The 144,179-nt window shown below is 34.1% G+C and overlaps 1 pseudogene; it reads left to right on the top strand.

The window, feature by feature from the left end:
- The first annotated feature begins 55,630 nt into the window (after positions 1-55,630).
- On the top strand, positions 55,631-108,955 carry LOC102140117 (alpha-actinin-1-like; annotated as a pseudogene).
- Positions 108,956-144,179: the final 35,224 nt, after the last annotated feature.

Below are 144,179 nucleotides of genomic sequence, written 5' to 3' on the forward strand. Positions count from 1 at the left end.
AGCACACAACAATGTGACTAAATGTAAAAAGTGTAATATTTAATGTAGGAAGACAGGTAGAAAATAATTCATGCTATATAAATTCATTTATGTATCAGTAATCCAGGCTATTACAAATCAGGATAGTGATTATATTTGGAGGGGTTGTGACTGGAAAGGGAACATGAGAGGGACTTCTGTGTTCCTTGTATTGTTCTGTTTCTTGAATTAGAATGTTAATTTTGTAAATATGCAGTACATCGTATACCTATATTAACTTCTCTTTTCCATATTACACTTGGGAAAAAAAAAGCTGAAGAAATGGCCTACATTTGCAGAATGGATTTAGTTTTCTGGTCACCTGGCATGGGTAAACAAATCAAAGAACAAAAGCACTGTCATGCACTTCATAATGACATTTCAGGAAGTCAAAAATGAAAAACAAACCACACATAAGATGATGGTCCTATAAGATTACAACACTGTGTTTATAATATGCCTTTTCTATGTTTAGATAGGTTTAGGTGCACAATTACTTACCTTTGTATTACAATTGCCTAGTATTCAGCATAACATGTTGTGCAGGTTTGTAGCCTATGAACAATAGGCTATCTTACATAGTTTAGATATGTATTAGACTCTACCATCTAAGTTTGTGTAAGCATATTCTATGATGTTTACACAATGACAAAAGACATTTCTCAGAATGTATATCTGTTGTAAAGTGATGCATAACAAGTATCTGCTGATTTTTAAATATCTGCTGAATTCAGAATTCTCTCAGTTAACTGAGTTCACATTACAAGTTACCTCAATTCTGCTTTAATATTCTTTATAGACTCCAATATAAAACTCACTTTTCTCATTATTAAAATACTACAATAATTGTTATAATGAGTACATGAGAAAAGATATACATCCCTTAATTCAGTGCCTGGAACACATAAAATATAGTCTCAGGCCCGTATATTTTATTTTATTTTCTTGACAACTTAAAGAAGCTTGCAATCATTTTGATAATCTGAAAATACAGGATAATAGACAATTCTGACATACACACAATTATTTGAACATTCATGGAAGACATCACAGGGCTTTGGTGGCAGCTTTCTGGATACTTCCCAAATACTCCAGCTTGCTTGATTCATTTTGCCCTTTAAGATTTAATGAGATTTGGCTTGAATTCTCATCTTATATATAGCCAGCATTTCTGAATTCCCGTATTTGCTGAGTTTTCCATGCCCACTCAGCACATGTTTTAATTTTCCTGCATATTGTAACATACTAAATACTGCACTGTTTTCTTTCTTGCAGTGTACCACTGACTCAAAGATGTCAGTATAGTGGACTTTCTTGAAGGTAAGAAAGCAAGAACTAAGAGTTAATTTTTAAAATAACATGGTAACAACTTAAAACGTGATAGTAAACCTTTGAATTTTTTAAAGATTTTCATCCAATTAAACATTAAAGAATTTTTATTTGGTTTGTCTTTTACCTCATCTTTCCAGCAGGTAACTATTACTCTGGAATTTTTATCCTTTGAAATGCTTTCCTCTACTCCTAGATTGCTATTATTAATCATACAATTCATGGTATATATACATTTGTTCTGTTTTTATACAAAGCGATGAATTTTTTCTTAGTCTCAATTCTAGCCCCTTATAGGGACTCTCATTTTATAACCGAAATGCAATCATAGCAATGTGCTATAATTTTAGAGACTTTCACATACCATTTTAGGTGAGAACATAGTAAGCCTCATAATAAAGTCAAAACAGCATGCATAGATTTTTATTAAATTTATCATAATTTTTAAATAATACTAGGAATTCAGTTTATTTTTCTCCTATTTTTAAATTAGTTAACCATATAAAACTAGTTTTATTTAAATAAATATTTTAGACCCAAAAATACAGGGAAAAAGCAGAAAAATAGGGAAAAATGTCAAAATTAAGTTCATGTCATTAAATAATTTGAGTGAAACATAAAAAGGAAATCCTAAATGGCACATAAGATATAACAAAATCACTGAAGTATAAAATACCTAATTTGTAAATAGTGGCATAAATATGACAATGCAATATAATAAAGATGTTTCAAATAGAATTGATTCACTAGGTGCTGAACAATCAATGAATTATTGAATTATTAAAAACTTTATTATACTTAGGTATAAGAAATCTAAAATGTAGCATTTACTATAAACTAGTTCTGCAGTTTAAACAGTTTTAAGACTAGAGTTGAAAAGGACAGGATACTGACAAGTAGCCACATCGTCCTATTAAATGACCAGAAATATTGATTTCTTAAAAAGTCCCGCATAGGAGCAACAAAATATATGAAGGCTTAAGGTTAAAGTTTACTTAAGATTAAGGAAGATATAAACAGTAAAAACAGATAAGGATAAATCTTTCAGGCAGTGAAATTGTACTTAGAGAGATTCTGACCTCAAAAATACTGTAAAAAGAAACTTGTTTTTAGGATGCTGAGTTTCTCCACATCCAGACTATTTCCCCTTGGTGACACCATTTTGTCAGTGCCATCTCTGCTGTCTGCCAGTCTAATATTTTACATATTCTCAAACTCTTTTTTTTCTTTTTTTATTATTATTATTATACTTTAAGTGCTAGGGTACATGTGCATAACGTGCAGGTTTGTTACATATGTATACTTGTGCCATGTTGCTGTGCTGCACCCATCAACTCGTCAGCACCCATCAACTCGTCATTTACATCAGGTATAACTCCCAATGCAATCCCTCCCCCCTCCCCCCTCCCCATGATAGGCCCCGGTGTGTGATGTTCCCCTTCCCGAACTCTTAAAAACATCATTCATATAACAAGATTTAATTCCCACTGAGATAAAAGAAATTTTAGAGCATTATTTTCTTCCCAAGATCATTTGCATTTTATAATGTATTAATTTTAAGATAAAAATATCCACTACAGTCAATGGTAGAAGCAAGCTTTCACACCTGAAAAAGTTGACACATTTACCTGTGTAACAAACCTGAGCATGTACCCCTGAACTTAAAATAAAAGTTAAAAAAAAAAAAACCACCTCATTTCTATCTACACACAAAAAATGGGCAATTCTATCTACACACAAAAAAATTTGTTTTGTGATGTGATCACAGAATACCACAGACTTATAATTTATAATCCACAGATATGCATTGACTCGCAGTTCTGGAGGCTGCTAAGTCCAATATTAAAGTGCTGGCTTCTGGTAAGGGTCTTCTTACTGTGTTACATTACATGGCAGAAGGAAGGCAAGAGGGCAAGAGAGCAAGAGGTGTCTGAACTTGCTCTTTTATAATGGCATTAATTCCATCTTTGAGGGAAGAATTATAATGGCATAATCACCTCTTACTATTTAATAATTACAATGAAAATTAAATTTCGACATGAATTTTGGAAGAGACAAACTCAAATCATAGCAATAAATTGATTACATATTCTGAATTCAAAGCTTAGACTGGCCCTCATTGGAAAATTTGTATCAGAACCTATGTATTAGAAATTAGTTATAAAATGTTAATAAATGAAGCAAAGTAGTATTTGTTACAAGTTGAATTGTATTCCTCCAAATTCATAGGTTGAAGTTCTAATTTCCAAAATCTCAGAATGTGACTTTATTTGAAAATAGGGTATTTGCAGATGTAACTAATTATGTTATGATAACATCAATAGGGTGAGTCCTAACCTAATATGACTGGTGTCCTTATAGAAAAGGGAAATTTGAGACAGAGATGGACACACACTCAGGGAAAACACTGTGAAAATTAGAATTATGCTACCAGAAGCCAAGGAATAGATCTTTCCCTAGCACCTTCAGAGGGATCATGGGCCTGCTGACACCTCGGTTGTGGACTTCTTTTCTCCAGAAGTGTAACAATACACATCATTGTTTAAGGAATTCAGTTGGTGGTACTTAGTTATAGCTGACTTAGCAAACGAATATAGTTTTCTGATTTAAAATTAACTTTCATATAAATTGTAATATTCAAAGGGCAGAGATGGGAGTTGATGTATGTAGGGTTAAGAGGTTATCTTCATGTATAATGGATGTTATAAGACAACAGATTCTCTCTTAAGAAAAAATTAATTGTGATATTGTCATTTCTCATCTTTTAATGTAGTTTAAAACATGGATCCCGCAAAATTGAAAACAATCAAGGGCTAAGGCATCTCTTATGCAAACAAATAGTAAATATTAGTAATTAAATTTAAAAAGGATTACATATCATCTAATAAGCCGAAAAAGGCTATCATATCAAAAGACTGATAAGCCCTACAGCAGATGGAAACTTTAGTTTTGAAAAAAGTCTAGACGATTAACAAAGATAGGTCTACACCTAAGAAAAAACTCATCAGATTACATAATATGATTATTAATAATAGAAATACTTATCATGACTATTTGTCATGTATCTACACAGAATGTGTGGGTACATATTGAAGATAATACAATGCCATTATGTGATATGACAAGTACGGTAGCAGATTTTTACTTTCAGATTAATAGAAGTAAATATTTTTTATTTATTTAAATCCTTCTTTAATTTTCTAATTTCACCAAATTCCATGCTACTATTGCTTATGTGACATGATTCTAGAAATAGGCAGAAGCCAGTTACACACCATAAATAGATATTCTTAGAGGATTTTATTGGGAAGTGTAATGTTTCTAAAGGAGAAAAAAACTAAAGGAAAAGACCAAAAAATAAAAGTGGTTGCAAGGTAATCTTGAGATTGTTACCTTAAATAAAATAAGATTCTAAATTCAGTGACTTTGTGATATTTAGGATTTAGCATGCTCATATTAGGGTATATTAATTATTTGGTCCATACACAGCTGAAGTAATCAACTACTATAATGTAAAATATAGATCACAGATGAATACAACATGAACCTCAAAGAATCATACTGAGAGATCACAAATGGAAAGGTTTCTCATATATTCAGTCCACATAAGATGTGATTTATAAAGATAAGATAAAAACTTTTTTGGTGGAGGGAAGTATGGATAAATGGAATTTTGGTAGCTTCATATGCCATGCTAACAAATTATATATTTTTATATATTTGTACATATAGATAAGAGGTTGAGTTCTTTTTCAGCATTATTTTTCTCACAATTACTTAACAATGGGAAAACATAGGGTGTAAGATGCTAGGATGAGAAGATACTATGAAAGTAGAAATGTTGAACAATTTGAGTATGACATTTTTATTCTTTTAATTTCTGACTCTTCTTTTAACCTTTATTTTAGTTTCACGGGTACATTTGCAGGCATGTTATATAGATAAATTGTGTGACACCAGGATTTTGTATAGAGATCATTTCACCACCCAGGTAATATGGATGGCACCTAATAGGTACTTTTTGTCCTCACTCTCCTCCCACCCTCCACCTTCAAGTAGTACCCATTGTCTGTTATTCCCTTCTTTGCATTCATATGTACTCAATGTTTATATTGCAATTATACATGAGAACATGCAGTATTTGGTTTTCTGTTTCTGTGTTAGTTCACTTAGGATAATAGCCCCCAGCTCTATCCATGTTGCTGCAGAAGACATGATCTCAATTGTTTTTATAGCTGTGTAGTATTCCATGGTATATAACTACCATATTTTCTTTATCTAGTCTACCACTGATGGATGTGTAGGTTTACTCCATATGTTTGCTATTGTGAATAGTGCCATGATGAGCAAACACTTGCAAGTGTCTTTATGGTAGAACAGTTTGTATTCTTTGGGGTATATAATCAATAATGGAATTGCTGGGTGGAATGGCAATTCTGCTTTTAGCTCTTTAAGAAATTGACAAACTGTTGTTTTTGACTTTCTGATAACACCCTTTCTGATTGGTGTGAGATGGTATCCCATAATAGTTTTGTTTTGCATTTCTCTAATAATTAAAGATGTTGAGAATTTTTCCTTATACTTGTGGACTGCATGTATGTCTTCTTTTGGAAAGTGTCTGTTCATGTACTTTGCCCACTTTTTAATGGAGTTGTTTGTTTTTTTGCTTGTTGATCCATTTAAGTTCCTTATAGACTCTGGGTATTAGACCTTTGTTAGATGCATAGTTTGCAAATATTTTTTCCCATTCTGTAGGTTCCTTGTTTACTCTGTTGATAGTTTTTTTGTTGTTGTTGTTTTTCCCCTGTGCAGGATCTCTTTAATTTAATTAGGTCTTATTTGCCAATTTTTATTTTTATTGCAATAGCTTTTGGCATCTTTATCATGAAATCTTTGACAGGTCCTATGCCCAAAATGCTATTTCCTAGGTTATCTTCCAGTATTTGTATAGTTTTAGGTTTTGCATTTAAGTCTTTAATCCATCCTGACTTGATTTTTGTATATGATTTAAGTAAGGGATTCAGTTTCAACCTTCTGCATATGACTAGCCAGTTATCCCAGCACCATTTATTGAATAGGGACCACTTTCCTTATTGTTTATTTTTGTAGACTTTGTCCCAGATCAGATAACTGTAGGTGTGTCACATTATTTCTGGGCTCTCTATTTTGTTCCATTGGTCTTTGTGTCTACGTATCTGCTTTTGTACCAGTATCATGCTGCTTTGGTTACTGTAGGCTTACAGTAGAGTTTGAAGTTTGATAACATGATGCCTCCAGCTTTGTTCTTTTGCTTAGGATTGTGTTGGCTATTCACACTCTTTCCATTTGATTTTTAAAATAGTTTTTTTTTCCTAACTCTGTGAAAAATGTCATTAGTAGTTTGATAGAAATAATATTAAATCTGTAAATTGCTTTGGGCAGTATGGCCATTTTAACAATATTAATTCTTCCTATCCAAGAGCATGGAATATTTCCAGTATCATCCTCATACCAAAACCTGACAGAGACTTAACAAAAAAAGAAAACTTCAGGCAAATATCTATAATGAACGTAGATGTAAAAATCCTCAACAAAATACTAGCAAATCAAACCCAGCAGCAGATCAAAAACTTAATCTACTGCAATTAAGTAAGCTTTATCCCTGCGATGCAAGGCTGCTTTAGCATATTCAAATCAATAAATTTGATTAATAACATAAAACTAAAAACAAAAACAAGATGGTTATCTCAATAAATGCAGAAAAAAGCTTTTGATAAAATTTAACATCTCTTCATGCTAAAAAAAAACAAAAAACTTCAATAAACTAGGCATTGAAGAAACATACTTCACAATAATGAATGCCATCTATGACAAACCCACAGCCAATATCATACTAAATGGGTAAAAGCTGGAAGCATTCCCTTTGAAAACTAGAAAAAGACAAGGCAAAAACCATTTTTTCGAAACTCTGCACAAGAAATTGCAGAATATAACCAATTTGCACACCCAATCCTGTCTAATAAAAGCAAATGCCAGCCCACCTTATTTCAATCACTATATATTGGATAATCTTTTTCATAGCAGATTGGTCTGTACCCTAAATCTTACAATATCACTTGTAAATTGGTTAAAAAGAAAGTGAAAAATAATATTTCATTTTAGGAAAACAGGGCTAATTATACAAACCAAACATGCACATGACATTAAGCTGGGCTGTATTATTTAGGCAATAACCTTACCTGTTTTGTCTCTGTTAACGTCTGATAAAATATAAAATGTGAGACATTAGTATTGCAAATCTACTAGAGAAGAAATAAAATCTCCAATGTGCTGAACCTGACAATAAAAAACAGTAATGTGTCAGTAAACATCTTAAATGTTTTAATATCCTATGCGCCTTTCAAAACTGGTCCTCAGGTCAGTATTTGAATGTGTTAATATCATTATTGAACCTAAAAGTTGCTATGAGGTGCCTCTTTTGTCTTCCTAGTTTTCAGTATATAGCTGACTAAGCTGTGTGCAGATTTCCTAGTTTATGCCAGATAACCAAAGAAAATATTTTAAATATATTTGACAATTGTAATCTGTAACTTCTTTAGTAAATCTGCTAGTACACATATGGTGTCTCTCACTTATGTCTAGAAGTAGTTGTATTACATTAAGTGTGCTTCATTAATGATTCACTCAACATTAAGCATTGATTAAGCACCTAATAAATTAATATTAATAGAGAAAAAACTGTTGTGATAATGATGACAAGCTCCTCTCCAAGTACTCCAAGCTTCATCTCCAATATTTTCTTACGTGCCAAATATAAAATTTGTAACTATTCCAGAAATAGAACTCTGAGTCTTGTTGATCTCCTTGTTTACATGCTATCATTGTATCTGAAAATATATCAAAACATAGATTGCTTTTTCTGCACAGAAAGACTTAGTACAGATGAATTATTGCCCATTTCAAATGTTATGTTCCCTCCTCCCAATTTGCCCATTTAAGCTGAGTTCCTACAGATGCCTTTGCATAGATGACATTATTTCAGATGATGTATTTATATAATGCTTCTCCCTCTACTGTCGCCACATTCAAATGCATTTGTGGAATCCAGCCATGCATATAAACAATAATTTTTTAAATCCCTGATTCCAAAGCAAGTCATTTTTCGGGCTATTCCACAGCACAATGTGCAACTAAAGTGTTAGTATAATCATTTCATTAAATGGTAACCAAAGCAAAGAAGAAAATTGTTGTCCACTGACAATAAGACACAAACACAAAAACAAACATAAATAAAAGGGAACAGCTGCAGAATATGTGTAAATACATTTATTTTTTAAGACTAAAATTGCAAGTCATACATAGAGAATGTAAATTTTGAAATAGTTGCTTACTCCTTCATGAAATACTTTAATTATTCTGGCTAGAAGGTCAGCCACTTCTCCCCATTTTCCTTCCTCTTCATTGCTACTTCCTCTTCTTCTCCTTTCCTGGCTTCTTTTCCTCTTTCTAACTTCCAAATGTTGGCGTGCCCCAGGATTAATTTATCAGATCTTTTCTCTTTTCTCTTTTTGTTTGTTCCCTAAGTGAGTAGTGTCTTAAAACGTCATCTGTACACTAATGTCTTTTAAGTTAACATCTCTATAAATGATTTCTCCCTTAAGAGTAGAATCTAATATTCAACTACCTAGCTGATATGGGAATTAGTTGATTTATAAGTAAATGTTTCAAATTTAACATGTTGCAAACTAAATTAATGATTTTTATCATTGCCTTTCACCTGTTCTTTTCCTATATTTTCTAAGTCAGTAAATGGAAATTCTATTAGACAATTTGCTCAAGCCTAAAGCTTAAGGCATTGTTTTCTTCATTTATTCTTCCTTTACCATATTCAGTAAGCAAGATCTATGAGTGCTGTCTTAAAAAGACTTACCAAATACAAATACTCATCACTGCCTTTCCTGTTAACACCTTCAGTTCAGTTATCCTATACCTAATTAACGCAGTAATTTCCAAACCATTTTCTCTGCTTCTAACCCTACAGTTATAAGTCTAAAAGATAACCAGTGTGATATCTTACAAATGAAAATCAGACCTATCACTATCCTGCCAAGCAATTTGTTTCTACTTCAGAATAAAACTCAAATATTTACTTTAAAGATAAAATCCTAATGGATTACAGGACTTTACACGATGTGGAAGTAGCCTACTCCTGCTAACTTTCTCTCCAGCCACTCTCCAGCTTGCGTTTCTTTCTATGCCTCTAAAATATTAAGCTCCTTTCTGTTTCATGCCCTTAGTACTTAGTATTCCTGTTTCTGAAATGCTCTTTCCTATGATCTTGGCATGGCAATTCCTTGACTTGATAAAAGTCCTTAAATTTCATTTCCTAAGAATATGACCAATTTATGAAAGTCTATCTAACATGACTCTTCAACCACCAAGCATAGCATACTTGCTTATACATTCAACTTTACTTACTAGTCCTCAATATTTATCATATATATAATATAAATCAATATCAACATAAATATCTGTATATCATATATGGTACCTACCTATCTATGTATATCTATATATGATATCAATTATATATGCTGATAAACAAATACATATATACCATATATATGAGATATATATATAGCATACATATCTATTTACTGAATTATTTATCTGTCTCTTTTCCAGTAAAATTTAAATGCCATAAAGACAGAAACATTTGTTAATCCACTACTCTATTCCCAAAGCCTAAAACAGATCAATAATGACCATAAAATATCTCTACAAAAATAAATATAATTGTTATTTTAAGGATTAATTTTTACAACTTTGCATACATAAAATAAGATTATTTGCAAACCTTGTTTTAAAGCACAGTTTTATCAATGATTCATTAATAATTGCATTTTCTTATTTTTAATAATGTATTAGGAAAATAAAAATGCATCAGATGCCAACATAAAAGCCAAAAATGTGACAATAACATCTATTTGTTCAGTGTTCCACATTTAATCACCCATTTTCCTTCACCTGAAGTAACTATCTATTTTGAATATTTCTGTGTTATGGTTAATTTTCTTAAATTTAGAATATCCTATTTAGAGTCAGTACCATTTTATAATTGTGGTAAAATTCTCAATTTACACCAAAACTCCTCATAAAAACAGACAGACTATAAGTAGTCAAAGAAAAAAATCACACAGAACAACTTCAACAAAACTAGGTGGCGAGTTATACTGAGTGTTAGATTAAGAGTGCTTGAGACAAAACACGTTAAAAATCAGGATCCATACAAGATTAATAGGTGTGCCAAGGTGGTGGAGGGAAATAAAGAAATGTTTGGTTGATTTCTCTCAGGGTGAGAGAAATCAACTGCCAATACTCACACCAAGAGAATCTCCGGTAAGCTGTACAGTTTAACAATGAAATTAGAGAGGGAGAAGAGGGAGAAAGAGAGGGAGAGACAGATGGGAAGCAGGAGGTGGGACAAATAAAACGAGGACCCACTAATGGCTCAATAGGACAGAGATGCTTTAAAGAAAAATGTGACATATAAACAAATTCAATAGGGTAGAGTCAGTGTAGGTAAAGTTTCAATTATTTGTCAGCAAGGATTCCAGAGAAGGCAGATTATAAAACTATGAAGGCTGCTATTTCAGACAAACTATATTTTAAAGGTAACAACATCAGAAAATGCCTTCGAGTAATATACCCACAACCCCTATACAGAATCTTCTTCCTAAAAGTATAGGAACACCCATCCAATGTCTTTATTTATATACTTCTGTCTATCTCTACCATCTAGCATCTCTCTATCATCCATGTTAAATATCTTGAGTTCATGCTGATATCGATATAATAATTTGGGGTATATTCTACTCTAACTTATTTCTATGTTTATAACTCGCCTCTCAAAAAGTTATAAACCTAGGTGCCACTATTAGACCTAGAATATTGAGAAAGTATTCTTAGAATTTCCAATCTATTTTAGAGGTTTAAAAATTGTAACTAACTGGAATGTAATAGTTGTTTATCTTCTTTGTTTAGGTAAAAATAACATAAAGAAAAGGTATAATTCTTAAACAATCTGCTGATATTTGAAAAATACATACATGCATGTAGCCCACAGTCCTATTGAGATAAAGAGTATTCATAGCACTCAGAAAGTGTCCTGGTGCCGCTAATCAGTAAAACCTCCCCAAAGGTAACCACTATATTTTTTATTTATTTCTTATCACAAATTATTTTTGTCTGTGCCAGAACTTCACATATATAGAATAACACAGCTACACTCTTTTATGTTTGCTTTTCTTTACTCAGGATAGTATCTATGAGGTACATTCATTATTTAAGTATATCAGTAGTTAGTTCCATTTTATTACTGAGTAATAATCCACTGAATGAATATAACGTTCATTGTGCACAGTTTATTCCATTGACAGTCTTTAGGATTGTTTCCAGCTATTCAGTATTAAAACTTAAGTTGTTACAATTATTTTTGCATAAGTCATTTAGTGGAGGTATGTTTCACTGCAGTTAGAAAAATACATACAAGTAGACCTGCTAGTTAACAGTATATACAATTTTATAAGAAATTGATAACCTTTTCCTAAAATGATAATATCATTCAATGTTGTCATTCTTGTCATTCTTGTATTAACCATTCTAGTAGATGTCTAGTGACATCTCATCATGTGTGTTTATATTGAAATTATTCTTGAAATTATAAGTTGAACATTTTTTCAAGTGTATATTGATGATTTGTCTCCTTTGTGAAAGATCATTCAGGACTGCTGCCCATATTTATTGTGTTTTTAAAAAAATTGTTGAATTCCGAAACAGAGATATAGACCAATGGAACAGAATAGAGCCCTCGGAAATAATACCACACATCTACAACCATCTGATCTTTGACAAACCTGACAAAACAAGAAATCGGGAAAGGATTCCCTATTTAATAAATGGTGCTGGGAACACTGGCTAGTCAAATGTAGAAAGTTGTAACTGGATCCCTTCCTAATACCTTATGCAAAAATCAATTCAAAATTGATTAAAGACTTAAATGTTAGACCTAATACCATAAAAACCCTAGAAGAAAACCTAGGCAATACCATTCATGACATAGGCATGGGCAAGGACTTCATGACTAAAATACCAAAAGCAATGACAACGAAAGCCAAAATTGACAAATGGAATCTAATTAAACTAAAGAGTTTCTGCACAGCAAAAGAAACTACCATCAGGGTGAACAGGCAACCTACATAATGGGAGAAAATTTTTACAATCTTCCCATCTGACAAAGGGCTAATATCCAGAATCTACAAAGAACTTAAACAAATTTACAAGAAAAAAGCAAACAACCCCATCAAAAAGTAGACAAAGGGTATGAACAGACACTTCTCAAAAGACGACATCTATGCAGCCAACAGACATATGAATAAATGGTCATCATCACTGGCCATCAGAGAAATGCAAATCAAAACCACAATGAAATACCATCTCACACCAGTTAGAATGGTGATCATTAAAAAGTCAGGAAACAACAGGTGCTGGAGAGGATGTAGAGAAATAGGAACACTTTTACACTGTTGGTGGGACTGTAAACTAGTTCAAGCATTGTGGAAGACAGTGTGGCAATTCTTCAAGGATCAAGAACTAGAAATATCACTTGACCGACCCAGCCATCCCATTACTGGGTATATACCGAAAGGATTATAAATCATGCTGCTATAAAGACACATGCATAAGTATGTTTATTGTGGCACTATTCACAATAGCAAAGACTTGGAACCAACCCAAATGTCCATCAATGATAGACTGGATTAAGAAAATGTGGCACATATACACCATGGAATACTATGCAGCCACAAAAAAGGATGAGTTCATGTCCTTTATAGGGATATGGATGAAGCTGGAAACCACCATTCTGAGCAAACTATCGCAAGGACAGAAAACCAAACACCGCATGTTCTCAGTCATAGTTGGGAATTGAACAATGAGAACACTGGACACAGGGTGGGGAACATCACACACGGGGGCCTGCCAGAGGGTGGGGGGAGGAGGGAGGGATAGCGTTAGGAGATATACCTAACGTAAACGACGAGTTAACGGGTCCGGCACACCAACATGGCACATGTCTACATATGTAACAAACATGCACGTTGTGCACATGTACCCTAGAACTTAAAGTAAAATTATATATATATATACACACACACACATACACATATATAAAAGAGTATCTTACCTCATAATCACATGAGCCTTGAATTCTAAGCAACTGGTTAAGTAAGTAGACTCCAATTTTCTTTAATCATTCCTGATAATAGATACAACTGGGCAGATCATTAGATTTGTTTTTGATTATACATTTTGAAAGCAATATTCTTTTAATGACTATCACATGGGAAAAAAAGTATAAAACATATCTACCCTGTAATAAATAGACTTCTCTATTCAACTAAAAAAACTGTTAAATTCCACAAGTTTTTAGGTTCCTAGATAAATAGAAACCTAAAAACATGTTCAATAAAACAGTTTAGGTTCCAAGATAAAAGTCCACTGTGTGTGTGTATATATGTGTGTGTATGTATATATATGTGTATGTATATACATATATACACATACACATATATACACATATACATATATACATACACACACATATATATGTATGTATTCCAGGTACCAGATCTAAACATATATATAAAAGTATGTGTATAAATGTGTGTATATGTACACATATGTATAAAATATATGTATATTCATGTATGTGTGTATACATATGTATATACACACACATATACAGTGGACTTTTATCTTGGAACATGGAATACTATATATTTTAGGAAAATGTGTGTATATATATATATATATATATATATCCATTCATATATGTGTATGTGTACCAGGTACCAGATCTAAATATGTATACAAAAGTATGCATATATATACGTATATATACACACGTATGTATATAAAATATTTATATGCATGTGTATACAAACACACACAGAGTAGACTTTTATCTTGGATAAATATATATATATATAGAGAGAGAGATCTGGAACCTGGAATACATATACATATATGTTTGTGTTTGTGTGTTTGGTATTTGTGTATGTGTTTTTTTTTTTTTTTCTTTTTTTTGCAGTTTTGTGGTAGGCTTTTAGCTTTCACTTTCATGGCTAGGATTTATCTCAATTTTTTTGTTTTACAGTGTGAGTTAGGAGTCGATTCATTTTTTCCCCAAGTGGACATCCAGTTGTTTGAGCAGCATTTATTTCTTAGAAAGATGTTTATTTCCTCTATTGAATTTCTTTGTTAACTTTGTCAAAAATTAAGTAATCATGTGTCAATGTATTAGTAAATAAGCTCTGTCCAGCAGAATTTTCTCTGAGAGTGGAATTCATGTGTACCTTTGCTGTCTAGTAATGAAGCTACTAGCCACATGTGGCAATTGAGTACTTGAAATGTGGCCAGTGCAAATAAGGAAATGAGTCTTTATTTTAATGATGATAAATTTGAATATAAATTTAAATAACCACAAGTGGCTGGTGGGCACTACATTGGAAAGCAAAATTCTAGACTCTAGTATATTTTATTAAACTGTATTTCTAATATACAACAATGCTAAAAATTTTTCATTACCATGTTTTTATAGTACTTTTCTCCTATAGTATTATAAGTAAATCTTCCAACTTTAAACTTTTTCATCTCAATTACCCTAGCCATTCAAAGCCTTTGCCTTTTCATGTAAAATTCTATTTAATAGCCATTTCATTCCTGTTTAAAGTAAAAAAAAACTTTTAAAAAATGTAACCAGTACTGGATTGAATCTGTAGAACAATAATTGTTGGAAGACACTATAAAAATAGTGTCTTTCAATACAGTATATTATTTATTTAAGTATTATTTAAATTATTCAAGAAATATTTTGCAGTTTTCAATTCCTAGCATGCTGTAGGAAAATTATAATTTGACAAAATATGTTTTTCTTTTTACATATAACTGGATTCAATATATAATATTGAAAATGCATTACTAAAGATCTTTTACATCTGTGTTAATGAGGGACATTGCTTTGTAGATTATTTTTTCTTGAAATACCTTTCTCTGGATTTGGTGTGAGTGTAATGCAGGTTTCATTTCACAAGTCAGCAGCTCTTTTAGTATGGCTTTAGCTGCATCCCACACATTTTTATTCACTAAATATTAATTTTCACTTAGTTCAAAATGTTTCAGTTTCCTTGACTGTTCCTCTTTGATTCAGGTACTGTTTACTGTCAAAATATTTGGGAATTTATTATATATCTTTCTGTTATTAATTGCTAATTTAATTCTATTAAGTTCTGAGAACATATTTTATGTGATTTATATTATTTTAATTTTTTAAGGTTAGTTTTATGGCCCAGAATATGATACATCTTGGTGATTATCCCATGTGCCCTTGAGTGCTGTATCAGTCATATATTGCTGCCTATAAATTACCATAAACTTCAAACAACACATATTTGTTTTCTTATTGCTTCTGTGGATTTGGTACTTAGGAAAAGCTCAGCAGGATCCTCCAATTCAGAGTCTCTCATAGACTGCAATCAAGATGTCATTTGGCTGAGGACATTTGAAGTCTCAACTGTAGAAAAATTCATGTCCAAACTCATGGAGTTGTTGGCAGGATTCAGTTCCTCTCAGGCTGTTGAACTGAGAGTCTCAGTTCTTTGCTGGTTGTTGGCCAGAGGGCTGTTGCCATCACATCCTTGGTCTATGGGTCTTTCCAGCATGGCAGATTGCTGCATCAAAATGTGCAAGTCAAGAAAGCTACAGAGAAAGTCAGCTAGGTGGATCAAGCCATTATGTTTACCCTGATCACAAAAGCAACATTATCACATTTACTGCTTTCAATAAGATCAATTAACGAGGTCCAGCTAAAGAGGAGGGACTTAAAAGAGGGCAACCCAGAAGGTGGAATCTCCATCCCCTTTCTTCTCACTCTCTGTCCTATGCATGACAGTGTCACTAGGAAGAAAGAATGATTGAGAGGCTATGTTGGGTTCACCTTGTGTATTTCTCTTCTTACAAGGTGAAAGTCCTCTGATATTTGCAGTTTAATGCCTGGAAATTGCTACCTCATATATTTTGTCCAGTGTTATAATTGTTTTCAACAGTAGGCAAGTTGGGTGCCAGTTACTTGGTCATTACCAGGAGAGTCATTTGTGGGTATTTTGATTATGATTGTGCTGAACCTGTAGTTCAGGTTGAAAATAATTGATATCTTAATAGTACTGAAACATCTGATTCATAAACATGGCACTTCTCTCCATTTCTTTAGATATATTTTAATTTCTCAGCAGTGTTTTGTAGTTGTCAGTTAAAATTATTTTAAATTTATTTTTTCCAATTATTTATTTCTAACAGAAACACATCATTTCCTCATTCCATAGTTTGCTAAATTTACTTGTTAGTTCTCTAATAATCCTTTGTAGGCTTATTTAAATTTTCAAAGTCTAAGATTTCCCCAGTGTACTACATATAAATACAGTGTTTTACTACTTCTTATCAAAGCTTTATTATTTCTTTTTTAATTTATTGCTTATTGTACAGGCTAAGTTCTTCAGAATTATATTAAATATGAGTAAAAATTATTTTGTTGTTCATGTTTATAAACACTACGTTTGTTCTGATGTTGCAGTAGATTTCTCATAGATACCTTATCACTTTGATAAATTTTATTTTGTTATTTTCTTACAGTTTTTATTATGAAGTTCTGTTGAATTATCTTGCATAAGTTGTTCTGCCTCTATTGAAATGATCTTATACTTTTTCCTTCTGTTATACCTATACTTTTGCATAAAATCAAAGGAGGTTTTTCTAAATTGAAGGACTCTTAAATAGCATTACAGCCAAATAGAATCTGTAGAATCTGGATGCTGACTGGAAAAACTAAAAGTATAAAATACATTTTCAGACAAGTATAAAAATTTAAAAATATATTAAATGTTAATTTATACCAAAGCATTACTATTAGTTTTGTAAATAATTATAAGGCACTGTGATTATATAAGGATGGAATGTGTGCTTAGTTTTGTAATATGTACATGTACTATAAAAGGTGAAATAACATGATAACCGGAATTTTCTTTAAGTTACTTCTTAAAAAATCTAATATACTAAAAGAGAAAAAAAACCGAGATAAATTCTTGAGAGTTGGTAACTTGGGAAATAGATATATGTGAAGCTGTTGGAGGTCAAAAGATTGAGGGCTGTGATCAGCTTAGCATACCACTGGAGGTTATACGAATAAGCAACAAACTGTTTCTCATAAATGCAGAATGTTGGCAGACTGACAAACTGCATTTGCCACCCAGAAGGAATGATGAGGCAGTCACACTACAAGTGCAATGTTTCTTGTGATTAGGTACATCTGAAGCCTGTTGGTAATTATATGAACCCGTGATCAATTAATCACCTGACCAATGATTAACTCGTCCTCCCTGCTCTTGCTACCCAATAAATACCAAGGGTTGTGGAAACTCGGCAGCTGCCTTTGCTCACTGGAAGGAGGGAGCTCTCTTCTTCTTCCCCTTGCCCTTTCCTTTAAAACAATTTCTTTTGTCTTAAGTTTTCATTTCTACATTCGTCCCTTTGTTCAGTCTTGTAATGACGGTCTCAAGCAGTAACAGTAGTAACTGCTCTAATGATGGTCTCAAGTAGTAACCATGGCAGTCTGTCACAAGTGGCGCCTAAACAGGGACAATCAGGGAGAAACAGAGACCTGAAGAGACCTGAATGGACCTGAAGAGGCCTGCAGGGACAAAGAGAGATAAGTATGGATAAATAGAAATTAAGTAGGGATAAATAGAGTCAAATAGAGATAGGTCGGGAAAGACAGGGACTTGCAGGAACTAACAGGGACCATAGCAACAGACAGGGAAAGATAGGGACAGATAATGTCCTATAGGGACTTGAATGAGGAAGGTCTGCTGGAACAGAAAAATCTAAAGCCCAGAAAAAACTGAAACCAACCAGACTAACAAGAAACCCTGTTACAAGTCAACATACACTAGCAAATACTAGCAAAGACTAGCAGAAACTTGCAGGGACAGACAAGAACAGATAGGGACAGATAGGGTCCTATAGGAACTTGAACAAGGCAGGTCTGCTGGAGCAGAAAAAACCAAAACCAACCAGACAAATGAGAAACCCTGTTACAAGTCTGCCAACATTCTGCATTTATGAGAAACAGCTTGCTGCTTACTCATATAGCCTCCAGTGGTATACTGAGTTGATCACGACCCTCAATCTTTTGGCCTCCAACATGAAGCCATTAATTTTCTTTAGAATACACGAAAATTCTTTGAGATAGACTTAAAAGAATTAGAATGAATAACAAGGGTGTCAGTTTTAGTAGCTATATTTTTATGGTTTTGAATACAAGCTCTACTTCCTCCAGTTAGGTCTGGATCATTTTTCAGGATACAGTAAACAGATACTATGTCTGCATATCAATTAATAAAAGCAAAAAACAAAGTATTAAAATGCACAAAAGGAGTGTTATATTTGCTGAAGGAGTATTTATTTGCTAAAAATTTCATATATTTTATTTCATTTTGAATGATATGTTAAGTGAATGCACACCTTTTAACAATTATTTTAAATTATTATCTTGTTTTCGAATGCTTGATTTTTTCCCCAGAATTTGCTTTTAAGAGTACTTAGCTATGAACATAATGCACATATCTGCACATGTAAATCATATCCTTTGAGTATATACCTAGAAGTTAAATTGCTAAAAAGTTGGACATGTATAAGTTCGTAATTATGAGATTATTCTAAACTGTAGTACCAACATTTTTCAAATAGAATATATAATTTTCACTCTCACATAGAATGAAGCCAGGTAGACTGGCATCTTCCCAAACATTTCTTATTATCAGATTTGTTATTCATGATACATGTTTTGTTCATTAAAATGGGTATAAAATATTATTCCATTGTGGCTATAATTTTATTATTTGAACACTAATAAGGACAAACATTTCTTCATATATTCTTGGCTACATTTCCTCCTTTTTAAGATACATATTTATGCCATTTTTCCTGAGCTATTTAAACTTTTCTTATTGATTTATATAATTTCTTAATATATTCTAAATACTACCCTATTTTGACCATGTATATTTCAAATTTTTTTCCAAGATCATACTCAGTATGTGTTTAATTAATTTATGAGTAATGAATGAAGTCATTTGTTCAATACAAGATTTTGCATTCAGCTGATGTATAGCTTTCAGAAAGCCATTAAATTCCTTTGAATTTCAATCTTCTCTGTTTAATACTTACAATACATACTTCATCAATTTTGACTTCACTGTTTAGTTTAATGAGAAGTCGATACAGTGCAGAAATTGAAAAGCATTCTATACAAGTGTATTTATTGTTATTTCTCTTTTGAATGTTAAATGTAGAAAGATTGATGCATGCACACATACATATAAATTACATATATACATAGATGATTAAATAATAGAGACAGATGATAGATTAGATTGCTACATAATAGACAAAGCTATATTTTATGAGTAAAAGAAATACTATACTATAATGTTTCTACCTTTCCATCAATAAACATAGCACATACACTTTTTTTCTGACATTGTAACCAAATAATATTTCTTTGAAAACTCATTTATTTAATTTTAATCATAAAATAAACTGTTTAATTTTACTTTACATTTTTATTGAAGTCAAATTTTAAGAACCAACACAATATTCCAGATTCATCACACTTTAAATAAGGATAAGAATCGATTTTCTCTGTTGTTATCAGTATGAACCTGTTCACGTTTTGCTGGATTATTCCTCTAAAGAAAAATGTACCTATGTCCAGGTATTGAGGTACAGTATATCTGAAGTTGCTTCACGAAGTTTCAGCTAGTAACACATAACTGACCAAAGGAAAATTAACTCTGGAGCACACTGCATAAAATTATATTTCCATAAATCATCTAACTTGAACTCTTCATTTAATATGGCCAATTATTCAAAGCATAAAAAGTTGATATTTTATAATTTAAAAGGTGAGTAATATTTTATCTAATGAAATCTCCAAATATGTCTTAGAGATTTACATAAATAAGTTTTAATATAACCATGGAGGTACACAGAAAATAAAATGTCCTATTTAGCATATAATTTTGAGCTCAATTTGAACAGCTTGTTTAATAAAAGTGGCATTTATATTGCTGACTGAATTATGTTACATTAATTTTGGGTTTTAGTTTGCATTTTTTTTAAAACCATATAGTTGGACTATATACTAAGGTAGGAAAAGAAAATTGATAAATCCTAATCTGACCTAATCCAGAAAAAAATGCATATCTTAATAAATGTATTATCTCATTAGATACATGCTATTACTTTAGCTATGTTAATGTCATGTTCAGGTTCAAATGATTTAAACAAAAGTATTTTATATATTAGTGCTACTGTTAACTACATTCTAATAAATTTGAAAAATTCTACTAGTTTGTAAAAAAACATAAATGAAGAATTTAAACATGCATGGTTGATACTTCTCCATACAATGTTCATAAAAAGGAGAAAGCAGATGTTCAGATGTAATATAAACAAATATTGCCACATGTAAATACGACCTTAGCTAAGCTAAAGAATCTTTGGTAGTAAAGTCTCTTACCTGAATGATCTTAAGAGATGGTTTAATTGGAGTGAAAAATTTGCTGTTATTTTGGTATTTGTAAAAAGTTGGTATTATTTGCCACACACATAGGACTTCTTGCAAGACTACCAATCAATTTCTGAAGAGCACCAACTCAGTTATTATGGCTATATAATAAAGCCAATTACTTAGTGACTTCGAACAACAACATTTATTTTTCATGTAGCAGTTCATCTCTGCTGTACTCAGCATCACCTAGGGTGGCTGGGAGAATAGGGCTAGAATACTCTGAAGTCATGCTGAGACTATGTGAGAACACCTGGAGGATAGAACACCTGAATTTCCTCAGCTAACTCTCTCTATATCTGGTTGTCTCTTCCTGTGGTCTCTCCAGCATAGTGGTTTCAGTACAGCCAGATTTCCTACATGTCAATTCAGGACTCCTCAAACACTTGTCCAAAAAAGAGGCAGATAGAAGCTTCAGAAATCACATGCCATCGCTTTCACCACAATATATTGATCAAGGTAGTTACAAAGTCCACTCATTGCAAGAATTAAAAATAGTGCTCTTTACCTCAATAGAAGAGGGTCAACATGAAATTTCATGAAAAGAAGGGTTATATATACAGATATTCCTCGATTTATGGTAGAGTTGTCTCAATAAACCCATCCTAAATTGAAAATATTGTACCTGGATTACTTATAATAGGACAGGTTAATTTCAACATAAGCCCATTGTACTGAATGAATATCACTTTGTCACCATTGTAAGGTCGAAAAATTATTAAGTTGAACTGTAAGTCAGGAACTGTCTCTGTGTGTGTGTGTGTATGTGTGTGTGCACACATATATGTACATATGTGTATTGTATTTGGAAAATATCCCTCTAAAGCTCTGATGTGGAAAACAGATGCTAATAGAAAACATGTAAATGCAACCTAGCCTAAATGAGAAAAACAGAACATCCGCATCAGTAATAGGTAACTGAAGAAAGTCACTGACTGAAAGTATGATGAATCTAGTAAGATTTTGATAGTGCCACTATTGTGAAAAAAATCACCCAGAATCAGCTGAAAACCCCAGCATCAACTGCTGCTTCTGCTTTTACTACAACGTAAGTGCCTAAAGGAGGAGCTGGCAATAAAGAACATGGGATCACAATTTACAGTTAAATAAATCTTCCTATCTGAAAATTATTTTATCCTCTTTTTACTGCTACATATTGTCTTTTGTACGAGGGAATCAATGTGAGGGAACAGTAGTTACTTCATCTAAAACTCTAAACAGAACAATTAATGTCTACCTGGGACATCACTGGGTGGGGGACACTATTTAATACCTATAACTTGTACTTAGATGGTGCTTTAGAGTGTGCTGGCTGACTCCTTTTAGTATATTAAGCATTCTCTTTCTATTCATGGACTTCTCTTTCTCAGGCTCTCCTACTTATTAAAACCTGTACGTTTCACCTTGCCTGCCCTTTGCAGACCCATCTTTTGTAATCATGTCCTTTTTTCTCCACCTCCCTGTCCTGTATATGTGACTTCAGCTTATCCTGACATCTGTTTGGGCTTTTTGTCCTAAGGCTAACCATAAGGTAGGCCTGCTCACTCTCATATCCAGCCCTAGTTTCCAGAATTTCCTTGCAGAAACTGAACCCTGGTCCCTCACTTTGCGGGTGAATGACCATGAATTTATATTAAAAAATTCTGTTTAAATTACTCCATTAAATTTTTTCAATCCTATGATTTAGGCTCAACATGACTGTTTTTGTTTTAGAGTAAAGAAGAGCTATGATTTATTAAAATCATATAACATATAAATAATAGGGTAATTAGAATTTAGGTATTCTGACTCTAATCTAGATCTTTCTATATATCACAAGAATCATTCAAGTATTTTGGTATCAGTCAAGCCTTTAGTATTTCTGAAGGTAAACTTTAATGCCTCTATTTCTCAAGCATATCTGTATTTCAAACATCTTTTTTGTCAAAATTAAGAATTAGGTAGTACATATATATTATTTGATATGCACTGAGTATTTCTGTAAGTGCATTTGATGCATTATTTATTTAATTATGACAGCAATACCATGAGGAAGTTAAATACAGATATAGTAGAGAGTTGAGTTAAGTTTGGAGCTGGTGTTTAATACTAGACAGTGTGCCTCCAGATTTAATGTTCTTGCCCATGATACAATGCGGCTCCTATCAAACCAATGGTCTCCTTACAACTTTAGCAAACAGCTTTGTGCAAGTTAACACAAAAGGAGAATCAAACAAGAAATGTTTAAAGAACAATTTGTAAAAAATTAAATTTAGAAATTCTTAACTTGATTGTTGATGTATTTCTTGCAAGACTATTCATTATAAAATCATTTCTTAGTTGAAACAATTCATCAGATATATATTTAAAACACATCTAATAACATTCAAATGAGCACACTGATTTTTTTTTGGCACTAGAAAAAGGGTACTTCCAATAGACCTTAAAGAAAATGCCTAAGGCAGTAATTCATTAATCTCAAATATAGCCAGATGAATATACCTTCAAAATTGTTTTTCTAGATTAAATGGGTATCTATTAACTTAAAAATAATAAAAATGTTATTGCTTTATGAATTCAAATAATGGAAGACGTTAAATCAATATAATGTTATGAATCATTCAATGTTCACACCATTATAATTTCTAAAATTACCTATGTAATTTGAGACAATTTAATTTCATCTATTACTTATTAAATATGTGGTGCCCATTCTAGTAACTATTTCAATTTACCTCAGTGGGACATGGAATCAAAGGAGATCATGTCGGAGCTTTAAGATTTGATTTTGGACTTGCATGGGACCTGTAGCCCCTTTGTTTTGGCCAAACAAAACAAAGGGAGGTAATTGAATCATGGGGCAAGTCTTTCCCATGCTGTTCTCATAATAGTGAATAAGTCTCATAAGATCTGATGGCTTTAAAAAGAGGTGTTATCCTGCACAAGCTCTCTCTCTCTCATTTGTTGCCTGCCGCCATCCACGTAAGACGTGACTTGCTCCTCCTTGCCTTCCGCCATGATTGTGAGGCTTCCCCATCCATGTGGAACTGTAAGTTCAATTAAACCTCTTCCTTTTGTAAACTGCCCAGTCTCAGGTATGTCTTTATCAGCATCATGAAAGCGGAATAATACAGGGCCCCATCCATTTTCCATTAATGCCATAAATTTAATATAAGATACTAGATAACATTGTGAATTTGACTAATATTGTAACTTGTAATCTTACAGAATCAAACTTTGTTTTTGTTTTTGACTATGGTGGTGCTCTGGCTTTTTTAAAAGGGAACATCTAATATAGTAAGAAAAAGTATATGCCATGGAATGAAAATTTGAAATTAGAAACTTAAAGAGTTTTCATTCTTTCTTTCAGATTGTACAGTGCAGCTACAAGTAACCACCCCACCACACAGATGCTGAGTTATTTTTATGTTCATTTTGTTCTGTGGCCCATCCACAAATTCTTGCTAAGATTTGTCTTGGGTGGTCATTTCATTTTAGGTCACAATAACTCATAATTTAACCAATTATAATTTTGAAAGCCCTGAGATTCCAGAGACAAATTTCTGTTTGTTAGTATTTTACTACCCTTGTTTTTAACTAACCAATGTAATATTTTCAAGGAAAACTATAGTATGAGATTTGAAAAATGGATGGAAGCTAGCAAAGATGTGTCATACAACCAGTCTGATCAACACATTGATGCTTACATCACTTAACAATGCACAACTCAGATTATATTGCTGACTGTGACAACCCTGGTCTCTACAACCAACTGTTGTACTTCAATAACTTGGGTACCTGGAAACTCAGTGTTCTACCTGTGGCCTCTGCTGCCATTCTCAGCCAGAATGGATTCTTTTTGAACCCTAAGTCTTTAGGTTTCAAATTTTATATTCAATTTCATTAACAGATACACCTAACATAAAATACTAGTGTTTTAGCTGCAAGAGAACATGAAAGTGAGGAAAGTGAGGGTCTCATTTATCTACATTAGGCCATGAATCTCCCCAATGTTCTCATAAATCAGAGGATAATCCAAGCAGACAGATCTTAAAGCAAGGGCAACAAAAATAAATGGCATTTATCTGTTTTGTATACTTGTGACTACTCATACATAGAAAGGTGATTTGAAGTAGATACTAAGAATATTAACAATGCAGGTTCTGGTAGCTAGGATAAGAACTTTATTTTCCAGATTAAACAAAATTATGACTTGTTTTTATAGATAAATGTTCACTGGAACCGAACTATAACTGTCATTACCTATTATCTCTGAATGTTGTTGCTCTACTGCAGCAGAATTGAGTAGCTGAGACAGACCATATGGCACAAAAAGTCTAAAATACTTAATTTCTGACCTTTACAGTAAGAGTTTGCCAAACTCTTCTACAGATTATTAATATTCTCTGAAACTATGGAGACAAAGCATTAACTATTGTGGTAGTCTTGCAGATAATTCTAATTTTCATTATAATTTTAATTTAAAAAATTATGCAATAAAAAATTGACTTACATTTCTCTTGGAGAAAATTGACATTCCAAAATTGAGTAAAATAAAAAAGGAAAAATGTTTTTGAGGAAAAGTACACATGACATTGCTAATGAAATTTCTATTAAAAATGTTAGAATAAATATGTATCACACAGGTCAAATGAACATTAAAATATGTGCTCAGAAATGAGTTCCTTATACAATTGAGTTTGTTTTTAAAATACATTGATGATTTTCACTTTCAGTAACTTGAGGAAATAGACATCTAGATGAAAAGGTTCTGGAGGCAGTTTATAAACTAAAGTACTTTATAGACATAAAAATACATTGTTTTGTCTTTAAATAGACATCTTACGTTGTAAAGATTTACCTATCTACAAACCCATTATTTTTCCCACACTATTTTTTCTTTATACATTAATGTTGTATATTTTCCTATGTTTTTGAAGTCACCAGTTTGAGACAAACATAATTTATATTTTCTAAAGCGCTAATTCTGCTTCACAAAAGGAAATGAAACCCAAAAACAACTCTCTGTCATTAAGCAACCGTGTTTTCTCTTGAGCTGTGAACTGCAAAATGATATAGAAACAGCAGAAGCAATAAATTTAGAGCATCTGCAATTTTAAAGCAGCTTCCATAATAACTAGCCAGAATGTTTGCTTTGTTTTCTGGCTAACCACCAGTTTCCACATAAAGATTATATCTGTTTATTGATCTGTGTGGTGAAATGAATCATAAAAGTTTCTTTTTTTTTTTCCTCTCTCTCAAGAATGGTTTTCAATACTGTGGTTTGGCGGGAACAAACTAGCAAATTATATGTATATTATATATATAATATTATATATATATATTTTTTTTTTTTTTTTCTTTTTCTTTTTTGTAACGGAGTGTTTCCATGTTGCCCAGCCTGGAGTGCAGTGGTGTGACGGTCGGCTTACTGCAAGCTCCGCCGCCTGGGTTCATGCCATTCTCCTGCCTCAGCCTCCCGAATAGCTGGGACTACAGGAGCCTGCCACCATGCCCGACTTTTTTTTTTTTTTTTTTTTTTTTTTTTGTATTTTAGGTAGAGACGGGGTTTCACCATGTTAGCCAGGATAGTCTCGATCTCCTGACCTCATGATCCGCCTGCCTCGGCCTCCCAAAGTGCTGGGATTACAGGCCTGAGCCACTGCGCCTGGCCGCAAATTATATATTAATCCAAATTTTATTTTGTGGGGAATGTGCCTGATAGAAACATATAAATGTTTCTTTTTAACTAATTAATCAATTATTTAGAGACAGGCTCTCACTTTGTCACTCAGGCTGGAGTGCAGTGGCACAATCATAGCTAACTGGTTCACTTGTAGCCTCGAACTTCTGTACTGAAGCAATCCTCCCACACTGGTCTCCCGAAGTGCTAGGAGTACAGGGGGTGAGTCACCTTTCCCAGTCATTAATATTTTGATTAAGCATGTACGGACCCACAGCTCTACATAACATAACCTCTACAGTGTCATTTTTCCATGGCTCTGGTAAAATTTAACTGTAATAAAAACTCCCTGATGCTTCATTTAAACAAAGAAACAAGAAGGCACAAGTAACATAACTTACTATTTGAGTTAAAATAAAATCCTAACAGGTTATGTGTTTGGCAAATGTTTAGTCATTGGCTATTAATATTGCAGGAAAATATTTTTTGTTGTCAATCTTCTTTCCTCTAACATATAAAGTTAAGCCTATTATGCTAACATAAACATTCATTTAAATGTATTATTTGAAAAAGAAGAGGAAAAATCAAATGCTGTTTGGACAGATAAGCAAATTGTATTTAAATTGCTCATAAAGCTAGCACAGAGCTTGGCATATCGCAAATGAAGAGGCCTGTAAAGAAGTGTTGTTATACAAATTAAGTCTGATTACAGATATAAATTATATGGAATGACACAATTGGTTATGTGACTTAATCACAATAAATAATATTTAATTAGTTTTTTTCTGGGAACTATGCTAAACACTTTATAAGCACTTATATAAATCTCTTAAAAGCATTAAGCAGTGTGTCCCCATTTTACAGATTAATAATATATTTTATAGACAGAAAATAATTACCAATGGTAACACATTACTATGTATCAGAACAAAAATTTTAACATGAAGGCACTTCTAAAAGTTGAAAGCATCACAAAGTCAACTGCCTTTTTGGCTCTGCTTTTAACAATGTAAAGAATAACGAGGCGGGCGGATGACGACGTCAGGAGATCAAGACAATCCCGGCTAACACCGTGAAACCCCGTCTCTACTCAAAATTCAAAAAATTAGCCGGGTGTGGCGGCGGGCGCCTGTAGTCCCAGCTACTACGGAGGCTGAGGCAGGAGAGTGGCGTGAACCCGGGAGGCGGAGCTTGCAGTGAGCAGAGGTGGCGCCACTGCACTCCAGCCTGGGAGACAGCAAGTCTCTGTATCAAATAATAATAATAATAATAATAATAATAATAAGCTAATAGACTCATAAAAGGTAAATCCAAACCCATCTTCTAATAATAACCCAGAATCTGCTTATCCCATTAGAAAGGCCCAGACATACACTGCTTTATGTAGCATCTATAAATGGACTCAAGTAGATTAGAGCATCAGGTTGTTTCTTTTGTTTCCAAACCTCCTTTACCCTTTATTCTTCCCTGTTTTCTCCCTTTGCTCTCCGTTTATAAAACAGGTGGACTTTATTTTACAATGTTCTTATTTCTGGAAGTCCATCTATGAGAATCCGTATTGTGGGGAAAGATTCTGGTACCTAGTACAAAATTCTTGAACATTTCATACCTTCCAATATGGTAAAAATAAAAAATTTATGTAATTTCAACAATGGTAAAAGAAAACAATGAATAAAATATTTATGATGCTGTATTAAGAAATTAACACTGTTCACAAGGCATCCTTTTTAGTAGCCTCCTAAAAATAATACTTAGATATTTAAATGAAATCTTCCTCACTGATAGAGAAACTAGATTTATAGCCAGTTAACCTGTGACATTTAATCTCAAAATTTTTCTAAGTGTGCCTTTTATTTTTTTTTATTCTGTTCCTTCATTTCCTTCCTTAGGAAGCCCCCAGTCTTCTGTCTAAAGCAAAGTTGATGTGATAATTATTTAGATACGACATTAGTACTAGTTACAAATGCAGGTCTAAAAAGATGACCACCATAGTAACATCAAAGTCATTTGTATGGCACACATCAGGAAAATAGTAAGTTCTCAATGAACATTAATTCTCAATTTATAGAAAGACAAATCATGCAATTCTGAACTGAAGTTGTGTCATACTGATAATCTGGTCTTCATCATATTCTCAAGTTGTATCTAATATTTTCTTCTCTACTCCATATTGGTATACGAGAAACACTGTAAAAAAATATTTTCCCCTTTTTGGAGGGTAATTTCTTTTTATAACATGTTTAATTATTTTAAGAATTCTCCTTATTGTACTAACTTGGCTATTTAACTGTTTCACTCATTTTTTTGTTGTTGTTTTACTTTCTCTAATAACAGATGGCTCTTCCTGATATGGGCTTTCTAAAAGCATTTGTACTCCAACTTTCATTGTTTAATGAAGTATAGGTCATGTTATTAGCATTTGTATCTAAAATCCCACTCAATCATTCCTATTACAGGTAGTTGTTCCAGTTTGTCCAAATTGAGCTTAATAAAAAATACCAATTCTTTTCAAGAATTTTTAGGTGAATTTTGATTTCATAGAAAAAAACAAATGAAGTCTAATTACAGACAGGAAACTATTATTATTGAAGTATCCAAAACTTGTTTCATTTAATTGGCATTAAATTATTTCTGTTACTCTATTGCTATTGAGATTTATGCTACTAATTCTAAAGTAAAAAGTAAAACTGTTATGTAGCATCAATACATTATCATTTGTGATAAAGAATGTCAAATATATTAGGTAAAATTTCAAGCTAGGAAAAATTAAGAGATATGTATTTATAATACATTCTTCTCCCATAAAGTTATATAATATAAATATATACTATATTAATATCTTAAGTATATTAATAATACTGTAATACATTTAGTATAGAATTATATATATATTTAGAAAATATATGTATATGCACACGTGTACACACACACACATACACCCTGACAATCATAGTAGGTTAAAAACAATCCTGCCATTAGAATCCCCTGCGAATTAATTTTCACTTCATAATTTTGTAGTTTCAAAATTAGATAGTGTTTTAGTCCATTCAGGCTGCTACAACAACTTAAGACTGGTAACTTATAAAACATAGAAATTTATTTTTCACAGTTTTGGAGACTGAGAAGTCCAAAATCAAAACATTAGTGGTAACTAGTCAGAACAGGGCCTACTTCTTCATAGATTTTACCTTCTAGTTGTATCCTCACATGGTGGAAGGATGAACAAGCTCCCTCAGAACTCTTATAAGGGCACTAATCCCATTCATGAAGACTCTACCCTCATGACCTAACCACTTTTCAAAGGGCCCAACCTCGTAATACCATCACCTTGGGGGTTAGGACTTCCACATATGAATTTCAGGGGGACACGAACATTCAGACCATAGCGCATAAGTATGGGATATTACATATACAAATATGCAGTTTTTATTTTTAAAAATATCTTTGAGTTATTGTCTTTCCTGATGTCCAAATAGCTACTCTTCCTATGGCAAGAAAATGCCTTTTCTTTTTTAACCATTGCCAACTCTATTGTTAATCCTACTTTCTATTGCATTTGACTATACTGTGGAAATATAAGGAGGTTCACAGTCAATAGCTAATAAATAGTAGTTATTTATCAACATTTGAATGCAAAGGCAGATATATTGACTGACAAATATCCAATTGCTTAAACTTTTTAACAAGACTAACCATTAAAGTATATACATGTACATATCACACATACACATATATAAACATATATATACTTTATATATATACTATATAATATACTTTATAGTATATATTTATTTACAGGATATATGTATTTTATTACAAGATATATATACATATAAATTATAAGGTATATAGGTATACACACAATGTATACACATATATACATATATACCTTGTAATTAAATTAGAATCAACATTAATCCAGACAATGCAATAATTTAGTTTTAATGACTCTTGACAGGGAAGACTAAGATCATTCTATGATGTCTGATTCTCAAGCCCTCAGGTCTCTTTAAAACCTTTCAACAAGATTTATTTCTCATAAGGAATCTAATTTGGTGCCTTAAGGTTACCAAAGATGAGGAGAATAAATTGTTTTAGTGCCTACACATTTTTCCTTTAACATTGTTAATATCCTGGTCAGAAACCAAGCCTAATCATGTGTTCTCTACAGCACTTAGGTCTCAATAAATGTTAACTGACAATAGCAACAGGAAGCATTCCTAATTCCTAGTTTTCCTGTTGACCGTTCCAATACTTTCTTACTAGGTGTTGTGAATATGCCAATATTTTTCCACCAATCAAAAGGGAAATCATCCAAAAACAATACAATTGTCTTTGATTTGAGGTGTCCATTTGCTATAAGTATAGCAGGTATTTCTTTAATGATTATTTGTCTTCAAAATTCAGGATTAGAATCTTATTTGTATTTGATAGTTAATCTCTCATGAGCAGCTCACTGCAGCTTTAACTAGAAACCATTAGAAAGTAAGTTATCTAATTATCTTTGAACTTGTCATTATTGCAGTGGCAGAATTCTAAGTTTTGCAATTTTTGTATTACACATTATAATTACGTTAAAGATAAAATTTATTTTCTAATTTTACCTTGTACTTAATACAAAAAAATATGCAACTCCTCATAAAATTTGGAATTATGTGAAAATATCATATTTACTTTTTTTTTTTAAAAGCCAGGGATCAATGAGACTTCATTATAAACATACACCTTTCCATAAATGCACATATGAGGAAAAATGGTTAAAAATGAGTTTTCTCCGCATGCACTTACATGAATCTATGAATCTACAAAATACTATTTAAACCATCAGTCTCATGAATATGTCAGAATTCTTAATGGTTTGTAGTAAAATACAATCAAACTCTAAGAGCAATAAAATAGCATAAAGTGAGAATAATTTTCAGTGAAATAGGTATGTTAAAAGCCTGGAAAGTGGTAAGTTAAAAGGCTGAAAAATTGTAACTCATTGTAGAAGTAAGTTTGAACCCTGAAAGACTATGTCAGTGTAATTATGCCTCTGTAGAACAGCACACTTTTAATAATTAATGGGGACAATTGGACATTTTCAAACTACAGTAATTGATCTTTATCTATGAAGATAAACTAATGGGTTAAGTAAGAAACACTTGTAACATGCAATCTGTAAGTAAATCAGTTTAAAATTCCATTTTCTTAAAACATGATCTTACCTGAATAGTATTATGCAGAATTTCATTTATGTTTGAATATCTGGGTCACTGTAAATTTACACAATTTTCCTAGCACCCTTGAAAGAAAGATAATTATTTCTAGAGGAAGTTAAATCATGCATTATTGATCCATCCATTCATTTATCAACAGAAATTTGAGTTATACTCCATGCAAAATATTTTTCAAGGTGGTAGGGATAAAACTAAATGGATAATCCCTGCCTTAATGGAGCATATTATTGCTTATGTTTTTTTTTTTTTTTTCCCCTGGAACTTAAATGCTTCAGATGTCAATTCACATATCTTCAAAATAACTGAAAAAAAGTATTTGGAGAAAAAGCTATTGAATTACAGATGAAAATATTGAGAATAAGAAACTTGATTAACAGACAACTCCTAACATAGGATTCCTGATTTCCAGGAAAATACTCTATTTGCTCAAACATACAGGTTTTCTTCACAACATATAAATTTCCAATTATTCTAGAAATCGTTTTCTTGGTATATTTACTTAATTTCATATTTAATTGATGTGGTACTCAGCAAAGTGGAATTCTACTGGAAATAGATCTTAATCAGAAATTTACTCTAAGATTTACTAAAGAAACCTACATTTATTGTGTTCTTTCTTTTTGACAGTAGGTGAGATACCAAAGTTATAGAAATGAGAGTAAATGTTGGCATTTTTCCTCTTACTGTATATATTGTTAGGTTTGTGCCTATACAAGAGGACTCACTTTAATATAAAACCCACATTAACAAGATTTCAAAACAGAAAATAAAGAAGTTAAAGCTTCTCATCAGTTTCATATAATCATGATACATCATAGTCTGTTCTTCTCAAGTTTAACAATGTAAGCCAAGGAACCCTAACCTAACATGATGATATTTACTCAGCTAATACATATGCAAATTTCCTCAACCTTCCTCTGAGGAAGCTTTAAACTGTCAATGTTCATCATCGGTATATTTTTTTCTGTAAATGATGCATTTGCAAACTGCTGAAAACACAAAACTGAAAGGATAAACTCCCAACCTAATCCCACCACAGAGAAGTGTTGAAAATACACAATGTGCATTACTCTCCTTTACCCCAGCCCCAGCCATTTCCTGCTGATCCTCACCAAACACAATGCATTGTTGTACAGAAGTTCCTATCTGTACATTCTGGCATTCTTGGTCTCATATACACATAATACTCTGTGTTGGCTTTCTAGGGCTGCTGTAACAAAGTGCAATTAATTGGGGGCTTAAAGCAACAGACATTTATACTGTCATGTTTCTGGAGGCTGGAAGTTTGAAATCTAGATGTCTGCAGAGTCATGCTTCCTTGGAGGGCTCTGGGAAGGCATCTTTTCCTTTCCCCTCTTAGCTCCTGGTATTTGCTCTTGGGTACTTCCTTGACTTGTAGATGCGTCACTTCAATTTCTGCTATTATAACCGCATGTCATTCTTCTTCGTATGTCTGTGTCTGCTCTTCTTATAAAGACATCATCATTTAGGATCTAAGGCCCACCCTGATTGAGTATGATTTCATCTCAATTTAATACATCTGAAAAGATGCTATTTCCAATTAAAGTCATATTTTGGGGTTCTAGATAGGCATGGCTTTGGGGGGCAGGGCACTATTCAATCCAGTACATATTGTGTATCTGTGCGTACATGCCCATGTTTACTATTGTTGCATAATTCAGTTTAATTCTATCTCCTTTTAAAGAAACTGAAAGAAATTGGTCCCTCAATATTATTTAAGTCTTTATGGGACTCCTCAATGAAGAAAATCACGTTAGGCAAAACAGTGCAAAAAAAAAGAAGCCATTAAACCTCCAAATTAGATAATTATAGGAAAGTTAGTCATTAGTTTCCATTGACAAAGATTTTCTCCTTGACCAAACTCTAGTCAGGGTCCTCCAAGTCCTTCTTTATGACAAGGCCTTAACATTGGCCTCTAAAGACTTGAATAAAATACTAGCATAGTCTGTAACAGCTCAAGGCCACATCCTTAAGATGACCCTATCCTACCTTAAAATATGCCTCCCAAAGGGAACTCAGGGCTGCCAAAATAATTCGCCACTTGTCCAGCCAACATTTGAAGAGAGTCTCTGTCTTCCAGCCTCTGTGGGAGGGGAAATGCCTAATTTCAATAAGGGCCAGTTAACAAACAGGTGAATTTCACTTTTCTGACTACTGAGCCCTCACTCACCTGGTCTCCTTATTACCCCAATTTTCCTTTAAAACTCTCAGTTACCTCTGTACAAGGTTCAGTTCATACTGGGCTCTTTTCCCAGTTACAAAAGTATTACTGATTAAAATCTGTCCTTACTACTAAAACTGTGGGGTTTGGCTTTATTTATCTTTTTTTATTATTATGGTTATATAATAGTTACACTGTGTGCCTACACAGCACATAGTATCTTTATAGTGGTTTTCACATTGTATTGAAATTATACACATGACTATATCTACAGCTGGATTATGAGCTACTTATGGATAGTAGCTACATCACATATTTCTGAACTGTCAAGGTTTGATACGGTGGCCAAGATATAGCTGGCATTTAGTGAAAGTCACAGGTTGAGCTCAAACTGGAATTCAAACATATCTGGAACACTGATGAGTTAATCTCAGGTTTATCTGCATAATCAAATATCTCGTTTACTTGCAAGATCAAAGGTTTCTTTTTTAAGGAAATCAGAAATCAATGAGACAAACTACCGAGAAAAAGAATTCACCAGAGTGGCAAGGGATTCTGAACATAAGACTAGATAGTTCACTTGGATATGTTCTGTATGCTAGCCCCTTTTTGACAAATAATTCCTACAGAATGTAGAAAAACTGTGTTTGATTTAAAAGAGTTATTTCACTAAAAACTGTAAGTTGTGGGAGCATAAACAGCGCAATTTGGCTAATATTTGACACAACATACCAAAAAGAAAGGATGCATCTTCTCCTTACTTCATGCGCCTGTGGCTCCAGATTTCTGCCACATTGAGAAATACCTATACTCAATAGTGATGAACTTATTGATAAACATGAGTGAGATGCCCTCAGCTAAGTTCCAGGCATACTTAGAAGGCCATTTAAATGATCTACACAAAATTCCAGTTGACATTGACTTTCTATAAGCCCATTAGTATTGATGGGTGAGTAGGAGTTAGAGAAATGTGGGTTACACAGACTAAAATGGAATGTGTTACACTACAAACTATTGATTTAAAAGAGGAGAATGATTGGAGAAATTTTTTAAAATGGATCACGTTATAAATTTTAGATGGAATTCTAAGGTTTAAAAACTTAGCTAAGTAACCTTACGAGGACTTTTCAAACTTGTATTTGAAAAGAGTTACTGTAAACACATACAAGTTCATAAAGAGCTTGGAAAGTGTCATAATTTCCAACCTGTTAATGCAAAGCAAATCTCTGGTGACTGATATACATAGAAATAGATTTTTTTTAATGAAAAGGCTTTATTGATATAAATTATTCCTTATGTTCTCCCAAATGACAAGTCTGAATTCATGAGCATTATTTAAGAACAACAAAATAACTGTGTTTTGTTAGATTTTTTGAGTCTAGTTACAAACCTACACTATCTTTAGACTTCATGAAACTAACATTTAGGAGCAAATGTAAATAGCTACAGAAACTCATAAAATTTATTGAAATTATATTCTTAACTTACTAGATTCAAAAATTTAATGCAAAAACCAGTTAAGAAAGTTCTAAAGAATTTTTTTTTTCTGAAGATTTAGTTAATTATAATCTCCCGTCAGAGAAAATTGCTTTCATTTATGCCTTACAAAGGTTTGACTCTTTTTGTGTGTTGTTCTATATTCCTGTATGGTTAAGAGTTTAGCGGCACAATGTGAAGCTAAATCTTCTGAGGAAAGCATTTCAAAGTTTAATATTATTACCTGCAGATTTAAATTACAATCATTTCCTAAGAGCTTCACATTTATTTCCATACTCTTTTAGGCAAATTACCTAACCCAATGTTTGAATGAGGGAAAACAAGATATGGAAAAGACAAGGAAGGACAAACTTAGCAAAGATCTTCCTCATACAGAAGAAAAATCTCCCTTTTTCCATGGATGGCCATCCCCAAAATGGTGTTTCTCCAAGGAAGTAGTAAAATGGGGTTACCAAAATGTAGGCGTATGTGTCCTGCCATTCAGTTAACTACTATTTTTCTTCAACTCAGCTGTTACTTTCTTAGGAAATACTTGCCTATTCTGTGTGACTATATTATGTTCTTGAATATTATTCTCTTATAGCACCATGTTGTCTTTAGAAACACTGATCACAGTGATAAAAACAATATAAAGCTGAACTTCAGAAAGAGAGATGTGGGTATATGCTTGCTTACATTGTAGTTGCACCTCTTAGTTGAATAAACAAAAGAATAAATGATTCAGTGCTTGTCAAATTTTGTATCCAGTACACAGTTCCCAAATTATTCAGTGTAGACAAAATAGGTATCAGGCCATACACAATTAGTAAATTAAAATAGTTGACACACACACACACGGTCCCCACATTTATCAGCTCACCTGTAGAGACAGCCTGACCATGCTTACATATACGTATCAATATGTCAGTACTTAGCCAAAAATACTGGCTTGGCACATGTCTCCTTAGCAATTATAAGGAAAGATAAAGAAGGCTTATGCTTACGGAAAATAGTCTGCACATAGCACTGAATCATGAGCCTGATCAATATCTTTACTTTTGCAGAGGGAGGAAAAGAGCAGTACATTTTTGCTTTTAACACCATGCCTTTGGTGCACAGTTCATTGAAACCCCATTAGAGTGATTTGTCTTTAGAATAAATTAGAGCTCAAGCTCTAAGAAATAATTAAACCACAAGCTTCTTTATCCCATTTTCTTGTGGACATGCCAACTGCATTTGCACACATGCTGTTAGGGTAAAGTACCCATGTGAGCATTCATGGAAGTGAACCATCCACCCCTAAAATACTATAAATTTGAGTGTGGCTTTATTGTTACACTGCAGTACCAGACAGAACCTTGTCTGAGGTGGAGAACAAAATAAGTTCAAATGGCACCTTTGTGAACTTTTTGAATCGCTCAAAGCATAATAAAGTAGTTATTGACTCCAGTTTTGGAGGAAAAAAAATGTTTAGCTCAATGTATAAGTAATTTTTAAAGTATTTTAAACTATAAGTTGATTTTTAAAACCATTTATGAAGATGTATTCTAAAACTCGTATGAATTTCATTGAAGTGAATAAGAATATTTTAATATGAAAATAAGCAACCCCCCCATCCACCTCAATAGGCACCCTCGAAGTTTATGGCCATGTAGTACGGTTTCCAAAAATCACTAATTTTGCAATTTTGAGTGAGAAATATAGGGATTTCCCCACATATGGGTTTGGTACCTTGCCTGTGAATTTGTAGTCCCACTCGGTACCCAGAGGTAAAGCAGAGTGGTTATAGAGCGAGGCCAATAAAATTCAGCTTGCTTTAGTTAAAAAAAAGAAAAGAAAAGAAAATTTGAACGATATTTTTTCCTGTAGTAACTTTGCATTCCATTGTAATCAGAGTGTGAAGAATTTGATATCAATGAACAATTATGATAGGATTCGCTTTTTGCATTTTTATCATATGCCAGGACTTTTTGTACAATAACCATATTACTCAATATAATACACTCATTCTAATGTTGAAAAGATTTAAATTTACAGACATACATTTATCTGCACAGTATCACACAGCCAATTGACCTTTGATTCAAATGCACATTGGGCTTATTCAAAACTCTGCTTTTTCCTTTTTCTTCATTATTTATCAAATATCCAGATAACTAATACTACCTTCCAATTGTCAAAATTATTGCAAGTCTGGATTTTTAAATATGGAACTCTATCTAAAATATATTAAGTAATTCCTTTTATTCTTGAACAGTTGCTATCAAAATAAATTCTACCTTTATGGCTTAATGGTCCACTTTAGGAACAAAATGGTCCTCATTAGGGAATTCTGTGTTGCATGTTACAACACAGTGATGCATTGATGGGCTATTTGTGACAGTGGAAATGCTTGCTCATATGTTAAAGAGTCTATGGCTAGTCTATTTTTGAATTCTCTTTTCTGATTTGCTAAATTGTTTTTCGTTTTTCATCCTTCTTATCAGGCTGCTGGTTGTTAATTTGGGTTCTTGTCTATTTGTCTAACTCTAGGCCGGATGGCATTTTCTAAATACATCTCCCGAGAGATCTTCTAATTTATAAAAGTAATTAAGCTCTTAGTGGAGCGCTACTGGACTCCACCTTCTAAAAAGAAGGTGGGTGTTCTAACACAGATTTTATGATGTGTGTGTGTATTTATGTGTGCATGTGGTTGTGTGTTTGATGAGCCTTTGCTAAGTAGACTCAGTTTCTCAGCTACGGTCCCAATAATTAAATTTTCCAGACCAGTGATCCACAGATAAAAGAGGTATTACTCTAGTTAAACATAAAAATTATTTTAGAGTGAAATGTATATATCTAACACCAAGCTATTGTTTTAAAAATCATGAAACAGCCATATGCTGAAATACTATGTAGCAATTATAATAATTTTTAACAAGACTACTAAGATGGGAACAATTTCAAACATATTTTATACTACAAATTCAGTGCCACTATTTTATAAAACCAATTATGTAAATATAATATGAACATAAGATACAGTAGAATGATTTGTTATAAAAATGACACAGATTATTATTGGTTATTAGGGTTAAGAATCAGAGGTCAATATTTATCCAGAATAAACAAGCTAAAAAATAGTTGTAGAATTATTACAGAAATACAAAGACAAATGACATATAAAATAAAAATAAGCACTAAAAATGATTGTTTCTTGGAATATAACTGGGGAGTAGAGAAGGGTGTTTTCTGTTGTTTTACTGCCATTGTCTTATCTCCTTGACTTTAAAACGATGTGAATATATTATATGACATTGATGAAACTAAACTAAATAGACTAGAATAAAATAAACTATCTGAAGAGATAGCCTTACACTGCAATTTTATCAAAGAGCATCAATCACTAACACAATGATCCTTGCTTAGAATTTCTCAGAAGGGAATGATTCCTACCACCATTGGCATCAAAATGAAAATCGACCTTTCATAAAGCTGTAAGAACAAATGCATCTTTGGGCTTTGTTACAAAACCTCATACAAATTACACATTTAACTAAATAGCACACTTTTGCATCCTAATATCAATGGGTCAATACTTTCTAATAATATCAAATGATATATAGAAACAGCTTTCTTTTCAAAAGGGATGTGAAAGCTACACTGATATTTGTGAAATATTTCTTCTGTCAACATCTTTCAATGATTTTCATTAAGGTAGAGTTTCTATTTCAATGGATCATCATTTTCAAACAGGTTTTCCATTAAGGCAGATGTTCTAGTTCAGATGCATTCCAGCTCCATTTTATTACTGATTTTCTGTGCTGATGTTCTATGAGACCAAAGAAATGAAAACCCATATTTCTACAACTGAATGACATAAATAGCTTAGGATATGGTGAATAAAGGAAAATGTGCTTAAATGTTTAACTTATTATGAACAATAATATTCTACTGTCTTAGTCAGTTTGGGTTGTTACAACGAGTACCATAGACCAAGTGGCTTATAAACAACACATTCATTTCTCATAGTTCTGAAGGCTGAAGTCTGAGACCAGGGTACCAATATGTTTGAGTTCTGGTGAGGAGACTCCTGGCTTGTAGCCTGCCATCTTCTCCTTGGCAGAAAAACAGCTAGAGAGCTCTTTGGGGTCTCTTTTACAAGGTCACTAATTATATTCATGAGGGCTTCACCTTCAGGATCTAAATTATCTCCCCAAATCTCCACCTTCTAATACCATCACAATGGAGATTATGATTTCAACATACGAATTTTGAGGGGCCACAAGCATTTAGTTCATACATCTACAGATGATAGCATCTCTATTAAGCCTCTATATTGTCACAAATAACACAAGCAGATTAATATATGCAGACTGGTCATTTATTTTCTCCTTTTATTCTCACGTAAACGTTGTCTTTAAGACAGAGAAAGAATGAACATGAAGAAGTATGTTCAGACCTTTGACAAGACATAAAATAGTTCTTCCTTTTAGATTATGGGGCATATTTATCAAAGAAAGCATTTCTGATATTTTATTATACTATAATCACAGTAAACTAATTTGCCAGAATTGTATTCAAAAATTACAAAAGAACATTTTACTGAGATATTTGGAAATGTTGTGAAAGTATGAAAATTACAAATAACCAAAATGTATAAACTTTTGAATTATGTATTAATGAAACTAACTGGTTTTAAATGAAACTGTTAGATTGATAACTATATAACGAACATTTAATGTTAGGAAGATCAAGAAGCAAGAAATATTTTTCTTGTAAAACATAAATAACCAAAACTGATCCAAGTAGAAGTTGATTAGAAATACCATAAAATGGGTTAGAAAAGTAAATAAAGCGCTAACTTTAAAAAAGTAAATAGATCTAGAATATCTTAATACTGAGTTTTAGTAAAAGAGTAACTGACAAATAATTCAAATGCTAATACATTGTTTTAACAAGTATTTAGTGAGCCTTTCCCTATATCACATAGTGAATTGCCGAGACTGCTGCAGTGAAAAAAAGAAAAATCAAGAAACCTCCACTGATAGAAGCAGACAGCAGTCTGCAGTAGGGAAAGAAGAACAGTCAATTTGAGAGCTGTTAAGTTAATTTAATTTTATGAATTTCATTTAATTTTACAAATTTTTACATTTAATTTTGCAAATTCCAGCATCAGTTTTATACCAAAATGGAATTCAGCAATAAACCAAAGCAGAATATATTATTAGAAAGGTTATTCCACAGATGAAATAATACAATATAAAAGATGATTACATATTGGAAACAGTATATTCATAATTTATTGCATAAAAAAACTTAAGAATAATCCAATAAGATCATGACAATTGCTTGAAAGTCATTCCAAAAATTTTGCAGCCATTTTAAAAGTAAACTATGAATTGAAAGAATTGAAGAAACCAATTTAAACATGAGACATTATTCTTAATATTAGAAACTGATAGAGATACACTTTTTTAGCCATTGTATTTCAACATTTTGCTAGAGTTTCCAGTAAATGGGCTAAGTCAAGAAACACTGAAAAATAAGCATTTAAAACATAATTCTACACCTGTAAATAAAAAGACCAGTAAAAATATAAACAAAACTATTAGAATAAGAGAATTTGAGTAAGTGTGTCAATGCCAAATAACTATACCAAAGTCAAAGTTTTCTCTTCAAATGCCATCAATAAACAGTGAGAAATAAAGAGAATAAAATATTCCATTCAAATAGAGACAAATGCATGCTATATTCTATAATCACAAAAAAATTATTGAGAAATACTATATGCCCCTAAGTACTTTAACCTTAATAAATTATTTTATCTCCATTTTAGATATGATGAATGTTTCTTTCTAACCTTATTTTTTTTTTAGATCGTGAGAAATACATTTCAGTGAGGTTAAATTATGTATCCAAGAATAAACAGCTAATTAGGGGCAGAAATGAGTTTCAAATCCTCTACACTCATAATTACTACATTTTTCTGGCTTTCTAGTTTGTCTTTGGGTCTAAATTGAACGCGAAAATGTAGAAACTCTTTGCAATTTCTGCTTGAATATTGAATGTTAACACTTTTTCAGAATTAGTTACATAAACTATCATGAGGTTCATATGAAAAAAATATTACCCCAAAATATCCATTAAAATTAAATGATAATAATTAATAAGTGAAGATGTCCTTTTATACCACATATTAGAGTTTATGATGAAACATTTTCATCACACGAAATAGTGTTTAAATATTTATAGACATATTTATCACACCAAATTTATTGGTGAACTAGAAACAAAAATTCATTCTGATACCAACCTTGATGCATTTTTTCAAAAACAATCTCCTTCCCTTATATTATTTATAATACCATCTTGGAAAATGATGTTGATTGGCAATCAATCAGTTACCAAGGAGCCACTTCAATAGTTTGGCCTAGGCAGCTTAAAAGGAAATTTTTAAATTATTTCTATTTATACCAAAACCAAAAATTCTCTCTTTTCTTTGTTTTATTTTTACTTTTTTGTCCTTAGGAAAATCAACAGTTTTCCATGAATACAATTATGACTCTTACAATGTCCATGCTCCCTTTTTCCTTGTGAAAATAGGAGTTTTCATATAAGAAGATATGAATGGACATTTACATGTCAACTATAATAAGCTGGCATAGGCTTCCATATTTCAAGTGGCTTCAAATCAAAATACTGATTTAAGTTATTATTATTGTCATTTTACAAAGGAGAGTTTGAGTAGCTTTGCCAAGGCCACATAGCAAGCAATTGATAATTCTAAAATTTAATCTGTTGTCTGCTTGACACAAAAGACTTTCTATTGCACTCTCAGGAATAGGAAGATTTTTATCTCAATTTAATTGGTGTGTAATTCATCTCATTGAATAATTTGTAAAATTAAGATATTTAAATTTTTAAATTTAATATCTTGGTGAGAAAAAAGTATTTCTTATATACATGATAGTGATAAATATTAAATATTAATTTGTGATCATTAGTGATAGTGATAATGAATTTAACTATTTTAAGCATTGAAGATTCATTGAAAACTAATAGAAGGTTATATAGTTTCTTAAATAATCAGAGTGCAGACAGTATGACAAAAGTTTTTTTCTTCTTAACATATTGCTTTTTGTAATCATAAAAATAATTTAAAATTACTGCTGATGTTAATTACATTAAATTTAGAGAAATATTTAGAAAATATGAGGAGCAAAATCCAGAATTAGCAGAAATTCCACTATTCAATGTTAACTATAAAATTTTTGTATATTTTCAGACCTTTATATTTTATTTATAGATTTTAAGATTGCTATACAAAGTTTATTTTTGATTAATTTTTGTTATATCCTAGTATATGAATATATGATTTTAAGTAAGGCTATATTACGTATAAAGTTTTTCCTTTTTTTTTTTTCAGTTAAACACTCTTTTTTTTTTTTAAGCAATTTTGTATAATTTCATGAAACATTTTTAAACTGGTCTCAAGTCATTACATTGATTATTTAATTTTACAAATTCCCAAACATTAGATATTTAATTTTTTTGAATTATTGCAACAACAAAACAGCTATTTTTTATATTTAGGAAAACTTTGCTCCATCTCAAGGTGTTTTCTTAGAATAATTTTTTTAAACAAAATGTGAAGCTGAATTAATACATATGATACTATCAAGATTCTTGATTCATATTACTAAACTGTGGTCCTGAAAATATGAAATAATTTATAATCATACCAATAATATATACATGAGAATATAAATTTTTATGACATAAGATACAGCAATTGGAGTAACATTTTAAAATATTAAATAATTGGAGAAGAAATTTCACTTTATAATAAGGTATGTATTAGGATTCTCCAGAGAAACTGAACGAATAGGATATATACAGCTGTATATAAGAGGAGGTTTATTGGAGGAGTTGGCTTATGTAAATTATGGAGGCCAGGAGGTTCCACGATATGCTGCCTGCAAGCTGGAAAAACAGGAAAGCTAGTGGTATAATTCAGTCTAGTCTCATTCTCATTTCATTCCTGAGAATGAGACTGGGTGTCCCTGGTGCAAGTCCTTGAGTCTAAAGACATGAACAAACAGAGGAGCTCTGATGTCCAATGGCAGGAGAATCGTCACTTTTTGTTCTATTCAAGCCCTCAATAGATTGAAAGATGCCTACCCACAATGGTGAAGGCAGATCTTCCTTACTCAGTCTACAGATTCAAATGGTAATTTCTTCAAATGAATTCAAATGCTAATTCGAATTTTATCTTTGATTGGCTCTCATTCTTATTGGGAGGGGGGAAGGAATCAATAGTTGGAGCACCACAGGTATATGCTACTATGATGGAAGATACATGCCATTATCCATTTATGACAGAACTATATAAATGAACTGGAATATAGACTATGGTCTCTAGCTAATAAATAATGTATTAATATTGGTTTATTGATTGTAAGAAATATACCGCACCAATGCATCAATGCAAGATGATAAAAACAGGCAAAATTACATGACAGGGAGGTTTTTCAGGGGAGAGCAAGTATACGGTAATTTTTTGTACTTTTTACTCAATATGTCTGTAAACCTAAAAGTATTCTTTGAAAGAAAAGATCAAAAAATATATTTATTTTTGTTTCACATACACACCAAGAACAAGAACAAGAACAAGAGTCACATTTTTGCACTTTTTTTGTATTTGGCTAGGAGTGACACAAACATGAACTCTAAAAACAAATGAAAATACGATACTGATTAAAGAAGTAAAAAATGGTCTTACTATTAAAATATAGAAAATATGTGTTTGGGGCCGGGCGCAGTGGCTCACACCTATAATCCCAGCACTTTGGGAGGCCGAGGTGGGCGGATCACCTGAGGTCGGGAGTTCCAGAACAGCCTGACCAACATGGAGAAACCCCGTCTCTACTAAAAATACAAAATCAGCCAGGCATGGTGGTGCATGCCTGTAGTTCCAGCTACTCAGGAGACTGAGGCAGGATAATTGCTTGAACTCAGGGGGTGGAGGTTGCAGTGAGCAGAGATTATAGCATTGCACTTCAGCCTGGGCGACAGGAGTGAGACTCTGTCTCAAAAAAAAAAAAAAAAAAAAAACAAAACAAGAAGATAAAAAAGAAAACATGTTTTTGGAGGAACTTCATTGACCAGCAGTTCTTAAGTAAGAAAACACTATTATCCACTCATCAGTTGTGAAACAGAGGTAGAAATTATAACCAGTGCCTAAAGATTGTGTATAATTTGAAAGCCACCTTAAATCATCCACTTCTCTGTAATGAAAATATGTATTATGTGAATAAGTTCACTCCTGAGGTAGAGAAAAGGCAGCATTGAAAACAACTTGAGCAAAAGTGAAAAATTGGAGATGATTATTTTGTGAAATTAAAGCATAATACTTTTTTATTAGACAAGTTTACTCCTGGGTGGGAAGTTTTAAACAAATATCAAAATGTCTTCTAAGAAATATAAAATACAACATAGTGGCAGCCTAGATATCTTGGCTAAAAGTACTCTGTCTCCTCAAATGACACTAAGACTTTATTTCATCTCATTCTTTTGTTCCCTCATGCTCCTTGGAAGTGGTACCAGAGTTGAACTTTTGTCCCCAAACATGTACAGCCTTCTGTCTTCTGCATATATGGTAGAACTTCTTTTTTTATTTATACCATTTAAAGCAGGCAATGGCAAAAATTCTTCCTTTGGCCTATAGAATCTGATTGAAAATAATAGGTATTATTTCCCAGAAGAGACTCTAAAAGCAGATATGTGATTTGTTCATTTTCTGCTTCCTGCTTCAGCAATCATGGAAGCATTGAGACAGAGCTTCCCTCAGTTTGCATCCTTGAGTCAGGATAAGGTAGAGATGTGGCCACAGCTGACCAACAATAGATGTACAGACTAAGCCATGAATCAATCTATATTACTATTGCTATGAACTATAAAACCTAGAGAGTTTTTATTTACATAGCATGAGCTACCTATTCTGACTTAAACCATGCTATTTATAGGACTTTAGCATTATTTGGACTGTTTTGACTCTGTCTCTATACTAACCCACTTGAAGAAAAACCCAATTTCTCTTTTTGTTTTATCTGATATAAAATTTGGAAACATCAATATAAAATTGTAATAAAAAAATGAAAACATTCCATTTCATTCCCCCCAAATTATTTGGTTAATTTGACCTTTGATTATGCCACATTTTTCTATTCAACTTAAAGTGTGAATGCTTTATTGAATCCTTCTTTTCCAATCTAGAAAAATTTGACCTCCAATTAATTACTATTGTGGGCTCCCTTCTGAAGGAAAAAGTTAGAAGAGGTTAGTTAACAGAAAAGCTCTGGTCTATTAACCAATTAATCAGCCACACTGTAAATTCTGTTAATTGACAATTTATAAGCAGTTGGAGAGCAAAACTAGGATGCGTATATATATACAAATGAGTATTTCCAAAATTTCTAGGGATGCAAGTACTCGCCTAACTGTGACTATTAACATCTTGGAATCTGTATTTAGGACTGGTTGTGGTGGCTCATGCCTGTAATCCCAACACTTTGGGAGGCCGAGGTGGGCAGATCACCTGATGTCAGGAGTTCGAGACCAGCCTGGCCAACATGACAAAACCCCATCTTTACTAAAAATACAAAAATTAGCCAGTGTGGTGATGCACACCTGTAATCCCAGCTACTTGGGTGGCTGAGAGAGGAGAATCACTTACACTCGGTAAGTGGAGGTTGCAGTGAGCTAAGATCATGCCACTGCACTCCAGCCTGAGAGACTCCATCTCAAGAAAAAAAAAAAGAATCTGTATTTATACCACCTCTTTTTCCAATCCTAATATCATCACATATTGTATGAATTAAGTCCTCTGGCCCTCTGTTTCTTTATCTGTAATTATCTCATCAAGCCATCTTGTCCAGAAAATATTATTAATATGTTTAAATTATTCACCATGGAAATTTGTATATAAGTAATCAACACGTAATTGTTTGGTTTGCTTGCTCAATACATAATTATTATTATTTATACTGCTTCTTGTTTTTAACTTTTTGGAAATCATGGTATCATTTCCTCAAAGCTGTTTTTCAATCAGTATTCAGCATTAGATGTAAAACCACTTATTAAAAATTTGCCTTTTAAAACAGTGGGGGAAAAAAACAGACCTCAGAATTAATGGTATGCATGACTGATACCAATGGGCTGATATTTGGCACTTGATAAATGTCTTCTGAATGAATGGATGAATGGTGAATTAATTAGCTCAAGTCAGAAAATCTTTATTGAGTATCAACCCTTTGCTCATGCCAGAAATAGAAGTAGAGGTCAAGAACTGGAACAGAACAGGCAAAGCTAGCCAGGGCCTGCCGGGAGAGCCCTGGCTTGAGATTGCTGACAAAAACATACAGTGACTTAAAGCTTATTAGCAAACCTAATGTTTTTGCTGAATGTAAATATCCTAAGAGGGTTTACTCTGTAAACTTTTAATTTGTGAATCCATAGATAATTTTGTCCTACACATCTGACATATAGAATAAATTTAAGTGCAGAGAAGTTAAATGACGGACCCGGAGCTATGAGATGATTTGATAACTCAACTAGAAATGTAAAACCCTAGGCTTTCCAAATCCAACTAACTTTGTGAAGATGTTCTTGACTAAATTCAGTGCTAACCAGATAAAATGAAGCCTTCTAGGAAAAAATATTTAAGACCCATATATACTGCATAAAGAAATTAGATTGACACAATATAGTGAACACTTTGGTAGGTCATCAGACCACAAGAACAGTTATAATATTCATTTAGTAAATGAGCTCCCAGAGACCTACAGGAGTTAAAACACCTTAAAGAAAGACATACATACATTCACAAAATAACTTATGAATTTGACAGACTTCTCTGGTAAGTTTATACCAATGAGTCTCACACAGATGGCTATGTGCTATGTAAGTTACAGTTTTAACTACAGTTTTATTTTGAGTTTAAAATCTATGATCTTAGAACCATAAAATGCATGAACCTGTATATTGAATTCTCTTCATTAACTTGGAGAAAGTGTCAAGTCTGCAGTAAAGGACTGTGAAGCATCTAAGAAAGCCAGATCAAGGAATGCTAACTATTTGCAGTCCCAGTCAATTGGCTCACATAGACAACATCCACAAATAGACAGATAAGAGCCACTATCCAGCAACAGAAACTGGTGTGGCTTGTCAGTAACTACTTTAACAACCTTTCTAGGTCACAGCATGATCATTCATTCTGACCTCAAATCTGGGATTGCATGACTTTCTTGACTGACTGTGTATTCACTCATTCAGCAAATATGTATTCGGTAACTGTGGTGTATCAGGTTATATGATTTGTGCTAGGGATACAAAATATGTCAACATTAGACCTTCTCTCAATAAATAGAAAGTCTCATGGAGAGACAAATACCTAAGGAAATAATTATAATACCTTGTGAAATGTGTTATAATAGAGGTTAAGTACAAGGTCTTATAGAAGCAGAGGAACAGGGCAATTAATTCCAGAGAAGAAAATCACAGAAAGACTAATATAAATGCTGGTAGTTGAGGGGGGCCTCGAGGATAAGATTACCTGGGAGAGAACACTGGCTGAAAAAGATAATAAATGGGCACCAACTCAGAAAAGTGTGTGGCATATCTGAGGAACCAAGCAGTTTATTGCATTATCTCCCTCTTACTGATATGAGATATGAATATCATCATCTGTCAAATGTGGGTTTAATATTAATATTTGACATAATTAATTTTGAAATACCTTTGAGATTTAAAAGGGTGGAACCTGAATCTAAAGTAGTATTTTCTTTCTCATTCATGTAATTAGAATATTCCAGAAAGACTAGCAGTCTGGTTTTCATTTTATGATTCAGGCTTTAAGCAGCACATTTAAATTTGAAAAGTAAAGTAGAAAGATGTCTGCCATACCAAAATAAACACAAGTATTCTTAGCATTGTTTAAAAGTTATCACATTAATATAACAATTATCAGTCAAACATCTTATTCCATCAGAAGTAACTGCTTCAAGGAATGCCACTATTTTGAATTATTACTACCAGAATATAATTTTAACTTTGAGACATTGTATAGTTTTAATTAAATTTCATCAAGCCACCATATAAATTTGACTTCAAAACTCCTCACAAATCTATGTCCCTATTAGTGTATTAAAGCTAATTAGAAAAAGATAGATAACACTAATTTCCTCAGTAATCAATGATAAAAAATTGGTCAATAGAAACCACATTAACACTTAAAACATGAAGCAACACAGACACATTTTTGGTGTTTGTGATAAGGAAGGAGACTACTACTACTCCTGCTGCCCCCACCCCCCCGCCGCCTTGCCTAGTTCACAAGACAGGAGAAAAGAGAGAAACAAAAGTAAGATAAATAGCCAGACAACCTTGGCACCACCACCCAGTCCTAAGAGTTAAACAAAGAGTAATAATAATATCAACCCCTAGCCTAAACTACTTGTGTTATCTGTAAATTCCAGACACTGTATGAAAAAAGCATTGTAAAATTTTTGTTCTGTTAGCTGATGCATGTAGTCCCCAGTCACGTTTCCCACACTTGCTCGATTTATCACGACCCTTTCATGTGGACCCCTTAAAGTTGTAAGACTTTAAAAAGGCCAAGTATTTCTTTCTCGGGGAGCTCGGCTCTTAAGGCACGAGTCTGCCGACGCTCCCGGCCAAATAAAAAACCTCTTCCTTCTTTAATCCGGTGTCTGAGGAGTTTTGTCTGTGGCTGGTCCTGCTACAGTATTAGTCCATTCTCATACTGCTGTAAAGAACTGCCCAAGTCTGAGTAATACAGAAAGGAAAGAGGTTTAATTGACTCACAGTTCTGCATGGCTGGGGAGGTCTCAGGAAACTTACAATTATGGCAGAAGGCAAAGGTGAAGGAAGCAAGGCACCTTGCTCACAAGGCAGCAGAAGGGAGAATGAACTCCCGGAAGAACTACCAAACACTTGTAAAACCATCAGATCTCGTGAGATCTCACTCACAATCACGAGAACAGCGCGGAGAAAACTGCCCCCATGATTCAATTACCACCACCTGGTCTCTAACATGTGCGGATAATGGGGATAACAATTCAAAATGAGATTTTTGGGTAGGGTCACAGTCACACCATAGCCGTGTTCTTATTAAAAAAAAAAACAAAAAAAAACAAAAAACAAAAAAACAAAAAAATGCTAATTTATAAAACAGAATTAAATTGAATACCTTCTATTTGGAGGAAGAAATAATAGACTATTTTCTATTTGAAATGATTGGTGAGTATTGTAGAGTTCTCAGTCTGCATGAAAACAGGCTGATTAGTGGTATATTTCTTTGTTCTTTACTTAGATTAAATTAAGCAATTGTTTAAATTATTAAAATATTTGGTCTGTTATTTTAATACTGAAATTTATATCATTATGATAATATGGAAAAAATAGATACAAGCCCACAAACAGAACTTTTCCAAATTAATAAGAAAAAATCATCTTTAGCTAAAGATGCATGGAACAAAGAAAAACGTATATATATATACACACACACATAGATATGTATATATCTTTCTATTTAAATCTCAGTAAATTTTAAAAGCACTGCACTTAATAAAACAAAAGCAACAACAATATGTAGCTCAGAACTATGTTGAATTCTCAGATTTCTTGATATAAAGTATGCCTTTTATTTAGAGTATATCTTCCAGTTAACAGGACCTGTTTCATCACTTAAATGGTTCTCATCACCTTTAAGAGTGATGAATTTGAACATTAAGGATGCGTTGTTAAACATCACATTATTACCTTCATAACTATTATTAGTCAACATTTGTGAAGTGCCTATTATGTATTAAGTATATATATGTATATATATATATGTATTTATTCAGCCATTTATATGTACATAACCAGTTTATGTTGAACCATGTCCTTTTGGGTTTTTATCAGTTTTATTTTTTATTGAACTTTTGACCTTATTTTATAAAACATCCGGGGCAACACCATATAAAATAGTAACTTATTGAAATTTTCATGCTGAAAACAATATGTAAAGGAAAATGAAGAGTAAAATGTAGCATTTATTTCAAAAATTATATATAATGTCAATCAAGACTAATTATGGTAAAAACTTAGATGGTAAATTTATTCATTTAAACATATATTTAAGCTCTTCTTTGTGCAATCATTACTATGAAAATGTACAGCTTATGAGAAAAAATATTAAATTCTAGAGACAATGTATCTACCATTACTCCATTTAGAAATGATAATATTTTATCATTTGAGATTTACAACATAATGTTATGGGATATATATAGAGAGAGAAATAGTGAAATGGTTACTATGGTGAAGAAAATTAACATATCTGTTATCCCACATAGTTACTCTATTTTGACCAGAGTAGCTAAGAATCTACTTAATTAATGAAAATCCCTAAACCAATACAATTTTATCAAATACATTCTTCATATTGTACATTAAATCTCTAAAACTTGTTGGTTTTATATGTCTGCAATCTCTTTTAAATAAAATTATTTTCCCATGCCTTGAGAAAACTTTATGAAACAACAGATTTTGCTATTTTCTATTGCATTTTGAAAAAAATGCAAAAAATAAACACAAGATATTTAAAGGTAGAGAAATGAAATAGGTAAACATATTTTAAAATGAGAAAAGCCTGTGGATTTAAAGAGAACAGAGGCACTCAATTGATTTTAAATGGATAAAAAATAAAAAGGAAGGATTTTTTTTTAAAGGAACAGTAAACAACTGCTATCCAAATGTTGCAGTCACTTTTCAGGGGGAAAAGCAGGCTGCCCTGTCACTCTGAGCCCCAGCTCTCCCATCTTTTGTCTGTTCACCAAATATCTTTCTGACTAGCTTTTCTGTATTTTCTGTAGGCAAAATAATGTTAGAAGAGTAGTCGTTGGCTTACCTTTATTTAGGATAGTTAAACAGTCCCTAGACATTTTTTATTTCCTCTTCTATTCTACAGTCCTTCTCCCCTATTCTGTATTTCTTCAGGACTGTTTTGTCAACTTAATGAGATCCCCACTTTCCTGGAAAGAATGATGCTTATGCTTTATAGTACCATAACCCTAAAATGCTATTGTCTGTCTTATTAAGTAGAATATTCTAGTACTAAATACCCTTTATAACCCATTATAAAATAACAACATATAAATAACCAAATAACAACATGTATTATATGTCTATAAAAATGTCTGTAATATGATACATATATTAAAAAACAACATCCACGAATCCTATGAAGCAATATTCACTAATGTTTATATCATCTGTCTCTTGTCTGTCTTCCATATTAGGTACTCATTTGTTTTTCTTTTTTGTAAGAGGATGAAACTAATTCAGGGCACAGCAGTCTTCCAACATTCACGGAACACCCACCAAGCATCATGACTTCCTACTGAGAGAGTTATAAATGGCAATAGGGTGTCTGTTTGGTATTGGCAGGCTACTGCAGGAACATGGTGACTAAAGATTTTTGCTATGATCCTTGGCTGTAACCCTTTCTCCTGCTCACTTTGGTTGACATCTTTGTCTCTTCAGTAACTCTCTTTTTCTTACAACTAGTATAGAAAAATATTTTGTCCTATGTCCTTACTAGATACCGAACTTCTACAATTTAAATGATTGTGTGATCATTCAGTCATTAACTTTAAGTTTCATGAACCTTAAAAGACATGCCAACTAACAGCAATCATGGAGAGGCTGGACAAGAATAAAGTGATTTTAAAAGCATCATTTCTGAATGGTCAAACTGCCTAAAATGTTGCTTGTACAACCACTTACGAGATTGTACATAGATATGTCTGTATAAGGCCTGATTAAATGTGGAATGAATATTTACTTACATCATATTAAATTATTTTAATTCTTAATCTTACATTATATTCATTAAAAGGGATTTGGACAGTTTAAATGAGTAAGTTGCAGAAGTTCTAATCTGAAAATTTATAGTTTTTATAGGTGAATCAGTTTAATTAGTAACAGTTAACACAGTAAAATCAAATAGAGATACAAAATTGGAAGTTTTCTTCATTGTGAAGTGTTATGTGGAAATTTCCATAAAAGACTATCTCAAGGGCTCTAGTTACTGACAAGCAGAAATGGTATGTAGCCATCACCTACTCAGCTTGCTTACTGTTACCAGGATTCAATAGGAATATGAAGGGAGATAAGATCTTGGAGGGAAAAATTGTTTTTTGGTTGTTTATTTTAAACTGAGGTTTTGTTTCTTTGTTTTATTTTGTTTTCACCGAGTCAGAGAGTAGGTCGCTATCCCAAGCTAAAGAAGATAAGAGGTTTTTAAGTGAAGTCCATAGAATTATCTGAAAAGGGATTTTGACACTAAAATAATGATCAGTTCAAACAAATTAAAGTTTTTTTCTTTTGTCTACGAAAGCATAAGAAATACATCAAATGAGAGTGAATATTATTATGGAAAAATGAGCCCCTTATAATTGCATTTCTTTAGATCTTACTGTAATATTATGCATCAACTTTAAATATGTCAATTAACTTTTTCAATAGACATATTTTTAATCTACATAGAGTAATAAAATAAAAATACTAGAATCATAATGTGCTTATGATATAAATTAAGTATAAGTCAAATACCCATAAGAATATATTCAGCCTTAGGAACAGTAACCTTTCAAATACAAAACTGTAAAAGCAAGTTATGAACAGAGTACGTGCTAGGTTGTATTGTCTTTGTGTGGAGGTATAGTGTGTGTGTGTGTGTGTGTTTCTGTGTGTCTGTGAACTTGCAAGTGCTTGAGGTTTTTTGAAGCTAAAGACACTGTTCCAGAATGAAGAATAATTAGGGAGTTTATGTTCTCAAGAGCTTTTAACTATTTATTCCTTGAGTAAATTTCCTAATATAAAATGTTTTCTTTTACTAATTACATATCTTATATAAAAGAAACTTTGAGTAGCACGTTCGCATACATACTTTTATAATAAAATTTACAAACAGGTTTTTTTTTTTTTTTTTTTTTGAGATAGAGTCTCACTCTGTCACCCAGGCTGGAGTGCAGTGGAGCAATCTCGGCTCACTGCGACCTCCGCCTCCCGGGTTCAAGCAATTCTCCTGTCTCAGCCTCCTGAGTATCTGGGACTACAGGTGCCTGCCACCACACCTGGTTAATTTTTGTATTTTTACTAGAGACAGGGTTTCACCTTGTTGGTCAGGCTGATCTCAAACTCCTGACCTCGTGATCTGCCTGCCTCGGGATCCCAAAGTGCTGGGATTACACCGCCTCATTTTTAATGTAAGTGCTATCGTGGTGTATTCAGTTCTAATCAATATCTCTCCCTATAGTAGCTTTAACCATAAATGTCTGCAGAGTAAATTAATTTCATATTTCCATGAATAGCCGTAATACTCATCATTCTGTTTGAGACATTCAGACAGTGATACTGACATACATCCTAAAATTAATATTAATTCACCCGGTGGTGAGACATAAATTAAACTAAAATAAAATAATAAAGACAAATATGATAATTTTCTTTCCTTTTCTTTTTTCTTGAGATGGAGTCTCGCTTTGTCACCCAGGCTGGAGTGCAAAATCTCGGCTCACCAAAACCTCTGCCCCCGGTTTCAAGTGATACTCCCACCCCAGTGTACCAGGTAGTTGGGACTACAGGCACCTGCTATCATGCCCAGCTAATTTTTGTATTTTCAGTTCAGATAAGGTTTCACCATGTTGGCCAGGCTGGCCTCCAACTCCTGACCTCAGGTGATCAGCCTGCCTTGGCCTCTTAAAGTGCTGGGATTACAGGCATGAGCCACCACGCCTGGCCTTAAATGTGACAATTTCCTAGATAAGTTATTAAAATATTCAGAAAGTAGAAAAAATTGCCTTGATTTACTGAAAGTATTCATATAATTAATTTCTAATTCCATTTGAACTTACTATTTCCTATGTGGCTTGAGTGAATAGTATAGATACAGTTGAATATAGTATAAATACCTTTTTATTCCCTAATTTAATATCATTCATTCAAAAATACTTAGTCATTTTTCCAATGAAAAAATATAAATTCATTAGAATATAACCTGAATTTTATTAATTTTACATTTATTTTCTGAAGAGTAAAATACTCTGAAAATATTCAGATGTCAGAAAGTATTTTCTTTTCTATGAAGATAAGGCAGTGTATGAAAAAAAATAAATAAATTGCTACCATAAAAAACAAGTTCTTTCTGCACTGCCTGTTTAGATCTATCACAAATTTTAATGGGTAAGTAACTGTCTCTATGAACTACATTTCTGGCCAGCTCCATCTGCTTTCATTTTCCAAGCAGCCTGGTGAAGCAAACAGAGATAAGGAGGTAATAAAATGTTTGACTGAATCACTACCTCTAGGGTACCACCAAAATGAAAGGCATGACGTTGATATTTAACACCAGAGATTAAAATCTAGAATTGTTTATTTGCAGGAGTTGAAGTTTCAGCATTCTCTACCAAAGTGAGAGCATTAACTAATGTACCTCAATAAGAGATGTGCTTCTCACATCACAATGCAAGTAATAAAATTGAAGTCATAAGAATCTTTAGCTGAAATTACACATTGAAAGACAGAGTACAGGTCCAGATGGTTCTGATGAGTCAAGTTACAGTCTGAAGCACATATGATTTAAACAGTATATAATAACCTACAGGTATTGGCAAAAATTAATATTCATGAAATTCAAACAATCATATAAGCTAAAATCATGGCAGCTGCTTAAGCAGGAAAAGATCCTGGCCTCATATTTATTTACTTGGCATAGATACAGGGCATTTCTAACAATGAACCATTTCCTAGAGATTATTTTGCTTAATATATGAAATGCACATTATGGAAGATTGCTTGCAAAAATGGATGCTATTTTTCCCTTCTCCGTATCCATGCCTCTTTGCATTGTGACTCTGCAACTCTGTACCTTATCAGATCTCTCTCTCTTTATTACTTAAGTCTGGGATGGCCTTATGACGTCCTTTGACCAGTGGAAAGTCGCCTTGAGAAGCCTTGTTTGCTTACACTCTCTTTCCCGGAATATTGCCAAGCCTCCACATGGATATTCCCAGTCTAGCCTGTTGGATGACGAAGGATACTTGACCCGGTTATTCATGTTGCCTGAAGCATCAGGTATGTGAGTAAAGTGGATTAGACAGTCAGCTCAGTCAATTGGCCAGCTGACCTCAGGCACGTTAGAGAACCTAACTGAGCTCAAACAAGCCAGACCTAGATCAGCAAAGCCATACACCTGATCCAGAGACTCATGAATTATATTAATGACTTTTACTTTAAGCCTTGAATAATTAGGGCCCATAAGTTGTCTCCTTGTTTGTGTAAATAAAATTTTATTAGAACACAGCATCATCCACTGGAATATGTATATATAATCTGTGGCTGCTTTCATGCTACAACAGTGGAGTCAACTAGTTGCAATAGAAACCTTATGATGTGCAAAGACTTAAATAATTACCATGTAGACATTTACAGAAAAATTTATTGACTCTTATTTTAAACCACTACATTTTGAGGTAGATTGTAACTCAGTAATAGGAAAACATGTACATCTAGCAAAATATTTCTAGTAATGTTTGCTTTCATTAAATATAGTATCACACTATATTGTTATTTTTAATTTATAATAATTTTTAGACCTTTAATTTTTACACAAATATTTTATTAGTATCTGAAACAATACATCATTGCACTAAAAGTACAATATAAAAGCGCACAATCAGATAAAAATCCCTCCATTTATACAGTCTCCCATCCAGAATGTAGTGGAACACTGAATACACACCCATGCATTCCATATACACACACACATATAACACCTGCAAATATATATAATTTAAACCATATAAAATCACTATTTTGCAGAAATAATGATTAAATGTTAATAATTTTATACAGTGGAAAGTAATTTTACTCCAGATGGTGATAGGTGCAAATGAAGTGATACAAGGAAAAATACGAAGGTAACAGAATTGCTGTTATTTGACCAAAATATAGGAAAAAAATATAGGGAATATTTAGGTATCTAGGTGAAGACAATCCCAGGAAGAAGAATGGCAAGTACAGTGATCTTGAAGTGGGAAAAGGTCTGATCTGTTTAAAAAGGAAGAAGATAAACAAGGTCACAGTGAGTAAGGAGATTTGTAGTAGATGCTGAGATTAGAGAGGTAATAAGTGGGAAACAGACTCAATACATTTGTGATGTTCAGTACATTAGCCACTACTGAGCATCTGAAATGCAGCTAGCTCAATATGAGATGTTACATACATGTAAAATACACACCAAATTTCGAAGAAGGTATGAAAAAAAGTGTTACATATTTAAATAATTTTTGTGCTGATTACATGTGGAAATAATATTTTGCATTGAATGGGTTAAATAAAGTGTATTACAATTAATTTCATCATTTTCTGTTTACTTTTTTAAAATATGGCTATTAACATGACTCACATGTTTCCATCATATTACTCTGGTATAGAGTTTAATAGTCCAGCGTCAGAACTGTTATTACTCTGAGTGAGATAACTCACCATTGAGAAAAGTTTGTAATGAGGTAGTTGCTGAAGCAGGAAGGCCAGTTTGAGGAAGATTTCATTAATCTGAGCAGCAAAGGGGGATGGGGACTCAGAACAGAACAAAGGTAACAAATAGAAGTGAAGACAAGTTTTCAGATTTTGGATATATTGTGAAGACAGAGCCAATATTTGCTGATATACTCAATGTGGATTGTGAATTAACAAAAAGAAGCTAAGAATATATCTGTAGTTTGGGTCCAGAGAAGTAAAAGAATATGAGTTAAAAATTGAGAGGAAGAGGATGTGAAGTGGAACATGTTTGGAGTAAGAAAGATTCATTTGGGGATATGGTAAGAATGAAAATGTTGAGTAAAAATTTGGATAAATAAATCTGTATTTTAGAAGTGAGATCCAGGCTGGGGATTTTCCATTGTGACTCATCAGCATATAGGTACAATGTTAAGCTCCTGGAGTGAATGAGTGAATATGGAGATAAGGAAAGAGATCTATAGTCAGGCCTGCAGGACACTGTTAATATTTAGAGTTCAAACAAATGAGGACACACCAGCGAAAGGTACTGAAAGAAACAGCCTATTGAGGAAGGAGAAAAAGTGTAAATTAGTGGAAGGCAACTAAGGAAACTGTTTCAATGAATTCAGAGTAATGGTCTGTGTCAAATACTGCAGATGAGAACTACAAATTCATTAACGAATTTTGCAATGTGTACATGATATGCAATTATTTGGGTAAGAACAGCTTTGGTTGAGTGTGAGGAATGAAACAGGTTAAAGAGAGGAAAAGAAGAAGCATTGAGATAGTGAATATTGATAACTCTCTCCAAGGGCTTTATTATTAAGATAAACAGGGGCTTTCAGGGATACATGAAACAAGATATGGAGAGTCAAAAGAGACTTTGTAAAATTTTCAATTCACTAAATTTATTCCCAAATTTCAAAATAAATTTCTAAGTTTTTCCTGTATTTTTTAATTAGAGACTTTATTTTTAAATAAGTTTTATGTTCACAGAGAAATTGAGCAGAAAGTATGGAGTTTCCACATACCCTCCGACTTCTCACTCCCCAACCATGGTTTCCCATACTGTCTTTTCATCACTATCTGTCTTTGCATGTGGATATCTACTTGTTCTAGCACCATTTGTTTAAGAGTTTATCCTTTTCCCATTGGATTCTGTTTACTGGTTTGTCAGAGATAATTGACTATGTGTGTATCTCTCCCTTTCGTGGATCTTTATTCTGATTCATTGCACTTTTTGTCTTTTCTCTTGCCAATACAAATCCAATACATTACCATAGATGAGCCAATATTTATCTATTATTATTACATAAAGTCTACAGTTCACATTAGGGTTCAATCTATGTTGTACATTTTGTGGGTTTTGATAAATGTGTAATGAAATGTATACAACATGAGAATAACATACAGAATAGTTTCATTGCTCTAACAAATCTTCTCTGCTCCAACTATTCATCCCTCTATTTATTCTGCTAATGTCATAGAAACCAATGATCTTTTTACTGTTTTCACAATTTTGGCTTTTTCACAGTGCCATATAGTTGAAACCATATAAATGTAGCCTTACATTGGCTTCTTTCACTTAGCATCAAAAGTTCCTCCACGTCTTTTTGTGGCTTGATATATCATTTCCTCTTTCCACTGAATAATATTCCATTGTATGGATGTACCTCAGTTTACCTTTGCATTTGCACATTGAAGAAGATCTTGGTTGCTTCCAACTTTTGGCATTTGTCAATAAAGATACTATAAACATTTGTGTACAGGTTTTTGTGTAAACATGTTTTCAATTCATTTAGGTAAACACCAGTGGGTTCAATTGCCGGATCATATGACAGAATATGTTTAGTTTTGTACTAAACTGCCAAACTGTCTTTCAATATGGCTGTACCATTTGCCATTTCAATGAGCAATAAATGAGTTTCTGTTGCTATATATCATCACCAACATTTGCTGCTGTCAATATTTTAGATTTTAGCCATTCTAATCAGTGTGTAGTCAGATCTCATTGATGTTTCAATTTGCAATTTTCTGATGAGTATGATGTTGAGCATATTTTCATATGTATATTAGCCATCTGTATGTGATAGCAACAGGAGACAGACAAATTCCTAGGTAGACAGGGATGGGTCCCTGGTGAAACTTGACCTTCAAGCCAAGGACAGTTTAAAGCCTGAAAACTGAGCTGCCAGTTCTGGATCATGTCCACGATAGAATGAGAACTTCCATCTCCATCTTATATACTCTCATACTCTCTCTTGATTGATTCCTTCTGAATGATGCCTTTGAAGCAATTGAATTGTTCCTTTTCCAAGCCCACTCATGGACCAGTAAGCCCTCATTTTCCCCTTTTAAGACCATAAAAACCCCAGAGTCAGCCTCACAGATGGCTACCTGCTTTTGGGTCCCCTCTCATTGCTGCGAGCTTTCTTTCTGTCGCTCAATAAAATTTTACTCTGCCTTACTCACTCTCTGGTGTCTTCATGCCTTATTTTTCTTGGTAGTGGGACAAGAACCTGGAACTTCAAATAATGGGAGCATAAGAGCTGTGTGCTTCCGCTCACTGAGCTGTGGGTGGTGAGAGTAAAAGAGCTGTAACACTCCCTCCCGCTCACCAAAAAATGGGAGAGAAGCCACTGGGCATCACTCCCTCCCACTCACCAAACTACAGGAGTGCAAAAGCTGCAACATATATATGTTGATTATTTACCCATTTTACTATTTGGTTGTGTATATTGTTATTGTTAAGCTTTAAGAGTTCTTTGTTTATTTTGAATTATATTACTTTATCATATATATATTTTGCAATTATTTTCTCACAGCCTGTGGCTTGTCTTCTCATTCTCTTTTTGACATATTTTGCAGAGCAGACTTTTTCATTTAAAGATCAATTTTTTTTTTTTCTTCATAGATTATGACTTTGTTGTTGTATCTAAACAGTCATTGCCAAATCAAAGGTCAGCTAGATTTTCTCCTGTTATCTCTCAGGAGTTTTAAAGTTTTGTATTTATATTTTGGTTTTTGATCCATTTTAAGTTAATTTTCATGAAAGGTCCAAGACCTATGTCTAGATTCATGTCTTTGCGTGTGGATATCTACTTGTTCTAGCACCATCTGTTTAAGAGTTTATTCTTTTCCCATCGGATTGTGTTTACCGGTTTGTCAGAGATAATTGACTATATTTGTATCTCTCCCTTTCATGGCTCTTTATTCTGATTCATTGCTCTTTTTGTCCTTTCTTTTGCCAATACAAATCTGTCTTGATTACTGTAGATTTATAGTTAGTCTTGTGGTTTTGTAGCATCAATCTTCTGATTTAGTTCTTCAATATTGGGTTTGCTACTGTGGGATTTTTCATTTCCATATAAATTTTAGAATCAGTTGATCAATATTCACAAAATAACTTGATGGAAGTTTCTCATAATTAATTATTTTGGTTAAAATAATTTATCTTTTCTCCTTTGGTTTTACGAAAATGAAAACTTTAAAACTAAATTTATAACAACATTTATTTTTATAAAGAATTTTGGAAATATACTCCTTTAAACTTACTCTGTTTAATATATACTGTAAAACAAAACAATATATGCAAGGCTCAGATAAAAAACATTTTATCCATTATATAGATAATTGATAAAATTATTTACCTTATAGTTCTATAAAAATAGTATAAATTTTAAAAAGTTAAAAGGGATCAATATGTTTGACAAACTTAACTTCTGTGTGAGGAGGTTTTATATTTTGTGCCAAGATAAACTTGCTTCATAAATTTTTAAAAAATACTATTAAATTATTAATGATAAGGAAAAATCAAACTTCAAGTTTCAAAATATATTGAAATGAATATATCAGGTATTATCAAGTTTTCACATAACTTTCTATATCCAATGGAAAACATTTAACCTCAGCATTTAAGCAGACTAAATTTTCACTGGCAAACTGGTCAATCTAAGTTTTTATAAATTTCATTTTGAAAAAATCATCCTTAGAATAACTTGCACTGAAAGCTCAATGGTTAAGAGAAAAATATTAAAAATCATTATAATAATCTACCTGCAGGAAAATTAGTAGAATCTCTTCTGTTTAATAAAAAGTAGTCAAATCTGGGGCTATATACATAAAAATGAAATAAGCATATTATCTTAGCCATTCAATCTACTGTACAGTTTTCAAACTCAAAATTAGATATTTCATTTTATTCTTTCACTCTCTAAAACATATAACCTATTAGCTAATCTTGCAGATATTTAGCAGCCACTTTACTCATTTAGGCAGATCTGTAGGGAAGGAATATAGTATTCGGATTTGGAGGAACAGTATTATGGCCTTACTTTATTATTCACAGGCTACGTGACCTTGGTTACTTTGTCCATCTTCTCGGAAAACTGTTTTCACAAATGAAAACTGAAAAATAAGATGCCTAATCTCACGAGAGTTGTTGTGAAAATCAAATTAGATGTATATAAGAAAATGCTTAGTAAATGGTAAACAGAAGTATGATGTTTTACTCTTATTTTCAACTCAGGTTGGAACCATCATTGTGTTATATGTACATTGCTATGTTTTTACAACCAATTTTATCCCATCCTTTAATATATCTCACAAATAAAAATAGTTTTTTCTAAATAAATGGCATATAAAGTATGCCATAAATATTGAGACACAGGCATAGAAAAAAATAAACTATTGCAGTAAGTTAACAATCATCTCTGTGTGAGAGAAATATATTTGATTTGCATTTTCTTCTTTGTTATTTTGATATTTTCTAAAAGAGTCTGAAATGCATGTACATCATCTTATAAACAGAAAAATGCTCTACTTATACTCTACTTGTAATTTATTTTAAAGGAATATTTACCCTTTTGAAATGACTATAGTTTTCCTAAAACAATATCCATGGTGAATCAAAATGCCTATTAAATAATCAATAGTCAACTATTGATTTATCCTTATATATACTTTCTTAGCTTGTTTGAGGTTACAATGAAATACAACAGACCTTTTGCCTTCAAAAATATACAATAAATATGTGTAATTGTTTTAAATTAGTTAATAGAAGTTAACCTCCACGTGGTTAACCTGTATCATATGCAGCCTCTCACTCTGTAGATACCTGCAGAAACCATTCTGCTCATTAAGCCATTTAGAATAAAATGTGTGTTTTGTACATGGCCTTTGTTGCAGGTGTTATTCTACATGTTCAAAGGACTCCTTTGTTAAATAACATAGACTTAGAAACATGGAGATATAAAACAGATTGTTGAACACTCTAATTGTGCCAGTCTATCTTGGCTATGATGGTTCTAATAGTGTCATCTGTCAGCAGCTCTTCCCTTTGCCTCTGCCTCTGAGTAAGCAGCAAACAGAGTCAAGCCAAAAACTGAGATGCAATATTAGATACCATCTGTGTTGCTCATTTGATTTCAATCCAAATTGTTCTCAAGCCAATCATGGAACCAAGTGAAAAATTTGATTGTGATTAGGGTGAGAGGTGAAAAAACTTGAAGTAAAAGACCAGTAACAACTTTCCAGGCACAAAGGGGTGCTCTGCCCATTTTACAAATTCCCATGTGGAGAAAGAGACTTTAGGCCTAGAAAATTATAACATGCACAGAAGTAAAAAAAAAAAAAAAAAAAAACCCCACATAAATGCACATGCCTGCATATGTGGAGAATCAAACATACACTCTGTAGAAGTGATTTTGCTTTCAGAATTTTAAAATTACAAAGGAGAGTTTGTTATAATGTACTTAGCAAACTCTCTACCAATTTTGAAATACAGATAATGAAAATTGAGTGTATGTGCATGTGAACACTTAAGTATAAAATACTTATTTGTCTAAATAGTTGCAAAAAGTATGCAAACAATAATCAGTGTGTATATCTGTATCTCAGTGATAGATGTCTGCATTGCACGTGAGCCACTATTAATTCATCTATAAATCACTGAAACTAAGCACTAGTTCAAGAATAGGTTCTAAAGAAGACTAGTTCAATCCTAATTTATTTTGGTCATTGTTATTTTGAGGTTTTGTTTGTTTGTTTTGTTTTTGGCAGGGGTGGGGGTGTTGTTGTTTTAGCTGATCATCCTCATTTCTTATCTTCATGTTTTTCTTCCTTTTTTTTTTTTTTTCCTTTCCAACATATTTTGACCAATACTCTTGATTAATGTTAAATGGTTAAATGATCGGAGACAACATCATGGTGCACAGTGAGAAAAATTTTATCAATTACAAATATTACTGCATTTCAGTGTTTATAAAGGAAATACTAAAAGACCAAGAAACATTCACTTTTGAATAGCAAAGAACCATGTAAGTGGAGAGTTTGGAAAATTATTTCCATAGGCATATATTACCCTATGAAGTACTCTGAACACTTTATACTATTATACCAAAAGTTGGCATCATGTACATATGTTCCACAGTGCGTTTAAACATTAATGCATAAAGAAGACAGGTGTAGAAATATTTTTATTAGTTCCCTTCCCCCATGACTGTCAACTTCCATGGATATAGATATTTTATCAACAAAATACATCTGATTTGAGTTAAATATACACTTTTTAAATTGACAGTGAATTTAAATATCATTTTTGTTAAAATTATCTTAATGTCTTACCAAAGTATATGTTATTTATAAAACACCATTTAACAATATGTAATAATTTATTCAAAAGGAATTTAAAAGCAACATTCTAGAAAAGTTTGTTGTTGTTTACTTGATTCTATTTTTTCCATAGTGCTATTTTTCAGTTACTCACATAGCAGTTTACAGAAAAGTGTATTGTGTTTGAGGTAAAAGATTGATTCTATTTATCTTCTAAGTAACATATTTGTCTTGCTAGGAAAATGTTTTTCAATAAGAAAATGGCATGGTAAATGAATTACCATGAGCTAAATATCAAGATTTTCATGTTAAACAAAACTTTAATTTATTTAAAACAAGCTTAATACGTTCAGAAAAACAATGTGCAATTCTTTCCATAATAGAGTTCCTCCTTCATCCTTGAATATAAAAGTATGATGTTTATATTATAATAATTTTAAAATGTGTTAAAATTAAGTTCTTAAACTGTAACCTCAGCTATGTACACTACCAAATTGCTTTTGTTTAGTCTACTAATACAAAACTTCAGAGAAAGCACTCACCATAGTCCTGGTTCAAAATATTACTCGCTAAATAGTAATTGCTGTCATTATTTTTCAATGATTATACATTGTATCCAAATTCTTTTCTCTGGGGTTTTACATATATAGTTTCATTCTTGAGTGTATATATACACGCACACTCAATAATGACTTAAAAGTGTATTCAGGAACATGTATTAATTTCTTAGCATGAATTCCAAATTCCCACTGATCTTTCTCATTTTCTGAAAACAAACAAAAAATCATTTTTTCCCAATAATGCATTTTTACCACACATATGAGAACCTCAAAACCTTCTGTCAATGTCTAAAGTCTAAACAAGGCCCTTATTGTGCATGTTGTATTTTTACTCAATACAAACTGTCACAAAATGCCAAAGTGCAATTCAGGGAAAGCAATTTTATGGAACACCAAAATAATATTTTTCTTAATTTTTTTTAGCATAATCATAATCTAAAAAATCATCTGTTTTACGGTTTCTATGTTCTCCGGATTCAGATAAATGTACATTGCAGAAAGAAAAAATACGTTTTAGGTCATATCATAAGACCCTATTTTAAAATAGTTTTCTTTATTGCAGTATTGAGCATTTAATTTTATAGCAATGAAGGTACATTAGATGGTTAAGAAGAAGAGAGGAGGAATAAGAACCATTTTATTTCTTATTGAAAACACAAGCCCTGGCCTGCTTGTGTTAAAAATAAAATACCTTGTATTTTAAAATGCTTATATTTAAAAGAAAATACCTTGGCTTATTCTCCAAGTAAAACAAAACACACTAAAGGAAACAAGAAAAAAGAGTTTGACAAAATAAAGTTCAGGAAAATGTGAATTTAATCATAATCTTCTTAAAAAAACAAAAAATATTTCTCCTGTATTTTTTCCAGTAATGAACACCCCTTTTATTTTATGTTTCTAATATATATGATAATTGTCTTATTTTAATTATGTACAATTTTTAATAGTCAAATAATTACTCCCCCACCACACACACACACACACACACACACACACTTGTTTAGAAAATGCTTAGGTGGGCTTCAGGTAAAGATATCTGAATAAAATTGTTTTAAAATGAATGTGCCCACCTACACACATAATAAAAAGTAATAGAACATTTTTATTATTGTTAACAATAGAACGTACTAGAGTTGATTAATGTGCACCCTAATACCAATGTCCATGGCAAAAGCCCTGATACAAGTTTCCCAGTTAGGAAATAAAACAAAAGATAAAGAAAAAAAATGAAAATCTTAGAGTACTGAATGAAGAAAAGAAGCTAGAAGATTCATCTTTGTTTTATTCTGGAAAAAATACAAGAGACATATTATTTTTTAATATGTAAAACAACCTTTATTGCTATAAAACTAAAGGCCCAATACTGCAAATTAAAGTGGTGTGATTGTCACCATAGGATCCATTTGTAATCCTTAAATTGATTGGTTTCACTCTCTAGAACTTTTCTTCAAATGCCTGCTATATAGTCTGAGCATTGCATTGCTGTGATAATACTGAAATGATCACATGATCATAATACATTATCTGGCCTCAGAGGACCAGCCAAAAGAAAAGGTGGGTTATCTTAATGACATGACAAATATTATGTTTGCAATATGATTGTAGTATGAATGAAGTGTTGGAAGAGTGCAGAAAAAGCTGCTTAGTTCAGCCTGTGAGAATGTGAAAAGAACCAAAAATAAAGTGACACATGTTGGGGCTTGAAATTTGAAAAGGAATTTTTTACAAGTGAAATGAAAATGAAATATATTTAGGTTTTATTTATTTTGTAGGTAACAAAAAGAAGAATAACTATTACAGAGAGTAAAAGGTAAATTGCAAAGAAACAGAGACAACCACAAACACCCAATAAGGAATAGACAGTAGGTAACACTGGCTACCACAGTGTACATCAGTAAAACGTTGCAGTATGTAGAGAACTTAAAAAACAAGTAATTGCTGAAATCACTGCTACATAATTGCTGCAGTTATGGTTGAGTTTCACAATATATGTAACTTTCAAATTAGCAGTATATTAATTACTTATACTTTAATAAACTCTGTATTCTACCTGGAAGAATACACACACTCATTCAAGATTAAATTCACAGCAGTTCAGAATCATTCAGTCTTGCTTCAAGCACAGTTTGTGTCTCCAGCTCCTGTGGTATTTCATATTCTTGTGTTTAAATAATAGATTAGACATCACACAGGGATTGTAAAGACAAGAAACAAAACTTGTGTTACTTTACTCTTATTTTTATGACCACATGGAGATTTTACTTGTATTTAAAATTTAAAGCAGTAAGTGAAAACTATGGGTGCAATATTTTGCTTTGCTAAAAATATTTTCACAATATCTTTTAAATTAAAATGTAATCTATAAAATAATATTTAATTGTATTTGTTAAAACCAGGAAAGAAAACTCTATCAGTGGTATAATTTGCTATTTGTCTAAAATACATCTTTCACAATCATTCCATGTTTATTAACATTCACTTTTGAGTTACTGTAAAATTATGATTAACTTTGATGAACCGTTGTAGGTGTATATTTTCTCATGTAAAAATAAATTGAATTTAAAAGAATTAAGGGGATGTTTTTTTCTTTTTTGGTACTACAATATATTATTCCATTATTTTCTTTTTTTTTTTTACTAAATTATTTTTCTACTTGTACAAATATAAAAATAAAGTTAACAACAGAAAATTTTCCCATGCTGCATATCTTTTCAAGTCATTATTTTCAATTCATTTTACAGTTATTATTGAATATTAATTTGCCATAGTATGAAAAAATAGAAATTGATCCACTCCATTTGACCTATATGCTAGGTATACTCCACAGGAATTGGCAAACTTTCTCTATAAAGGGCCAAATGGTAAATATGTTAGGGCTTATAGGCCACACTGTTTCTGTGACAACAACTCAATTCCACAGTTTTAGTATGAAACCGGCCATGAATAATATGTAATCAAATGGTGGTTACTGCTTTCTAATAAAGCTTTATTTACAAAAATAGAGAGCAAGCTGTCTTTGCGCATTTGGTCATTGTTATTATATCTTGCTCTGGAATACAAGTGAGAGACATGTAGTAATAAGAAGACACTTTGTAGGTCATTTTCTTAAAGTAGTTTACCAAAGGAGGAAAAATAACCAAATATGTCAGTGCTTATTCAAAAAGTAATTAGATTTCTTTCTCTCAGAATGAGGAAAGTAGGCTGATCAGATTCTCTTATAAATATATTTCTTGATTTGACTTTTAATCCTAATAATATAAAATATATATTGGGGATTAACTTATACATGATGATATAAAAATGAATTTATACATAATCTAATCACTTAAATAAAATATTTGATCCATCAAAATCAAGTCACTGCAGTATAAGAGCTAAATTTATTCATCTAAATGTATCTATTTAAAGTGTACTCTGTATTTGCACACACAAAAGAATAAAAACATTAAAATTGATATACAATTATTTTGCAATAATCATTAGTTTTGAAACAACTTCTCTATTGTGGCTACAAAAATCACTAGATTGTATTTTGGAAAGGCAAACAGAAGATGGGCAAGACACCTAAAATTTGGCAATAATATTTCATTAGGTTTTCCTCCTGTTTTTGTTTTGCTTAAGGAAAGATCATATTTACGTGAAATTTGCATTCATTTAGAGGGCTACTGGATTTCAAGTCCAAACATATTGTTTTCATCATTATCAGTTTTACTTCTTGGCAATGTAAGTTTGATATCACCTTTGCTTACTCTCTGTATTACACTCTGGATGACCAAAGTTACATCACTATTTTTTGTCTTAGCAGCACAAGTACTAAAATTTAAAGAGAAAAGTATCATTCAGAGTGCTGTTTAAATGCAGTTTTGGACTCTACATCCATAGAGTCTACTATGATATGTTTGAGCCAAGGATCAGAAGTATATATTTTTTAGTAAGTACAGTGGTTCATGAATCAAATCTGGGAAATATTTAAGTGTGAAAGAGATGGTAAAAAGTATAATAAGTAAGGGACAGTAATACTACAAAATTACTTTAGTTCAGTGAATGAATAATTTTCAATTGTGAATAGTATATTTTTGTTTGCTTAGAGAAAATTGAAAAACAGTTGTGTAAAAAATGAGTTGTTTTTGCGTCTTTGTTTGTTTCCTTTTTTTAAATTCTAATTAATCCTGAAACATGGAAGAAATATCATCTTGGTTTTTTATGTATTATGAATGTGTAGACTAATTAATGTGAGTATAAAATGTCTGAATTTTCTATGTTGACATTCAAAAATAATTGTTTTAAAACCTAGACTTCAGTAAGCAACATATGCTAATATGTCTCAGTGTTTCCTTTACCTTATGCTTTAAAAACTACATTTGTAGGAAGATAAAGATTGACTTTACCATGGGATCTCAGAAGTGAATACCTAAAAGGGGGCAGGTTGTCCTTGCCCAGGGAATTTTCTCTTTAACACTTTATCACTGAAATCTAAAGATTAGGAAAATATCTAATACCTTTGTACTATTTACTTCACTTACAAATATCATAGAGGAAGAATAAAACCTTTTTAATAAATAAAAAGCATATTCAGTCATTTCTCATCTCACACCAAATAAAGTTTATTACTCTGATTTCACACTACGGACTTACAGAATTGTATCATCTCAATGGTCTTCTTGATTGAGAATAAATGCTTCATTAAATTTAAATATAGCAAGCTAATAACAATAGTAAAACCAGAGAGAATAATGACTGATGTTAAAGGAGCACACATATCACTCTTTGGAAGACATTCAGCTTCTAGAGAAAATGCAAAGTTTGATATTCACAATTATAAAATAAATACAAAAGATTATGGCATGACATGAGGATATAAATGAATCAAAATTAATTTGAGAGTATGTAAAATGAGCTTATAGATTGTTTTTGAAATAGGTAATATAAGAAAAAAAAATGATGATCCATAGGTTAATGACTATGGCAACCAGGTGAATAGTAATAAATTTCATTGAGATGAACAATAAAGGAAGAGGAACAGGTATGTTTTTTGAGGGTGGTGCAAAGTTTGGCTTTTATACGTATGATGTCTGAGGTGCCTTGGAGGCCTACAAGTAGACATGCTGAGTAGGAAGTTGGCTGTGTGGGTCTGGAGCTCACAATAGTCAGTGCTGGAGATAACCCTCAAAACTGTTTCCCAGGCCTCAGACACAAATAGCCAATGCCTATTGGTTAACTCTTCTTTGATGTCACAAAATTATTAATAATATAATGAGTTCTGAAATATCCCCTTACCTAACTCAAAATATGCCCTTACCTAAGTCTAACTGTCATTCATTATCCCTTAGTTCATCATGAAGTAGCATTTCCAAACATCCAATTCTACAAGCCAGAAATTTCAGTAACAGTTTTCTCCAATCCATCTCTGACATTAAGGACTTTCAAGAAACCCAAGGGCCATCCTGAAGAAGCTATCTTCCTCCTGCTGCCTTAAGTGACAAAACTGTCAGTTTTGCTTCCTCAATTTTTCTAACATCCATCTGCTTTCTCTATTTCAACTTTCTCTTTTCTAGTGCAATTGCTTCCTAAATGGTCCCATATATATGCTTTCCGCTTGCATTGTATTTTCCTAACTAAATCCAGAGCTGTGTTTTAAAAATATAAATCTGATCATATAACTCCTCTCTTTGAACATTTTGTAATAATGTCTCCCCTGTGATTTTAGGATGGAGGCCTAATCCTTAAACTAAATTGAAAATTGATAGATATCTCTTTCTAGGCCCTAATTTTATCTTGTTTTATTCCTCCTTTCTTTCCTTTCTTCCATAATGACCAATTTTTCATTCAAAAACCCCATGCTAATATGCAAGATTCCTGGTCATAGGAATAAATGCAAAATTAAATTAAAACTTTTGAATGAAAAGTTGGTCAGTGGAGATGAAAGAAAAGAAGGGAGGAATAAAACAAGATTAAATTAGGTCATAGAAAGAGATATCTATCAATTTTCAATCTGGTGAGGAATTGAAACTGAATTGGGTTAACTTTAGCAGAAAGGAAAATTATAAGGAATTATATGAGAATGTCCACATAACTGACGATAAGGCTAGATAAACAGGCACAGAAAAAAAAAAAAAAAAAAAAAAGATTTATCTGGGATCCAGAGATCAGGCTTAAACAGTTTAATATCAGTAGCCATACAGCAATGAATGAACTCCAATTTTGTTTCCAATTCTTTTATTCTGTTAAAAAATTACATTTCAGTAAGAAAATATGTGACTGACTTAATTTAGATTACATACATATTCCTTGGCAAGGGAAAAGCAGGGAATCTTGATTAACTATACACCTAACACATTCCAGTGGAGGAGAGGTTATCAGGCAAAAGTAAATTGAGGTACTAGTACAAAAGAATTTGCAATTTATGATAGTCAAATTATTGAAGTCTTATATAAGGCCTCAGAGTCTTTATTTTGCTGCTGCCACAACCTGTGGTACGTTTAACAGTTTAATAAGTTCACTGAATTTCTACTTGTATAACTTAGCTAAAATACAATGCCTTCAGGAAAACCCTTCCCATATCAGTTCCAATTTTTGTACATTCACTGAGTATAGCGTATTTTTTCCTAGATGATCATGTTCATCTATTGTAGTTAGCAGTTTACTTGTATGATTATTTGATTAAAGGTTAAAGAGCATATCACTTTTGCTCAAATATTATCCCCAGTATTAAGCACAGTGCCACTCATAAAGTGAGTGTTCAACATGCAATGACTAAATAAATGAGTAAGCATAGGAATGCTATTTGATACGAGGATGAATGAGTTTATTAAATAACTTTAATAGAATAAGCCTAGTACAGGAACATTTCAGGGCTGAACAGGGGAACAGGAACCCAAAGGAATGCTCGGTTCAGTAGTTAAACACACACACACACACACACACACACACACAGGATTTTGCAGAGTCACAGAAACCATGAGGAGAGTGTTTAAAGGAGGAAGTAGTCAAGCCACAGGTCTTAGTCTGTTTAGTGTTCCTATTACAGAATACCTGAGGCTGGGTAATTTATAAAGAAAAAATGTTGAGTTGGCTTACAATTGTGGTGGCTGGAAGGTTTCAGATTGGGCAGTTACATCTGGTACAGACCTCATGCTGCTTCCACTCCTGAAGGAAAGTGGAAGGAGAACTGGTGTGTGCAGGGAGATCACACTGTGAGAGGGGGAAAAAAAACTTGCTTACCCAAACTCATCCATTTCTAACAGAGTTCACTCATTCCTGAGGGAGGGCATTAACCTATTCTTGAGGGATCTGCTCCTATAACCCAAACAACTGCCACTGGGCTCTGCCTCCCAACACTGCCACACTGGAAATCAAATTTCAGCATGATCTTAGGAGTAAGTTTCAGAAGCTAAATCAAGGAGGTGAGAACTCAGAAACATAAATTGTTCATCACCTTTGAGATGCTTAGTTTGGAAATCTCCATCACAGGATGGGCAGTAGCTGGATAAGAATGGGAATCCCAAGGAACTTTTGTTTGTCTATTGTGATTGTGTTTGGCTTCTGTAGTATTTGAGAAGAGAAAAACACAAATAAGCCAATATATTTACATTAATAAATTAAAATTTTGAACATGTAGATGAGAAAAGAGTGAGTTGATTGAGGGAAAAAAGGAAGTTGAAAAATCCGGGTTATTACCTTTAGAAAGACAAAGAAAGGGGCTTCTCCAATTTTAAAGAAGGGGAATAGGAAATCATTTTAAGAACAAACAAGACTATAGACATAGAACTAGATATTTGAGGGAGATTTTGCCTATTTGACATAGGAAAGCAAGATCATTTCACTATCAAAGTAATACAGATGAAAAGATAAGAAACTGGAATTGTTCCACCAGCACTTGACAGAAATAAAAAGGTAGGACAAAGAATCTGAAAATTAAAATGCCAGGCAGCACTAGATATCAATCAGCTTCATGGACCCTGAAGTTTAATCCTATCTCTTTTAAAGAAATGAACAGAAAATCATAAATGCAAAAATAAGCACAAAGCCTTGGGAGGGGTTTGTGCAGGTGTGGGACACTTAAACATTTTTAGCTTCATGGTAAGTTTGCCTCTCACGATAATGTGCTGATGAATTTGGCATGAAGGGCAAAAAGTACTGCTCTAGCTGTGCCATAGAGAATGGATTAGAGAAGAGGCATGGAAGTCAGGAGGTAAACAAAATAAAATATAGCAATGAAGACGAGACGAAAACAGTTTAAAGACAATATCTACTTTTAATTATTATTAAGGCTTTGTTTTCTTAGAACAATATTAAGTTCACAGAAAAATTGGAGGAAGGTACAGAGATTTTCCATATCCCCTTTTCTCAAACATGCATAGCCTCCATTATTATCAGAATCCCCCTTGGTACAGTTGATGAGCCTCACTGTTGCATAATAATCACCCAAAGACTATATTTTACCTTAGGGTTTATGCCTGATGTTGTACAGACTATGGGTTTGGACAAACATACAATGACAAGTATCTATTATTATAGTATAATGCAGAGCATTTACCACTGCCTTAAAAATCCTGTGGTCTACCTCTTCCCTTTTCATGCCTCCAAGTACACCAACCCCTGGCAAATAATGACCTTTTACTGTCTCCCTAGTTTTGCCTTTTCCAGAGTGTCATCTGGTTGGAATTATACAGTATATAATACTTTTAGATTGGCTTTTCTCACTTAGTAGTAAGCATTTAAAATTTTTCCTTATTATTTTGTAGCTTGATAGCTCTTTTTGTTGTTGCTGTTTGTTGTTTGCACTAAATCACATTCCATTGTTTGGATATACTACAGTTTATTTATTCATTTACCTACTGAAGAACATCTTGATTGTACACAGTTTTGGTCAATTTTAAGTAAAGGTTCTATAAGCATTTATGTGAAGATTTTGGTGGTCATAAGTTTTCAGCCTCTGGATGAATATCAAGGTGCTGTGATGCTGGATCATACGGTAAGAATACGTTTAGTTTTATAAGAAATAACCAAACTGTCTTCCAAAGTGGCAGTACCATTTTTGATTCCCACTATAACAAATAAGAATTCCTGTTGCTCCATGTCCTCATCAGCATTTGTCAGTGTCAGAGTTCCAAATTTTATTCATTCTAATGTGTATATAGTTCTATCTCATTTTGCTTTTTACTTCTCTAATGATATGTGTTGTGAAACATCTTTTTATATGCTTATTTGACATCTGTGTGTCTTCTTGGGCGAGGTGACTGTTAAGGTCTTTGACCCATTTTTAATCAGGTGGTTGATTTTCTTATTGTTTAGTTTTTTATTATTAAGATTTCTCCCCACAAAAAGTAGCCCAATTCGCCACATAATGAGTTCCTTACTGGTAAAGGCAAATGAACATTTTTGGTCTTTTTCAGAACGTAATAAATAACAGTCATCCTTCATTTTAAATAATCAGATATTAAATATAATTATTTTTTGATATTCATTTGCTTAGAGTCTCACCACAAACAAGTTTAACAAAATTCCTTTAGAAAAACTTCAAAATAATGCAGAATGAATATGCATGCTATATTTTTTCTTAGTTAAGAGGGATAAGATTGTTTAAAAGTTACATGAAAATTTTTCTTTCATTGAAATTTTTATTGGGATAATTATAGATTCACATACAGTTATAAGAAAAAAATATAGAAATATACCTTGCATAATTTACTATTTCCCCAAATGGTAATATTTTATAATAGTGTGGTGTAATATCTCTACCAAGATACTGACATTCATATAATATTCTTATCTCATTCAGATTTAGTCAGTTTTCAGTGTAACTTATTTGTGTGTGTATCTTTGTATGCATTTATTAGGTTCTATACAATTTTGTCACCTGTGTATTCATCATCACAGTCAAGATACTAAATAGTTTCAACATCATGTATCTGAGTATTTTCAAAGTTAAATATACAAAATATCTTATTTATCTACCTAATAAAATAGATGGATAAAAATTGATGAATTAAAGTTTTTAGAACTCAAAAATTAAGAACAGTTGAAGAAGCATCACACCGGACACCTTCATTTTACTGGGTGCGAATCCAGTATATGCATCAGTTAGTTGCATATAAATCAGAAGTGAGAAGGCCAGTTTCTGAGATATTCCAAGTCAGATATTAAAATGAGGTTAAGAGGTTGAGATGATAAGCACAATAGACATTGTACATGAACTGATTTCTGATTATAATTATTTCCTTAGTGCTCTTTCTGTGCCTTAAAAACAAACAAAACAAAAACTCAGGCATAATTTTATGTACTTCATTTAATGTAATTCATTAAATGCACAGGAAAGATATAGTTGCCAGTGGAAAACATTTATGTCAAGTACATGCTTAAAATATAGTTATTCAACTTATGTGGTGTTTAAAATATATCCTGTATAAACATGAATAGTTGCATCATGTTTAAGTAGAAAAAGATGCATTTTACTCTTGAAGAATATACTTACAAAGTATATGCTTAAAGTACAATTATTTATGTAGCTATGTGCTGTGTAAATATGTAATTATATTTTACATGTGAATTTTTTTTTATTTTTTTTTATTTTTTATTTATTTATTTTTTTTGAGACGGAGTCTCGCTCTGTCGCCCAGGCTGGAGTGCAGTGGCCAGATCTCAGCTCACTGCAAGCTCCGCCTCCCGGGTTCACGCCATTCTCCTGCCTCAGCCTCCCGAGTAGCTGGGACTACAGGCGCCCACCACCTCGCCCGGCTAGTTTTTTGTATTTTTTTAGTAGAGACGGGGTTTCACCGTGTTAGCCAGGATGGTCTCGATCTCCCGACCTCGTGATCCGCCCGTCTCGGCCTCCCAAAGTGCTGGGATTACAGGCTTGAGCCACCGCGCCCGGCCTACATGTGAATTTTTAACAAAATTTCTTTAAAAGAGAATTACAGCTTTCATTGGCAGTATTTTTTGGCTTTATTCTGACAAATTTCTGAAACAGAAAGAGCATTTACCATGGTCTCTTCCTTCAGAAACTTTTTCCCATGGTAGAACTTGGACTTGCATTGACTACATTATCTTTCTTATTTCTCTTTTCTAAACTCAATGCATAGTAGGCTTTTGCACAGTTCAACTTCATGGGCATTGCTATGGGAAGTGATTTTCTTACTGAGGCTAACTAGCTCCATGGAGACAGAAGCCTCATTTCTTGCTAGATGATGACTGGCTCCATTTCACAATCTTGGATGGAGAACTCGAGGCCTCTGCTTGACAGGGTAGATTTTTCTGTGGAATGTATTAGGTGTGGCTATGTTTTCATTTAGAGCCAGCAATCACTAGAAATTAGCTAAAGGATTACACATGAAAATCCAAATTTTTGAAACAGATAGATAAGTGAGTAAAACATGATGAAAAACAGAGGTTATCCTGAGTATAACAGTGGAGTGGATAAAGAGTAAATTGGGGACATTGAAACAACTCAGGGTTTTTGATAATTGTACAGTAGTTTTATAGGATAAAGTCTTAGTTTTAAGGGAATGCACACAGAAGTATTCAGGGCTAAAGGGACACCATGTCTACAACTTACTCTCAAAGAGTTTAGGAAAAAAAAAAATATATATATATATATATATGTATGCACACACATATATGTGTGTGTGCATTTGTGTGTTTACGTGTGTTTTCGTATGTTTGAAAAGGTTAATGCAAATGTGATAAAATAGAAGTATTTGGGAAACTTATTTCTTTGTTTTATTATTGCATTTTAATATGTCTGGAATTGTCAAAACTAAAAAATAAGAATAAAATACAAAACTAAACAGAAACTAACCAATGTATTTTTCCTTCATGTCTAGAAGTTATTGTTTGATTATATAGGGGCAGAACAAAAGGGAAGAAACAAAAACAAACAGGTTAACTGAAAACAAATGAGAGCAATTAAAATTTGTCTAAAGTGAACCTTAATATAATCTTTCTTTTTCCATCACACTGCCACTACAATACTCTCAGTCCTGCTATCTTATCTGGACGGGTGCAGCAGTCTCCTAATTGGTATTCCTGCTGCCAATTTCACTGCACTCTCCATTAATTTTCCTAAGTTATTGCATTACAAGAATATTTCAATGTTTCCTATCACTTGCACAAGATTTAGGTGCCTAAAAGTTAGGAATTGAGTCTTACTAACTGCCACATGCATCAAAACTTAGGCCCTAAATGATGGGCAGTATTCAAAAGATGGTTATTTAACCAGAAGCCAAACAAAGCAAGCAATCATTACTTTATAGACATTTTATATATTTTTATTACAAATATAAGAACAAAGCAACAGAGAAACTATACGTTCATATTCAGCTAAGGTAATATAAAAATCAAAGTTAAAGAGCTTTGGAAATTAACTTCCTAGAAAAATGACATACTTTTCAGTTGATTGCTTCTTAGTGTTATTGCCAAATTCAGAATCCTGGACTGGATAAAACATCAGTGAGAGCTTATTTTAAAAACTTTATCTTTCTGTTAGAGAAACAAACTAGTAAATTTCTTATGAATTTTGTTTTGGCTGAAGTTTCAAAATAGCTGAAAAATATCAAGAAAAGTGGATAGAGCATAGAGAGTAATCACTAATGTTATATAAAAAAAGGGAGATGAGCACTTTTCTTACACTCTAAAGTATAACAATAATACCATATAACAATAGTATGACAAATCAATGCCAGCTAAGGGGACTTGCAGTACAATTCCTTAGAAGCACATCCACATTCACATACACACACACACACACACACACAGACACACACGCAAACACACACACAGGCAACAATATGCAATGGAAAGTACATTACAGTGGAATTAAAACTATTTGCATTATAACTATGGCTCCGCCCCTAATTCACTGTGGTTTCTTATATGGTCATTTAGCTCCTCTGAAATTTAATTATCTTAAAAGTGAGGATAATATGTACTTATGAGAGAAATCAAATCTGTAAAATGGGACTAGCCTTTCTCAAATGAATCACATCTTGGAACAGAGATAATAATTTTCTGGAAAATGAAATAACATATAATTTTACTTAAAATCATGAATTTCTGTGTTTATGTAAACTAATTTAATTGTAAAAAGAAACACATTGATACATTTGTAAATAAAAAGTGAGATAGTTGAAGCCAATACTGTAGACTATCAGCTATTGCAAGTGAGAGAATGTTGCAATCTAGCTCCCCTGTCTTGTTTATCTTGGCACTAAATAGGGGGTTTCAGCTTCCCTAAAATACTGACAAAAGTCTTTTCACCTTTGTTTCTCTTCCATAACCTCAATGCAGAATGTCATAGGAGGAAGGAATGAGAGAGGAAAACAAAGCCATTGAAAGACTATCTGTAGACAAAGGACTGGTGCCAATGCACACGTGAGTTTCCAATTTTCTGATTTTAATAAATTTATTTCAAAACCATAAAAATGTATTTTTGACTTATTCAATTCCATAGGCTTGGACATTGGTGGATAGCTTTCAAACTATGTTTTATAGGTTAGGGAGACTTATAAATCTCAGGGGTAGAAACATCTTCACATAGATGAGTGTTATGAATTAAAACACATTCTTACCATTTAAATTTTCTGTATATTGAAAATGCAGCTCAATATGTCCAATGCAACTCTACTGAAAATGCCCTATTTTTATAATACACTTGGAACAGAAAAATATGGTTACTAACCCAAATATGGTTGATGTATGTTTAATTTCTCTAATTCTTTTGAATTCTCATTGAACGCTATTTATAAAATTTGAAATTACATCAGTTATAGGCATAATTTTTAAAAATTCCTAGAAACATTTTCCTAATCTGTATTTAGTATTATTAATCTATATTTAGTATTATATTTACACATAATTTTATGTCTCTCAAATCCTGACAAAGGCAATGATGACAATAATGATATCTAGCATCATTTGCAAAAAATGATATCAAGCATCATTTATCATGTTCTAGGCTGTGTGCTAAATATTTAATGTGAATTCTCTCAGTTTTCACAGAAGCCCTATTAGGTACCTTGAGGAAACTCAATTTAAAGAGGGTTTAAAAACTTGCCCAATTTCAGAAGGATAATAAATGGTAGGAACACGATTTGGACAAGGGAGTTCTACTACAGGACATTTGCTTTTAACTGTTTCACTATGCTCTTGCTCCTGGACAGAAAAATAAATTTTATGGCAGACTTGAGATTATTTTATACTAACTAATTGCTGGTGGCAGGAGGAGACGTTCTGGCTGCAGTTTATTTATTTTTTTAATGGACAAAGAACTTTAATTGACATTTTTCCAAAGATGATATACCAATGGCCAATAAACACAAGAAAAGAGGCCCAACATCACCAATAATCAGGGAAATTCAAACCAAAACCACAATGAGACACTATCTCACACCCATTAGAATAGCTACTATAAAAAATCAGAAATAACGAGTGTTGACAAGGATGTGGAGAAATTAGAATGCTTGTGTACTGTTTGTGGGACTGCAAAATGATGCACCCACTATGGAACAAAGTATGCAAGTTCTTCAAAAAGTTAAAAATAGAACTACTACATGATCCAGCTATTCCACCTTTGGGTATATACCTAAAATAATTAAAATGAGAGTCTCAAAGAAATATTTGTACTCCCGTGTTCAAAGCAGCAATATTTACAATAATCAAAAGGAGGAAGCGACGCAAGTTTGCATTGATGGTTGAATGGATTAACAAAACATCGTATCTAACATGCAATGAAATACTATCCGGTCCCGAAAAGCAAGGACATTATGCCACATGCTACAACATGGATGCACTTCAGACATTATATTAGTGAAATAAGTCAGACACAAAAAGAGAAATACTGTATGTTTCCATTTTTATGAGGTACCTGGAATAGTTAAATTTACAGAGACAGGAAGTAGAATGGTGATTGCCAGGGGACAGGAGGAAAGGGGAATGGGGATTTGTTGTTTAGTGGACATAGACTTTTAGTTTTGCGAGACTGGAGGAGTTCTGGAGATTGGATGCACAACGTAAATGCACTTAACACTATTGAACTGCACACTTGAAACTGAGTAAGATCGTAAATTTTATGTTACCACAGTTAAAACAACGACAACAAAATAACTGAATGAAGAAGCAAGATTCAAAGTAGGGAATTTGAGATGAAGCCTGGATGAGATTAGTACACAAATAATACATGTTAAGCTCCTAAAGGTTTGGTTGAGATGGACTACACATCTAAATTTGCTGGTAGCTAATGGAAAGAGGGTCAAATAGCCAGTATTAAACAAGCCAGTTGCTCAATTCAAGTATTTCTTGGGCTACAATCATAAAGATCAGCTTATCCAAAGATGTCCTATAATGTAATAATCTCTTTTTTCAGTAACAGATTTACAGAAAAAATCAGCAAGGCTTCCATATTGTTGCTTCTTAGAGCTTCTTAGAGCTTCTTTCAACATGGGCAGAGTACTGAATCTCAATCTGCTAACTTAAATTCTGGGGTCGCTAAAAAATGAGAAGAGAAAGAAAACGTATGCAACAGTACTGTTGCTATACGGAGATTCAGTGAAATCTTAGTGGTTTTATCTTATTTGATCACTTGATTTGCTACAAAGGATTGATCATTAGAATTAAAAGCTAAAATAAAGTATAATAGTCCTCTGCTTATTGAAAGAATTAAAAAGTTGATGTAGTCAGTTGAAATATTTTCAATAGACAATCAAGATAGAAAAATGGAATAACCAAATTAAATTTACATTGGAGAAAAAGAACTACTTTATAAAGTATTAGAGCATAAAATTAGAAATAAAGGCGTTGGTTTTTGAAATAAGAAAATCAGTAGCTTATTGTCAAAGAAAGCATATAGCTCTGCCAAAATACTAGCAAAATTTGTTTTTACAAAAGCAAGCAAGTGAAACCTAACTTCAGGGAAATAACAACAACAAATCATTCTCAAATATTACTTGAGATCTCAGCATGTATTTGGCACAGGAGAATAAAATGAGTTTTAGTGAAGTCAAACAGAAAACAATTCACATGTTATCTGTCATGTTTTGCCCCCCAAGTTACAATTAATTATGCAACTAATTAAATGTGAGAAATACTAAATTACAGAATTATCTCAAGTAAACAACAGACACCTATTTCTTGATATGACCAATAATTTATGAAATAATTACTTGAATAAATTTGCTATTTTTCACAACACAGAAAATCATATAGTCAGAAAGAAATGTTATACTGTCTGTCTTCTTTATAGAGCTAGTAATAAAAACACATTAAGAATGATCAGGATTTATGTTTAAGTATATTAAACTTTAGAATTTGAATATGAGATTACCTTATTTAGAAAGACAAAATTTATAATAATACATTAGGAGATTCAAAAAATACATTTAATGAATCATCCATACCAAAAAATAAGACTCTTTAGAAGGTGGTCTCCTAGGGCTTCAAGTCTTCCATGTTCTTCAACCAAATGAGTATTATCAGTTAACATGCATCAAATAACCATCAAAATTAAGTATGATTACTGTATCTACAGAAGCATGCAGTGAAATGTCTTCTTGAGTAATGGAGAACATTTTTTTTCTACATTTCTTTGACTTTTTTACTCAGTTAACTATTCTTTATCCACCACAGAATTCTCCATAATTGGAAGTAATACTCACTACTACCATTCACCTTTACATTTTTTAAAATTTTTATTTTTCTATAAGTTATTGGGGTATATGTGGTATTTGGTTACATGAATAAGTTCCTTAGTGGTGATTTATGAGATTTTGGTGCACCCATCACCTGAGCCATATACACTGCACCATGTTTGTAGTATTTTATCCCTTGCCCCAACAACTCTTGCCCCCAAGTCCCTAAACTCCATCATTATCATTCTTATGTCTTTGTGTCCTCATAGCTTAGCTTCCACATATCAGTGAGAACATACAATGCTTGATTTTCCATTCCTAAATTACTGCATTTAGAATAATAGTCTCCAATCTCATCCAGGTCACTGCAAATGCTGTTAATTCATTCCTTTTTATGGCTGAGCAGTATTCCATCACATATATATACACATATATATGTGTGTGTGTGTGTATATATTTTATATATATATATATAAAAGTTTCTTTATCCACTTGTTGACTGATGGGCATTTGGGTTGCTTCTGTGATTTTGCAATTGTGAGTTGTGCTGCCATAAGCATGCGTGTGCAAGTATTTTTTTCAAATAACGACTTCATTTCCTCTGGGTAGATACCCAGCAACAGGATCACTGGATGAAATGGCAGTTCTACTTTTAGTTCTCTAAGGAATCTCTACACTATTTTCCATAGCGGCTGTACCAGTCTACACTCACACCAGCAGTGTAGAAGTGTTCTCTGATCAGTGCATCCACACCAACATCTACTGTTTTTGATGTTTCGATTATGGCCATTCTTGCAGGAGTAAGGTGCTACCGCATTGTGGTTTTGATTTGCACTTCACCCACCATTAGTGATGCTGAGCCTCCTTTCATATGTTTGTTTGTCATTTTCATATCTTCTTTGGAAATTGTCCATTCATGTCCTTAGCCCACTAGGATGGGATTGTTTTTTTCTTACTGATTTGTTTGGGTTCGTTGTAGATTCTGGATATTAGTCATTTGCCCGATGTGTAGCTTGTGAAGATTTTCTCCCACTGTGTGAGTTGTCTGTGTACTCTGATGACTGTTCCTTTTGCCTTGCAGGGTTTGGGTTTGGTTTTTTCTTGTTTCTCTAGTTCCTTGAGGTGTGACCTTAGATTGCCTGTTTGTACTCTTTCAGATTTTTTGATGTACGTATTTAGGGCTATGAAATCTCCCCTTAGCATTGCCTTAGCTGTATCCCAGAGGTTTTGATAGGTTGTGTCATTATTGTCATTCAGTTTGAAGAATTTTTTAAATTTCCATTTGGATTTTGTTTTTGACCCAATACTCATTCAGGAGCAGGTTATTTAATTTACATATATGTGAGTGGTTTTGAAGGTTCCTTTTTGAATTGATTTCCAGTTTTATTCCACTGTGGTCTGAGAGAGTGCTGGATATAACTTCAATTTTCTTAAATTAATTGAGGCTTGCTTTATGGCCTATCATATGGTCTATCTTGGAGAAAATTTCATGCACCATTGAATAGAATGTGTATTCTGCGGGTGTTGGATGAAATGTTCTGTATATATCTGTTAAGTCTATTTATTCCAAGGTATAGTTTAAATCCATTGTTTCTTTGTTGACTTTCTGCCTTGATGACCTTTCTAGTGCTGTCAATAGAGTACTGAAGTCTCCCTCTATTATTATGTTGCTGTCTGTCTCATTTCTTAGGCCTATTAATAATTGTTTTATAAATTTGGGATCTCCAATATTAGGTGCATATTTGTTTAGGATTGTGATATTTTCCTGTTGGACAAGGCTTTTTACCATTATATAATGCCCCTCTTTGTGTCTTCTAACTGCTGTTGTTTTCAAATTTGTTTCATCTGATATAAGAATAGCTACCCCTTCTCGCTTTTGGTGTCCATTTGCATGAAATGCCTTTTTCCACCTCATTACCTTAAGTTTATATGAGTCTTTATGTGTTAGGTGAGTCTCCTGAAGGCAGCAGATAGTTGGTTGGTGAGTTCATATCCATTCTGCAGTCCTTTATCTTTTAAGTGGAGCATATAGTCCATTTACATGCAATGTTAGCACTGAAATGTGGCATACCATTGCATTCATTATGCTCTTTGTTGCCTGAGTACTTTAGTTTGTTTTCTGTTTTTGCTTTTTAACTTGTATTTTCGTTTTATGGGGCCTGTGTGATTTATGCTTTAAAGAGGTTCTGTTTTGATGTGTTTCCAGGATTTGTTTCATGATTTAGAGCTCCCTTTAACAGTTCTTATACTGATGGCTTGGTAATGGTGAATTCTCTCAGCATTTGTTTTCTGAAAATGACTGTATCTTTCCTTCACATATGATACTTAGTTTCACTGAATACAAAATTCTTGGCTGATACTTGTTTTGTTTGAGGAGGCTCAACATAGGGCCCCAATCCTTTCTAGTTTGTAGGGATTCTGCTGAGAAATAGGTTTTCCTTTATAGGTTACCTGGTGCTTCTATCTCACAGCTCTTAAGATTCTTTCCTTTGTCTTAACTTTGGATAACCTGATGACAATGTGCCTAGGTAAAGATCTTTTTGTGATGAATTTCCCAGGTGTTCTTTGTGCTTCTTGTATTTGCATGTCTAGGTCTCTAGCAAGCCCAGGGAAATTTTCCTAGATTATTCCCCCCAATATGCTTTCCAAGCTTTTAGAATTCTCTTCTTCCACAGGAACATGGATTATGCTTAAGTTTGATCATTTAACATAATCCCAGACTTCTTAAAAGCTTTGTTCATATTTTCTTCTTTTTATTTTGTCTTTGTTGGACTGTGTTAATTCAAAGACCTTGTCTTCAAGCTGTGAATTTCATTCTTCTGCTTGTTCAAGTCTATTGCTGAAGCTTTCCAGAGCATTTCACATTTCTAAAAGTGTGTCCAAAGTTTCCTGAAATTTTTATTGTTTTTTCTTTAAACTATCTATTTCCTTGAATACTTCTCCCTTTACTTCTTATATCATTTTTTGGATTTCCTTGCATTGGGTTTTACCTTTTGCTGGTCCCTTCCTGATTAGTTTAATAACTAACCTCCTTAATTCTTTTTCAGGTAAATCAGGAATTTCCTCTTGGTTTGGATCCATTGCTGGTGAACTAGTGTGATTTTTGGCAGGTGTTGATGAGCTTTGCTTTGTCATATTACTAAGATTGTTTTTCCGGTTCCTTCTCATTTGGGTAGGCTCTGTCAGAGGGAAGGTCTAGGGCTGAAGGCTGCTGTTCAGGTTTTTTTGTCCCACAGGGTGTTCCCTTGATGTAGTACTTTCCCCCTTTTCCTGTGAGCCAAACTGCAGTGATTGTTGTCTCTCTTCTGGGGCTAGCCACCCAGCGAGTCTACCCAGCTCCAGGCTGGTACTGGGGGTTGTATGCACAGAGTCCTGTGATGTGAATCATCTATGGGTCTCTCAGCCATGGATACCAGTGCCTGTTCCGATGGAGGTAGTGGAGGGTGCAATGGACTCTGTGAGGGTCCTTAGCTTTGGTCGTTTAATGCTCTATTTTTTTGTTGGTTAGCCTCCTGCCAGGAGGTGGCACTTTCCAGAAAGCAACAGCTGTAGTAGTGTGGAAAGGGACTGGCGGGGTCAGCGTCCTAGAATTCCCAAGATTATATGGCCTCTGTCTTCCACTACCAGGATGGATACGGAAGGACCATCAGGTGCGGGAGGGGCTAGGTGTGTCTGAGCTCAGACTCTCCTTGGGCAGGTTTTGCTGTGGCTACTGTAGGGGATGGGGGTGAGAGTCCCAGGTCACTGAAGTTGTGTACCCAGGAGGATTATGGTTGCCTCTGCTGAGTCATGCAAGTTGTCAGGGAAGTGGGGGAAACCAGCAGTCACCGGCCTCACCCAGTTCCCATGCAAACTGAAGGGCCAGTCTCACTCCCACTATGCCCCCCACAAGGGTCCCTAGTCTGTTTCCAGGCAGTGGGTGATACAAGCTTGAAAACTTGCCCGAGGCTTTCTGCTTCCCAGCTGTGAAAGAAAAGGGCTTGAATTCTTCCCCTGCCTGTGAAGTCTGCAAGCCAGATTTGCACCCTCCCCAGAGTTCTGGCCAGGAGGCTTCTCACCCTGTTCAGATTGTTACAAAGCTCAGCTAGAAATTTCCTTCTGCCTGTGGAGTTTTACCCCCTGCTCCCTGGGCACCCTCCTGATGGATCCCTGTGGTATCAGGCAGGAATGGGCTGCCTGGGGACCCAGTGAGCTCCCAGGGCCTTTCTGCTACTTCCTCTACCCCTGTGTTTCACTCGGCTTGGCTCTCTAACTTGATTCAGCTCCACGTAAAGTCGGAAACTTCTCCTGCAAACAGACCTTCAACTTCTCCAGTGCGGTGTGCGTTCAAGAGAGGAGGCTCTCCCTTTCCCACTTCTGAGGTTGGGGCGCTCACAGAATTTGGGGTGTCTCCCGGGTCCTGAAGGGGCAGTCTGCTTCCTTCGGAGGGTCTGTTGGTCCTCTCAAGATTTCTGGTTTGTTTTTGCAGTCGATCTGGAGCTAAAATTCACAATGCAAGCCTCTGCATGTTGCTCTGTCCAGAGCTGCAATCTAGTCCTGCCTCTCGTCTGCCATGATCCCAAAATCCTCCTGCAGTTTATCTTAACACTCACAATAGAAACTGATTTGGCTGATTTTAGAAAGGAAGGTCCTTTACATTTTTACATCTTTCCGAGAGCACGGAGTACTTGACTACGCTTCCTCACCCAGCCGTGGCCTGTGAACTCTCTCTCAGAGCATAGCTGCCTTCCTCTGTTTTAACTTTGTGCCTCTCAGTTATCCATAGGGAGTCCATTTTGCTATTAGCCAGGGGCGTATTTTAACAGTATCATTTCTAATTCTGGCAATAGTTTAAAAATATGTACACTCCAGTTGGATAAAAATGTTTCTTTGTATAGAATATCACTATCTGTTCATGAATCTAAACATAGTTCTTTCCTAGCATACCTTCCAAAGATAATGTTTATTTACTTTCCTCTAATTTTCAATATTTTATTCAAGGTGATCGAGTTAGACTCAATTTTCCCATCTGTTAACTCTACCCATGGATAATTTGTTTACTTCCATAGTGTTCCCTTTGTATTACCATATTATAGTGAATTCAATGAATCACATAAAAATACTACCAGTTTTCATTTGTTGTGTGCCCACTAATTCTTGAGTTCAGTTAAAACTTGAAATTATTCTTTTAAAATGCCACAGTGCATTTAATTACTGACTTGCTGCTATACAGTTCTTTATTATACTAGAGCTAACCATAGTTTTATTGTTTATAAAAAGTTCATTACTAAAGGGTGTTTAATAGTTATCTTCTAGCATTTTAAAATGGCATAGTAGTAATCAGCCCTCAAAGGACTGTGTCTACCTAAGGTTAGCTGAAAAACACAGCAGCCTAATTAGCATCCCAAATCACCACCCTGCCATCTGTTATCTCTAGGAGAAGCAGAAGAAAATGTAAATGTCTGGGAAATAAGGGCTTTGTGTGAGAAGTCCAGATTTTTTATTTTATTATTTTTTTTTCATTTTCTCCACAGTATTTGTAGTGGTACTAACAGTGCCATAATGAAAAGACTTTTTTCTTTCCTGTTATCTTTTTATTCTTGAGAAGCGTGCATAAGGAGAAGTATTAGAGATACCAAAACCATGGAATCATAACATGCATATATCACTTCAGTCTGCTTTTGAAGACCAAAATAAAATGCAAACTAGGTGAACAAACAGAACTTCACACTCTAGAGCTACTCGCCTGACACCTTGTACTTAGATGAACTCATTACAGAAACGAGACGTTTTTCAAATAGGTAACATATTTTGCAGCCAAATTTGAAAACTGCACAGCTCTAATCTTACTGATAGCCACTATATTTATTTTTCACATACAATTCAGTTTCCATAAAAATAATCTATGTTATGATACAAAACAAATGAATAGTGTTGTAATGTTTTGGACTTTAAAGGAAATTAGTTTTTTTTTTTTTTTTTAAACCACTATATTACTCTTTGTTCTACAGGAATTCCTTTATATCAAAAAGAAAGTTAAACTTTATTACGTTTAAACTAATGAGGCAATGGGAATATAAATAAGGAAGCTGGTCAAGTACAGTGGCTCATGCCTGTAATCCCAATACTTTGGGAGGCTATGGTAGGATTATCACTTGAGGCCCAGAGTTTAAGATCAGCCTAGGGAACATAGTAAGACCCCATCTCTGCAAAAAAATGTAAAACAGAAACAAAAACAAAACATCTCAGCTGGGTGTGATAACACACACCATAGTCCCAACTACTCAGGAGGCTGAGGAGAGAGGATCGCTTCAACCCAGGAGTTTAAGGCTACAGTAAGCCATTATCATAGTACTGCACTCCAGCCTGGGCAACAGCATGAGACCCTCACTCAAAATTAAAAAAAAAAAAAAAAAAAAAAAAAAAAGGAAAGAGATACACAAACTGGTTTGTAATGAAAAGAAGACAATAAAACTTAAACTTTTCTCATAATTTCTATTTTTTCATCCCACCGAGGCAGCTACTTTGAAGACCAAAATCATTTCTGAACTTTCTGTGATTCATGTCAAGAAAGTACTCTGAATCCATATAAAAAGATAGTAATTTCAATTCTAACTACTTTTGGTATACTATATATACAAACTGATCAATCAGTTAATAAAGTATTTCAAGGTAATATAAAAATTATTTTGTCTAAGAAATTATAGTTGCATACCCTGGAAATCATGCAATCATGATTTTTAACTTAAAAGGGATCTTGTTTATTTTGACTGTATAAAAATAATATATAACAGATTACAATAAGATGAAAGAATAAAATCACAAATTTTTTTTTCAAATTTTAATAGTGAACTGATAAAATATTTTACATTTTATACTATTGCTTACTTTTATTTCTTTATTCCTGGATATAATTCACTACCAGAGAGAGCATAATAATAAACTTTTAAATATATATTCTTTCTGGTTTAATCACTTAAGAAAATATTATTGAATGCTACTGTATGTTAAGCAACATCTTATAGAGTGGAGTAGATTAAGAGTAAATATCTACTGTTCCATTCCCATAGAGTACTATCTACTGTGTGAAAAATATATTAATCATATAATGGCACAATGTAAGGAAAAGCATAAGACACACACACAAAATCTGTGTAGACATATGATGAAATCTGACCTAGGCTAGGGGGCAGGGGTTCAAATGAAAAACCTGAGGGAGCAACCCTTTACTTAAAGTCTCAAAGATGAAGAGGAGTTAACTGAGCAAAGAGGTCAGAGCTTTTAAGCCACACACAGAAATACTCTATATTATGAGGAAGTGTGACATTTTTAAGAAAAAGAAGGCCACAGAAAAAAGAAGTGAGCTATAAGACAAGAAGCTGAAATGTAAGCAAAGGACAATCCATACGGGGCATTGTTCTCAGTCCTAAAATATTGGTAAACCACTAAATGGATTTATGCCACAATGTTATATAGTCATATGTGAATTTGAAAAGAGTACTGTGACTGTGAAAGAGATACTGTGTTGTTCATCTGGTTTCCAGGCTGCTGGACTACCCTATAAAGAGGTTATATTTATTTAAAGTTAAGAGCAGCAGATAATGAGCCAAGTGGATGAAGATGAGAAGTTATTTGATAGTATTTAATAAATTGTCACCTATTTTGTAACCTTTTTGATTACATAAGCTTGAATAGAATTAGTTTTTTCCATATGTAATACTATGTATATTAATCATTCATGTAACTTTGATAGATTGATTGATTGGTAAAATATGATAGATGAACATAGGAGTTTATCTCCTCTCTCTCACAAACCCATTGTGTTAGTCAGTCATACCATTTTCTAATGTTTCTACCGCTCCACTTTGCAGGCATATGGAACATAAGCCCTTCCCCATCCAACTGAAATTAGGCAGCTGGGTGTGGTGGCTCATGCCTGTAATCCCAGCACTTTGGGAGGCCAAGGTGGGTGGATCACAAGGTCAGGAGATCAAGACCATCCTGGCCAACATGGCGAAACACTGTCTCTACTAAAAATACAAAAATTAGCTGGGCATGGTGGTGTGTGCCTGTAATCCCATGTACTCAGGAGGCTCAGGCAGGAGAATCACTTGAACCAGGGAGTCAGAGGTCACAGTGAGTCAACATTGTGCCACTGCACTCCAGCCTGATGACAAAGCAAGACTCCATCTCAAAAAAAAAAAAAAGAAAAGAAAAAGAAAAGAAAAGAAAAAGAAATTAGGCATGGACATGTGACTCACATGGACTACTGACAAGACTAGAGAAATGGGTCAATGAAATCTTTTTTTTTTTTTTTTATACTTTAAGTTCTAGGGTACATGTGCATAGCGTGCAGGTTTGTTACATATGTATACTTGTGCCGTGTTGGTGTGCTGCACCCATCAACTCGTCAGCACCCATCAACTAGTCATTTACATCAGGTACAACTCCCAATGCAATCTCTCCCCCCTCCCCCTCCCCATGATAGGCCCCGGTGTGTGATGTCCCCCTTCCCGAGTCCAAGTGATCTCATTGTTCAGTTCCCACCTATGAGTGAGAACATGCGGTGTTTGGTTTTCTGTTCTTGTGATAGTTTGCTAAGAATGATGGTTTCCAGCTGCATCCAGGTCCTTACAAAGGAAATCTTTGAGTATGTGGCAACTAAGGTAGATTTTGCAACATTACCATAAACTACCTAGAGAATGTTGGAAAAAGAACCTGATAAAAACGTTAAACATTTCCAAAATTATGAATAAAATCTTGCCATAGAATTTACGAATGGGTTACAAAATATATATTTAAAAAATTTGTGAGAAATAATTAAAGTTACTTTAAGCTAACAAAACTGCAACAGCATAATTATTTCGTAGCAATAAAAACAAATTATTAGAACAAATTAATATCTCAGAGACACATTGAAGGATGAAGTTTTGGATTGTTACATAACTCACTAGAACTGAATAAGGAAAGACTGAACTAAGTTAATGACATTGGGACACTTGGTTTTCCACCAGAAGTCAGGTATACTTAGATGTCCTACTTATACCATTCATATGCCATGTAATATGAAATAAAGACCTAAACTATAATAATTTTAGCTATTAAAACCAAACTATAAAAACAATAGGAAATCGTTTAACAGATTATGTTTCTGTTCTTAGACAGGCAATATCTTCTAAATAAGATTTAAAAAGCAAAAGACAAAAATAATTCATGTTAGATATTTGATAGTACAAATTATGCAGGCAGACAGACACGCACACACACAGGACAAAAATCTCCATAGAAAAGGATCAAATCAAGAGACATACTGTAGGAAAATACCTATAACACAGAAGGAAAACAAAGAGTATTAGAATATTTTTTTAAATTTACGAACTAGTAATATATATAAATGATATAAACAAAATTGTTCCAAGAAATACACAAACACACACAGACACACAATCAATAGAAAATTTTAAAATGTTCAAACTTAGAATATTTAGGCAAATTTTAATGAAAACAGTGAGATTCCATTCTGTCCTCACTTCAGAAATCAAGTTTCAGAATAATTAAAAGACATAATTAAAAAATTAATTATTTTAAAATCTCTATTTTTATTACCACATACGTGTGTTTACAAACATGTAGAAAAATGTCTGGAAGGATCTACAACTAACTACTTTCTTCTGGTTTTGAAAAGAAGAAAGCTGTAATGAAGCAGTAGTCAAGTAAGATATTAACCTATTTGTAATAATATATTAATAAGAAGATTGTGTTCACATATTTGTAAAAGTATACATTAATTTTAGAATTATAGAGATCTTTATGATTTAAAAGGGAAATGTTTTGTAAGTATTAAGCCACAATTTATTATTTTTTTGGACAAAATTTTTAACATTTCTGTATTTAAACATCATTTTTTATACAACAGGAAAGTAAAATGTACATTAGTTTTATTGAGTCAGACAATGGAGGTGAAGCTGTTAAGAAAAAATAAACTCCGTATGAGGTAAGTTACAATACTTCTATAAATTTGCTTGAACTTTGAGGAAAAAGTGAGACTAAATTATGTATATATTTTCTATAATTATGGTATTTAGATAAGTATAAATGTTATCAATCAATGCTTTCTCTTTAGAATGTCTATTAACAAATAAATAAATTACTTTATTGCTTCAAATATATTTTTAATTCTTTTTTTGACTGCCATCTCATTACTATTAAATTTTAATACATGAGAACTTTGTAAAGGAGTTTGTGTCATCATTCCTTTTAGTTAGTTCTATCATTGGAAATAGATTAAATAAAATTTGTCAATTAGAAATTATGAATATCACAAAATGTAATATTTTGGGAATAACTATTAAAATTATAAAGTTCATAGGAAATGTAAAATAGGATTATATTTTTAATTCTAAAAAGGAATTAAAATATTATTTTAAAATTAATACAACTACTTATACATGTAATTAAGAAATAGTGTAGTTATATTAAAGAACCATAGTATTTCTAATATTTTGAAAGGCATAAGAGAGGTAAAGAAGAGAATCATAGTCCTTAATAGACCTCTGAAATTCTTTTTTCATTGATTATACTGTACCACAGCTATAATTTCAACTATCTTCAAGAACAGAAAAAGTTAAGTAAAAGAGCAAAGCATGCTGATGTAAAAGCAAGTAACTCTGCAAGCATGCTGATGAACTAACTTGTAAAACTTCTCCTAATGTCAAGGAGAAAAGGGAGGAAGAGGTGACCTAAGGCTGGCGAGCTGGAGGGCTGTCTTGGGCCAGTTGGATAGAATAGGCATTAGTCAGCTCCTAGTAATTGTTTTGCAAGTATGTTGACCGTATTGCGAAACCTTCAGATAATTTACAAGAATACAGGCCATCTGGGCCGGGCTCAGCGACTCACGGCTGTAATCCCAGCACTTTGGGAGGCTGAGGCGAGCGGATCACCTGAGGTCAGGAGTTCAAGACCAGCCTGACCAACACGGAGAAACCCTATCTCTACTAAAAATACAAAATTAGCCGGGTGTGATGGTGCATGTCTGTAATCTCAGCTACTCAGGAGGCTGAGGCAGGAGAATTGGTTGAATTCAGGAGGCAGAGGTTGCGATGAGCTGAGTTTGCGCCATTGCACTCCAGCTTGGGAAACAAGAGGGAAAGTCTATCTTAGAAAAAAAAAAAAAAGGATTCTGACATCTGTTTTTGTTTTGTTTTTAATTCGGAAATTATTCTCAGTTAATGTTGTCTTGATATTTCTAATGTAATGTGGGTCAAAATAGCAACTTCTCATCCCATACATTTGACTTAAATATATGATTATGATTTTCTTTGGATCTTGTGATCTGTGGGTATGCTGATACGCCCATTGCAGAATTAATTTGGCACTGCTGGCACATAATATATAATTTAATGCATCCATGTATTTACTTACATTTTACTTTTACCCTGGAATTACCAGCTTCCTAGTACCCAGTAAATTCTCTAACAACAGTTAAAGAATGGCTTATTTTCCAGTTTTGCAGAGAAATGTCAACTTCTCTATGTTTTTTATTATCTTATATACTAATTCTCTTCCTCTACATGTATCTAGGTTTCTATACTAAAAGCACTGAACATTCATTTTTATGTTTTTAATAATTATGTATCTGTTTTATCCACTAAATTGTGAGTTTCCTAAAAGTAGATACATAAATTGTTCATTGTTGATCTTAGCCTATGGTCTAAGGGCCTTGTATGAACAGACATTCACAACTGTTTGTTGAATTGCATTGGTTTGAATTACAATATGTATTAAAATTGATTTATTTTATATGTATGTATTTATCATATCCATAAACTTGCCGTGAACCTGTCTACATGTGAAGCCACATTCTTGGTGCAGATGATACAAAAACATAACAGGTTCTCTGACATCCAAGGAGATTAACATTTAAGGAAATTGACATTGAGAAACATCAACAATACATGTTTTTAATATACTAAAATATAGAAATTGCAATAAATTATGTGCAACTTGCTGTGGGAACATTTTAAACAAATGCTTAACATTTGTCAAGCACTATTTTGACCTATGCACTGTCCTAAATTTATATTTATGCAAATAATACTTGTAGCAACCCATTAAGGAAGATACTCTTAGGATATATTCCTGGTGAAACACTTAGGAAACTGAGTCACAGAGATGTTAAGCAATTAGCCCAAGTGTCATATAGATCTCATGTGACAAAGCCAGAGTCTACATCTTAATTACTATAAAGTTTCACTTTATTACTTGGAGATAGGGGTTAAGGATTAGGGAAGCCTCAAGAAAGATAGAAGGTGGTAGTGAGTCTTGAGTTGATTTTAGAACTATGAGATGGCACTTACATGATGAAATAAACAACACCAATGGCTCCTGGGTGAGTGTTGGGCAATTTCCAGGTGGGAGAAACTGTAAATTTAAAAATGTGTCTCCAATCTTGGGTATGAAGAGTATAAAAGTGAGAATGAGCTTGAAAATATAAAAATGATACACATCATAAGCTGAGAAATGAGGAGTCACTGAAATGCTGGATTTGGAATTAAGGCTCTCAAACTTGTTATATAAGCAAACATTTTTGGCTATAAAAGTAAAAACAACAAGCTAGAAAACTGGAAAAAATTGAATACTGAGTTAAAACAATGAAAGGAATCAAAAAGAAGGAAGAAAAACATTGACGCTTCTAGGCAACAAAGCAAACTGTAAGATTATTTTTTGCTAAAAACATCTATACTCCCAATGAAGAAAATGATTTTGCCACAAGCAAAATAAAAAGAATATGAAAGAGGGAGAAAAAAAAATTGAAACCTTGAGAAAGCTATTGACACAATTTAACTTTGCTCAGGCTGATGGAGTAAGAAGAAAAGATGGAAAGCATCGTTAAGAGACCAAGAAAAAGCTGTGGGAAATTACAAAGAGCTGAAAAAGCCTAGTGATTAATTTCCATCTAAAAGTCTATTTTCAAAAGACACTTCGTTTAGAAAAAGTTCTTTTTATAACCATAGTACTAAAATTTTCCATGGCCTTCACCATTCTATGACTTAGAAAACATTTAAAATGCATTACTGGGGTCTGCTAGTGGTTTATGGGAGCCCAATAAATAATCTCCCTTTTTCTGAACCAAGTTCTGAACAAATTTAAAAATACAAGAATGAATAAAAGTAGAAGAAAGATTAAAATGTTACCAGGTTAATTTTTTTTTTAAGTTTTCACAAGTTAAAAAAATAAAAAAGAGACTGTTCTGTAGCCATGACAACAAATAGCCAAGAACAGTTTCATCAAAAGTTTTATACCATTTTGATATTTCTGTGAATAATCATGTCAACTAGGTTTTGCAACCAACCAGTCAGTATTAGACACTCCCTTCTGAAAATCCACCAGTCAGGAAAGCACCCTCTACAAACATCTGTGACTGCCAGCCTATCCACAACAGTCTCACCTGAGTAACCCCTCCAAAAAATGGCATCAAACCTATAAGCTTTTCAAAATCCACTAATCCTAGCAGATTAGTACTTCATGCCACCCCAAACACTTGTAACATCAGTACTCTGCTCTGCCTTGGAGCTGTGCCTGGCTAATATATCTTTTCCTTAGTATACCAAGCAATATATTTAAATTTTCTTTTTTAAATTTCAGATATTGAATAGCAGTTTAATCACCTGCGACGTCTTTATTATTGAAATATACTATGTTGGAGGCTCTAAGACTGTGTTAGAGTCAATGTCCTGGTAACTGAACCCTATAAACAGGCAGATATCCCAACTTGAGCATACTAGATTGGGGCAAGTCCCACCACTCTGTAGGGCACAGGAACCTGTCCAGATCTGACTGACAGCAAAGTGGAGTAGAGAGGAAGTACTCTTACAAGCAATTTGTTCCCAAAGAGAAAAAGGTAGAAGCTGAATTGAACATGCCCAGTTTATTTTTCCTAAATTTACAAGTCAGAAAAATGACTGTCCTTTGCCTGAGGCAGAATGATTAAAGAGGCAGAAAAATACCAAGAATGAGTAATGAAAGCAGCAGAAAAAACACTTAGAGGGCATAGGTAGAGCATTTGTCCTATAATAGGTTCTAGCAATTACTTATTGAATATAAAATACAAATAAAACTGCAATAAAAATATGTTAGGTTAAAGATAACTATATATTAAGTGGTATCCTAGACTATTTAGGCTGCCATAACAAAATACCATACACAGGCTAATGTTAACACTAAAAGTTTATTTTCTCACGGTTTGTGGAGGCTGGAAGTCCAAGATCAAGGTACCAGTGAGATAGGTTTCAGTCCAAGGCCTGTACTCTTGGCTTGAAGGTAGCTACTATTTCACAGTATTCTCACATAACCTTTTCTTTCTGAGACCTCTCTCTGTCTCTTTCTATCTCGCTTTTCACATGAAGTGACCAATCTTCCATGATTAGAGACCCAGCTTCATGATCTCACTTAACCTTAATTACTTCATAAGGACCCTATCTCAAATATAGTCACATTGAGGATTAAGGCTTTAATATGTGAATTTTGGAGGGACACAATTCTGTCACTGCCTCCACCAAAAAATTCATGCTCTTTTAACATGCAAGATACATCCCAAAAGCCTCAAAAGTTTTAACTCAAACTGGCATCAACTCTAAACTCTAAAGTCCAAAGTCTTATGTAAATATTCTTTTTTAAAAAAGTTTTATTTCACTAGTTTTAGGGGTACAGGTGGTCTTTGGTTTCATGGATAAGTTCTTTAGTGGTAATTTGCAAGATTTTGGTGCACCCATCACCTGGGCAGTATACACTGTACCCAATATGTACAATATGTATGTCTTTTGTCCCTCACTCCCCTCCCAAAATTCCCCCATGTTCCTAAAGTTCATTATATCATTCTTATGTCTTTGCATCCTCATAGCTTAGCTCCCAGTTATAAGTGAGAACATACAATATTTAATTTTCATTCCTGAATTACTTCACTTAGAATAATGGTCTCCAACTCCATCCAAGTTGCTTCAAAAGACATTATTTTATTCCTTTTTATAGCAGAGTAGTTATTCCATGGTGTATATATGCCACATTTTCTTTATTCATTCATTGGTTGATGGGCACTTATATATGCCCATCATATATAATTGTAAATATATGGTTGGTTCCATATATTCGCAATTGCAAATTGTGCTGCTATAAACATGTGATGTGCCTTTTTCATATAATGACTTATTTTCCTTTGGGTAAATACTCAGTAGTGGGATAGGAATCTCCATACATTTTCCATAGTTGTTGTGTTAGTTTACATTCCCACCAGCAGTGTAAAAGTGTTCCCTTTTCACCACATGCATTCTATCCCCTATTATTTTTTAATTTTTAATTACGGCCATTTTTATAGGGGTACAGTGATATCTAATTGTAGTTTTCATTTCCATTTCCATGATAATCAATGATGTTTAAGATTTTTTTCATATATTTGTTGGTTGGTTGTATATCTTCTTTTGTTAAAGTCTCATATAAATATTTTAATCAAATAATGGGTGAGACTCAAGGCATAATTCATCCCGTGGCAAAAATTATCCAGCTGTGAACCTGTAAAATCAGTTAAGTTTTATGCTTCAAAAATACAATAGTGAGTTGGGCATAGAATAAACATTCCCAATCCAAAAGGGAGAAATTGAGAGGAAGATAGGGGTGATATGTCCCAAGCAAGTCCAAACCCTAGCAAGACAAATGCCATTAATCTTAAGGGAAAAGAATAAACTTCTTTGGTTTGATGATTTGCCCTTCAGCCCCATTGAGTTGGCAACATCAACCCTATAGCTCTTCAAGAAGTCCCTATCCCTTTGGCTTGGTGGGGCTACCCTTCCCCCACAGCTGTCTGCCCAGCTTTAACTGAGAGGGGGATCCCATCCTATGAAACTGGGGAGAAAGCAGCCTTGTCTTCTGAGCCTTTGATGGGAGTGGCAGCTCTGATGATCTCTGAATTGACTTGTGGGCCATTCTGTCCCTTTCTTGAAGTATCCCTCAAGCATGTTCACAGGCAAATAGCTCTATTGTCCCATTGTATGGAATCTCAGAAGTCTAACAGCCTTTATTCCACCGTGCTTTCTCTGTACTATTTAGTTCAAACTAGCAGTGTATTTGCTGGTATAATCCCTGACGTCTGCTGAGGTGACTGATCACATCTGTGAGTCATACCTATCATATTTTATCTAATGGTTGTCCAACCACATGCTTAGTGTTCTCTTCAGAACACACTTACTCCATATTTTATAAGATGGATAGGCTGAAAATTTTCTATATGTATGAGTTCTGGTTCATTTTTGCTTAGCAATTCTTTCTATTTATTTCTCTACTCTCACATTTTGCTATAAGCTGTAAAAAGAAAGCAAGTTACTCCTTCAACACTGTGCTTAGAAATATCCTCAGTTAAATATATAATTTCATTGCTCACAAATTCTACCTTCCAAAAAACCTAGAACACAAATCAGCCTTATTTTTTTAACAGTTTATAGCAAATATATTCTTTCCTCAATTTCTCAATAATCAATTAGCCAGGCTTACTGGCATGCTCCTGTAGTCCTAGCTACTTCCTAGGAACCTGACAGGAAGGTTGCTTGAGCCCAGGAGTTGGAGGCTGCAATGAGCTAGGATCATGTCACTGCACTCCAATCTGTGTGACAGAGCAAAACCTTATCTCAAAAAAGAAAAATTTTCCAATAATCTATTCCCCATTTTCCATGTGAGATTTCAGCTGAATGATTTCTGGCATTTCTATCAATATTCTGTTCATGATAATATATGTATTCTTTAAGACAATAGAAGCTTTTTCAATAGTTTTCTTCTTTTCTTCATGGGCTCTCTCCAGAACTGACTTTAACATCCATATTTCTACCAATAGACCCTATGTGGGAAGGTAGGCTTTTTCTAGCATGCACCTGAAAACAGTTTGAGCCTCTACTCTTTACTCAGTTTAAAATCACTTCCACAATTTTAGGTAATTGTTACAGCAGCACCCCATTTTACAATACCAAAATTTATTAGTCAGCTGGTACTGCCAAAACAAAACATAGACTGAGTGGCTTAAAAAACATACATTTATTTTCTTATGATTCTAGATAAAAGAAGATTCTGGTCAGTTTTGTTTCTAGGGATAGCACTCTTCCTGGCTTGTAGACAGTTGCTTTCTTGTTGTGCCCTTCCTTGGTCTCTTTTTGGAATGCATAGAGAGAGAGAAAAACAAAAACAAAAAACAAAAAAAACAAGCTCTTCTGTGTTTCTTATGAGATCAGGGTTTTACCCTTATTATTTCATTTAATTTTAATTACTCACTTAAAGATTTCATCTCTAAATACAGCCACACTGAGGATTAGGCATCCAACATATGAAATTTGAAGAGATCAAGACATTCAATCCATAATATTTGGATATCTTCTGCCTTTTGGCTGTTGTGAATACTGCTACTGTGAGCATCAGTGTACAAATACCTATCTATTTTTGTCCCTACTTTCATTTCTTTTAAATAGCCAAAAGATTGAATTGCTTCATAATATCATAGCATTTCTTCATTTTTTTCCAACAATTAACTACCTACCATGCAACAGTCATTATTCTGTGTCTTGTGAACAAGCAACAAACATGATCATGCCTTGCATTCTTTCTTTCTCACCACACTTTTCAACCTTAAATCTGTCTAACTCATCACTACTCATCTTTTCAAAATGCATCTTAAATAACTGCCTGTATTAGTTTGTTTTCATACTGCTATAAAGAACTACCTGAAACTGAGTAATTTATTTTAAAAAAAGGTTTAGTTGACTCACAGGTCAACATTGCTGAGGAGGCCTCAGGAAACTTACAATCATGGTGGAAGGTGAAGGGGTAGCAAGGCATCTTCTTCACAAGGTGGCAGGAAGGAGAAGTGGTGAGCAAAGGGGGAAGAGTCCTTTATAAAATCATCATATCTGGTAAGAACTCACTTACCATCAATCACAAGAACAGCATGGGGAAACCACCCCCATAATTTAGTTGCCTCCACCTGGTCTCTCCCTTGATACATGAGGATTATGGGGATTACAGGGATTACAATTCAAGATGAGATTTGAGTGGAGACACAAAGTCTAACCATATTATTCCACCCTTGGTGCCTCCCAAATCTCATGTTCCTTTCGTATTTCAAAACCAATCATCATATCAAACCTTCCCAGCAATCCCCCAAAGACTTAATTCATTCCAGCATTAACCCAAAAGTCCAAGTCCCAACTCATCTGAGACAAGGCAAGTCCCTTCTACCTATGATCCTTTAAAATTAAAAGCAAGTTAGTTGCTTCCTAAATACAATGGGGGGAAAAGGGATTTAGTAAATACACCTATGCCAAGTGGGGGAAATTGGCCAAAACAAAGGGGCTACAGCCCCCATGCCAGTCTGAAATCCAGTAAGGCAGTCAAATCTTAAAGCTCCAAAATGATCTTCTTTGTCTTCATGTCACACATGCAGGTCACGCTGATGCCAAAGATGGTGTCCCATGGCCTTGGGCATCTCCACTCCTGTGGCTTTTCAGGGTACAGCCCACTTCTCAGCTGCTTTCATGGGCTCCCATTGCAGCTTTTCCAGGTTAACAGTGCAAGCTGTCGATGGATCTACTATTATGGGATCTGGAGGATGGTGGCCTGGCCTTCTTTCCACTGTTCCACTGGGCCATACCCCAGCTGGGACTCTGTATGGGAAATCAGATCCCACATTTCCCTTCCGCATTACCCTAGCAGAAGTTCTTCATGAGGGCTCCACTCCTGTATCAAACTTCTGCCTGGACATCTAGGCATTTCCAAACATCCTCTGAAATCCAGGTGGAGGTTGCCAAACCTCAATTCTTGACTTCTCTGCACCTGCACGTACAACACCATGTGGAAGCCACCAAGTCTTGGTGCTTGCACTCTCTGAAGCAAGGGCCTAGGCTGCACTTTGGCCCCCTTTAGCCATGACTGGGACACAGTGCAGTCCTGAGACTTCACAAAGCAGCAAGTCTCTGGGACCAGCTCATGAAACCATTTTTTCTTCCTATGCCTCCAGCTCCATGATGGAAGGGGTTGCTGTGAAGACCTCCAACATTCCCTGGAGACACTTCCTATTGTCTTTGCAGTTAACATCAGGCTCATCATTGCTTATGCAAATTTCTTCAGTCAACTTGAATTTCTCCTCAGAAAATTTCTCCTCTTTTCGATTTCTCCTCTTTTCTATTGCATAGTCAGGTTGCAAATTTTCTGAACTTTTAAGCTCTGCTTCCTTTTTAAACATAAGTTCTGATTCCAAACCATATCTTTGTGAATGCATAAAACTGAATTTTTTTAAGAGTATCCAAGTCACTTCTTGAACAGTTTGCTGCTTAGAAATTTCTTCCACCAGATACCCTAGATCACTTCTCTCAACTTCAATGTTCCACAGATCTCTAGGGCAGGGGCAAAATGCTGCCTATCTCTTTGTTAAAACATAGCAAGAGTCACCTTTATTCCAGTTCCCAACAAGTTCCTCATCTTCATCTGAGACCACTTCAGCCTTGACTTTATTGTCCACATAACTATCAGCATTTTGGTCAAAGCCATTTGACAAGTCTCTAGGAAGCTCCAAACTTTCCCACAATTTCCTATCTTCTTCTAAGCCCTCCAACTCTTCCAACTTCTGCCTGTTACCCATTTCCAAAGTTGTTTCCACATTTTTGGGTATCTTTGTAGCAATTTACCATATTGGTCTGTTTTCATACTGCTATAAAGAACTGCCCAAGACTGGGTAGTTTATTTTTTTAAAAAAGTTGGGGGTTAGTTGACACAATTCATCATGGCTCAGGAGGCTTCAGGAAACTTACAAACATGGTGGAAGTCAAAAGGGAAGCAAGGTATCTTCTTCACATGGCAACAGGGAGGAGAATTGCTGAGCAAAGAGGGAAACCATCCCTATAATTCAACTACCTCCATTTTGTCTCTCCCTTGATATGTGGGAATCGTGGAGGTTATGGGGATTACAATCCAAGATGAGATTTGGGTGGAACAAAGAGCCTAAATATATCACTGCCTTTTAAATCAATCTCTGAGTCCTCTCAGCTTGCAAAGTCAAGGCCATCCCCTAAAGCAAGAGTGACCAAATATTTCCATTTCCCCAGTAGAACTACTGAGGTTTAAAATTACAAAATTCATAACATCTTTTACTCTCAAAATCATCCCTCTTTGGATGATAGATTTCACAGTCATGTTACCCACAGCCAATTCCTAAAGTGAGACCCTTAAAAAATGTAATACTGTATACTTCTACATGACTATTTTTATTTGTTTAAAAATTTCATGGAATTTTTTTCTCTTAATTAAAGGTCATTATTGCTAAAATGTAAAAAATGTAAAATATAAATAAAGAGTAAGTTAGAATCTAAAAATCTATGGAAACATTTACAGAAAGTCATATGCAAGAAAAGGAACAATAAATTTCATATGCTTAAGAAAACCAGTTATATCATTTCTCCTTATCTGTGACTTCCTCTGTCTTTTACCTTACTATGATAAGATTTAAAGAGAATGGGTCAGTAAACTGATTTTGGAAGTATCACCTCATTGTTTAATACTATCAGTTATGAAAACAAAATAAATGAGAACTTTAGTCAAGCAACAAAATAAATTTAAAAAATGGACTGAGGAATTTAAATTTTATATATATATAATTTAAATTTAATTTAAATAATATGTATTTAAATATATAAATAAAGATATATATAATTTAAATTCCTCAGTCCATTTTTTAAATTTTATATATATATATATATATATATATATATATATATATAAAGGAAATACTGTTAGTGTTATACTTTTGGTGAAAAATAGCTCTGTAAACTTGGAATTAATTGAAAAAATAATACTAAAGAATCAATATATATGGTAACATAAAATTAGATAAGAAGGAACAAAGTGATGTTTATTTGTGATAACAGCAGTTATTGGAGGCTATTCTGTGCCAAGACATTTTCTCTAAGATACCAGAGAAAACAAGATACCTGGGCTCATAAATGGGTAACAGACATGGAAATAGTCATATCCTATATCATGGGATGAGAAACAAAGGGCTACATGTTAGTGTCTGTCTACATTTCAGAAATGCTTCCTAATGTTTGTAGCTGCAAAGCACTAAATTGTTAGTCATATTTAACAAGTAAATTTTATAGCTCACATTCAAACTGCTACTTTTCAAGAAGAAAGAACATTTCCAATTATTTAAAATAAATTAATTTCTCCTACCCACCATTTATAAATTAGATTCATGGTTCATATACACTCATATATCTACACATAAAGCATCAGGTTTCTACTGGTAAAGATTTCCTTATTACAAGTTTCCTCTTACTACTTCAGTAACTTAATGCAATTTTATCCTTGTTTTCACTATTCAATCTGATCTACTATATTTAAGCCATCTTAATATTTTATTTGTATTATGTGTTTTTTTAATTCTAATAAGTATTCTTAAATATTCTATGGAAGTAAGAAAGGGCTCATTCATGTAATGTAAACCTCAGGTAAGGTACAATTTAGATTATATTTTTTACTGAAATTCTTGATTATATACAATGGACCAATAAATGGTGATTACGTGATTTTGTTATTATTAATTATCTTTTTGTTTCCATTGTGCCTTTATCATTTGCAGGCATTGGCTCTATTGTCATTGGGGGCAATATAGTTAAGAGAACTTCCTCAGTACATCAAGGTCACATTTGAGCTTTTACTTTATGACTCAGTTTCCCTACTTATCAATGATATTAATCACAATTTTATAATAAAGATAAGACAATATATATTACTATGTAGTTATATAGTCAATTCAGATGGATATGCCATATAAATTCAAATAAGTAACATTCTCATTATAACTTACATTTACTTGCTCATTTCATAAAAGTGACCCATAGCTTTGCACTCCATGATATGATTTATCTTGCTATTCTTCCAACTAATGGATGTAGTTGGTACAATATTATAATGTGTTTGTATATAAAAGATCCTATTACATATCATCTTTGAGGGAAATTTTTTGGCATTACTGTTTTCCAAACAATTCCCTCTCATGTAATCTGTTTCACATTATAATGCCCCAGACATATTAACGTGTATTTGTACAAGTTAATCTAATTTTCTTCAGTCTGTCCATATTTTTAGATTCCCATATTCCTTAGCAACAACTCTCAAATGAAATAGCATTGGCAGCATTTTTAAACGATTAATACAAAATTCCAAAAGTAAGTACCATCAAACTAAAAGAATTAACCTAGAATACTTCCAAATGTAGTACAGATACATTTGTAAATCCATTTAGCTTACTTCCTTTGATAATTATATTCCTGCATAACTTGATATATTCAAAGCAATATTGAATATTTATGAATATTAAGATATCTTAGCCTCTTCGCACTAGCAAGTGAATCTATTTTATCTTCAAACCTTCTTCATATAAAGACTTAAATAGAAACTTTATAGAAAGGTTTTCTAATTGCTTTTTGTTTTTTGTAGGACTTTCTTATTTTAAAGCAACATAAACCCACTTCAACATAACTTTCAGAAAAAAATAAATTTTATTGAAACATATTAAAGAGAGTGGGAAAAAAAATCCAAGAAAAATGAAAACAGAAAGACTTCAAAAATGAAGTAAGCCACCATTACATTAGCAATAGGGTATTGTAATCCTTAAATCTGAAGTGTCATTATTAATGTGTCTCAGGTTCTAACATCACATTTCTGTCTCACTGCAAATTCTCAAAAGAAATAAACTGTTTAGCCCAGCCTGATTACATACCTTTGTCTAATCAAGTATGACCTAGTTGAAAGTGTCATTTGAAAGACAAATATATGGCCAACAGTTTTCCTATTTATGTTTTAGTTTTCTGGTGAAAAGATACATATATATATTTAGAATTAGCCAGCTGTATTCAATACAAATGATTCCAATTGTGTTGGCAATATCCAAAGCATTGTAATCAGGAGTCAGTCAAACATATGCCTCCTTCTGTCCATCAGGCCCAAACAGGGTGTTGACCTTGGCCACATCAGTGTCATAGAACTTCTTCACAGCCTGCTTAATCTGGTACTTTTCGGACTTAAAATCCACAATGAATACAAGTGCATTATCTTTTATTTTCTTTATTGATTTTTATATTCTTTATTGATTCAGTGGTCAGTAGCAACTTGATAACGACATAGTGGTCAAGTTTCTTTCTCTTGGGGATGATGTTCCAAGGATATTTGAGCTGCCTCTGGAGCTTCAGCATCTTGGGCCACTGGAAGGTGGGTGATGTACAGATCTTCTTTATTTTTGTGGCTGTGGACTCCTTTCAGCACTGCCTTCTTGAGCTTCAAAGTCTTTGCTTTCACTTTGGCTTTAGGAGGCTTCAGGAGCTTCTTTCTTCATCATCTTGTGAAAAGGCTCTATATTTTTTTGAGTAAGTGTGTGAGACTATCAGTGAAGAGACTATGGCAGCACCACACTACCAGGCACCTAAAGCTCTCTTATCCCACCCCAAATGTAAATATGGCAAGCTTGCTATCCCATCACAAACGTACATATGGTAGGCTTGAATAATATCATGTAAATATGTTTTTTCCAGCAAATATGAGTTGAACATTTTCTTTGTGCCCACAGCTGAGCAAACAGCAATTAGTAAGTGTTGATTGCCTTTAAATTCTACTGAGATTAACAGAGCATAAATGAGTTCCCTTATCATTAAACAAGAAGATTATTGATTACAAAAAGTGTTGTGAAAGATAGAGAATGGAGAGAAACCAAGATTAAGGCCTTAAATTCCCTTTAAAATTGATAAAAGAGACCTTGGAGGAATTGACCTCCATTCTGAAATGTGAATGAGGAGAAGAAACCAGTTATAGGAGGTAGGAGCCTTTAGGGAAAAGGTTGAAAGGAGAAATAATACATTGTGTTTGCACACAGAAAAGAGGCATAGCAAGAGCTCAGGACCAGCTTGCCCAACATAGTGAGATCCTGTTTCTACAAAAGAAAAAATACAAAATTAAGAATTAATTGGGTTCAGTGGCACACTGGTAGTCCCAGCTACTTGAAAGGCTGAGGCAAGAGGATTACTTGAATCCAGGAAGTTAAGGCTGCAGTGAGCCAGGATTGCACCATGGCTGCACTCAGCCTGGATGACAGGGAGCCTGTCCCCAAAAACAAGCGAAACAGTGAGAGATAAAAAAGGGAGGGAAGGGGAGGGGAAGGGAAGAAAAGGGTGCAGAGGGAAGAAGGGGAGGGAAGAAGGAAGGGAAGAAGGAAAGGAAGAAGGAAGAAGGCAGGCAGGCAGGCACTGGCTACAGCAAAATGAAGGACAAAACAGCAGTAGAGTTTGGGAAAGTGAGTAGACGAAATATGGTCTAAGACTTGTAAGCTTACTAAAAAAATAGTTGGGAATCGTTCCAAGATGGCTGAATAGGAATAGCTCCAGTCTGCAGCCCCTAGAATGATCGATGCAGAATATGGGTGATTTCTGCATTTCCAACTAAGGTACCTGGGTATTCTCACTGGGACAGATTGGACAGTGGGTGCAGACCATGGAGGGTGAGCCGAAGCAGGGCGGGACATCACCTCACCCAGGAAGTGTAAGAGGCCAGGGGATTTCCCTTTCCTAGCCATGGGAAGCCGTGTCAGATGGTACCTGGAAAATCTGGACACTCCCACCCTAATACTGTGCTTTTCAAAAGGTCTAAGCAAACAGCACACTAGGAGATTATATCCCGCACCTTGCTCTGCAGGTCCCACATTCATGGAGCCTTTCTCACTGCTAGCGCAGCAGTGCAAGATCCAACTGTGAGGTGCCAGTCTGGCTGGGTGAGGGGCATCCGCAATTGCTGAGGCTTGAGTAGTTAAAAGGAGTGGCCGGGAAGCTCAAACTGGGTGGATCCCAATGCAGTGCAATGAGGCCTGCCTGCCTCTGTAGACTCCACCTCTGGGGGCAGGATATAGCTGAGCAAAAGGCAACAGAAACTTCTGCAGACTTAAATGTCACTGTCTGACAGCTCTGAAGAGAGCAGTGGTTCTTCCAGCATGGAGTTTGAGCTCTAAAAACAGACAGACTGCCTCCTGAAGTGGTTCCCTGACTCCTGTGTAGCCTAACTGGGAGACGCTGCCCAGTAGGGGCTGACTGACACCTCATACATCCAGATGCCCCTGTGAGATGAAGCTTCCAGAGGAAGGATCAGGCAGCAATATTTGCTCTTCTGCAATATTTGCCATTCTGCAGCCTCTGCTGGTGATACTCAGGTAAACAGGGTCTGGAGTGGACCTCCAGCAAACTCCAACAGACCTGCAGCTGAGGGTATTGACTGTTAGAAGGAAAACTAACAAACAGAAAAGAATAGCATCAACATGAACAAAAAGGACATCCACACCAAAACCCCACCTGTAGGTCACCATTATCAAAGACCAAAGGTAGATAAAACCACAAAGATGGCAAGAAACTAGAGCAGAAAAACTGAAAATTTTAAAAACCAGAGTGCCTCTTCTCCTCCAAAGGATCACAGCTCCTTGCCAGAAACAGAACAAAGCTGGATGGAGAATGAATTTGACGAGATGACAGAAGTAGGCTTCAGAAGATCAGTAATAACAAACTTCTCCAAGCTAAATGAGGATGTTTGAACCCATCACAAGGAAGTTAAAAACCTTGAAAGAAGATTAGACAAATGGCTAACTAGAATAAACAGCATAGAGAAGACCTTAAATGACCTGATGGAGCTGAAAACCATGGCACGAGAACTATGTGATGCATGCATAAGCTTCAGTAGCTGATTTGATGAAGTGGAAGAAAGGGTATCAGTTATTGAAGACCAAATGAATGAAATGAAGCGAGAAGAGAAGTTTAGAGAAAAAAGAGTAAAAAGAAATGAACAAAGCCTCCAAGAAATATAGGACTATGGGAAAAGACCAAATCTACGTTTGATTGGTGTACCTGAAAGTGACAGGGAGAATGGAACCAAGTTTGAAAACACTTTTCAGGATATTATCCAAGAGAACTTCCCCAACCTAGCAAGGCCAACATTCAAATTCAGGAAATACAGAGAACACCACAAAGATACTTCTCGAGAACAGAAACCCCAAGACACATAATTGTCAGATTCATCAAGGTTGAAATGAAGGAAAAAATGTTAAGGCAGCCAGAGAGAAAGGTCTGGTTATCCACAAAGGGAAGTCCATCAGACTAACAGCAGATCTCTTGGTAGAAACTCTACAAGCCAGAAGAGAGTGGGGGCCAATATTCAACACTCTTAAAAAAAAAAAAAAAAAAAAGAATTTTCAATCCAGAACTTCATATCCATCCAAACTAAGCTTCATAAGTGAAGGAGAAATAAAATCCTTTACCGACAAGCAAACGCTGAGAGATTTTGTCAACACCAGGCCTGCCTTATAAGAGCTCCTAAAGGCAGCACTAAATGTGGAAAGGAACAACTGGTACCAGCCAGTGCAAAAACATGCCAAATTGTAAAGACCATCAATGCTAGGAAGAAACTACATCAACTAATGGGCAAAATAAGCAGCTAACATCATAATGACAGGATCAAGTTCACACATAACAATATTAACCTTAAATGTACATGGGCTAAATGCCCCCAATTAAAAGACACAGACTGGTAAACTGGACAAAGCATCAAGACCCATCAGTGTGCTGTATTCAGGAGACCCATCCCACGTGCAGAGACACACATAGGCTCAAAATAAAAGGATGGAGGAAGATCTACCAAGCAAATGGAAAACAAAGAAAAGCAGGGGTTGCAATCCTAGTCTCTGGAAAAAAAAACAGATTTTAAACAAACAAAGATCAAAAGTGACAAAGAAGGACATTACATAATGGTAAAGGGATCAATTCAACAAGAAGAGCTAACTATCCTAAATACATGTGCATCCGATACAGGAGCACCCAGATTCATAAAGCAAGTCCTTAGCAATCTTCAAAGAAACTTAGACTCCCACACAATAATAATGGGAGACTTTAACACCCCACTGTCAATGTTAGATAGATCAACAAGACAGAAGGTTAACAAGGATATCCAGGACTTCAACTCAGCTCTGCACCAAGCAGACCTAATAGACATCTACAGAACTCTCCACCCCAAATCAACAAAATATACATTCTTCTCAGCACTACATCACACTTATTCCAAAACTGACCATATAGTTGGAAGTAAAGACTCCTCAGGAAATGTAAAAGAACAGAAATCACAAAACAACTGTCTCTCAGATTGGGAGGATCTCCACTGAGATGCACGGGACCCTGGAGGACCAGCTCAGCCACCTGCAGCAGTATGAGAAGAGCATCCTCAACTATAAGCCAAAGATGGATCAGCTGGAGGGTGACCACCAGCTCATCCAGGAGGCACTCATCTTTGGCAACAAGCACACCAACTACACCATGGAGCACATCCATGTGTGCTGGAAGTAGCTGCTCACCACCATCGCCAGGACCATCAATGAGTTGGAGAACCAGATCTTGACCTGGGATGCCAAGGGCATCAGCCAGGAGCAGATGAATGAGTTCCAGGCCTCCTTCAACCACGTTGACTGGGATCACTCTGCACACTCGGTCCCGAGGAGCTCAAAGCCTGCCTCATGGGCTTGGGTTATGATATTGGCAACAACCCCCAGGGATAAGCAGAATTTGCCTGCATCATAAGCATTGTGGACCCCAACTGGCTGGGGGTAGTGACATTCCAGGCCTTCATCGACTTCATGTCCCACGAGACAGCCAATACAGATACAGCAGACCAAGTCATGGCTTCCTTCAAGATCCTGGCTGGGGACAAGGACTACATTACCGTGTACGAGCTGCGTCATGAGCTGCCGCCTGACCAGGCAGAGTACTGCATCGCACGGATGGCCCCCAACACTGGCCCCAATTCCATGCCAGGTGCTCTGGACTACATGTCTTTCCCCACAGCGCTGTGTGGCGAGAGTGACCTCTAATCCATCCCACTGAGCCGCCCTCGTCCCATGCGCCATGCCCTGCCTTGCACCTCCACCATCACCCATCTCCTGCCTAGGTTTGGTTTCAGCTCCCAGCTTCCATCAGGGGAGCTGGGGCCCACGTGGTATCCAGCCTCCCTGCCTGGGAAGTGACAGTTTACAAAATTATTTTCTGCAAAAAAGAAAAAAACAGTTATGTTAAAAAACAAAAAACTATGTATTTTATTATAGAAAAAGTACTTTTTCTCCACCAAATGGAAAAAAAGAGGAAAGATTAACTATTTGCACCGAAATGTCTTGTTTTGTTGTGACATAGGAAAATAACCAAGCACAAAGTTATATTCTATCCTTTTTACTGATTTTTTTTTTCTTCTATCTGTTCCATCTACTGTATTCTTTTCTCCAATCTCATGTCCACTTTGGTGTGGGAGTTGGGGTAGGGGGTACTCTTGTCAAAACACACATTGGTGCATGTGTGTTTGCTAGCTCAATTGCCCATGAAAATATTTTATGATATTAAAGAAAACCTTTTGAAATGGCTGTTTTTTAAGGAAGAGAATTTATGTGGCTTCTCATTTTTAAATCCCCAGAGGTGTGACTAGTCTCTTTCTAAACATATACTTTAAAAATTTTAATATTGTCTATAAAAAATATGACAAACTTGGAGAATATGGACAACTTTGATATTGCTTGGCAAGAATGGTATTGAAACAACTACACTCCAAAAAAAAAAAAAAAAAAAAAAAAAACTGTCTCTCAGACCACAGTGCAATCAAATTAAACTCAGGATTAAGAAATTCACTCAAAATCACATGACTACATGGAAACTGAGCAATCTGCTCTTGAATGACTACTGGGTACATAACGAAATGAAGGCAGAAATAAAGATGTGCTTTGAAACCAATGAGAACAAAGACACAACATACCAGAATCTCTGGGACACATTTAAAGCAATTTGTAGAGGGAAATTTATAGCACTAAATGCCCACAAGAGAAAGCAGGAAAGATCTAAAATCGATACCCTAACATCACAATTAAAAGAACTAGACAAGCAAGAGCAAACAAATTCCAAAGCTAGCAGAAGGCAAAAATTAACTATGATCAGAGAGGAACTGAAGGAGATAGAGACACAAAAATCCCTTCAAAAAATCAATGAACCCAGGAGCTGGTTTTTTGAAAAGATCAACAAAATATATAGACCACTAGCAAGACTAATAAAGGAGAAAAGAGAGAAGAATTACATAGATGCAATAAAAAAATGATAAAGGGGATATCACCACTGATCCCATAGATATACAAACTACCATCAGAGAATACTATAAACATCTCTATGCAAATAACCTAGAAAATCTAGAAGAAATGGATAAATTCCTGGACACATACATCCTCCCAAGACTAAACCAGGAAAAAGTTGAATCCCTGCAGAGACCAATAACAGGCTCTGAAATTGAGGCAATCATTAATAGCCTACCAACCAAAAAAAGTCCATGACCAGATAGATTCACAGCCGAATTCTACCAGAGGTACAAAGAGGAGCTGGTACCATTCCTTCTGAAACTATTCCAATCAACAGAAAAAAGAGGTACTCTTCTCTAACTCATTTTATGAGGCCAGCATCATCCTCATACCAAAGCCTGGCAGAGACACAACAACAAAAAAAGAGAATTTTAGGCCAATATCCCTGATGAATATTGATGCAAAAATCCTGAATAAAATACTGGCAAACCGAATCCAGTAGAACATCAAAAAGCTTATCCACCACGATCAAGTCAGCTTCATCCCTGGGATGCAAGGCTGGTTTAACATATGCAAATCAATAAAGGTAATTCATCACATAAACAGAATCAAAGACAAAGACCACATGATTATCTCAATAGATGCAGAAAAGGCCTTTGACAAAATTCAACAGTCCTTCATGCCAAAAACTCTTAATAAACTAGGTATTGATGGGATGTATCTCAAAATAATAAGAGCTATTTATGACAAACACACAGCTAATATGATACTGAGTGGGCAAAAACTGGAAGCATTCCCTTTGAAAACTAGTGCAAGACAGGGATGCCCTCTCTCACCACTCCTGTTCAATATAGTGTTGGAAATTCTGGCCAGGGCAATCAAGCAAAAGAAAGAAATAAAGGGTATTCAATTAGGAAAAGAGGAAGTCAAATTGTCCCTGTTTGCAGATGACATGACTGTATATTCAGAAAACCCCATCGCCTCAATCCCAAATCTTAAGCTGATAAGCAACTTCAACAAAGTCTTAGGATACAAAATCAATATGCAAAAATCACAAGCATTCCTATACAACCAATAAGGGACAGAGAGCCAAATCATGAGTGAACACCCATTCACAATTGCTTCAAAGAGAACAAAATACCTAGGAAGCCAACTTACAATGGATGTAAAGGACCTCTTCAAAGAGAACTACAAACTACTGCTCAACAAAATAAAAGAGGACACAAACGAATAGAAGAATATTCCATGCTCAAGGATAGGAAGAATCAATATCGTGAAAATGACCATACTGCCCAAGGTAATTTATAGATTCAGTGCCATCCCCATTAAGCTATCAATGACTTTCTTCACAGAATTGGAAAAAAAAAACAAAACACTTTAAAGTTAATATGGAACCAAAAAAGATCCCACATTGCCAAGACAATCCTAAGCAAAAAGAACAAAGCTGGCGGCATCACACTACCTGACTTGAAACTATACTACAAGGCTACAGTAACCAAAACAGCACAGTATTGGTACCAAAACAGAGACATAGACCAATGGAACAGAACAGAGGCCTCAGAAATAACACCACACATCTACAACCATCTGAACTTTGACAAACCTGATAAAAACAAGAAATGGGGAAAGGATTCCCTATTTAATAAATGGTGCTGGGAAAACTGGCTAGCCATATGTAGAAAGCTGAAACTGGATCCCTTCCTTACACCTTATACAAAAATTAATTCAAGATGGATTAAAGACGTAAATGTTAGACCTAAAACCATACAAATCCTAGAAGAAAACCGAGGCAATACCATTCAGGACATAGGCAAGGGCAAGGACGTCATGACTAAAACACCAAAAACAATGGCAACAGAAGCCAAAATAGACGAATGGGATCTAATTAAAGAGCTTCTGCACAGCAAAAGAAACTATCATCAGAGTGAACAGGCCACACACAGAATGGCAGAAAATGTTTGCAATCTACCCATCTGACTAAGGGCTAATACCCAAAATCTACAAAGAACTTAAACTAATTAACAAGAAAAATATCAAACAACCCCATCAAAAAGTGGGTGAAGGATATGAACAGACAGTTCTCAAAAGTAGACCTTTATGCAGCCAACAGACACATGAAAAAATGTTCATCATCACTGGTCATCAGAGAACTGCAAATCAAAACCACAATGAGGGCCGGGCGCAGTGGCTCACGCCTGTAATCCCAGCACTTTGGGAGGCCGAGGCGGGCGGATCATAAGGTCAGGAGATCGAGACCACGGTGAAACCCCGTTTCTACTAAAAATACAAAAAATTAGCTGGGCGCGGTGGCGGGCGCCTGTAGTCCCAGCTACTCAGGAGGCTGAGGCAGGAGAATGGCGTGAACCTGGGAGGCGGAGCTTGCAGTGAGCTGAGATTGCGCCACTGCACTCCAGCCTGGGCGACAGAGCGAGACTCTGTCTCAAAAAAAAAAAAAAAAAAAAAAAAAAAAAAAAAAAAACCACAATGAGATACCATCTCACACAAGTTAGAATGGCGATTTTTAAAATGTCAGGAAACAACAGGCGCTGGAGAGGATGTGGAGAAATAGGAACACTTTTACACTGTTGGTGGGACTGTAAACTAGTTCAACAATTGTGGAAGACAGTGTGGTGATCCCTCAAGGATCTAGAACTAGAAACACCATTTGACCCAGCCATCCCATTACTGAGTATATACCCACAGGATTATAAATCATGCTGCTCTAAAGACACATGCACACGTATGTTTATTGTGTCACTATTCACAGCAGCAAATACTTGAAACCAACCCAAATATCCATCAATGATAGATTGGATAAAGAAAATGTGGCACATATACACCATGGAATACTATGCAGCCATAAAAAAAGATGAGGTCATGTCCTTTGTAGGGATATGGATGAAGCTGGAAACTATCATTCTCAGCAAAGTATCACAAGGACAGAAAACCAAACACCACATTTTCTCACTCATAGGTGGGAAATGAACAATGAGAACCCTTGGACACAGGGTGGGGAATATCACACACTGTGGCCTGTCGTGGGGTTGGGGGAGGAGGGAGGGATAGCATTAGGATAAATATCTAATGTAAATGACGAGTTAATGGTTGCGGCACACCAACATGGCACATGTATACATACGTAACAAACCTGCATGTTGTGCACATCACATGTACCCTAGAACTTAAAGTCTAATAAATTAAAAAAAAAAAAAAGATGGCTGGGTGTGGTGGCTCACGCCTGTAATCCCAGCACTTTGGGAGGCCGAGGCGGGCAGATCACAAGGTCAGGAGATCGAGACCATCCGGGCTAACATGGTGAAACCCCGTCTCTACTAAAAATACAAAAAAATTAGCCAGGCACAGTGGCGGGCGCCTGTAGTCCCAGCTACTCCGGAGGCTGAGGCAGGAGAATGGCATGAACCCAGGAGGTGGAGCTTGCAGTGAGCCGAGATCATGCCACTGCACTCCAGCCTGGGCAACAGAGCGAGACTCCATCTCAAAAAAAGAAAAAAAAAAAAATAGAGAACAGAGGACTCTCCCTGGAAAGGAAGAGAGGACTCTCATTTTTCTCATGAAGTTCTGCAGAAATATTTACTCTTTGAATTATGTGCAATTGTAACTTCAAATAAAATAAAAACAAAAGCTTCAGTGAACATGCAAAAAAAGTCATATATTTAATGAAATAGATATCCAGGCAAGAGCTTGAAGCACGTGTGGGTGAGAATGGGAGGACAGAGTTTAACAGCACATACTTCAGTGTAGAGAATGGATTGTTGGTACAAAAGAGTTGGAATAAAGCATATGCTTCTATTGTCATTGTCCGGATGAGACATAATAATGGTTTTATCTGGGGAAGTGACCATGAAGATCAAGAAAAACAAAAAAATGTGAAATATATTTATCTATATTGAAATCTATATTGGATTATAACTGGAAAATGGTGAAAAGAGAAAAAAATCAAATTGACCCCCAGATTTTTGGTGAATTGTACCCTTTGCTGAGATGAGGAAGATTTCCAATTCAAATGATCATCTCTAAAGGGATTATTTTTTCTTCAGAAAGGTCTCTACCCATTGTTTAAAGGAGGAGACCATTGATTTAAAGGAGAGTTCCCTGTTTTCAAGTATTGGCTCAACTTCCTCATTGTTCACTATGTTCTCAGAAAGGTTAACCCTTCTGTTCCAAAGATAAAAACTGCAGTTCATCAAAGTCACAGTTCATGAAAATGTATTGCCCTTTCAATCTGATTATGAAAAGTGACAAACGTCATTTTCCCAATAGATTATCAAAGTTCTGGAATTAAATTGTTAGTCTCTTTTTTTCTTGTTTATCAGTATTTGAGAGTGTGTTCATTTCTGACCAGTTACTATAGCTAGAAAGATTATCTACCGTGAATGGCTTTAGCTTTTGTCGGGTCTAAAGCAATGAATTCAATCAGCAAATATTACCAAATGCCCACTATATGATAATAGAAATACATCAATGAGAAAACAAAACAAACAACAAAAAGGACTACATTCTAATAAATTATCTTACTGTAAAACTTTGAAATTTGGGATGCTACATAGAAAAGAGAAAAAAGAATGGATGTCACAGACATTCCACAAATGTTTTCCACACTTTCTTCTAATGACTCTATATATTTCATACTGTAATAAACCATCATAAAGAAAAAAATCTACCTGTATTATCAAACACATTTTTAAAAAATTTCTCCATGAGAAGAAAAACTAGAATAAAGTCTATGTCTTTTGAGGAGGGCATTTCCCCCACAATATTATACGAATTTTTATGCTCTAATTCTATCTGAAATATTAATCAGCAGTGTTTAATTCAGCAAAATTTAATATTTACATGTATACATTTTAGTGTATGGGTTTTCTGATTTATAATCATTTTTGATCATCCGTTTCTACAAATTGATTTGCATGTCTACATTTTACTCTTTTTACATCACTTAGTATTTTATTTGTTTCTCAATAATTATTTAATCCTTCTTTTGTGGTTAGTCCTTTTCTAAAAATTATTTTTCTTTTCTTAACAAGCAATTATTAAGAATACCACCAGAAGCACCCTCCAAAAAATATAAGCAAGTAAAAAGAAAATCAAGAGATTTTTTCCTTTTTCATTTAATTTGTTGTCTTTTCTACTTATCAGCATCCTTTCCCACAATAGCCAAAAAAAATTGCATGAATTTATTTTTATTTTTGTTTTTTATACTTTGTGAAATAGATCAAGTGAATTACCATTTGCCATTTTACATACTTGTCATTTTTTTGTGTTTGAGGAGAACATTTACTATCTATTGTTAAAAATCTCCAAGTCTACACAATACATTAACTGTAATTAACATGTTGAACAATATTTCTTCTGAGTTATTCTCTCTGTCTAACTGAAATAGACTTTTAAAAGAGATATGTTTTTGTGAAGTTGTGGAGCAACACCTTCATATATTTCTTGTGTGGTGATGGTGATAGTGGTGGAGTATGAATGTCTCAGTAAAATTAAAACATTTCAGACAATATTTTTGAATAAAGTTAAACATATGCATATACCATTCTACTCCTAAGAATGTACTGTGGAGAAAATCTTGCACATAACATGTCTCAGATCAAAAGATGAAGAAAAGAATTTTCTTAGAAATAACTCGGAATTGTAAGGAATACAGCTGTTCTTCAAGTTAAGAATGGGTAAATAAACGGTGTTATATTAATGCAGTAGAATAGTATAAAGTGAAGGACATAAATGAACTACATTTGCATGTAATGTAATTGAGCCTCAAAACATAACATTAAGGGAAAGGAGAAAACCATATAAAAATGTACACAGTATTATACCATTAAGTGGTGTTCATAGCCATGAAAAAACATTACATTTATAATATATGCATTGAAAATTAATGAAGGTGAGTTTTTTTTTCTTTTATTTTTCATGAAAGGCTGCATACATCCTACTCATCTACTCTTTCCAAACTTCCTTCTATGGAGCTCCTCTTTTGCCTCCTAGTAGCGGGACTGACAGCTGCTGTAAGTAATAAATCTTTCTTTGACTATTTCAAAGGATAACCATCCTGAATTTTGACATGCAAACTTAACTTCTGAAGAAACATTTTCCACATGGTGTTTCTATAATTATACATATACATACATTTATATCCTTCTCTATGATGAAATAAGCTTCAAAATAGTTCATGGAAGAAAAGTAATCAGTAAATTATTACAAAATTAGAAATGAAAGATATTATCACCATTTATTTTATTTCAAATGTGAAATGTAGCTAAAGAGTATGTAGAGGCAAAAGATAACTTTTATTAAGGTTAATTTTTAATGATATTCAGTTATAGAGCCATTATTTGCTATAATAATTTCTGTCAAAAGTTTTCTTTTAATAACTTTCTTATAAGACCAGGACCAGTTTTTGGTGCCACTAGTGATACTGTCTATACAAATTTCCCAAGTTGGGGACATTAAAATCCAAAAGTTGTGCTCTTCCTTTCCTCCTGATTAATGTCTTCTTTTCTGCCTTCACACAGTAGAATAAATGAATAGTTCATCCTTCTCCATTTAATGTGTTTAACCTTCTGTATTTTATATGGGAACAAAATATAAAGGCAAAAAGATGAAATTGTTATGATTACTAGACACTGTGTGACCTCCAGTGAATATGTAAATTAGAGTCAGTACTCCTGATGGTATTCCTGATGCGGCATCACTGTCATTTCCTGTGCTATACTTTGACTGGCATATAGTAATGCCAAGGTCATGATAGCTGTGTGGAGCAAAAGATGTTAATATTTCTTCTTTTTGCTGAATGGGTGTTTATCCCATTTTAATATGCATTTGTACATTTTCATTACCTGTGAGTAATTAATGCTCAAAGAAATTAAACCTAAGGTTATCTAAAGCCAAGTGCTAAATCCAATATCTGGACCATAAAATCAACATGCATTTCACTGCAACATACTTACCTTCTTTATAAAACCCCACAGCAGCAATAGAAAAAAAAAAATTCTCAAAAAGGCAAAACTATTCTACCTTACTTAGGTGATTTGACTTTAATACTTTCAGTACTTTACAGAATGAATCAAATGTTGATATTAATATCTTCACATAATAATACAGAAATAAGCTTGAAAGTGCTTGTAATAAGTTCTTCCTCTAAGAGATTTAAGAAACCTAAAAGTCGATCATTTTTAAATGTCCAACTTCTTTGAAAGATATTTAGAATACCTTAACTGTTATAAAGTTGGAAACAATTACAGTTTTATAAATAAAATCTCTCCTCATGCTTCAGTTAGTTTTAATAACTATAATTCATAATAAATGCAATACAGTGTGGTATTCTAATAATGTAGATTCATGCTCTCTTGCCTAAGAACATTAAAAGGCCATGAGGCAGTCAGAGGGGCATTTATTAAAATTGAACAGAAGATGAGAAATGTATATCTGTTCATACATATATATATATATATATACACACACACACATTTATATGCATTACAATACTGCAGTTAGAAGATATAGCTACCCAAAATGTTTTCTCTGTAACTATGAAAGAAAAGTGTAATACAGTTGACCCTTGAACAAGTGTTTGAAATGTGGGGTCCACTTACATGTAGATTTGTTTAGTAAAAGTTACACTGAGTGTATCTGCCTCTCCTGCCTCCCCTTATGTCATCTTTACCTCTGCCACCAACGAGCAGCAAGACCAATCCCTTATTTTCCTCCTCCTCCTCAGCTTAGAAAATGTGAGCACCAGAAGGATAAAGACATTTATAATGCTCCACTTCTATTTAATTAATAGTAAATATATTTTCTCCTCTTTATCGTTTGCTTAATAACCCTTTTCTCTAGCTTACTTTATTGTAAGAATATAGTACATAATATTATACAACAAACTGATATGGTTTGGCTGTGCACCTGCCCAAATCTCAACTTGAATTGTATCTCCCAGAATTCCCTTGTGTTGTGAGAGGGATCCACTGGGAGGTAGTTGAATCATGGGGATCAGTCTTTTCCATGCTATTCTCGTGATAGTGAATAAGTCTCACAAGATCTGATGGGTTTATCAGGGGTTCTGCTTTTGCTTCCTTCTCATTCTCCCTTGCCATCACCATGTAAGAAGTGCTTTTCAACCTCTACCATGCTTGTGAGACCTTCTCTAGCCACATGGAACTATAAGTCCAATTAAACCTCTTTTGTAAATTGCCCAGTCTTGGGTATGTCTTTATCAACAGCATGAAAATAGATTAATACAGTAAATTGGTACCAGTAGAGTGGGCATTGCTGAAAAGATAACTGAAAATGTGGAAGTGACCTTGGAACTGGGTAACAGGCAGAGGCTGGAACAGTTTGGAGGGCTAGAAGAAGACAGGACAATGTGGAAAGTTTGGAACTTCCTAGAGACTTGTTGAATGGTTTTGCCCAAAATGCCGATAGCAATACGGACAATAAAGTCCAGTCTGAGGCAGTCTCAGATGGAAATGAGGAACTTGTTGGTAACTGGAGCAAAGGTGAATCTTGTTATGTTTTAGTAAAGAGATTGTCAGTATCTTGCCCCCCTTGAGATTTCTGGAACTTTGAATTTAAGAGAGATGATTTCAGGTATCTTGTAGAAGAAATTTCTAAGCAGCAAAGCAATCAAGAGTTGACTTGGGTGTTGTTAAAGGCATTCAATTTTATAAGGGAAGCAGAGTATAAAAGTTTGGAAAATTTGCAGCCTGACAATGTGATAGAAAAGAAAATCCCATTTTCTGAGGAGAAATTTAAGCTGGCTGCATAAATTTGCATAAGAAAGGGGAGCTGTATGTTAATCCCCAAGACAATAGGGAAAATGTCTCCAGGGCATGTCAGAGGTCTTCAAGGCAGCCCTACTCATCACATGCCTGGAGACATAGGAGGAAAAAAAATGTTTTTGTGGTCCAGGCCCAGGGTCCTGTGCTGTGTGCAGCCTAGGGACTTGGTGGCCCAGTTGCTCTAGCCGTGACTACAAGGGGCCAAGGTACAGCTCAGGTCATGGCTTGAGAGGTTGCAAGTCCCAAGCTTTGACAGCTTACACGTGGTATTGATCATGCAGGTACAGAGAAGTCAAGAATTGAGGTTTGACAACCTCCACCTAGATTTCAGAAGATGTATGGAAACACCTGGATGACCAGGCAAAAGTTTGCTGCAGGGGCAGGGCCCTCATGGAGAACCTCTACTTGGGCAGTGTCAAAGGGAAATGTAGGCTCAGAGCCTCCACACAGAGTTCCTACTGGAGTACGGCCTAGTGGAGCTGTGAGAAGAGGGCCATCGTCCTCCAGACTCCAGAAGGGTAGATCCACAGACAGCTTGCCCTGTGTGCCTGGAAAAGCCACAGACACTCAACACCAGCCCGGGAAAACAGCCAGGAGGGAGGCGGTACCCTAAAAAGCCATAAAAGTGGAGCTGCCCAAGTCCATGGGAACCCACCTTCTGCATCAGCGTGACCGGGATGCGAGACATGGAATCAAAGGAGATCGTTCTGGAGCTTTTAAGATTTGACTGTCCCGCTGAATTTTGGACTTGCGTGGGGCCCCAGCCCATTTGTTTTGGCTAATTTCTCCCTTTTAGAACAGCTGCATTTACCCAACGCCTGTACTCCCATTGTATCTAGGAAGTAACCACCTTGCTTTTCATTTTACAGGCTCATAGGCAGAAGGGACTTGTCCCAGATGAAACTTTGGACTATGGACTTTTGAGTGAATGCTAAAATTAGTTAAGACTTTGGATGACAGTTGGGAAGGCATGACTGGTTTTGAAATGTGAAGACATGAGATTTGGGAGGAGCTAGGGATGAAATTATATGGTTTGGTTGTGCCCCCACCCAAATCTCAAAATGAATTGGACTTCCCAAAATTCCCAATTGCTGTGGGCGGGACCCAGTGGGTTAGAATTAAATCACGGGGACTGGTCTTTCCCATGCTATTCTCTTGATAGTGAATAAGCCTCATGAGATCTGATGGGTTTATCAGGGGTTTCTGCTTTTGCTTCCGCCTCATTCTGTCTTGCCGCTGCCATGTAAGAAGCGCCTTTCGCTCTATGCTATGATTGTGAGACCTTCCCTAGCCACAAGGAACAGGAAGTCCAATTAAACCTCTTTCTTTTGTAAATTGCCCAGTCTCAGGTATGTCTTTATCAACAGTGTGAAAACGGACTAATACATGCATGCACACAACATACAAAATAATTTATTAATTGATTGTTTATGTTATCAGTAAGGTTTCCAGTCAACAGTAGGCTTTTAGTAGTTATGTTTTGGGGGACTCAAAATTATATGTAGATTTTCAACTCTTCCAGGGTTGGTTCCCCTAACTCTCTCCTTGTACAATAGTCAACTGTACTTGAGCCACGTTGTTAATACATGAAATAAAAAAAGAATGATCCAAATTAAAAGTAATAATAATAACTGAGTTCAAGTCTTATTTGACTCAGATGCATACTACTTCCCTTATCTTCCTGAATCACAGGTTCTTAATAATAAATTAATTTTACCTACCTTACCTATTGCATAATGCTCCAATAAAGATCAAATAGACTAAAATAATTTTACCTGCGTTACCTATTGCGTAATACTCCATTAAAGATCAAATAGACTGTATGCCCTTATGATTTGTTAGGTAAAAACATATATACATAGGTTATCACTATGATCTACTGTGTTCTCTAAAATAATACCTTCGAACTTGAAATAGATGTAAAAGTGATCTATATTTGAAATCAACAAATATACACTTCAAGATAGTTCATTGAAGAAAACAAGAAATAATCAGAGAAATTATGACATGCTTTAAACTGAAAGATATGAAAGTAAATTATTTCAATCTTGTGAAATATAGCTAAGCAGTATTTAGAGGCAAATACACAGCTTGTAACAAAAAGTTTCAATACTAGAAAAACTGAAAATTACTAAGACATAATTCAAATCAACAAAATCAAAACTAAAAAAATGAAATAATAAAGTAATCAAATAGTGAAATGTAAAACAAAGGAACAATCACGTAGGACAATATAGAAAACTATATTCACAGAGTAATACTTTATTACACAGACAATTATAAATTTGAGAAGGGAAGATTTCTTTTGCAAGCATAGTTTAAAGGACGTAATCATGGAAGAAACTATGATAGGCCAGAAACAAAAAGAAAGCATAATTCCTCTATTCAAATAACAAGCATTTATTGGACACCTAATATGTGCCAGGCAATATTCTAGGCACTTATTTAAAATAGTTTTTAAAAAGATAAACGTCTTAGAGATTTTATTCTATCAGGGAAGTTTGTGAAACAAAATTTTAAAGTAAATAAATAGTATATTAAAATGTGATGAGTTTAATAAAAAAAAAATAGTAGTAAAGAGTGACAAAATTTGCTGGGGAACCGAGAGTGTAATTTTCAACATGACAATGAGGAAAGTCTCATTTTTCTGAGGTAAATCTTACTCTGAAAAACACAAAATCACTTATTTATCTGTCAAAATTCAGACTGACATATCTAATTGCTTATTCAACATTTCCACTTGGGATTTTAATTTACTTCCCAACTTTAAAATGTACGAATCTACTCTGAATAATGACGTCAAAACCTACACCACCTTTCTGCCAAAACTGGTTCATCTGCAGTCTTCCTCATCATTCAGGGAAATTCCTCATCACTCATGCCAATGCAGACTTCCAGTTACTTGCAATGATAAATAATGAATAAATATATAAGTAAATAAATAAAATCCTGCAGAAATTCTTTTTTTCATCTTTTTCTTACAAAGGACATCCGATTTGTCAAAAATAATTCTGTCAGAAACAAAGTCAGAGATATCAAAACACATGTATAATTATTTAACAGATCAACAGATATATATGAGAATGTGTATATTCATAGGAACAAATATATGGAAATACACAAATATCATTATTTAATGATTTATAAGACATATATCTGTATGTATATATAATGTACATAATTATCTCTGTATACAAACACTACACATAATGCTATGTATATGTACGTATTTTTGATGTAAGTTAAAATAGAGATTTGAACACTTTAAATAAAAAGCTTTTGCAAACTTGTGTGAATAGATATCTATAGGATGCTGCAACCAGCTCTGAAAATTCACATTCTTTTTTAGGATATATATAGTGCTTATACAAATCACAATGAAGCACATCTCAATATTTTTCAAATAACAAATAAGAAAAACATAACATAAAATGACATGTATTTAAATTTTTTAACATTATTTTAAGTTCAGGGGTCCAAGTGCAGGTTTGTTAAGTAGGTAAACTTGCGTCATGGAGGTTTGCTGTACAGTTTATCAGCCAAGCATTAAGCCTACTACCTATTAGTTGTTTTTCCTGATTCTCTCACTCCTCCCATCCTCTACTCTTTGAAAGGACCCACTGTGTGCTGTTCCCCTCTGTGTGTCCATGTGTTCTCATTATTTAGCCCCCACTTATAAGTGAGAACATGTGGTGTTTTGTTTTGTGTTCCTGTGTTATTTTGCTAAGGATAATGGCCTCCAACTTCAAAAATTTAAATCAAATATTTAAACAGTGTTAAGTTGAAAAAATATGATGTTAATAGAATAGACAGCTGAATGATAGTCACTGTACAACAAGTCACTTATGCAATGCAACTGCAATACAGGAAATGTATGATTTTAAATGCTTATATTTTTAAAAAGAGACTCTAAGTCTTAAATTAGATATACCCCCAAATCTTAAGGAGTTCACAGAAAAATAGAATAAATTCACAGATAATTCAAAGAATTTAAGTAAAAAACAAAAGTTCATTAACCATAACATACACATTTAACAGAAAATAATTAAATTTGATTCTTTAAAAAATTGCTAAAAATGACAAATCTTGAATCTGACCATAATGATACTAAACAGGCAAATTTCACACTCATAAATGTAAATGTCAATATCCTAAGCAAAACACCAGCAAAATATACTCGGAAATAATTAAGTAAATAATTCCTTATTGAAATTTATTTTAGGTATGAATATTTACTTTAGGGTGAGGGATGTTTATTGTTCAAAATTAGAAAACAAATGTCGTTCAGATTACTACCAGATTAAAATACAAAATCATAGTTGTCAAACACCCTGATATGATAACATTTAAATCACTAATTATAAAAGTTTTCAACAAACTATAATAAAAGTTTCCATTCTAACTTCATAAATGGAACCTGCTATAAGTCTCCAGCAAACATTTTCCACTTCTAACATTAAACATCATTTTTTAGGATGGAAAACTTGACAAGGGTACACCAGATAACCGATTCTATTTAAAATTAAAGTGAAGCTTCTAGCCAGCCCAAGAAAGCAAGAAGTAGAAACAGACTACTTTAAAAATTGAAATAGAACATCGACTTCAGGCCATGATAGAATAACAAAAAACAAACTTATCATTCCACTTTAGAAATGAGAAACCCGAAAAAGTATATGAAACAATGTTTTCCAAAAACTGGACAAAACAGTGTGAGATAGTGATTCTTGAGAGAAGGAAAATAAGTACAGTGAGTCCTAGGGGTGTTCTAGCTTACTGTCTGAAAAGAATTTCCAGCACCAGCACGGAGAAAGGGAATCCAAGAGAAAATTAGGCGTTTCTATAAAGACTATAGACAGGAAGATGTCCATCCCCACAACTGCTATTCTATATTTAAATATAGGCCTTAGCAGATAGAATTTATAAAAATGAAAGATTTGGAAAAAAGAAACAAAACAATAAATAATAATAATAAATTTTAAAAATATAAATTGTAATAAAATAGAGAAAAATACAACAACATTATTCCTTTAAGCTAGCTGTGACCGATTAGGAATAATGATTTTAAATCAAACTGTACCATTCATCACAAATACCTAGCAATAACTCTAAGACAATATATGCAAAGCTTTAATATAAAATTTAAACTTTATTGAAGGATATTAAAGAAAAACCCAAATAAATAAATGAAATATTAATGAATATGAAGACTCGATATTATGAGTCAATTGATTCTTAATGAATACTCAATCAGTTCCAATAAGAATATCAAGATGATACTTAGATTTAAAAGGAGGAACATTTATAAGAAGGAAAATATTCATGGAAAATAAAAATAATTTTTTAGTTAAAAAGAGGAGATACTTGAAAATAATACTTAAAATCCATAATAACTAAAGTCATATGGTATTTGCAGTAGAAATGAGAAATAAATGTAGATGGAAGGGACAATATTAGGATTTTTCAAACCAGACTTATGCACATATGGGATTTGATACATAACATAATGAACATTTCAAATGAGAAGAATAACACATACATTATTTTATAACTATTCTTGGACAATCTAGTTGGAAAAAAATCAGAACAAAATAGATAATTCCTCCTCACTGTACACAACAGCCACACACTCTCATACCTGATATACAAATTAATATATTCAGGTTAGATTAATAATTATATGTAGAAAACAAACTGTCAAAAATTTAGAAGAAAATATTTTCACGACATTATGAGAGAAAAGTATTTTAAAATCATAGAAATTCAGAAACCTTTAAAAATGGATTGATAAGTATGACAGACATTTAAAATATCTCAACTTTGATATGGCTAAGAAAACTATAACCAAAGCGTAAAAATAGCTATTTTTATTTTATGAATGTCTATATATATGTACATATATCACAATGGATTAACATTTGAGTTGTAGCTGAAAAGGAAAAGAAAAAGTCAGTTATCCAAAACGTATGCACAGATAATTCACAGAAAAGGAAATCTGGTAACAAACATAAGAACATTTGCTCAACCACATTACCATTGAGGGAAATGCAAGTTAAAACAATGCCATTTTATTTCAAACCTATCTGACTGACATCATTAAAGGTTGAGGTGAGTATCAAAAGTACCGGCAATGCTGAATGAGCTCTAAAACTGAAACACAGTTTCACAATATCTGAAATAGTTCACGATGTGTTTCATATGATATAGCCATGCCACTTCTAAATATACATTTTAGTAAAAAAGCTTCAATATGGGCTGGGCGCTGTGGCTCATGCCTGTAATTTCAGCACTTTGGGAGGCCGAGGTGGGTGGATTAACTGAGCTCGGTAGTTCGAGACCAGTCTGGCCAACATGGGGAAACCCTGTCCCTGTTAAAAAATACAAAATTAGCTAGGCGTGGAAGTGCATGCCTGTAATCCCAGGTACTCGGGAGGCTGAGGCAGGAGAATCGCTTGAACCTGGGAGGCAGAGGTTGCAGTGAGCCGACATCGTGCCATTGCACTCCAGCCTGGGTAGAAAAGGCAAAATTCCATCTCAAAAAAAAAAAAAAAAACTTAAATATGTGCATAATGAGACATGCAAAATGATGTTCATTTGATCATTATTTTCAGTAATACAGATAGGGTATCTTAAGTGTTAATTATTAGACATGAAGATTAAAAAATATGGTATATATCATATTTTGATTCAGCAATTTAATGAACATAGTCTACATGTATTAACATGAATATATATATGTGTGTGTTTATATATATATATATATATAAAATGTTAAATGAAAAGCAACCTGTAGGAGACGTGAAATATGAGACCATTGATTAATATTTCAAAATATATTGTACATGTGTATACGCATATGTACACACACAGGTAAAATATTAAAATCTGTTGGGAAATATCGCCCAAAACCCTGGGAGAGTAGGTACCTGTATGGAGAAAGTCGGGGGAATATAATCAAGAAGACCACTAAGGGGGCTGAAAACTCTGTTGTTAAATAATTTTTCTTTAAAACAAAGGATTTGAGCTGGGTGTGGTGGCTCACGCCTGTAATCCCAGAACTTTGGAAAGCCAAAGTGGGCAGATCATTTGAGTTCAGGAGTTCGAGATAAGTCTAGCCAAGATTGTGAAACCCCATCTCTATTAAAAATACAAAAATTCGCTGAGCGTAGTAGCATGTGCTTGTAGTCACAGTTACTTAGCACGCTGAGGCAGAAGGAATCCCGTGAGCCCAGGAGGCAGAGGCTGTAGTGAGTAGAGAGCGCGCCACTGCACTCCAGCCTGGGAGATGGGAGAGAAACCCTGTCTCAAAATAAAGTAACATAAAATAAAAATAAAAACAAAGGATGTGAGTTAACCCTATCAAGTTTGCTAAGTCTGAATGCCTATTTCATATATTTAAAATGTGTCAAGATTTCAGAAATTAATCAGATAAATATCTGCAAAGCCTTCTCCAAAATGTGCAGGCAGTTATGCTTTAACCTCCGTAAAAACATTACACTATAATGTCCTTGTTGCTGTTATAAAAACAGGTTAAGGTCTTAGAAGACCCAGGCTAGTTCTTATTCATCTTTGTACCATATCTAACTTAATTCTGGCACTAATTTGATGGTCAATGTAATTTGGATGATTGAATGATTAAATAAACAAATTTGAATACTTTAATGTACTAATGATAAAGTATCTTCACATTCAAGTGAATTAGAATCGTGATATATTGTCAATAATGTACTATTGTCTGACATACACATGCCAAGCCCTATCTGCGTGTGTGTGGGGGCAATATATGCATTACATATAATATATATTACAGTACATAAGTATTATATACATCACATGTACAAATACATCCACATACACACATACATGCAAGGACTTATGATTAAATGTCTAAATAATCCAAAGAAGGAAGACAATTCTTATTTCTGTTTTGGGGAACCATATTGAACAAGAAAGAACAACATTAATAAAAATAATTTTCTTATTTTCTATGTTTCGTAAGTTGAAGAAAACTATTATATGTCATTGTTCCTAGTCTTCTGATTGTTAAGGAACTAGTACAAATTTTGACTGTATCATATGCCATATGTCTATATTAATTCCATCTGGCTCAATATTGTCTTTGGCTGTGAACAAATATTGTATTTTTATGATTATTTGTCTTCCCAGAAATAAGAAAATTTTGGAAAAAAAATGACAAAGTAGTATGAAACTCAGCAATACGCATTCTTCTTTTTTTTTAAAGGGTTAAGATAACTCAATAATAATTTCTTAGCATCTCCTAAATATTTCCAACCTTGTTAAAAAATCAATTAACAAAGTTTAATGTTAATACAAATATGCAGAGGACAAATACCACTGATGGAAACAATAATCATTTGTGTTTTAAATTCATAAGCATTTCTACTGAGAACTCTTAAACTTCATTTTTAATTGATATTATATACTGATGGATCAGTTTACTATTTAATTAATGAAATGGTGTCTTTAGATAACTTGACTATTAATTGCCCAACTTGCGTATTTCGCAATTCCTTTGTTTAGCTTTATATATTTCATGCTACATTAGTGAATCCAATTAGGCTATTAACTCCTTGAGGGCAGTATCTTACCTTTGGGAATGCCCAGCACAGTACCTGGTATGTGTGAATATTTTATAAAGTTTTGTTACATGAATGTGCCACTGTATAACAAATTGACTGTGTACCAGTGTAGTTTAACACAAACTGCTTACAAAAATTAATAGAAATCCATAATTGTTTTTCAATCTTATAAAATTTTGCTTTGCATTTAATAAGGTAAAATTAATATTGTTAAATTACTCCAAAATAAGCCTTTAATATTAATTTTGAATATAAGATTATAAATAATAAATTAAGAAATACTGTAATACATTATACAAAAATGAAAGTATTTTTATTCAATTTATTGATGTTTCTTTTATGTTTTCTTTTTTTTTTTTTTTTTTTTGAGACGGAGTCTGGCTCTGTCGCCCAGGCTGGAGTGGTGCAGTGGCCGGATCTCAGCTCACTGCAAGCTCCGCCTCCCGGGTTCACGCCATTCTCCTGCCTCAGCCTCCTGAGTAGCTGGGACTACAGGCGCCCGCCACCGTGCCCGGCTAGTTTTTTGTATTTTTAGTAGAGACGGGGTTTCACCTTGTTAGCCAGGATAGTCTCGATCTCCTGACCCAGTGATCCGCCAATATTTATTTTAAAGAAAGAGAAAATAACATTTGTGCAAACATCATCACTGAGACATCTCCACAGATACAAAAATTGGAGTTTAATTAATAAACTTATGATAATATAAAGTAGCATATACAAATAACTCTTAACTAGCATTTTATTAATAAATCTTTCAAAGTAATTGTATTTAACTACCTAATTTAATCCTCAAAATAATGTATGGAGATAGATGAGAAGAAAATTTTTAAAAGGAAAAAGAAAAGCAAAGGTTCTGAACGGCCGTACAAGTGGCTTCTTCAGAAGTTGGAGCTAACGTTAAGTAAGGGCATTGGCAGGCTTCCGGTGTTACAAATGGCCTTCTAGAGACCATGAAGGATTTGTAATGGAGATAGCTGAAGTGTTGCTATTACTCTCCAGGATTCCATTCCTAACTGTGATGATTGTTGAATAATTTTTGCTTCTCACTGGGCCCACAGCAGTATGTGTTGGTCCACATCCAAGTCCTTAGGCTTAGGATACTAGAGAGAGGCATGAATTTATTCAAACTTGGCATTTCACCATCTGTTCTCATGCTTCTTGGCTCTGTCTGTTCATAATGACAAACTTTTCAGTAAGGAATTATAGCATTTGCCAATGATTTCCTTGGTGGGCTTCTTAATCTTGGAATAATTTATAAGGAGTAGATCCTGAACATAGTTCATGCTATTTCTACTGCAAAAGAGCATTACTGTTTTCATTTCCCCATTGCCTACAATATTCTTACTAAATATTTGTTCAATGAATTTTTTAAATAGTTGTATAAGGAACAACAGTTTTGTAGCACTCATTCTGAAGTTTACATACTGAAGAGGATCCAGATGAAACCTGAATATCAATCTGTTACCCAAATATTTTCAAAATTGTGTGGCTCTGCATCCAGAATATATAACTAAATCAAAATTTTAAACACTCATTGATTTACCCTTTTGAATGCATTTATTCATTTATTCCACAGATATATGTTGAGTATCTCTATATACTAAGCTCGCACTAGGACTAAAAAAAATTCTACATCAACATATTTCTAAATACAACTTACTATAATTGTACTATAAATATAAGCAAAACTCAGAGAGTTTGCAAAAGCTATTCAAGAATACAGTGCTTGCCACTATCATAAACTTTCTGACAGCTCCAAAATTCCTTGACATTCTTTTTTCAAATAATAGAGATTAAATGAACAGTCACTGATGCATTTTTTTAGAAGACTTTTTCCCTTTAGGTAAAACAACATCTTGTAGCTTGGCCGCAGAAATCTTTCACTGTTTGTTCACGTTAGCATGTGCAAATAAGATCTCACCTTTAATTAAAGTTGCATTGATGTGCTTTTGTTCTGAATAAATTTAATCTTAGAAGCTGCTGCTCTTTTTGTTGACATTAAGTGATAAACAAGAATGGGTTTGGAAAATATAAGGTGAAAAGATTACATAAAACTGAATCCATTTTAGATGTGGAATTTATTATTGATAGCATCTAGTTCAAACTTCCTACCTGTTCTTCTTTTCCTTCTTTTCAAATATTAGAAAACTGAGATTTAGAAAATGAAGTAATATTCCAATCAGTGGTAGAATGCAGTGTGGGACTCAAGCATCCTAAAATTAAATACAGTGTTTAATTAGACAAACTTGCCTTCTATGTCTTATATCTGTCATATTTTTGGCTGGCCAAAACCCATACCCTTCCCCCACTCCCAACTTCTCAGTTCCCAGATCTTTATTTATGGATGATTCTTCTTTGTGTGATCTTCTCAGTAGAACAATTTCAGCCACCCATTTTTCATTGCTTTCCATAATGAAAGCTTGAAAACTCAGGAGATCCTAGTGTACTTTTAATTACCCATGGATATTTTCAGAGAATAGACGTATGATCAACTTTGTAAATCATATGTCTACTACAAGTGTTTGTAGTTTGAGTTCTGACACACAAAATAGAGGCAACTGTTGGTTATCAGATAAATGCGCCATAATTAATTGAGATACTGTACAACACTAACAGCACTGAGCCAGATGGTTGCTCTGAAAGGACCCATGCATGTGAAAGATTAAAAGTATATAATTTATAATGCCGAACACTAGAACATCTCTTGGTTTCTGTTCATATTCGAAGCATAGACAACCAGCCTCTTGTAGAATCTCTACATCCTCCCCCTGATTTCCTTCTATTCCTCTTTCTCTTTGAAGTGCCTTAGTAAAAAATGTGTTTTAAAATATGTCTTTCATTAATGGTAAAATAAACACAAGCAAACAAGAAAAAAAGAGTTTGTACTTAGCCAGAATCCCCTCAGCAGGAAGTCTCTGCACATTAGAAAAACAGGAATACTATTGACTCCAAGTAATATAACTAAATCCTTGCACTGAAATAATACATTCTTATTCTGATTTTATTGAACCCAAAGCATTATAAAAATAATCAGGCATCATAAACATTATATTATGAAAAGACAACACTATTCTTTCATTATTTATGTTCAGTGTTTTTTAAATGTGTTCACAATATCATCAGTGAACATTTGCTGAGTTCTGAGTGTATGTTGACATTGTTCCAGATCTGCAGAAGTAAACTCAGAGATTTCTAATGCAATTCCAAGTTTGCTTTCTTCCAATAATAAGTGTAATAAGAAAAATGTCCTTGATGCCTAACAAGGATATTGTATAAGATCCAATGTGACCCTTCTTAAGAAGAAAGATGTTCTTCAATGCCTAGAAACACATTAAATACAACTGAATTACTAGAATTTCAGCCTATCGTCAAACCAAAACCTAAACCAAACCAAACCAAAACAACAACAAAAAACAAATGCATGATTAAAGGTAGCTCAATTGAATTGTATGGTATACATAGTGGATAAAACTCACTCTGTGAGGCCCCTGTCAATATATACAATTTAATTTTAAAAAATATTTCAAAGTTCATGGGGCTACATGCAGTATAGTAATTTATCAATTAGGATTTAGAATGATGGGAGAATAATTAGTCAGAAAGAAATAATTGCCCTTTTGCTTTTTTGCCTTATTAGTACACATGAGGGTCCTTTATGCTGTCTGGGCCCCATCTCTTCACCTTAATACCTAGGACAACCATCTCTTTATCTCTTTACCTACTTTACTGACAAGTGCACCATTTTTGTCTAATTTCATATCTTTGTTGTAAGAAAAAGGTAATAATGGTGCTAATGTCCACAATGAAACAGACTCTTTGGAATCTGTTTATATTGAAATAATATACTTTCTATATATTAGTATTACCGTAATATGATTTATTTAGTGTCATTTTTTATGACTGCTTCATTTATTATGCTGCCAGTAATAATGGATTTCAGTGACTCTCCAAGGTGGTAACTGTTCATTGATAGACAGCTGATGATAACCAAAAATGCAAGTCTTATCCAGATTTTGCAGAAAAAAAAAAAGTAAATTATAATTCATTTTAGTATTATGTTAAATTTGTTATTGGGGATTCTGTAGTGTAAACACAGTATAACACATCCTCCAACCATATCTTATTCTCTTGAACGTTTTAGACTGCAATCACTTCACCCCTGGAACATAATCTCCAGTGGTAACTCCATCTTTTTACCACCATTAGTAGGTAGAATAAGAAAGAGGCCCAGAAGTTGAATCAAAAGAACAGCCCAATTTGCCAAAAGAATGTTTCTCACCCAGGAGAGCATGATGCTACCACATAGCAGAGAAGCAACAGATAAAATATATTGGAAGCATCCACTGGCATTGTGAAGTGAATATCTTATACACCATAGAGTCACAGCCACTCCAGAAGAGTGCCTGACACATGGTGTGGATCCTGTAAAGAAGATGGGAAGAAAACCCTGGTGTCAGTGTCTGGAGGCACACAGGTTAAAAAATTTCCACCTATTGGTGCTATACACCTAAGGTAACTTCAGAGGCACTGCGAGGCAAAAGAACAAGTATTATTGGTTATCGGTGGCAAAATATGGAAAGTAAGATTCATCTTTACTCATCCTGAGTCCAGGGAGAATGAGAGACCCTAAATCAAGTCATTGGCACCATTCTGAGAGTGAAAAAAAAAAGGTTCCCTCTAGCAGGCATGAACCTGCTAGGCTTGCTCCTGGAAAAGGGCTCAGCCTCAGGACTTGTGACATCTTTATGGGCACTAGACCTGGATCTCCCCAGTGTATCAGGTCAACAGAAGGCATATGCAGGCTGGTTAGGAAAGAATGTAGAGAGTCACAGAGTGCCCTGAAGGGGAGAAATAGGTTCACACAGAACTCAGTGCAGTTTAAAGCATTCTATCCAGGTGTCACAGATGAACCACAGAGTTTCCAGAAGTTAGCTGGGAAGTTAAATAATTTCTCGGTTGGCATTTTCATCAACCAGTAAGAATCCAGCACCCAGTAAGAATCAGGTTTGACCTTTGGGCACTCTTTTTAAGTGGTACTTGGGATCTGGTAGCCCGGATGAAAAATTTTTAAGAAGACACTCTGAATGAGGCAGAGAGGGCACAACTTCGCCTGGGCCTAAGATTAGTGCTGCTCTGTTAAAAGTATTACAGATTTCCATTTTAGTATTTCAGAATACACATTTACACATTTTTGTTTATTTTTTACTATACTTTTTTCTCATTTTGTTTCCCTTCCTTCCTTATTGTTTCCTTATTTTCTTATTTTTTAAAATCTAGATAGGACCTAAGATTCAACTAATCTATCTCCTATCAATATACAGAATAGGAGAATGAAAGATGGTGCCGACTTAAGCAAAACTCTATGCAAACAGTTAGCCTAAGAGTTCTGAGAAAACAGATGCTATAGAAAAACTTAAATTGCGTCTACAACGCCAAAATGAACAGGCACAGCAAAAGACCAAGAAGTACTGACCCAGACAGGATAGAAGAAGGCAGATGCTAATTCATACCTAAAATAAGTAATTTGGCTCTGTAAGGATGCAGCAAAATGAACTATTTCACAGAGTTTTCACATGAAATATGTCACAGATGATTCCATGCTTCATTTAAAATTAGCACAAAAGAAGAAGAATGAATTGACAACCCAAAGGGGAGGGAAGAGCAGAAAGACAAAATAAGGCTGCCATTCAGAAATCAAAGTTGAACTGAATTACCTACTATTTGAGATTGATTATAGGTTGCAGGTTGTTTTAAAGATTAAATGTGTTTTCTTTTTTCAGAGAAATATATGAACATGATTAGATGACAGTCGGTGACACTGTGAAACTAAAAAAGGAAGTGTTTTTCAGTGTCTATCTTCCAGGAAGAATAAATTTAAGATTACATGTATAAGGATATATATAGCTTCAAAAAAAGGTGGGAACTAATTATTTGAACATGGAAACTCTGCCCTCCAATTTCTATAAAAGGAAAATAAAACTAAATTGTATTAATGCTTTTGTCATTTCCTTATATTTGGGGAGGTTTCCACAAGTAGATAAGTGGGCTTTCAGCCAGTGTGTTCCAAGTAACTCTCAGTAATCAACACTCAGAAAGAGAACACTCACCGCTTGATGCCACTGTAAGTGGGTTTTAATCTGCAAGCATTTAACTTCATACCATCTCAAAATATTCAGGGCTGAACATAGAAATAACTATGAAAACATCAAATTCCTTAGTGTGTATATGTGTATTGGAGTATTTACTAAAGAATAAAGAAGGTCATAACTAAAATTTTCTAAAGAAAAGCAGTTTTATATCTGGGTCATTAGATATTTCAATAGAAAAGCAGGAGGGGAGTGGGGCAATACTGCTGAATAAAACAAACCAACAATTGTGCCCTTCACAGTAACACCGAATGGAGCAACTATCCATACAAAAAGTGCCTTTATAAGAAGAATAAGTCAGATGAGTGATCGCAGTGCCTAGTTTTAATATCATATTTAGAAAAGAGACACTGAACTGGGTAGAAAAACAGTTTTGAATCACCTAAACTACCTCTCTTCCCTTCTCCCCATCCCTGAGAGCAGCCCTGTGGTTTGGAGAGAGAATCTGTATGCCTGGAGGTGGGATACTACAGCGATTGTGGGAATTTGCATACAAACTCAGTGCTGTCTTGTCACAGTAGAAAGGAATGTGGTAGCAGAACTCAGTCTCTGCCCATGGAGGCTACATTTAGACCAGCCCTAGCCAGAGGCAAATTGTTTGTTCCAGGGTTCAGAACCCAAATCCCAGCAAGCTCCACCACCACAAGCTAAAGGACTCTTGGGTCCTAAGTAAACTTGAAAGGCAGGCACAGGGACTGCAATTCCTGAGCAAGTCCTCATGTTGTGCTGGACTGAAAGCCACTGGACTTAGGGTGCATTTGATCTAGTAACACACCATCCTCAGTGACCGAGGTAGTGCTTGTGTCACACCTCTTCCAACACTGGACAGCGCACCAACTTGGATACCAGCTCAGTCCCAGTAGAATAGGGCAGCAGGCACAGTTAGAGGCCCCCATTCCAGGTCCTAGCTCCCAGATGACATTTCTAGACACATCCTGGGCCAGAAGGGAACCCACTACCTTGAAGAGAAGGACCCAGTCCTGGCAGGATTTATTGCCTCCTTACTTACTAAAGAGCTCTTGAGCCCTGAATAATGAACAGTCTTAGGCAGTACTCCCTGTAGGCCTTTACTGAGACTGAGAGTCTTGCTGGCTTCTGGTGTGACCCAGCATATTCCCACCTGTGGTAGCCACAGAAAGAGACTCCTGCTTGAGGAAAGAAGAGGGAAGAAAAAAAGGGGTATTTTTCTTACAGCTTGGGTACCAGCTCTGCCACAGTGGGGTAGAGCACCAAGCAGGCTCTTGGGGTCCCTGATTCCAAGCCTTAGACCCTGAGCCACAAGGAAGCCCACTGCCTTGAAGGGAGAGACCCAGGCCTGGCAGCATTCATCAAAAGCTGACTAAAGAGCCTTTGGCCCTAGCGTTAATATTGGTGGTTGCCAGGCAGTAGTTCCCATGGGCCTGGGGCAGTATTACTAGAGGGAGAGACTCCCTTGCTTCAGTAAAAGGGAGGGAAGAGTGGCAAGGACTTTTTTCTGTGGCTTGGGTACCAGCTCAGCCACAGTAGAATAGAGCACCAGGTAGATTCCTAGGGTTCTCAACTCCAGGTCCTGGCTACTGGATAGCGTCTGTAGACCAGCTGAGAGCTGGGGGCAATGTGCCGCCCTGTAGGGAAGGACATTCGCCTGGTTAGATTTACCACCTGCTAATTATAGAGTCCTTGAGCTTTGAGCGAACATAGGCAGTAGCCAGGCAGTGGTCACAATAGACCTTTGATGAGACCCAGTGCTGTGCTGGCTTTTGGTCTGACCCAGAACAGTCTCAGAGGTGATGGCCACAAAGGTGCTTATGTCAACTCTTCCTCAGTTCCATGCAGCTCAGCACAAAGGGAGAGAGTCAATTTGTTTGAGGTATAATAAGAGAAGAGAACATGAGTCTCTGCCTGGGAATCCAGGGAATTTTTCTGGATCTTATCCAAGACTATCAAGGTGGTAACTCTACAAGTCTGGAAAAGACACAGCATTAATTAATTTGGGGTTCTCCCTAATGCAGATATGGCTGCATTGACCAACAAATTAGATCACAACACTCAAGTCCCTTTCAATACTGGAAAGCCTTCCTGAGAAGAACAGGTGCAAACAAGCCTAGACTGCAAAGATTACAATAAATACCTAACTATTCAGTTCCCAGACATCAATGAACAACAAGGAACAATACCATTTAGGAACGTATTCTCACCAAATTATTTAGTTTGTTTTTTTAACTTATTTAAGGCACCAGTGACCAAGCCCCAAAACAACAGATGTATGTAAGCTTTCAGGGAGATAACTCACAATCGCTGTCTTGAGGAAACTCATTAAAATTCAAGATAACACAGAGTAGAAATTCAGAATTCTATCAGATAAATTTAACTAATAACTTAAAATGATTAAAAAGAATCAAACAGATATCCTGGAGCTGAAAAATGCAATTGACATACTGAAGAATTCATCAGAGATGTAACAGCAAAATTGATCAAGCAGAAGAAAAAATAATGAGCTTGAAGATATTTGAAAATACACAGTCAGAGGAAACAAAAGAAAAAAAGAATGAAGAACACATACAAGATCTAGAAAGTATCCTCAAAGGGACAAATCTAAGAGTTATTGGTGTTTATTAAAGAGGAGGTAGAGAGATATTGGGGCATAAAGCTTATTCAATGGGATAATAACAGGAAACCTAGAGTAAGATATCAATATTCAAGTACAAGATTGTTCTAGAGCACCAAACAGATTTAACCCAGATATGACTACCTCAAGATGTATAATAATCAAATTCCCAACAATCAAAGATAACAAAAGGATCTTAACGTCAACAAGAGAAAAGAAACAAATAATATACAAAACAGCTCCAATGTGTCTGACAGCAGACTTCTCAGTGGAAAATTTATAGGCGAGGAGAGAATGGCATGATATATTTAAAGTACTGCAGGAAAAAATCCTTTAATCCTAGAATAGAATATCTAGCGAAAATATTCTTCAAACATGAATGAGAAATAGAGACTTTTCCATACAAACAAATGTTAAGGATTTCACCAACACCATGCTTGTCCTATGAAAAATGTTAAAGGGAGTTCTTCATTCTGAAAGAAAATGATGTTAATAGGCAATAAGAAATAATCTGAAAGTAGAAAACTCACTGGTAATAGTAAGTACACAGAAAAACACAAAATATTAAAGTGCTGTGGTTATGGTATGTAAACTACTCATCTTAAGTAGAAGGAATATATAATTAAACTATCAAAATAACAGCTATAACAACTTTTTAAGACATAGTTCAATAAAATATAAACCGAAATGACAAAAAGTTAAAAAATGGGGAGATGAAGTTAAAATGTAGAGTTTTTATTACTTTGTTGCTTCTTTGTTAGTTTGTTTATAAGTTTATGCAATCAAAGTTGTCATGTGTTTTAAGTAATGTATTACATTATTTGCAAGACCCAAGGCAACCTCAAATCAAAAAACGACAACAGATGCACAAAAAGCAAAAAGGAATAAATTAAAACATGCTACTAGAAAAGTCACTTTCACTAAAAGAGGGACAGGAAGTAAGCAAACACAGAAGAAATAACCAGAAAACAAATAACAAAATGGCAGGAGTCCTTACTTTTCAATAGTAGCATCACATGTAAACTCTCCAATCAAAAGACAGAATAGCTGAATAGAAAAGCAAATCGGATCTTTTTCCTACAAGAAACACACTTCACCTACAAAGACAAATAGATTGAAAATAAAGGGATGGAAAAAGATATGCAATGCAAATATAAATAAAATAAAGAAGAGGTAGCTATACTTTTTTCAGACACTATAGATTTCATAACAAAAACTATAAAAAGAGACAAAGATGGTCATCATATAATGATAAAGGTGTCAATTTAGCAAGAAGATGTAACAATTGTAAATATATACGCACCCAAGGTTGGACCACTTAGATATATAAAGCAAATATTATTAAAGAGATATAGACAACAATACAATTGTATATCAAGACTTTCAACCTCCTACTTCCAACTCTGTGAGAAGTGACAACGTGCTAGTAGCCCTTCCTCACTCTCGGCAGCTCCTCGGCCTCCGGGTCCACTCTGGCTGTGCTTGAGGAGCCCTTCAGCACGCTGCTGCACTGTGAGAGCCCCTCTCTGGGCTGGCAGAGGCTGGAGCCGGCTCCCTCTGCTTGCAGAGAGGTGTGGAGAGAGAAGCGCCAGCGGAACCTGGGCTGCGCATGGCGCTCCCTGGCCTAGTTGCAGGTGGGCACAGGCTTGGCCGGCCCCACACTCAGCTGCTGGCCGGTGCTGCCCGCCCGAGCTATGAGGGGTTTAGCACCTGGACTGGCAGCTGCGGAGGGTGCACTGGGTTCCCTGGCACTGCCAGCCCGCCACTGCCACGCTCAAATTCTCACCAGGCCTCAGCCGCCTCCCCGTGGGGCAGGGCCCGGGACCTGCAGCCTGCCCTACCCCCCATGGCACCTGGTCCCATCCACCACCCAAGGGTTGAGGAGTGCAGGCATGTGGCAGGCAACTGGCGGGCATCTCTGCCCACGCCCCCGGATCCACTAGGCTAAGCCAGCTGGGCTCCTGAGTGGGGTGGGGACTTGGGGAACATTTATGCCTGGCTGTAGTATTATAAATGCACCAATCAGCACTTTGTATCTAGCTAAAGGATTGTAAATGCGCCAATCAGCACCCTGTGTCTAGCTCAATGTTTGTAAATGCACCAATCAGTGCTCTGTGGCTAGCTAACCTAGTGGGGACTTGGAGAACTTTTGTGTCTAGCTAAAGGATTGTAAATGCACCAGTCAGCACCCTGTCAAAATAGGCCTATCAGCTCTCTGTAAAATGGGCCAATCAGTTCTCTGTAAAATGGATCAATCAGCAGGATGTGGGTGGGGTCAGATAAGGGAATAAAAGCAGGATGCTGAGCCAGCAGGCAGCTGCTGGGGTCTTCTTCAAGGCTGTGGAAGCTTTGTTCTTTTGCTCCTGGCAATAAATCTTGGTGCTGCTCACTTTTTGGGTCCCCGCCCGCCTTTATGAGTTGTAACACTCACTGCGAAGGTTGTCAGCTTCACTCCTGAAGCTAGCGAGATCGATCACAAACCCACCAGAAGGAAGAAACTCTGGATACATCTGAACATCTGAAGGAACAAACTCTGGACACACCATCTTTAAGAACTGTAACACTTACCGCGAGGGTCTGTGGCTTCATTCTTGAAGTCAAGGAGACCAAGAACCCACCAATTCTGGACGCAGTTGGACAGATCATCAGACAGAAAATCAACAAGGGAACATTGGACTTAATCTGCATTATAGAACAGATGTACCTAATAGATATTTTAAAGAACATTTCATCCAATGTCTGTGGCATATGCATTCTCCTCAGCACATGGATGCTTTTCCAGGATAGACCATAGGTTAGGTCACAAAATACATCTTAAAAAATTTAAAAACCATTTAAATTATATAGGGTATTTTCTCTGACTACAGTGGAATGAAACTAGAAATCAATAATGAGAGGAAATCTAAAAACTATGTAAACCCATGGAAATTAAACAATATCCTTCTGAATAACCAGTGGGTCAATGAAACATTTAAAAAGGAAATTTTGAAATTTCTTAAAACAAATAAAAGTGGAAACACAACATGCATAAACCCGTAGGATACAGCAAAAGCAATACAAAGAGGAAAGCTATACCAGTATGCACCTACGTCAAAAAATTAACAAAACTTCAAATAAACAAGCTAAAATGTGTCTTAAAAACTACAAAAGCAGGAGCAAACCAAACCCATAATTAGTATAAGAAAAGAAATAACGAAGATAGGAGAAAAAAATAAAATTGAAAAGAATACTAAAGATCAATGAAATAAAAAGGTGGACTTTTGAAAAGATAAACAAAATTGTCAAGTCGTTAGCCAGACTATGAGAGAGAGTAGACACAAATAAAATCAGAGATAAAAAAATTAAACATTATAACAAATATCAAATAAATGTAAAAGATTATTAGCGTCTACTATGAAGAGCTATATGCCAACATATTGGAAAATCTAGAAGAAATGTACAAATCCCTATAAACATGCAACCTACCCAGATTGAACCATGAAGAAATTCAAAACATTAACAGATCAATAACAAATAGTGAGCTTGAAGTTGTAATGAACAAAAAACCTCCCAGAAAAGTCCACGACCTACTTTTTTCACTGCTGAATTTTAGCAAATATTAAAAGAAGAACTAATAGCAACCTACTCAAACTATTCCAATAAATAGAGGATTAGGAAATACTTCTAAACTCATTCTTTGAAGTCAGCATTACCCTGATACCAAAACAATACAAAGACACATCAAAAAAGAAAAACAAACAATAAAACTGCAAGCCAATGTCCCTGGTGAACACTGATGCAAAAACCCTCACGAAAATACTAGCAAACTCAATTCAGCAACACATTAAAAAAATTATTCATCATGACCAAGTGAGATTTATCCCAGGGATGCAAGGATAGTTTAGCATACACAAATCAATCAATGTAATACATCATATCAGAATGAAAGCCAAAACCCCATGATCATTTCAGTTGATGCTGAAAAGGCAGTTGATAAAATTCATCATTTCATTATGATTAAAAATCCAGAAAAACAGGGTATAGAAGGAACATACTTCAACACAACAAAAACTATACACAACAGACTCACAGTTAATATATTGAACAGGAGAAAATAAAGGAAAGTCTTTCCTCTAACATCTGGAACAAGACAAACATCCCCACTTCCACTACTCTTATTTAACATAGTACTGGAAGTCCTAGCTAGAACAATCAGACAAGAGAATGAAATAAAGGGCATCCAAATTGGAAAGGAAAAAGTCAAATTTTCCTTGTTTGCAAATGATATGATTCTTATATTTGGAAAAACCTAAAGAGTTGACCAAAAATCTACTAGAACTGATAAACATATTCAGTAGATTTGACTGATACGAAATCAACATACAAATATTAGTAGCATTTTTGTATGCCAACAATGAACAATCTGGAAAAGAAATTAACAAAGTAATCCCAATTGCAATAGCTACAATTAAAATAAAATCCCAGAAATAAAGTTAATCAAAGAAGTGAAAGACCTTTACAATGAAAACTATAAAATGTTGATCAAATAAATTGAAGAGGACAGCAAAAAAGAAAATATATTTCATGTTCATGGATTAGAATAATCAATATTGTTCAAATGTCTATACTACCAAAAGCAATCTACAAGTTCAATGTAACCCCCATGAAAATATCAATGACGCTATTCACATAATTAGAAAAAAGAATCCTAGAATTTATAAGGAAACACAAAAGACCCAGAATGGCCATCGCCACGCTGAGCAAAAAGAACACAAATGGAGGACTCATGCTACCAGACTTCAAATTATACTATAAAGCTACAGTAATCCAAACAGCATAGTGCTTGTATAAAAATAGATATTTAGACTAATGGAATAGAATAGAGAACCCAGAAATAAATCCATATGTCTACAATGAACCCATTTTTGGCAGTGGTTCCAAGAACATACATTGAAGGAAGGACAGTCTCTTCATTAAATGGTGCTGGGAAAACTACATATCCATATTCAGAAGAATAAAACTAGATCCCTATCTCTTGTCATATACAAAAATCATACAAAAAATGAATTAAAGACTTAAATCTAAGACCTTGAATTATGAAATTATTACAAGAAAATATTAAGAAAACTCTCCAGGACATTAGGCTGGGCAAAGATTTCTTGAGTAATATCCCACATGTACAGGCAACCAAAGTAAACATGGACATATCAGATCACATCAAATTGAAAACTTCTGCACAGCAAAGGAAACAATCAACAAAGAGACAACTCACCGAATGGGAGAAAATATTTGAAAACTATCCATCCAAAGGATTAATAATCGGAATACATAAAGAACTCAACAAACTCTATAGGAAAAAATAGAATAATTTGGTTGAAAAATGGACAAAACATCTGAATAGATGTTTCCTCAAAGAAGACATGGAACTCACAAAAAGTTGTATGAAAAGGTTCTCAACATCAATGACCATCAGAGAAATACAAATCAAAACTATAATGAGATATCATCTCACCCCAGTTAAAATGGCTTTTATCCAAAAGACCAGCAATAACGAATGTTGACAAGGATGTGTAGAGGAGAGAACCCTCATGCATTGTCGGTGAGAATGTGAATTAGTACAGCCACTATGGAGAACAGTTTGGAGGTTCCTAAAAAAAACTAAAAATAGAACTATTATATGATACAGCAATCCCACTGAAATCCCAATGAAAGGCAACAATTATATCAGAGATATCTGCATTCTCATGTTTATTGCAGCACCATTCACAATAGCCAAGATTTGGAAGCAACCTACATGTCCATCAACAGAGGAACATGTGAGGAAAATGTGGTACATATACACAATGGAGTACTATTTCGCCATAAAAATAAAATCCTATCATTTGCAACAGCATGATGGAACTGGAGAACATTATGTCAAGTGAAACAAGCTAGGCAAGGAAAGACAAACTTCACATGTTCTCACTTATTTCTGGAAGCTAAAAATTCAAACAATTGAACTCATAGAGATAGAGAGTAGAATGACAGTTGTCAGAGACTGGGAAGGGTAGTGAGGATACAAAAGTGAGCGAAGGAAAGTTGGGATGGTTAATGGGTATAAAAATATAGTTAGAATGAATAAGATCTACCATTTTAAAGCACAACAAGGTGACTACAGTCAACAATAATTTAGTATATATTTTAAAATAATCAAAAGTGTCTAAGAGGATTGTTGTAACACAATGAAAGGATACATGCTTGAGGTGATGGCTACCCCATTTATCCGGATATGATTATTGTGCATTATATGACTGTATCAAAATATCTCATATACTCCATAAATATATACACATACTATGTATCCACAAAATTAAAATTAAGAAAGAAAATCACTGAAGTTAATTTAATAAAGATTTTATTTTTCTCATCCAATTGATAGAAATAAATAATACTTTTCAAAGTCCAATATTTCAAAGGTAAAATTTTTGACATTAGGTCAATGTTCCAAATCCAATTGTATTGAAATAGATTTATGCATTATTAACACATATTTTGGTGGAGATTATTTTCATATAACTTTTTTTTAACTAATTTAGATGAAAGTGGTTAAGAAATGTAGTTGGAATTGCCCATGGGTTATATATAATCTATGACTGCAACAATCGAACTTAGAATAGCCTATCAATCTAAATAGAAGATAAAATTAAAAAAAAAATTTTTTTTGTACATTTGACTTTTTTTCTTTATTTTTTTATTTCTGTAAATGTAAAGGGCACAAGGGTAGTTTTCTTACCTGGATATGTTGCATAGTCGTGAAGCCTGGATTTTTTTAAAAGTATAATTACAGAGTAATTAAACTAGAAAATTAAGTGTGAAAAACCTAACATTAAACTTTAAAAAAGAATGACATGACAAGTGCTTTCTTTATTTGCTACTTATCACTGAGAGGTTTCAGAAATGTTTCAGCCTTTGAAGAACTGCTTTGTAAATCAGCAGTTCCGTAACAATGGTACTAAATATTTAAAGAGTTCACTAGGGTTGATTACATCTTATTTATAATCAGTTGGAAATGCTTAATCAAAGTAATCAATGAAAAGAAGCCTCAACACTTCAGATTTTGAATCTTTTATTAAATTGTAATTATTTAAAACAAACTCTGCCAAGAAGTTACAGAAATTTATTCTTTTAAAACAAGGATGAAACTGAAAAGAATTAATAATGAGAATGTATACAATGTACATGATTTAAATTGAAAGTCTGTAATTAAGTTTTAATATTTCAACCTACAGTAAGAAGGAACTCCTGTTTTTAATTGGATAAATTTGTAACTGGAACCTGATAGAAAAAAAAACTGAAAAAAAAATCTAACTTTACAGCATCTATATATAGCATTTAAAAATCCTACTAATAGAAATAATGTAAACCATTTTATTTGCAATAGATATTTTTTAAAACAATTGTGCTGAAATATTGATAAAATTTAGTAACACATGTATGATTAAAATATTTTCCATTTAGCTGAATTTCTTCAGCAACGATACAGAAAATGTTATCTCAAAATATTGGTCTTTCAAGAAAGATCAGTTGAAGGTGTTAGAAATTTCAAATTTTAAATCTATTAATCATAGAATAAAATTTTGAAAAGTGTTGCAGATATTTTTACCTGAAACAAAAATAATGTGCCCATATTTAAAAAAAAAAATACTTTTTTCAGAAAAATACCAGTGTTGTGGTGCTAGAGACAGATGTGACTAAGAAACTCATTAAGACTTGCATATGTCCCAGGTATAATTATTCTGCCTATGTTTAGGAAAACAATATAAAAACTTATTTTTTTTATTTTGCCTTAATGTATACAGATAGGGGTTATTTTTATTTCTTTAGAAATAATTTAATTTTTCAAGA

Source organism: Macaca fascicularis, chromosome 11 (genome assembly GCF_037993035.2).
Source record: "Macaca fascicularis isolate 582-1 chromosome 11, T2T-MFA8v1.1".
NCBI lineage: Eukaryota > Metazoa > Chordata > Mammalia > Primates > Cercopithecidae > Macaca > Macaca fascicularis.